At 46.7% G+C, this 129,077-nt stretch overlaps 1 protein-coding gene across 1 annotated transcript; it reads left to right on the forward strand.

Moving 5' to 3' along the window:
* The first annotated feature begins 62,074 nt into the window (after positions 1 to 62,074).
* LOC143817679 (inverted formin-2-like) lies at positions 62,075 to 112,510 on the forward strand. The gene is made up of 18 exons (XM_077299171.1): positions 62,075 to 62,370; positions 64,470 to 64,626; positions 65,168 to 65,306; positions 65,418 to 66,098; positions 71,542 to 71,672; positions 71,769 to 71,830; positions 72,037 to 72,139; positions 91,001 to 91,086; positions 92,565 to 92,665; positions 92,811 to 92,881; positions 92,980 to 93,087; positions 93,192 to 93,262; positions 97,472 to 97,592; positions 98,965 to 99,123; positions 100,660 to 100,683; positions 106,355 to 106,433; positions 106,634 to 106,642; positions 112,264 to 112,510. Exons 1-18 carry the CDS (start codon positions 62,075 to 62,077, stop codon positions 112,404 to 112,406), a joined length of 2,541 nt encoding a protein of 846 aa, XP_077155286.1. The 3' UTR covers positions 112,407 to 112,510.
* Positions 112,511 to 129,077: the final 16,567 nt, after the last annotated feature.

Below are 129,077 nucleotides of genomic sequence, written 5' to 3' on the forward strand. Positions count from 1 at the left end.
TCCTGCAAATGTGCCCGTGGGATGCGTTTTTTTTGCCGTTCACTTTTATTGTCGACGGATTGCAAAGAATGGGCACACGTCACATCTGTCGTGCAACGGATGCATCGTGACTTGGCGGCCCGTCGTGACGAAAAAAATGTTCAATGTAACGTTTTTTTGTCCGTCGAAACCGCTATTTACTCGGACTCCCATGACAGCACGACGAGAGAGGGGATCCGCCCATTAGGAACAGGAAACCTACAGATACAAAAGGGCGGCACCTCTCCCCTGCATCAGTTGGTTTCCTGTTCCTAAAGGGACGGGTGCCTACAGATGAATCTTATGGAGCCCAGGCCGGCCGGCCGAATCCGGTAGCGAGGGGGTCTCCTACCTCGGCCGGTGCGGAGATCCCTGGAGACGCCACGGTGGTCCTTGCTGGACTGCACGTCGGTGGCGTTCGCAGCAGGGAGCAGAGTCCAGGGGATTTCTCGCCTCCATCAGCGTCAGCGCCGGTAAGTATATGCCATTGGCGGTGCAGCGGTGCGGCGTGCTTGTGGGGTGCCGGCGTCAGGATTATGTGGGTGAACACCCGGAGCGCTGCGATCTGTCCCCGGCGTCCTGCACCGCTCTCAGCGTGTGCTGGAGCGTTTCCGGGTGCGGTGACGTGGGGGGGCGGAGTTAGTAGCCGCTTCCGGGTCGCCGGATGTCTGCGCATGCGCAGTCGATCCAAAATGGCGGCGCCCATGTATCCTGATTACCGGTTTCTCCCACAAGAATCCTATCCTCCCTGCTGTATCCTGGGCCAATGGGAATGGCGCTGGCCTATCTGCTGACCGGATCCAAGGGGGATTTAAGCAGGTGACGACTTTGGAACCCTGCTTTTGGTCGCAGTTCATCATGGAGAGTGGTGGTGAGCAGCAGCAGCTGCTTGAGGATGTGCGTCAGAAGCCCAAGGAGAAGGACAGAAGCGACCAGTCCAGTCGTAAAAGCTCATCCGGGCAGGGATCAAGAGCTTCGACTAGGAAAGAACCCCCTCGCATTCCGGTACTTTACTTTGGCGCACGGGTAAGTGATCTACGTGAAAGTTCACTCTGTGACGCGGGCCCCTTGTACTTTATCATTCTAGGGAAAGAAGAGTGACAAGTCAAAACATAAGGAGTGTGCCCTCTGTGGAGTCCCCTTACCAGACTCTTGTCCTAAGAAATTATGTGCCCCCTGTATACAACAGACGGTGAGGTCTACAGGTGTGGTGGGGTGGAAGTGACATTAGGTCAGATAGTAGTTATCACCTATATTGTCCCCCCCCAGGTAGCGGAAGAGTCTGTGAGTACGGCAAACCTGAAGGAGATGATCCATTTGGAAGTAAGGGAATCCCTACGGTCCCTATCCCAAACGGGAGGTTCAAAACATAGAACCCCCCTGGACTCTAATTCTTCGGAGGAAGAAAGAGAAGAGGGTGCCTATCACTCTAGTCCTTCCTCTTCATCAGATGAGGAGTCTGGACGATTTTGTCTGCCCCTGGATAAGATTGACAAAGTGGTCAAGTGAGTTAGGGGCACAATGGGCATAGAAGAACCCAAGCCGCAGCCCTCAAAGCAAGAGATGATGTTCAGCGGACTGGATCGTAAAAACATAGATCTTTTCCAGTGAACGAAAAGATTCAAGACTTGATCCTCCGGGAATGGAAGAAGCCGGAAAAGAAGGGTTCCTTACCGCCAGCATTAAAACGCAGGTACCCCTTTGATGATCCGGTTGTAGAGACATGGGACAAAGCCCCTAAGTTGGATGCGGCGGTGGCAAAAGCATCCAAGAGAGCCTCGTTGCCATTTGAGGATATGGGGACCCTCAAGGACCCCCTTGATAGAAAAGCGGACATTTTCCTTAAAGGTACCTGGGAGACAGCGGCAGGATCTCTCAGACCAGCGGTTGCCGCGACATGTACAGCCAGGTCTTTAATGGTCTGGCTGGATCAGTTAGAATCCCAGCTCAAGGACGGCGCTTCCAGAGATTCTATTCTGAAGGCTTTACCAACAATTCAAAATGCTGCGGCCTTTCTATCAGACGCCTCGGTGGACTCAGTCAGGATGGCGGCTAGAGCGGCAGGGCTCTCCAACGCGGCTCGTACAGCCTTATGGTTGAAGTGCTGGTCAGGCGACATACAATCCAGAGCTAAACTCTGCGCAATCCCGTGTAAGGGAGAATATCTCTTTGGTCCAACTCTGGATGAGTTGCTGGAGAAAGCGGGGGATGACAAGAAGAAATTTCCTAATCCGTCTTCAGCATCCTACCGTCGGCCCTTCAATAGAAGGAGATTTGGTCGCGGAAAGAAACGCGGGTCCTCACCCTCTAGAGAGAGCTTTAGATGGGAGGATAGACGCGGAAGAGCTACAGGCTATATGTTTCGCCGTTCCTCAAAAGAACAGAAAAAGCCAGACCAATGACTAGCAGTCCCCGTGGGGGGGTAGACTGTCAACATTCTCTTCAGCATGGTTTGACATTACGAACAGTAAATGGGTCCCGAGGCATTATAGCAAAAGGTCTAAAACTTGACTTTAGTCACTGGCCTCGGGATAAATTTAAGTTAACCCCTTTACGTTCCTCCCCCCTTGAACAAGCAGCCCTGGAAGCAGAGGTCATGAACTTATGCTCCAAGAAAGTTTTGATCGGAATCCCAGGATCAGAAAGAGGGAGGGGATTTTACTCTCCTCTTTTTCTGATCAAGAAGCCAGACGGATCGTTTAGAACGATCATAAATCTCAAAAGCCTTAATGAGTTCCTGGTCAATGAATCATTTAAAATGGAAACAGTCAGTACAGCAATAAAAATGTTGTTTAAACACTGCTTCATGGTAGTTGTGGATTTAAAGGACGCATACTATCATGTTCCGATACATGAAGACTTCCAGAGATTCCTGAGAGTAGCTGTGACAATGGGGGGACAGATTCGTCACTTCCAGTTCAGAGCTCTTCCCTTTGGCTTATCAGCGGCTCCTAGGGTATTTACAAAGTTAGTGGCCGAAGTCATGGCACACTTGCGAGAATCTGACATCCTGATTGTCCCCTATTTGGATGACTTCCTTATAGTGGGAAGTTCAGCAGACCATTGCCTCTCACAACTAGAAACAACCACAACCAAACTTGAGCATCTGGGGTGGATCATAAATTATGAAAAATCCCGATTACAGCCCCAAATGATACAGAGATTCTTAGGGCTGTTGTTAAATTCAGAAACCCAACAGTGTGGTCTTCCGCCTGACAAGTTGTTACACATCCAACAACAAGTGTCTAAAGCAATTGATAAACCATCCATGACCCTTAGACAGGCTATGTCACTGTTAGGATCTCTAACCTCATGCATTCCCGCTGTCCGTTGGGCCCAATTTCACACCAGACCTTTACAATCCGAGGTACTGGTTAATGATAGAGTGTTACAGGGGTCTTTGCAGAGTCAGATTACTTTGGGTCCAGAAGCCCTTACTTCTCTTAGATGGTGGCTAAACAGTGACAATTTATCGGCGGGAGTTCCCTGGGTAACACGGGTGACACGTATTGTAACAACAGACGCTAGCCCTTCAGGTTGGGGAGCACACATGGATGACATGATAGTTCAGGGTCTATGGGACCCCTTAACATCAGCCTCCTCTAACCACAGAGAGTTAATGGCAATTGAACTTTCAGTTAAAAAATTCCTCATATATCTGCAGGGTCACCACGTCAAGATCCTCTCGGACAACCAGGTGGCGGTCGCATACATAAATCACCAGGGTGGAACTCATTCCGAATCTGAGTGGCGGACCGTTTATTCCAGACAGCGGAGAACCATTTTCTATCTTTAACCACACTGCACATAAGAGGAAAAGAAAATGTGAAAGCGGACTTTCTAAGCCGCAACACCCTGAGACAAGGGGAATGGTCTCTAAACAGTCTCGTGTTCAACCAGATTGTCCAAAAATGGGGACATCCAGAGGTGGATTTATTTGCCACCAGGGACAACCGAAAGACAATAAAATTCTGTTCCCTAAATCCCAGGGAGAATCCTCTGGCGGTAGACGCCTTTCTGATCAACTGGGACTTTCGGTTGGCTTATGCGTTCCCCCCGCTGGGCCTGATACCTCTGGTAATCAGGAAGATAAGAGAAGATCGGGCAAGAGTTATATTGATTGCCCCATTCTGGCCCAGAAGGGCCTGGTTCACCTGGCTCAGGATCATGTCAGTGGAGGACCCCTGGGTGCTTCCGGACATCCCAGATTTGCTCCACCAGGGTCCGATCAGCCATCCTCAAGTAAAGAGTCTCCATTTGACGGCATGGAGTTTGAGAGGGCGTTACTGAAGGACAAAGGGTTCTCCCCAAATTTGATTGAAACCCTTATGAAAAGTAGAAAGCAGATTACAACAACAATCTACGCTAGAACCTGGCGGAAATTCCTGGCCTATTCTGACTTTAATTTAGAAGAGGGAATACCTATAAAACAGATCTTAGAATTCCTGCAAAGGGGCTTAGAGCTAGATCTATCCACTAGTACCCTAAAGGTACAAGTCTCGGCCCTAGGGGCCTTGTTTTCCTGTAACATCGCCAGTAATTATTGGATCTCAAGGTTCATTAAAGCTTCTAGTAGGACTAGACCCATACATAAGGATAGATCTATGCCTTGGGATCTTAATTTAGTCCTGTCAGCATTGACTAGAGAGCCGTTTGAACCATTACAATCAGCTTCAATTAAGGGTACCGTCACAGTACCATTTTAATCGCTACGACGGCACGATCCGTGACGTCGCAGCGTCGTATGATTATCGCTCCAGCGTCGTAGACTGCGGTCACACTTTGCAATCACGGCGCTGGAGCGATGCCGAAGTCCCCGGGTAACCAGGGTAAACATCGGGTTACTAAGCGCAGGGCCGCGCTTAGTAACCCGATGGTTACCAGCGTAAAAGTTAAAAAAAAAAAACCGTACATACTCACCATCTGATGTCCGTCAGGTCCCTTGCAGTCTGCTTCCCGCTCTGACTGTCTGCCGGCCGGAAAGTGAGAGCAGATCACAGCGGTGACGTCACTGCTGCACCCTGCTCTCACTGTACGGCGGCACTCAGTCAGAGCAGGAAGCAGACGGCCAGGGACCTGACGGACATCAGATGGTGAGTATGTACGGTTTGTTTTTTTTACTTTTACGCTGGTAACCACGGTAAACATCGGGTTACTAAGCGCGGCCCTGCGCTTAGTAACCCGATGTTTACCCTGGTTACCAGCGAACGCATCGCTGGATCGCTGTCACACACAACGATCCAGCTATGACAGCGGGAGATCCAGCGACGAAAGAAAGTTTCAAACGATCTGCTACGACGTACGATTCTCAGCAGGGTCCCTGATCGCTGCTGCGTGTCAGACACTGCGATATCGTAACGATATCGCTAGAACGTCACGAATCGTACCGTCGTAGCGATCAAAATTGCACTGTGTGACAGTACCCTAAGGCATTATCCCTTAAAACAGCATTTCTGGTAGCGATAACATCTGCCCTTAGGGTAGGAGACATACAAGCTCTCTCCAGAATTTCCCCTTATACAGAGTTTCTGCCAGATAGGGTAGTCCTCAGACCAGACCCGGCCTATTTACCAAAAGTATCATCTCGGTTTCACAGGTCTCAGGAGATAGTGTTACCATCTTTCCTTCCTAACCCTTCCAACCCTAAGGAAGAACTACTCCATACGCTAGACGTTAGGAGATGCCTGTTAGAGTACATCTCTGTTACCGATACATGGAAGAAAGATAATGCATTATTTCTACCTTTCCAAAATCCTAGAAAGGGACTCAGGGTATCAAAGTACACACTAGCGAAGTGGATTAGGGAGGCTATCTCTTTGGCTTATACTGCAGGTGGGGGTCCGACTCCGCAGAATCTGAGGGCGCATTCCACCAGAACCATGGCTACATCCTGGGCGGAAAAATCTGGAGTATCAATCGACCAGATATGTAAGGCGGCCACATGGTCATCCCCGTCCACCTTCTTTAAACACTATAGGTTGGATTTAGGGGCCTCCTCTGATCTCACCTTCGGGTTAAGGGTGCTGCAAGCTATAGTCCCTCCCTAAGGTAGTGTTACATCTCTGTAAATCTCTCGTCGTGCTGTCATGGGAGTCCGAGTAAAGCATTAAGCTACTTACGGGTAGCGGCATTTCTCGGAGGCCCATGACAGCACCCTTAGTTCCCTCCCTATTTCACGTGGGGGTTGCACCTCCTATAATGTATATTTCCAGGTCATCCACCTGACAGCACCATGGAGGTTGTCTTCTTATCCACAGTGGGACAGGAAACCACGAGTATAAAAGGACCCTCCCCTTACCAATCATCAGTGTTTTTCCTGTCCCACTTTGGATAGGAACTACGAGGATTCCGGCAGCTCCGTTTGGGGAGTGTGGATCGGGGGGCTTAGGCCCTTATTACCCTTCCCACTACAAGCCCCGTACGCCGAAACCCGACACAGGGTCCCTCAGCTCACCCGGTGCAGCGCTGCTCCTGGGATTGCCGGTCGTTTCCTCCTGGGGAGGCTCTCGACCGAGCACGCCGCCGAGCGTTTTCTGGGTCTGCCCCTGGAACGAGCAGACGGCTGGAAGCTCACCGCAGCTCCGTCTCACCAGAACGCCGCACGCTGTAGCCCGGCATAGCTCTTCCAGGTCGCGGTCGACGGTGGGCGGGGTCGGCGTCTCCATCTCTCTATGGTGAAGATGGAGCACTTCCGGGGCATGCCGGCGAGCGCGAACGCTCCAACGCCAGGAACCGACTGTCAGTTTGTAATCTCCACACTGCAGAATTTGGGGTGGATCATAAACTGGAAAAAATCCGATCTAGTACCCAAACGGAGGATAAAATTCCTCGGAGTCATGCTAGACTCAAGCGTCAGAATGTCCTTTCTGCCGGAGGAAAAACTGCGAGGCATAATAAACAGGATTCATCTTTTTGCGAAGAGCAGGGTTTCCATCAGAGACGCCATGAAAATCCTGGGGCTGATGACGGCCTGCATACCTTACGTAAATTGGAGTCAATTTCACTCCCGATGGCTTCAACAGGCGATTCTCTCATCCTGGGACAGAAGACAGGGATCCTTAGGCAAACTGATACAGCTGCCAAACCAAGTGAAGACCTCGTTGCGTTGGTGGACAGATCCCAAAAACCTCAGGCGAGGAGTGGCCTGGAATCATACTCCCGAAGTGATAATTACCACGGACGCAAGTCAACAAGGCTGGGGAGGCCACATCCAGGGAAGGTATTACCAGGGTCAGTGGACCCGGGAAAACAGTACGCGATCCTCAAACTTCAGAGAACTGCTCGCAGCCTGGAAGGTTCTATCCTCAGCACAGACCTTGGTGAAGAACAAACACGTGAAAGTGCTCTCGGACAACACAACAGCAGTTGCGTTCCTTCGACATCAGGGTGGTCCGAGACACAGGGCTCTACAGCAGTTGGCAGAACGAATCTTCAGGTGGGCAGAGGTGACGGTACTCTCGATCTCTACAGTTCACTTGGAAGGTTCCAGCAACCAAGTGGCGGACTTCCTGAGCAGGAGGACAGTTCTATCAACAGAATGGGAGCTAAACAACGAAGTTTTCAAAGACTTGTGTCATCATTGGGGGAACCCGAAGATAGACCTCTTTGCAACCAGACAGAATGCAAAGGTCAACGTCTTCTATTCGCTGAACCCTCAGGAAAACCCGGCGGGAGTCGATGCCTTCTCCCAATCATGGGAGAAAGGTCTGTTGTACGTGTTCCCTCCACTTGCTCTAATACCAAGAACTCTCAGAAAAATTGCAGAAGACGGAGCCAAGGTCCTACTCATAGTACCGTATTGGCCGAAGAGGAGTTGGTTTGCCTTACTGAAAAGGATGTCAAAGGAGAAACCAGTTATTCTTCCACAAAGAACGGATCTCCTCTTTCAAGGTCCCATTCTCCACCGAAATCCGGAAACCCTCCGTCTATCGGCCTGGATCCTGAGCGGCAAGTCCTAAGGGCAAAGGGGTTATCGGACAAGGTGATCTCTACATTGAAAGCAAGCAGGAAGCCAGTAACCTCTTCAATCTATTCCAAAATCTGGAAAAAATTCTGCAGCTACTGTGGAGAAACTACAGTCGATACTGACCGCCCTAATGTTCCCAAAATCCTTGACTTTTTACAGGCAGGGTTTAATGCAGGTCTCAGACCCAGTACCTTACGGGTACAAGTTGCGGCCCTTAGTGTTTTTTATGACTGTACTTTATCAGCTCACCCATGGATAAGTCGATTTTCCAGGGCAGTTGCAAGACTAAAACCTTTAATAAGGAAAACTATCCCACCATGGGACTTAAATTTGGTTCTTAATGAATTGTGTAAAATTCAGTTTGACTTGGGGGATAATCCAGACATAGGTAAATTGTCCCTAAAAACGGCCTTCCTTGTAGCCATTACTTCCGCAAAGAGACTGGGAGAGCTTCAGGCCCTCTCTATTCAGGACCCATATTTACAGGTTTTTCATGACAGACTGGTTCTGAGACTGGACCCAGCTTTCCTCCCGAAGGTGGTCTCCGATTCAAACATTAATCAGGAGGTCATACTTCCTTCTTTCTTTCAGTCACCCAGAAATCAAAAAGAGTCTCTTTACCATAGTCTGGACGTTAGAGAATCGGTTCTTAAATACCTAGAGATTACAGCACCCTGGAGGGTAGATAATAACCTTTTTGTTCAGTTTAGAGGCCCGAATGAGGGTATGTGCACACGTTGCGGATTTCTTGCAGAAATTTCCTGAAGAAAACCGGAAATTTTCTGCAAGAAATCCGCATTTTTTTTTTGCGTTTTTTTTCCGTTTTTTTCGCGTTTTTTTAGCATTCTGCAAGCGTAATTAGCTTGCAGAATGCTAAAGTTTTCCAAGCGATCTGTAGCATCGCTTGGAAAACTGACTGACAGGTTGGTCACACTTGTCAAACATAGCGTTTGACAAGTGTGACCAACTTTTTACTATAGATGCAGTTTATGCAGCATCTATAGTAAAAGATAGAATGTTTAAAAATAATAAAAAAAATAAAAAAATGCTTATACTCATACCCAGACATCTCCTCACCGGCGTCCGTTCCTCTTCCTATAGCTGGTGTGTGCGCGCAGGACCTTCCGTGACGTCACGGTCACGTGAGCGGTCACATGACCGCTCACGACCAATCACAGGACAGTGACGTCATCGGCAGGGTCCTTCACCGCACATCAGCTACAGGAACCGAAGCGACAGCGTGCAGTGGAGGCGGGAAGACATCGAGGGCGAGTATAGGACTATTTTTTATTTTAATTCTTATTTTTTGACCACTTATATGGTGCCCAGTGCGTGGAGGAGAGTCTCCTCTCCTCAACCCTGGGTACCAACCGCACATAATCTGCTTACTTCCCGCATCGTGGGCACAGCCCCGTGCGGGAAGTAAGCAGATCAATGGACCCCTAGGTGTGCGGAATCCCCTGCAATTCCGCATTTTAATGAACATGTTGCTTTTTTTTCCGCGATGCGATTTTTTCGCGGAAAAAAAGGCTACATTTGCACAAAAAATGCGGAATACACTTAAAATAATAGGAGGCATATGTAAGCGTTTTTTTCGCGTTTTTATCACGTTTTTATAGCGGAAAAACGCGAAAAAAACGCGAAAAATACTTAACGTGTGCACATGGCCTGAGGGTAGAAAGGTGTCTAAATCCACAATCGCGAGATGGATTAGATCTACAATAATCTCGGCCTATAAAGCCCGGGGGAGGGATCCACCGGGATATATCAGAGCACATTCGTCTAGGTCAATGGCAGCCTCATGGGCAGAAAAAGGGGGGGCTTCAGCAGATCAAATTTGTAACGCCGCTTCCTGGTCGAGTCTTAGTACATTCTCCAAACATTACAAACTAGATGTGATGTCAACACAATTAAGTTTTGGCAGGAGGGTACTCCAGGCAGTATTCCCACCCTAGGAAGTAGTCTGCTTTGGTACTTCTCCATGGTGCTGTCAGGTGGATGACCTGGAAAACGGTAATTAGTCTTACCGGTAATAGTATTTCCAGGAATCCATCCTGACAGCACTGCTAGTTTCCCTTCCCATGCTGATTTACTAAGAACTGATGTGACGTAAACATTTGTATCTTGTTTGTGTTTAAATAAAATATTCTTTTTTTGGCATCCATCCAGATGTGGTACTTTGAAAATCACTGATGATTGGTCAGGGGAGGGTCCTTTTATACTCGTGGTTTCCTGTCCCACTGTGGATAAGAAGACAACCTCCATGGTGCTGTCAGGATGGATTCCTGGAAATACTATTACCGGTAAGACTAATTACCGTTATCTCACGTGTATATGCCCAGTTCCAATATATGGGTTAAAATTTTGTATATAAACTGTATATAATGTATATTTTTGTATGCTACTAACCGCGGTAGTCCTCTCAAGGCTCTGAAATACAACTGATGCAGGGGAGAGGTGCCGCCCTTTTGTATCTGTAGGTTTCCTGTTCCTAATGGGCGGATCCCCTCTCTCGTCGTGCTGTCATGGGCCTCCGAGAAATGCCGCTACCCGTAAGTAGCTTAATGCTTTCCATTACGTCCCTCAGGACAGCACCATGGAGGACTAACAACACAGCAGTCCAGCCGCACCCTAAATGTAAAGCATCTCCATGGATGACAAGGTGCACGTCCTTACCAGGGGATCCATCCCGGTGTTAAAGTCCAAATCCAAATACAGAAGAGGGACAGCACCACAGCAATTGTGAAAAAAGAATCCAAAGTTTATTCCACCATCTGCAACGTTTCGGTCCTTAGACCTTTTTCAAGCATAATACAAAGACAATTCAACTGCCATTATATATCAATAACCCCACCCCACCAATTGACACACAACCAATGAGGTGGTTCAATACAATCAAAGAATACATATACATAAAACAATAGTTAAAATCCACATTCCTTAGATGGCCCACCATATATGCTGACCATTAGCGGGGTTATACCCTCCCTGATCGCTCCTTCTATATGAATCATCCCCAAAAAATACAAAAATAAGCAACCCACATGCAGATGGTGGAATAAACTTTGGATTCTTTTTTCACAATTGCTGTGGTGCTGTCCCTCTTCTGTATTTGGATTAGCACCATGGAGGACGTCCTTCCTTGACCTATAGCGGAACAGGATCATAGAGAGGTTAAAAGGACCCTCCCACCTCCACCCTCCAGTGTTTTTCCTGTCCCTACAGGGACGGTTGTATGAGAGGTTGCTCCTAGAGCGAAGATATCCTGTGGATTCGCTTCCCCTGTCAAGTGGTCCATGGCTGGTCAGACGGACCATGGCCGACTCCTCTTTGAGAGGTCCCTCAGCCATCAGCCTGTGTAATGGGCTCAGGGGGATCGTGCGGCAGGTCCAATCCTTCCCCCTGTTAAGTAGCCCAGGGTGGAAACTCCCCGGTGGGGAGTCCCTCAGCCCCAGAGACCAGTCGAGCGGACGGGCTCCTGGGTAGAGCCGCTTCCTCCCAGTGGGGGGGCTCTCGGCTCGGACGCCGACCGGCAAAACACCGCTACTTCCGAAAGTCGTGTGGTGAAGGCTGTTGCGCTCCCAGTGACGTCAGAGGGGCGCCGGCACATAGGATCGGCATGCCTTCCACGATGTAACACGGAAGGGGGCACAGGCAGTAATGCAGCATTTTGGACAGGACGCTGCTTCCTTCCACGGTAGGCTCTCGGCGTTACCAGCTCCCGCTGTCTTCTAGCAGGTATGGAGCCAGCACAGGTGAGTGCTTGGTTTAATGTTGCATCGATGGCCTGGGCCTCTGGGCTGACTCTAGTCTCATGCCTTTGTGCCAAAGCTGTACCTGGAACCCATTTGCAGCTGGGTCTTGGACCTCTAGGCTATGGTGGGGCCATATGTCCAGGCTACATCTCATGACTAGTGTTGAGCATTCCGATACCGCAAGTATCGGGTATCGGCCGATACTTGCGGTATCGGAATTCCGATACCGGGATTCCGATACTTGCCGCGTATCGGATACCGGAATCGGAAGTTCCCAGATTCAAAATGCACAAATTCAGCCAATGAGAATGATTTCAAGTGTGGGCACATCCTGTTCAGCATGGAGGGCATGAAACTACTGGCATGGCTGTGATTGGCTGCTGAAATGATGTCATGATGCAGTTTAAAAGTCGCTGGCGCCATTTTGCGATCACTCTGCTGTGAATTCAGTTAGTGACAGGACGCTGTTTGCTGACTGAGGGCCAGTTTAGAGATAGCGATTTGCTTCTTTGTGCTTTCCAAAGGCTAATTTAGCAACCGCTGTGTTCACCTACTATTCACCTTGCTTTTGCCTTGTAGCGCTGTTTTCACAGCGATCTGCAAGGTCTGTGTGTGTGTGTGTGTGAGTGCAGCCCACTCTCTAGTCTGAGTGCAGCCACATAGGCCATCCATAGCTGGTTGTATTCAGTTCAGGGAGGGTGGTTCATTGCCTCATACTGTCCTTTTTTTTTTTTTTTTCCAAGTAGTGTAGTCTGCTGCTAATTTATTCAAAAAAATCCTATTAGTGTCTTTCCACCCGTCTCCAGCTAATTTGTGGAAAAACACTACATAGGATAACGTAGAGGAGGGTTTTTGGGCCTTGCAGCGCCGTTTACGGCTGTCTGCACGGTCTCCGTGTGACTGCAGCTCGCCCTGTAGTCTGTGAGCAGCCATAGCCTGGTTGTCTCCAGCTCAGGGTTGTTCACTGCGTCATACCGCCAAATCAATTTTCATTTTGTTTTAAGTAGTGCAGGCTGCTGCACATTTTTTCAAAAAATTCCTATTAGTGTCTTTCCACCCGTCTCCAGCTAACTTGTGGAAAAACACTACATAGGATAACGTAGAGGAGGGTTTTTGGGCCTTGTAGAGCCGTTTACGTCTGTCTGCACGGTCTCCGTGTGACTGCAGCTCTATCTGTTGTCAGTTCAGCCCCCAAAAAATAAATAAATAATAAAGTTCACCAAACACACCAGTGACACCACTTTACATTTGTGTAGGCCACATTAGCTCATATTAAAGTCTAGTCCACACTTTAGAAAATTAGTGTTTCTTATACCTGTTAGGAGGAGTTGTTCAGGAATAAGCACACAAATCCGTTAGTACTTTTCTGCTTATCTTTATCAGTCAACCAAGATGAAGAAGGCAGTGAGTAAGGCACGTGGGCGTGGGCGTGGGCGCAGAGCAGGGAGGGGACGTGGGGATTCTGTGCCTGCTGCGGGCACCGGTGACTCATCAGCACCCACTTTCACAAGGGAGCAGTCATTCATGCGCAGCTTTGTCGCAGAGCGCCGTACACCGCTGCTGCGTGAAGAACAAATTGAAGCCGTTGTCGGATGGATGGCAGCTAATGCATCAACTTCAATTAGTGCCACATCCTCTCAGACACAGAGCACTGGAGAGCAGCCATCTGTCTCTTCACCACCTGCCAAATTGCCCAGGCAGACAGAGAGCCCAGGACAGGAGCCGTCTCTACTTCTGTTCTCTGAATCTCTTGGCTTGGAAACAGGGGGCCAGCCAAGCAGCATTGGAGAAATGGAAGAAGAGGCAGGGTGCAGTGATGCCCAACAGCTTTTTCTCTCTGAGTCTGAAGAGGCGGGTGGGCCAGTGGCTCCGGTCACCACATCGCAGGCCGCATCAGCTGATGATGACACTCAGGTGCCACTTACTGGTGCGTGCTCTGCTGCTGAGACTACCCAGGAGGAGCAGTTGGGGGCAGAGGGTAGTGTAGATGATGAGGTCCTTGACCCATCTTGGCGTGAGGGACAGGAAGGTGGTGGGAGCAGCTCTGAGGAAGAGATTCCCCGTACGGCCCAAAGAGGGAGAGGGAGGGGGAAGACTGCGGATCCTGCAGCCTCCGCTTTGGCAGCCGTTAGGAGCATGTCTCTTCCAAAAGCCAAAAAGGGCGCTCCCAAGACTTGCAGTGCCTGGTCCTTTTTTGACACAGTTGCAGCTGACATTTGCTATGTCAAATGCAAGGTGTGTCATCACAAAGTCAAAAGAGGTCGAAATGTCAGCAACCTCAATACCTCCAACATGTGGAAACATGTGCGCACCAGGCACCCGGCGGAGTTAGAAAAACACACTGAAGAGCTAGGCCAACCAACAGCGGCAGCTACCACATACTCAGCTCGTGTTGCCTCTTCCTCCAGCTCACACGCAGCTGGTTCGGCTTCCTCCCAGGATCGCCGTGGAAGAACCTCTGGCCCTGTTGTCCAGAGACCCGCTGTAATTCCACCCGCAGCACCACTTTCCCAGTCATCCACACACTCCCAGCCCAGTCTACAGCCATCGGTAGTACAGGCATGGGAGAAAAGGCGGCCTTTCTCGTCAAACCACCCACGAGCACAGGCTATGACTGCAGGCATTGCCAAACTTCTGTCACTGGAAATGCTGTCATTCAGGCTGGTGGAGACTGACAGCTTCCGTGACTTGATGTCATTGGCAGTCCCACAGTACAATGTGCCCAGCCGCTTTTACTTCAGCAGGCAAGCCGTCCCTGCCCTGCACAAGCATGTGGAGGGACACATAAAACACGCGCTACTGAAAGCCGTCAGTAGCAAGGTCCACCTCACCACCGATGCGTGGACCAGTCAACATGGACAGGGGCGATACCTTTCCCTCACTGCCCATTGGGTTAATGTCGTTGAGCCGGGTACAGACCGTGCGAGTGGCGCAGGACGTGTCCTGCCCACTCCAAGGATTGCAGGAATCCATTCTGTACGCATTGACTCCTCCTCCTACACCAGTTCCTCAGAATCATCGCTGCAGGAGCCGTCACAGTCCACCTCCACATGGACCCGTGATGAACGTGTACCTGTTACGACCGACATGAGCACAGCCGTGGCCAAACGTCAACAGGCCGTCTTGAAATTAATTTATTTGGGGAATCGAAGCCACACAGCGCAGGAGCTCTGGAATGCCATCAAGCAGGAGAGCGATGTGTGGTTTGTGCCAGCGAATCTCCAGCCAGGCATGGTAGTGTGTGATAATGGCCGAAATCTGGTGGCAGCTCTGGGCCTCGGCAACCTCACTCACATCCCATGTCTGGCACATGTGCTCAATTTGGTCGTGCAGAGTTTTCTGAGGGACTATCCGGATCTTGATGCACTGCTGCACAAGGTCCGCCTAGAGTGTGCTCACTTGCGGCGTTCCAGCACGGCAAAAGCGCGCATTGCGGCTCTGCAGCGCCGACACCGCCTGCCGGAACATCGCATCATATGTGACCTACCTACCAGGTGGAATTCCACGTTACATATGTTGGAGCGGTTGTGTGAGCAGCAGCAAGCTGTAATGGAGTACCAGCTGCTTCAGGCGCAAAGAAGTCGCAGTCAGCGCCGTACAGACTTCACAACCACAGAGTGGGCCACTATGAATGACGTCTGCCAGGTTTTGCGTCCCTTTGATTATTCCACGCGGATGGCGAGTGCAGATGATGCACTAGTCAGCATGACTGTCCCCCTTATCTGCCTGCTTGAAAAATCACTGCAAGCGCTAAGGGATGATGTTGTGGAAGAGGTGGAGGATGAGGATTCAGCATTTCCATCATCTTCTGGACAGTCAGCGCCACGTGGTTCCTCACAAACGCGTAGGCAGGGGACAGTTTGTGAGGAGGATGAGGAGGAGTCAATGGAGGAGGAAGACATCTGTCCAGAGGAGGGAGTTACAGAATTGTCCAGTACTCAGTGTGTACAGCGAGGGTGGGGTGATGACGAGCGGGCAGAGATCACGCCTCCAGCAGGGGACAGCGTTTCTTGGGCAGTTGGCAGTCTGCAGCACATGGTGGATTACATGCTGCAGTGCCTGAGAAACGACCGCTGCATCGCCCACATTCTCAACATGTCTGATTATTGGGTGTTCACCCTCCTCGATCCTCGCTACCGGGACAACGTAGAAAGCCTCATCACACCGTTGAACCGGGAGCGAAAAATGCGGGAGTACCAAGACACACTGGTGAATTCCATCATCTTCTCCATTCCAACTGAGAGAAGTGCTGCTAGTGCATTCCAAAGCAGCTCAGTGCGTCCAGGCAGTGGTGGAGGCTCTGCACAAAGAGGGAGCAGAAGCAGTGCCTCTGCCCAAGGCAAGACCAGTATGGCCCAACTGTGGCACAGTTTTCTGTGCCCGCCACAAAAGTCTACACCATCACAGACGGCTCCAGTCAGCAGGAGGCAACGGTTCCGTCAGATGGTGACAGACTACATGTCTTGCCCTCTTGCTGTACTCCCAGACGGCTCTTCCCCTTTCAAGTTTTGGGTCTCAAAGCTGGATACATGGCCAGAGCTAAGCCAGTATGCATTGGAGGTGCTGTCTTGCCCTGCGGCCAGTGTATTATCGGAACGTGTCTTTAGTGCTGCAGGTGGTGTACTAACTGACCGTCGCATGCGAATATCCTCCGATAACGTTGACCGGCTTACTTTCCTGAAAATGAACAAGGCCTGGATCTCGCAGGAATTTGCCACTCCTCTTCCTGATTAAATAATTAGGTGACTGTCTGTTCAGTATCCAGGTCTCCTGTTGTGTTCATCTTTCTACCACCTGAACTTAAATTCCTGGGCTCCAACACCGCCAGTTGAGGCTCAGAAGTGCCGTCTGCACAGTCAAAACATACGACCCAGTGTTATTGGGTTTCAGTAACGTCAGCTGATCCCCAGCTGTGTAGCCGGCAATGTGTCCTGCGACCGCCACGCTGACACAACAGCTGAAATGTAAGGGAACCTGTCCCCCCCCTCCCCCCAAGGTGTTTGTTACTGAAAGAGCCACCTTGTACAGCAGTAATGCTGCACAAGGAAAAGGTAGCTATTTATGTTTAGCTCCTTGCACACGCAGAACTTAACACTTATAAAATGTGTCCACTGATACCGTAAAACCGTCCCGGAGGTGGGACTTTCCTTCGTAATATGACGCAGCACAGCCGTCATTCCTACCCCCTTGGCGCCGTGCCCCGGCTCCTCAGCGTTGTTTGATTCCGTCCCGGAGCCTGCGCTGTTAAGTTATCCCTTGGCCAGGCACACTTAGTGCTGCCCGTCTTCTGACATCATTTGGTGTCAGGATGGCTGCGCCTGTGCGGCCGCGCTGGCCGAGAGCCCGCCTCGCAGTGTCTTCTGATTTAATCCCACTGGTGGCCTGAAATCCATGGACATGCGCAGTGCATATCTGAACCTCCACCTCTCCCTCATCTCCCTACGGCTTCTTCAGACTGTGCGGTGTCAGCTGGTCCCTAATAGCATGCCACGGCCGTGACACCGCACAGTCTTAAGAAGCCGTAGGGAGGGGAGTGAGAGGCGAGGATATGCACTGCGCATGGCCACGGATCTCAGGCCCGCGGTGGGATTACATTAGACGACACTGCGAGGCGGGCTCTCGGCCAGCGCGGCCGCACAGGCGCAGCCAGCCTGACACCAAATGATGTCAGAAGATGGGCAGCGCTAAGTGTGCCTGGCCAAGGGATAACATAACAGCGCAGGCTCCGGGACGGAATCAAACAACGCTGAGGAGCCGGGGCACGGCGCCAAGGGGGTAGGAATGACGGCTGTGCTGCGTCATATTACGAAGGAAAGTCCCACCTCCGGGACGGTCACACGGTATCGGGACACATTTTATAAGTGTTTAGTTCTGTGTTTGCAAGGAGCATCATGAAAAGAGCCACCTTTTCCTTTTGCATCTTTTTTGCTGCACAAGCTGGCTCTTTCAGCTACAAACGCCTTGGGGGGGGGTTAAAGGTTCCCTTTCGACTTTCTCCAATCAGGCTTCGGCCTACATTGTGTTCCTCTGCTTCTCCTCCTGTCCCTGGGCTCCAACACCGCTAGTTGTTGCCTGGTAGTGCTGTACGCACAGTCAACAGTCGCTCCTCTGTTATTGGGGTTCAGTAACGTCAGCTGTTCCCCTGCTGTGTGTGTGGCAATCCCTCCTATCTCCTCCACCTCCTCCTCCTCCACTTGTCCCTGGGCTCCAACACCGCTAGTTGCCATCCAGAAGTGCTGTACGCACAGTCAACAGTCCCTCCTCTGTTATTGGGGTTCAGTAACGTCAGCTGTTCCCCTGCTGTGTGTGTGTGGCAATCCCTCCTATCGCCTCCACCTCCTCCTCCTCCACTTGTCCCTGGGCTCCAACAACGCTAGTTGCCATCCAGAAGTGCTGTACGCACAGTCAACAGTCCCTCCTCTGTTATTGGGGTTCAGTAACGTCAGCTGTTCCCCTGCTGTGTGTGTGGCAATCCCTCCTATCTCCTCCACCTCCACCTCCCCCTCCTGTCCCTGGGCTCCAAGACCGCTAGTTGCCGTCCAGTAGTGCTGTACGCACAGTCAACAGTCCCTCCTCTGTTATTGGGGTTCAGTAACGTCAGCTGTTCCCCTGCTGTGTGTGTGGCAATCCCTCCTATCTCCTCCACCTCCTCCACCTGTCCCTGGGCTCCAACAACGCTAGTTGCCGTCCAGAAGTGCTGTACGCACAGTCAACAGTCCCTCCTCTGTTATTGGGGTTCAGTAACGTCAGCTGTTCCCCTGCTGTGTGTGTGGCAATCCCTCCTATCTCCTCCACCTCCTCCTCCTCCACTTGTCCCTGGGCTCCAACAACGCTAGTTGCCATCCAGAAGTGCTGTACGCACAGTCAACAGTCCCTCCTCTGTTATTGGGGTTCAGTAACGTCAGCTGTTCCCCTGCTGTGTGTGTGGCAATCCCTCCTATCTCCTCCTCCTCCTCCACCTGTCCCTGGGCTCCAACAATGCTAGTTGCCGTCCAGAAGTGCTGTACGCACAGTCAACAGTCCCTCCTCTGTTATTGGGGTTCAGTAACGTCAGCTGTTCCCCTGCTGTGTGTGTGGCAATCCCTCCTATCTCCTCCACCTCCACCTCCCCTCCTGTCCCTGGGCTCCAACACCGCTAGTTGCCGTCCAGTAGTGCTGTACGCACAGTCAACAGTCCCTCCTCTGTTATTGGGGTTCAGTAACGTCAGCTGTTCCCCTGCTGTGTGTGTGGCAATCCCTCCTATCTCCTCCACCTCCTCCTCCTCCACCTGTCCCTGGGCTCCAACAACACTAGTTGCCGTCCAGAAGTGCTGTACGCACAGTCAACAGTCCCTCCTCTGTTATTGGGGTTCAGTAACGTCAGCTGTTCCCCTGCTGTGTGTGTGGCAATCCCTCCTATCTCCTCCACCTCCACCTCCCCCTCCTGTCCCTGGGCTCCAACACCACTAGTTGCCGTCCAGTAGTGCTGTACGCACAGTCAACAGTCCCTCCTCTGTTATTGGGGTTCAGTAACGTCAGCTGTTCCCCTGCTGTGTGTGTGGCAATCCCTCCTATCTCCTCCACCTCCTCCTCCTCCACCTGTCCCTGGGCTCCAACAACGCTAGTTGCTGTCCAGAAGTGCTGTACGCACAGTCAACAGTCCCTCCTCTGTTATTGGGGTTCAGTAACGTCAGCTGTTCCCCTGCTGTGTGTGTGGCAATCCCTCCTATCTCCTCCACCTCCTCCTCCTCCACCTGTCCCTGGGCTCCAACAACGCTAGTTGCCGTCCAGAAGTGCTGTACGCACAGTCAACAGTCCCTCCTCTGTTATTGGGGTTCAGTAACGTCAGCTGTTCCCCTGCTGTGTGTGTGGCAATCCCTCCTATCTCCTCCACCTCCTCCTCCTCCACCTGTCCCTGGGCTCCAACAACGCTAGTTGCCATCCAGAAGTGCTGTACGCACAGTCAACAGTCCCTCCTCTGTTATTGGGGTTCAGTAACGTCAGCTGTTCCCCTGCTGTGTGTGTGGCAATCCCTCCTATCTCCTCCACCTCCTCCTCCTCCACCTGTCCCTGGGCTCCAACAACGCTAGTTGCCGTCCAGAAGTGCTGTACGCACAGTCAACAGTCCCTCCTCTGTTATTGGGGTTCAGTAACGTCAGCTGTTCCCCTGCTGTGTGTGTGGCAATCCCTCCTATCTCCTCCACCTCCACCTCCCCCTCCTGTCCCTGGGCTCCAACAACGCTAGTTGCCTTCCAGAAGTGCTGTCCGCACAGAGCCAAACACCTCGCCAATGTGTTAGTGGGGTTCAGCACCGCCAGCTGTTCCCCTGCTGTGCAGCCGGCAACGTGTACTGCGACCGCCACGCAGGCACATCAAGTTAAATTTAAGGGAACCTGCCCCCCTTCCCCCAGGCGTTTGTTACTGAAGGAGCCACCTTGTGCAGCAGTAATGATGCAAAGGGAAAAAGTGCCTCTTTTCATGGTGCTCCTTGCATATGCTGAACCTAACACTTATGAAAAGTGTCCCCTCCTACCGTGATACCGTCTGGTAGGTGGAACTTTCCTTTGTGATGTGACGCAGCACAGCCGTCATTCTTACCCCCTTGGCGCCGTGCGCCGCCTCCTCAGCGTTGTTTGAATCAGTCCCGGAGCCTGCGCTGTTAGGTTAGCCCTTGGCCATGCACACATTTTGCGCTGCCCGTCTTCTGACATCATTTGGTGTCAGGCTGGCTGCGCCTGTGCGGCCGCGCTGGCCGAGAGCCCGCCTCGTACTGTCTTCTGATTTAATCCCACTGGGGGCCTGAGATCCATGGACATGCGCAGTGCATATCTGAACCTCCACCTCTCACTCATCTCCTTACGGCTTCTTCAAACTGTGCGGTGTCAGCTGGTCCCTAATAGCATGCCACGGCCGTGACACCGCACAGTTTGAAGAAGCCGTAGGGAGATGAGTGAGAGGTGGAGGTTCAGATATGCACTGCGCATGTCCATGGATCTCAGGCCCCCAGTGGGATTAAATCAGAAGACAGTACGAGGCGTGCTCTCGGCCAGCGCGGCCGCACAGGCGCAGCCAGCCTGACACCAAATGATGTCAGAAGACGGGCAGCGCAAAATGTGTGCATGGCCAAGGGCTAACCTAACAGCGCAGGCTCCGGGACTGATTCAAACAACGCTGAGGAGGCGGCGCACGGCGCCAAGGGGGTAAAAATGACGGCTGTGCTGCGTCACATCACAAAGGAAAGTTCCACCTACCGGACGGTATCACGGTAGGAGGGGACACTTTTTATAAGTGTTAGGTTCAGCATGTGCAAGGACCATAATTAAAAGAGCTAAGTTTACCTTTTCCAGCATTAGTGCTGTACACGATGGCTCTTTCAGCTACAAACGCCTGGGGGGGGGGTTAAAGTTTCCCTTTCAACTTGCTCCAGTGCAGGCTTCGGCCTACACTCTGCTCCCTCTCCTCCTCCTGCTGACCCCGGGCTCTAACACCGCCAGTTGGGGCCCGGTACTGCTAGCTGCACAGAGAAAAACACCAGCCAATGTGTCAGTGGGGTTCAGCACCGCCAGCTGTTCCCCTGCTGTGCAGCCGGCATCGTGTCCTGCAAAAGCCACGCAGACACAAGAACTGAAATTGAAGGGAACCTGTCCCCCCTCCCCCAGGCGTTTGTACGTTTTCCAGCCACCTTGAACAGCGGTAATGCTGCATGTGTGCAAGGTGGCTCATAAACGTATTCTCCTCGCACATGTGGAACTGAAAACACGTCTGAAATGTGTCCTCTGTGTGACCATTTAACCGTCCCGGTGGTGTGACTTTCCTTTGTAATGACACGCTGCAACCCCCTTGGTAGCGCTGCCCGTCTTCTGGCATCATTGTTTGGCTGCCTGCGCCTCTGCGGCCGCCCTGACCCACACAACGCCCCTCGGTGTCTTATTTCTTGGGACTGTGAGGGTGTGATTAATGGGCATGAGCAGTGCATCAGTTCGCCTGTCCCTCATCTCCTTCCGCCTTCTTCAGACTGTGCGGCTTCATGGCCGTGGCATGCGATAAGGGATCAGTTGACGCCGCACAGTCTGAAGCGGGTGTAAGGACCCGAGTGTGAGAGGCGAACATATGTGCTGCACCAGGCCATGAATCCCAGCCCCGCAGTGTTTTAACAATGTTAAGACACTGGGGGGCTGGGATTCATGGTCATCGCGAACCGCACCGGCCGACATTAAATGATGTCAGGAGATGGGCAGCGCTAACAGCGCTAGGCCAGGGGATAACACGACAGCGCAGACTCCTGTACAGCAAATAACAACGCTCAGGAGGCTGCACCCAGCACCAAGGTGGGATTCTTGACATCTGTGCTGCGTCTCATTACAAAGGGAACTCGCGCCTCCAACACAGTTTGACTGTCTAAAGGGCTAAATGTTATACGTGTTTCATTCAGCGTGTGCAAGGAGAAACATTAAAAGAGCAACCTTTGACTTGTGCAGCACTACTGCTGCATAAGCTGTGGCTCTTCTACTTTGTAACCCCTGAGGGGGGGGTTAAAGGTTACCTTTGAAATTGGTTCAATTAGGCTTCGGCCTACACTCTGCTCCCCCTGCAGAGCCCGGGCTCCAACACCGCCAGTTGGGGCCCGGTACTGCTAGCTGCACAGAGAAAAACACCAGCCAATGTGTCAGTGGGGTTCAGCACCGCCAGCTGTTCCCCTGCTGTGCAGCCGGCAACGTGTCCTGCAACAGCCACGCAGGCACAACAGACCCAAAGCTGCCGCCAGTGCAGGCTTCGGCCTACACTCTGCTCCCTCTCCTCCTCCTGCTGACCCCGGGCTCTAACACCGCCAGTTGGGGCCCGGTACTGCTAGCTGCACAGAGAAAAACACCAGCCAATGTGTCAGTGGGGTTCAGCACCGCCAGCTGTTCCCCTGCTGTGCAGCCGGCATCGTGTCCTGCAAAAGCCACACAGACACAAGAACTGAAATTGAAGGGAACCTGTCCCCCCTCCCCCAGGCGTTTGTACGTTTTCCAGCCACCTTGTACAGCGGTAATGCTGCATGTGTGCAAGGTGGCTCATAAACGTATTCTCCTCGCACATGTGGAACTGAAAACACGTCTGAAATGTGTCCTCTGTGTGACCATTTAACCGTCCCGGTGGTGTGACTTTCCTTTGTAATGACACGCTGCAACCCCCTTGGTAGCGCTGCCCGTCTTCTGGCATCATTGTTTGGCTGCCTGCGCCTCTGCGGCCGCCCTGACCCACACAACGCCCCTCGGTGTCTTATTTCTTGGGACTGCGAGGGTGTGATTGATGGGCATGAGCAGTGCATCAGTTCGCCTGTCCCTCATCTCCTTCCGCCTTCTTCAGACTGTGCGGCTTCATGGCCGTGGCATGCGATAAGGGATCAGTTGACGCCGCAGTCTGAAGCGGGTGTAAGGACCCGAGTGTGAGAGGCGAACATATGTGCTGCGCCAGGCCATGAATCCCAGCCCCGCAGTGTTTTAACAATGTTAAGACACTGGGGGGCTGGGATTCATGGTCATCGCGAACCGCACCGGCCGACATTAAATGATGTCAGAAGATGGGCAGCGCTAACAGCGCTAGGCCAGGGGATAACACGACAGCGCAGACTCCTGTACAGCAAATAACAACGCTCAGGAGGCTTCACCCAGCACCAAGGTGGGATTCTTGACATCTGTGCTGCGTCTCATTACAAAGGGAACTCGCGCCTCCAACACAGTTTGACTGTCTAAAGGGCTAAATGTTATACGTGTTTCATTCAGCGTGTGCAAGGAGAAACATTAAAAGAGCAACCTTTGACTTGTGCAGCACTACTGCTGCATAAGCTGTGGCTCTTCTACTTTGTAACCCCTGAGGGGGGGGTTAAAGGTTACCTTTGAAATTGGTTCAATTAGGCTTCGGCCTACACTCTGCTCCCCCTGCAGAGCCCGGGCTCCAACACCGCCAGTTGGGGCCCGGTACTGCTAGCTGCACAGAGAAAAACACCAGCCAATGTGTCAGTGGGGTTCAGCACCGCCAGCTGTTCCCCTGCTGTGCAGCCGGCAACGTGTCCTGCAACAGCCACGCAGGCACAACAGACCCAAAGCTGCCGCCAGTGCAGGCTTCGGCCTACACTCTGCTCCCTCTCCTCCTCCTGCTGACCCCGGGCTCTAACACCGCCAGTTGGGGCCCGGTACTGCTAGCTGCACAGAGAAAAACACCAGCCAATGTGTCAGTGGGGTTCAGCACCGCCAGCTGTTCCCCTGCTGTGCAGCCGGCATCGTGTCCTGCAAAAGCCACGCATACACAAGAACTGAAATTGAAGGGAACCTGTCCCCCCTCCCCCAGGCGTTTGTACGTTTTCCAGCCACCTTGTACAGCGGTAATGCTGCATGTGTGCAAGGTGGCTCATAAACGTATTCTCCTCGCACATGTGGAACTGAAAACACGTCTGAAATGTGTCCTCTGTGTGACCATTTAACCGTCCCGGTGGTGTGACTTTCCTTTGTAATGACACGCTGCAACCCCCTTGGTAGCGCTGCCCGTCTTCTGGCATCATTGTTTGGCTGCCTGCGCTTCTGCGGCCGCCCTGACCCACACAACGCCCCTCGGTGTCTTATTTCTTGGGACTGCGAGGGTGTGATTGATGGGCATGAGCAGTGCATCAGTTCGCCTGTCCCTCATCTCCTTCCGCCTTCTTCAGACTGTGCGGCTTCATGGCCGTGGCATGCGATAAGGGATCAGCTGACGCCGCACAGTCTGAAGCGGGTGTAAGGACCCGAGTGTGAGAGGCGAACATATGTGCTGCGCCAGGCCATGAATCCCAGCCCCGCAGTGTTTTAACAATGTTAAGACACTGGGGGGCTGGGATTCATGGTCATCGCGAACCGCACCGGCCGACATTAAATGATGTCAGAAGATGGGCAGCGCTAACAGCGCTAGGCCAGGGGATAACACGACAGCGCAGACTCCTGTACAGCAAATAACAACGCTCAGGAGGCTGCACCCAGCACCAAGGTGGGATTCTTGACATCTGTGCTGCGTCTCATTACAAAGGGAACTCGCGCCTCCAACACAGTTTGACTGTCTAAAGGGCTAAATGTTATACGTGTTTCATTCAGCGTGTGCAAGGAGAAACATTAAAAGAGCAACCTTTGACTTGTGCAGCACTACTGCTGCATAAGCTGTGGCTCTTCTACTTTGTAACCCCTGAGGGGGGGGTTAAAGGTTACCTTTGAAATTGGTTCAATTAGGCTTCGGCCTACACTCTGCTCCCTCTCCTCCTCCTGCTGACCCCGGGCTCTAACACCGCCAGTTGGGGCCCGGTACTGCTAGCTGCACAGAGAAAAACACCAGCCAATGTGTCAGTGGGGTTCAGCACCGCCAGCTGTTCCCCTGCTGTGCAGCCGGCATCGTGTCCTGCAAAAGCCACGCAGACACTTGCTCTTGTACCTTCTGCTCCCCATCCTGGTTCCAGTACCGTCAGCTGGTTCCGGGCAGAGCCTTTGGCTTAGGTGCCTCCCTCTGGGTATCCGAGTTCCACCAACGTCAGGTGGTCCTTGGTAGTGCTTTCAGGCACGGGTACCTCCTGCTTAGTAACCGGGTTCCAGTAACGTCAGCTGGTCCTTGGTAGTTCCATTGGCTCTTGGACCTTCGGTTACCCATCCGGGTTCCAGCACCGTCAGCTGGTTCTCGGCACTGTCTTTTGCTCTTGTACCTTCTGCTCCCCATCCTGGTTCCAGTACCGTCAGCTGGTTCCATGCAGAGCCTTTGGCTTAGGTGCCTCCCTCTGGGTATCCGAGTTCCACCAACGTCAGGTGGTCCTTGGTAGTGCTTTCAAGCACGGGTACCTCCTGCTTAGTAACCGGGTTCCAGTAACGTCAGCTGGTCCTCGGTAGTTCCATTGGCTCTTGGACCTTCGGGTAGCCATCCGAGTTCCAGTTCCATCAGCTGGTTCTCGGCATTTTCTCAGCCTTCTTGTACCTTCTGCTACATTTCCAAGTTCAAGAGACTAAACACGATGACCCGGAAGACCACCCCTAAGATGACGACGACACCAGAGACGACAACCACCGTGATGACGACGACCCTGGAGACGATGACCCTGAAGACCACCCCGATGACGACGACCCCGGAGACGACGACCCTGAAGACCACCCCGATGACGACGACCCCGGAGACGACGACCCTGGAGACGACGACGACCTGGAAGACCGAGAAGCAGAAGAACAAGAGGCTGCAGAACAAAGAGCAGAAGAACATTAAGCATAAGACTAAATATCAGAGCAAAAAATATTATCTAAATTATAAGCAGAAGAAGACTAAGCAGTGTATGGGGGTGAGTCCGTTCCTCCTCGTGGTGCCCCTGGATAAAGCCTGATGCTGCAGGCCAAACTGAACGCGGACAAATGTAACTCTTTTGTGACAGGCAGAACGGAAGGTGTAATCTTCAAACTTTTATAGATAACAACTACGGGAATGCCTGTCACAAATAAGAATATGATGAAGAAGTAGAATATGATGAAGATAATAGTAAAATAAAAAGAATATGAACAATGTAACCAAAAAAATAATAGGTAGAAGATGAAGAAGAAGATGAATAAGGTGAAGAAGTTGATGTCAAAGAAGCTGCTGATGAAGATAATGAAGAAGAAAGTGTGGGAGAAGTAAAAAAGAAGGTGAAGGGCGTGGAAGTAGTGAAACATCAATATCTGACAAAATAAAAAAAAAATTAACATAGTCAAAATCTTTCTACCGCCGAACGTCATAAAAAACAAAACAAAATCCTGCTATTCTATTACATTGGGTTAAACCTCTGTGCCTTTAATGTCTCCGCCACGTCCCCCAATACATCCTACATTATTCTTAGTTGTTTTCCTTCATGTAGAATGAACCTACAAGTTTATAAAGGGTTTATTTTAATTCCGATATTTTCGTCCCATTGACTTGCATTGGGATCGGGTATCGGTATCGGATTAGATCCGATACTTTGACGGTATCGGCCGATACTTTCCGATACCGATACTTTCCGATATCGGAAGGTATCGCTCAACACTACTCATGACTGGACTTTAGTTAGTTGCAGGTCTTGTCTGCACAGAGCCTTATGATCAGGCTTCAGAGTGACTTTTGAAGCATGCTTTCCATTTTCTGGTTCAATAAGCAAGTGTTTCACTTTTCCTTGCAACTTAACTACTCCATCCATAGGAGGACACAAGGTGTTAATTCAGCACTTTGTCTCCATGAAGACTGCCCTCCAGCTGCGGCTCATTAATTAGCTCCTTCGGGTGGAGTCAGTCTGACAATTGAGACGTACTGTTCAGAGTGGAGATTTATCCGAACTCTGATAGATTACACTTTTAAGCAAAAGAGCAATCTAAGTCTGGTCTCTTGTTTGGCACCTTCAGGCAGGGCCTAGTCCTACTGCCTCTATGCATCATATTGAGTGCCTCCGTGCATAATACTGCATAGTAGTGCCTCTATGCATCATAATGAGTGCCTCCGTGCATACTGCATAGTAGTGCCTCTATGCATCATAATGAGTGCCTCCGTGCATAATACTGCATAGTAGTGCCTCTATGCATCATATTGAGTGCCTCGGTGCATGATACTGCATCATAGCACATCCATGCATCATATTGAGTGCCTCCGTGGCATTATACTGTTTCATAGTTACTTCATGCATCATATTGCTTCATGGTTCCTATGTGCATCATAGCGCTTCATAGTGACTCTGTGCGTCATATGGCATCACTGTTCCTATATGCATCATAGTGCTCATATTGCCTTTGTGCATCATATTGCTTCAGGGTTCCTATATGCATCATAGCGATTCATATTGCCTTTGTGCATTATATTACAGCATATTGCTTCATGGTTCCTATACGCATCAGCGTTTCATATTGCCTTTGTGCATTATATTACAGCAAATTGCTTCATAGTCCCTATTTATCGGTCGTCCATGACAGCACTACGGAGAGAGGGAATCCGCCCTTCAGGAACAGGAAACCTACAGATACATAAGGGCGGCACCTCTCCCACGCATCAGTTGGTTTCCTGTTCCTGGAGGACAGGATTCCCTGCAGATACGACTTCGTTTCTCCTATCAATACCCAGGCCGGCTGTCCGACCCAGGTAGCGAGGGGGTCTCCTACCTCGGGCAGTGCGGGTCCCTGGAAGCGCCACGGTGGGTCCGGGTAGGACTCCACGACAGTGAGCGGTGCAGGGTGGAACGACGTCCGGAGGAGGTCCATCCCCCAGTGGTCAGCGAGGTGAGTATGCCCCCCCGGGGTCCGCTCACCCTCCTGGGCCTCGGTCTTCCCCGCCTCTAGTCCCCGTCGATGCAGTGCGGTGTGGTGCGGCGCCCTGTGCGCTCCTTTTTGGTCAGCAGGCCGGGGGTCGGGCGCTGGCTTCTGCCGCTTTCACCGCTGTGCTGCAGCCACAGGCGGCGGTGGTGTAGCGGCGGGCGGCTAGGGGGTCCGGCAACGCTGTCCCCGGCTTCCGGGTGCGTTCCTGAGCCCTCAGGCCGAAACCGGAAGTGACACGCAGGGGGCGGGGCTAAAACCGGAAGTTGGACGCCGGCTGTTTTTTGCAAAAATCACCACTGTCCTGCATGCGGCGGGGGGGGGGGGGGGGGGCGGTTGGAGGCGGGGGGGGCACGGATTTGTAGGTGGAGGAAAAGTTCCTGGCCACACACCTGCACATGTTCCGGATTCGGGGGTGGGCTATATATAGCCGAGCATAACGCTGCAGGGCTGCTTGTGAGCCCATCTGCAGCTATGGATGAGCCGGAAGCTGCCGTCGGTCTGCTGGAGCAGGACAGATCCTCGAAGAAGTCCCATGCGAACCCCCAGCTGAAGGCCCGCGGACGCAGTAACCAGCCCGGTCGCAGATATAAACAGAAGGATCTGGACCGACCCCCCCAGTAATCCGGTACCTACCGCTACTGCCTGGGTAAGAGATCTTCGTGAATGTACCCTGATGCAGTCTTTTCCTATGTTTATTTCCGTAGGGGAAAAAAAGCGCTGGTAAAACAAAAAACAAGGAGTGCGCGCTATGCGCTTGCCCTTTGCCAGACGCCTACCCTAAGAGACTTTGTCAGTCGTGTGTACGGCAGACGGTAGGAAATAAATTGATGGGGACTCTGATAGCGGTAGCGTCAGATAAATTACATAGCCTTTTTCTCCGCTTCCATAGGTGGCGGAAGAGTCTCCTGATTTCACATCAAACCTTAGGGAGATTATCAGGAAGGAGGTGAAAGATTCCCTGAAATCCCTGTCCCGGGAGCCTTCCAAAAGAAGAAGGGAACCTAGCGCCTCAGATTCGGATTCGTCCGCTGGCCCTAGTAGGGAGAATTAGGGTTGAGCGAAACGGGTCGATCATTTTCAAAAGTCGCCGACTTTTGGCTAAGTCGGCGTCTCATGAAACCCGATCCGACCCCTGTGCTTGTCGGCCATGCGGTACGCGACTTTCGCGCCAAAGTCGCGTTTCAATGACGCGAAAAGCGCCATTTCTCAGCCAATGAAGGTGAACGCAGAGTGTGGGCAGCGTGATGACATAGATCCTGGTCCCCACCATCTTAGAGAAGGGCATTGCAGTGATTGGCTTGCTGTCTGCGGCGTCACAGGGGCTATAAAGGGGCGTTCCCGCCGACCGCCATCTTACTGCTGCTGATCTGAGCTTAGGGACAGGTTGCTGCCGCTTCATCAGAAGCAGGGAGAGCGTTAGGCAGGGTCCACTAACCACCAAACCGCTTGTGCTGCAGCGATTTCCACTGTCCAACACCACCTTCGGTGTGCAGGAACAGTGGAAGCTATTTTTTTTTTTTTTTCCCCTCAGCGCTGTAGCTCATTGGGCTGCCCTAGAAGGCTCCGTGATAGCTGTATTGCTGTGTGTACGCCACTGTGGAAACCAACTGCTTTTTTCAAAGCACATATCCTCTTGTTCCTTCCTTTCTGCACAGCTATCTTTTTTGTTTGTCCACACTTTTTATTTAATTTGTGCATCAGTCCACTCCTATTGCTGCCTGCCATACCTGGCTTACATTACTGCAGGGAGATAGTAATTGTAGGACAGTTTTTTTTTTTTTTTTGTTTTTTTTTTGTGGGAGATTAAGATTGGCATTTCTGCTACAGTGCCATCCCTGTGTGTGCCATCTCTCACTGAGTGGGCCATAGAAAGCCTATTTATTTTTTCCGTGATTTGTGTTCTAAAATCTACCTCAACACAGAAACACTACATCAATCAGTGGGAGAAAAATATTGGCCTCAGTCAGGGCTTGTGTGCCACTGCTGTGTGTGCGCTATCTCTCATTCAGTGGGCTATAGCAAGCCTATATTTTTTTTTTTTTTTTTTTTTAATATTATTTGGTTTCAAAAGTCTCCCTGAAAAAAAAAAAAAACCTAAAAAAACAGTGGGAGAGTAATATTGCCCTTTCAGCTTGTGTGCCAGTCTTGACTCCTGGGTGTGCCACCTCTCTCCCTCTCATTCAGTGGGCCATAGAAAGCCTATTTATTTTTTTTTTTAAATATTATTGGGTTTCTAAAGTCTCCCTGAAAAAAACAAAAAATACATAAAAAAACAGTGGGAGAGTAATATTGCCCTTTCAGCTTGTGTGCCAGTCTTGACTCCTGGGTGTGCCACCTCTCTCCCTTTCATTCAGTGGGCCATAGAAAGCCTATTTATTTTTTTTTTTAAATATTATTGGGTTTCTAAAGTCTCCCTGAAAAAAACAAAAAATACATAAAAAAACAGTGGGAGAGTAATATTGCCCTTTCAGCTTGTGTGCCAGTCTTGACTCCTGGGTGTGCCACCTCTCTCCCTCTCATTCAGTGGGCCATAGAAAGCCTTTTTTTTTTTTGGTTTTTTTAATATTATTTGGTTTCTAAAGTCTCCCTGAAAAAAACAAAAAAAACATAAAAAACAGTGGGAGAGTAATATTGCCCTTTCAGCTTGTGCGCCAGTCTTGACTCCTGGTTGTGCCACCTCTCTCTCTCTAATTGTGGGCCATAGAAAGCCTTTTTTTTTTTTTAAAATATTATTGGGTTTCTAAAGTCTCCCTGAAAAAACAAAAAATACATAAAAAAACAGTGGGAGAGTAATATTGCCCTTTCAGCTTGTGTGCCAGTCTTGACTCCTGGGTGTGCCACCTCTCTCCCTTTCATTCAGTGGGCCATAGAAAGCCTATTTATTTTTTCCGTGATTTGTGTTCTAAATTCTACCTCAACACAAAAACACTACATCAATCAGTGGGAGAAAAATATTGGCCTCAGTCAGGGCTTGTGTGCCACTGCTGTGTGTGCTATCTCTCATTCAGTGGGCTATAGCAAGCCTATTTTTTTTTTTTTTTTTTAATATTATTTGGTTTCTAAAGTCTCCCTGAAAAAAAAAAAAAACCTAAAAAAACAGTGGGAGAGTAATATTGCCCTTTCAGCTTGTGTGCCAGTCTTGACTCCTGGGTGTGCCACCTCTCTCCCTCTCATTCAGTGGGCCATAGAAAGCCTATTTATTTTTTTTTTTAAATATTATTGGGTTTCTAAAGTCTCCCTGAAAAAACAAAAAATACATAAAAAAACAGTGGGAGAGTAATATTGCCCTTTCAGCTTGTGTGCCAGTCTTGACTCCTGGGTGTGCCACCTCTCTCCCTTTCATTCAGTGGGCCATAGAAAGCCTATTTTTTTTTTTTTTAATATTATTTGGTTTCTAATTCTCCCTGAAAAAAAAAAAAAAACCTAAAAAAACAGTGGGAGAGTAATATTGCCCTTTCAGCTTGTGTGCCAGTCTTGACTCCTGGGTGTGCCACCTCTCTCCCTCTCATTCAGTGGGCCATAGAAAGCCTATTTATTTTTTTTTTTAAATATTATTGGGTTTCTAAAGTCTCCCTGAAAAAACAAAAAATACATAAAAAAACAGTGGGAGAGTAATATTGCCCTTTCAGCTTGTGTGCCAGTCTTGACTCCTGGGTGTGCCACCTCTCTCCCTTTCATTCAGTGGGCCATAGAAAGCCTATTTTTTTTTTTTTTAATATTATTTGGTTTCTAATTCTCCCTGAAAAAAAAAAAAAAACCTAAAAAAACAGTGGGAGAGTAATATTGCCCTTTCAGCTTGTGTGCCAGTCTTGACTCCTGGGTGTGCCACCTCTCTCCCTTTCATTCAGTGGGCCATAGAAAGCCTATTTTTTTTTTTTTTAATATTATTTGGTTTCTAATTCTCCCTGAAAAAAAAAAAAAAACCTAAAAAAACAGTGGGAGAGTAATATTGCCCTTTCAGCTTGTGTGCCAGTCTTGACTCCTGGGTGTGCCACCTCTCTCCCTCTCATTCAGTGGGCCATAGAAAGCCTATTTATTTTTTTTTTTAAATATTATTGGGTTTCTAAAGTCTCCCTGAAAAAACAAAAAATACATAAAAAAACAGTGGGAGAGTAATATTGCCCTTTCAGCTTGTGTGCCAGTCTTGACTCCTGGGTGTGCCACCTCTCTCCCTTTCATTCAGTGGGCCATAGAAAGCCTATTTTTTTTTTTTTTTTAATATTATTTGGTTTCTAATTCTCCCTGAAAAAAAAAAAAAAACCTAAAAAAACAGTGGGAGAGTAATATTGCCCTTTCAGCTTGTGTGCCAGTCTTGACTCCTGGGTGTGTCACCTCTCTCCCTCTCATTCAGTGGGCCATAGAAAGCCTATTTATTTTTTTTTTTAAATATTATTGGGTTTCTAAAGTCTCCCTGAAAAAACAAAAAAAACCTAAAAAAACAGTGGGAGAGTAATATTGCCCTTTCAGCTTGTGTGCCAGTCTTGACTCCTGGGTGTGCCACCTCTCTCCCTCTCATTCAGTGGGCCATAGAAAGCCTTTTTTTTTTTTGGTTTTTTTAATATTATTTGGTTTCTAAAGTCTCCCTGAAAAAAACAAAAAAAACATAAAAAACAGTGGGAGAGTAATATTGCCCTTTCAGCTTGTGCGCCAGTCTTGACTCCTGGTTGTGCCACCTCTCTCTCTCTAATTGTGGGCCATAGAAAGCCTTTTTTTTTTTTTTTTTTAATATTATTTGGTTTCTAAAGTCTCCCTGAGAAAAAAAAATAAATAAATTAGGTGGGAGATTAATATTGACATTAGTGCTTGAGTGACAGTCCTGCGTGTGTGTCATCTCTGTGATTTTGTGCCACAGAAAACAGAGTGTGTAACATTGTGCCTGATTTTCCTTGTGGTCTCACCAACCTGTTAAGGGATATTGAAATCATACTGAAGTTATAGCTCACCGTGTAAGTTGTTTGATAGCAACAAATAAAGTTACTTTGGTTAAGATTTTAAAACAATGAGGAAGTCTGGTGCAAGAGGTCGTCGTGGGCGTTCATTGTCAGCTGGTAATGATGGTAGTGGTAGTGGAGCATCAGGTGGTCGTGGGGATAAAAATATTCCACCTAAGTCTGGAGCTGTGGAGCCAGTTTCGTCGTCAGGCTACACAAGGCCTCGAACGCTCTCTTTTCTGGGAGTAGGAAAACCGCTTTTAAAGGCGGAGCAGCAACAGCAAGTTTTGGCTTACATTGCAGACTCAGCCTCTAGCTCTTTTGCCTCCTCTTCCGAAACTGGTAAATGTAAAAGCAGCGCGTCGCTTGTGGATGTTCACGGTCAGGGACAAGTCGCTTCCTTGTCCTCCTCAGCAAAAACTACAACAAGAGAGAAGGATGCAGCAGGCGACACAACGGGTCACTCCATGGAGCTCTTTACACATACCGTCCCTGGCTTAGAAAGTGAAACATTTAACAGGCCATGCCCATTACAAGTATATTCTGACATGGAGTGCACTGATGCACAGCCACAGCCAGAGTACTATGCTGCTCCTTTGACTCAGACCACCACATTGCCCTCTCAGGGTACAGATCCACAATCAGACCCTGATGAGACTATGTTGCCCCGCCACGAACGCTATACCACCGACCGACACAGTGACACAGACGAAGTTGCACACGAGCTCGAAGAGGAGGTAATAGATGACCCAGTTATTGACCCCGATTGGCAGCCATTGGGGGAACAGGGTGCAGGCGGCAGTAGTTCAGAAGCGGAGGTGGAGGAGGGGCCGCAGCAGGCATCAACATCGCAACAGGTTCCATCTGCCGGGCCCGTATCTGGACCAAAACGCGTGTCAAAGCCAAAACCTGTTGGAGCACAGCGTTGCCATCCGGTTAAAGCTCAGTCTGCAATCCCTGAAAAGGGATCAGAGTCTAGGAAGAGTGCAGTCTGGCATTTTTTTAAACAACATCCAACTGATCAGCGCAAAGTCATCTGTCAAAAATGTTCAACTAGCTTAAGCAGAGGTCAGAATCTGAAAAGTCTAAATACTAGTTGCATGCATAGACACTTAACCACCATGCATTCTCAAGCCTGGACTAACTACCAAACGTCCCTCAAGGTTGTAGCACCCTCGGCCAATGAAGCTAGTCAGCAACGCAACATCCCTTCCGTCACTGTAAGGCCACCATTTTCCGCACCACCGGCAGTATCTGTGCAGGTTTCTTTGCCAGCCAAAAGCAGTCAGGGTCAGGGAATCACCAGTTTTGTAGGAGGAAATATTGCATGTAGGGCACCGGCGGAAACAATACCGTCTCCAACCGTCTCTCAGTCTGCCATGTCCACCGGCACACCCGAAAGTTCCACGATCTACAGCTCTCCAGTCCAGCTCACCCTACATGAGACTCTGGTTAGAAAAAGGAAGTACTTATCCTCGCATCCGCGTACACAGGGTTTTAACGCCCACATAGCTAGACTAATCTCGTTAGAGATGATGCCCTACCGGTTAGTTGAAAGCGAAGCTTTCAAAGCCCTGATGGAGTACGCTGAACCACGATACGAGCTACCCAGTCGACACTTTTTTTCCAGAAAAGCCATCCCAGCCCTGCACCAGCATGTTAAACAGCGCATCGTCCATGCACTCAGGCAATCTGTGAGTACAAAGGTGCACCTGACTACAGATGCATGGACCAGTAGGCATGGCCAGGGACGTTATGTGTCCATCACGGCACACTGGGTGAATGTGGTGGATGCAGGGTCCACAGGCGACATCAATTTAGGGACAGTTGTGCCTAGCCCACGGTCTAGGAAACAGTTGGCTGTAGGCGTTCGCACCCCCTCCTCCTCCTCCTCGTCCTCCTGCAGAAGCTACAGCTCTTCCACAGAACGCAGTCGGCCAACCACTCCATCGGCAGATGACACTGTTGCACACCAGTTGTCCCATTATGGGCCAGCTACTGCCAAGCGTCAGCAGGCTGTATTGGCTATGAAGTGTTTGGGCGACAACAGACACACCGCGGAAGTTCTGTCCGAGTTCTTGCAACAAGAAACGCAGTCGTGGCTGGGCACAGTAGATCTTGAGGCAGGCAAGGTAGTGAGTGATAACGGAAGGAATTTCATGGCTGCCATCTCCCTTTCCCAACTGAAACACATTCCTTGCCTGGCTCACACCTTAAACCTGGTGGTGCAGTGCTTATTGAAAACTTATCCTGGGTTCTCCGACCTGCTCCTCAAAGTGCGTGCACTTTGCTCACATATCCGACGTTCGCCTGTACACGCCAGCCGTATGCAGACCTATCAGCGGTCTTTGAACCTTCCCCAGCATCGCCTAATCATAGACGTTGCAACAAGGTGGAACTCAACACTGCACATGCTTCAGAGACTGTGCGAACAGAGGCGTGCTGTTATTTATTTGTGGGAGGATACACGGGCAGGCAGTAGGATGGCAGACATGGAGTTGTCAGGTGTGCAGTGGTCGAAGATACAAGACATGTGTCAAGTCCTTCAGTGTTTTGAGGAATGCACACGGCTGGTTAGTGCAGACAACGCCGTAATAAGCATGAGCATCCCCCTAATGCGTCTGCTGATGCAAAGTTTGACGCACATAAAGGAGCAGGCGTCTGCACCAGAGGAAGAGGGAAGCCTTGATGACAGTCAGCCATTGTCTGGTCAGGGCAGTGTACAGGACGAGGTAGCGGGCGAAGAGGAGGTGGAGGACGAGGAGGATGATGGGGATGAGTATATTTTTAATGCGGAAACTTTCACGGGGGCACAGGAAATTGGTTGCGTGTCACGGCCGGGTTCTGGTTTTTTGAGGGACACAAGTGACGTAGATTTGCCTGCAACTGCCCCTCAACCAATCACAACCGGAGATTTGACAAGTGGAACTTTGGCCCACATGGCGGATTATGCCTTACGTATCCTACAAAGGGACACACGCATTACGAAAATGATGAACGATGACGATTACTGGTTGGCCTGCCTCCTTGATCCACGCTATAAAGGCAAATTGCAAAATATTATGCCACATGAGAACTTGGAACTAATATTAGCAACCAAACAATCAACTCTTGTTGACCGTTTGCTTCAGGCATTCCCAGCACACAGCGCACGTGATCGTTCTCACACGAGCTCCAGGGGGCAGCAGACTAGGAGTGTTAGGGGTGCACACATCAGAAGTGGCGTTGGACAGAGGGGTTTTCTGACCAGGTTGTGGAGTGATTTTGCTATGACCGCAGACAGGACAGGTACTGCTGCATCAATTGAAAGTGACAGGAGACAACATTTGTCCAGTATGGTTACTAACTATTTTTCATCCCTTATCGATGTTCTCCCTCAACCGTCATTCCCATTTGATTACTGGGCCTCCAAATTAGACACCTGGCCAGAATTGGCAGAATATGCATTGCAGGAGCTTGCTTGCCCGGCAGCAAGTGTCCTATCAGAAAGAGTATTCAGTGCTGCAGGGTCAATATTAACCGAAAAAAGGACTCGTCTGGCTACCCAAAATGTTGACGATCTAACATTCATTAAAATGAACCACAACTGGATTTCAAAATCTTTTGCCCCACCTTGCCCGGCCGACACCTAGCTTTCCTATGAAAAGCTCTTGCCTGTGAATTACTTTTCTAATGTCTAATTTGCTGCTGCAGATTGTACAGCATACGACATGTTTACACCTCCCTAAATGGCCAAACTCCCCACACGGGGCCGTGGTATCGCGACTTGGCGCAAGCACCCGTGAGACTGCTGTTTGTCTGAAGAGGTGGGTGTGCTCGCTTTTGGTTGACGGCATTGCTACTGGGTCCCTCATAGTACAATGTAGTGTCTCTGGCGGTGGTGGTGCGCACCCAACGTCAGACACACCGTTGTAACATGAGTGGCCCTGGGGCGGTCCCGCCGGCCTCAAGAGAGTTCCCCCCTACCCCAGCTCAAACTGGGCTCTACTACGTGCAAAATTATGTCGCACAGCTCCACCAATCTTTAGTCTATTCGCTGACATCATTCAATGTCTGGCACTGACAATACAAATTTGTAGACATCTATGATGCAACTTAAAGTAGTCTGTGTCTGTGTCCTATATTGGCACCATTAAATAGTTACTGCCAAATTACTATGTCAGAAACACAGCAGATGAGCCCACCCCTGTACCTAAGTATGCCATCTTTTTTTTTGTTTTGGTTGTTTTGCGAGACATTAACATCTATTTATATTTTGGGAGTACTGGGACAGACACTCCTTGCACTACTCCTCCACTCAGCACCAAGCTGCCTGCCCGTGTATCCATGTAACCGCTGTAAAACTGCCATGAGCCTATTGTTTGTTATTTTAGGCCTTTGATAGCCTGTCTGCGGTCCCTACTCCTCCACTGACCACCAAGCTGCCTGCCCGTGTATCCATGTAACCGCTGTAAAACTGCCATGAGCCTATTGTTTGTTATTTTAGGCCTTTGAAGCCTTTCTGCGCTCCCTCCTTCCACTAGTCCTCCACTGACCAGACCACTGCTGCCCGTGTACCCCTGGAACCAATTTTAAAGTGCCTACAGCCAGCCCATTTTATTGTGTTAGGCCTTCGAAGCCTGTCTGCGGTCCCTCCTTCCACTAGGCCTCCACTGACCAGACCACTGCTGCCCGTGTACCCCTGGAACCAATTTTAAAGTGCCTACAGCCAGCCCATTTTATTGTGTTAGGCCTTCGAAGCCTGTCTGCGGTCCATACTTCCACTAGTCCTCCACTGACCAGACCACTGCTGCCCGTGTACCCCTGGAACCAATTTTAAAGTGCCTACAGCCAGCCCATTTTATTGTGTTAGGCCTTCGAAGCCTGTCTGCGGTCCCTCCTTCCACTAGGCCTCCACTGACCAGACCACTGCTGCCCGTGTACCCCTGGAACCAATTTTAAAGTGCCTACAGCCAGCCCATTTTATTGTGTTAGGCCTTCGAAGCCTGTCTGCGGTCCCTCCTTCCACTAGGCCTCCACTGACCAGACCACTGCTGCCCGTGTACCCCTGGAACCAATTTTAAAGTGCCTACAGCCAGCCCATTTTATTGTGTTAGGCCTTCGAAGCCTGTCTGCGGTCCATACTTTAAATACTCCTCCACTCAGCACCAAGCTGCCTGCCCGTGTATCCATGTAACCGCTGTAAAACTGCCATGAGCCTATTGTTTGTTATGTTAGGCCTTTGATAGCCTGTCTGCGGTCCCTACTTTAAATACTCCTCCACTCACCACCACCAAGCTGCCTGCCCGTGTATCCATGTAACCGCTGTGAAACTGCCATGAGCCTATTGTTTTTTTATGTTAGGCCTTTGATAGCCTGTCTGCGGTCCCTACTTTAAATACTCCTCCACTCACCACCACCAAGCTGCCTGCCCGTGTATCCATGTAACCGCTGTAAAACTGCCATGAGCCTATTGTTTGTTATTTTAGGCCTTTGATAGCCTGTCTGCGGTCCCTACTCCTCCACTGACCACCAAGCTGCCTGCCCGTGTATCCATGTAACCGCTGTAAAACTGCCATGAGCCTATTGTTTGTTATTTTAGGCCTTTGAAGCCTTTCTGCGCTCCCTCCTTCCACTAGTCCTCCACTGACCAGACCACTGCTGCCCGTGTACCCCTGGAACCAATTTTAAAGTGCCTACAGCCAGCCCATTTTATTGTGTTAGGCCTTCGAAGCCTGTCTGCGGTCCCTCCTTCCACTAGGCCTCCACTGACCAGACCACTGCTGCCCGTGTACCCCTGGAACCAATTTTAAAGTGCCTACAGCCAGCCCATTTTATTGTGTTAGGCCTTCGAAGCCTGTCTGCGGTCCATACTTCCACTAGTCCTCCACTGACCAGACCACTGCTGCCCGTGTACCCCTGGAACCAATTTTAAAGTGCCTACAGCCAGCCCATTTTATTGTGTTAGGCCTTCGAAGCCTGTCTGCGGTCCATACTTCCACTAGGCCTCCACTGACCAGACCACTGCTGCCCGTGTACCCCTGGAACCAATTTTAAAGTGCCTACAGCCAGCCCATTTTATTGTGTTAGGCCTTCGAAGCCTGTCTGCGGTCCATACTTCCACTAGGCCTCCACTGACCAGACCACTGCTGCCCGTGTACCCCTGGAACCAATTTTAAAGTGCCTACAGCCAGCCCATTTTATTGTGTTAGGCCTTCGAAGCCTGTCTGCGGTCCATACTTTAAATACTCCTCCACTCACCACCAAGCTGCCTGCCCGTGTATCCATGTAACCGCTGTAAAACTGCCATGAGCCTATTGTTTGTTATGTTAGGCCTTTGATAGCCTGTCTGCGGTCCTTACTTTAAATACTCCTCCACTCACCACCTAGCTGCCTGTGTATCCATGTAACCGATGTAAAACTGCCATGACTGCCTACTGTTTGTTATTTTAGGCCTTTGATAGCCTGTCTGCGGCCCCTACTTGCAATACTCCTCCACTGACCACAATGCTGCCTGGAGTGCCTGCCTGTGTATCCATGTAACCGATGTAAAACTGCCATGACTGCCTACTGTTTGTTATTTTAGGCCTTTGATAGCCTGTCTGCGGCCCCTACTTGCAATACTCCTCCACTGAGCACAATGCTGCCTGGAGTGCCTGCCTGTGTATCCATGTAACCGATGTAAAACTGCCATGACTGCCTACTGTTTGTTATTTTAGGCCTTTGATAGCCTGTCTGCAGCCCCTACTTGCAATACTCCTCCACTGACCACACCAATGCTGCCCGTGTACCCCTGGAACCTATTTAAAAGTTCATAGAGCCTAGTTATATATTTTATTTACTATTAATAAGGCCATGATGGACTACGCTGTACCACGCTACAAGCTAACCAGTCGACACTTCTTTTGCGAGAAAAGCCATCCCAACCCTCCACCAGCATGTAGAAGACCGCATTGTCCATGCACTCTGGCAATCTGTGAGTACAAAGGTGCACCTGACAACAGACGCATGGACCTGTAGGCATGGCCACGGAAGATTACGTGTCCATTACGGCGCAATGGGTTAATGTGGTGGATGCATGGTCCACAGGGGACAGCCTACTAAGTCTGTCTGCAGTCCCTAATTCAAATTGTCCTCCACTGTCTAAATCGGAACTTCCACCTTCTGGCTTTCGGCCTATAGTATCAGAAATTAAACTGCATTTGGCCTTCAACTTTGGTTAGGGCCTACTAACGGCTTCTGCCCCTCCCTGGTGTTGCCCTCAACTAAATAAAGCTGAGCTTCAACCTTCCGGCTCTCATTATGTGGTTTTAAAAAAAAAAATGGTGGTTAGGGCCTACTAACGGCTTCTGCCCCTCCCTGGTGTTGTCCTCAACTAAATAAAGCTGAGCTTCAACCTTCCGGCTCTCATTATGTGGTTTTAAAAAAAAAAATGGTGGTTAGGGCCTACTAACGGCTTCTGCCCCTCCCTGGTGTTGCCCTCAACTAAATAAAGCTGAGCTTCAACCTTCCGGCTCTCATTATGTGGTTTTAAAAAAAAAAATGGTGGTTAGGGCCTACTAACGGCTTCTGCCCCTCCCTGGTGTTGCCCTCAACTAAATAAAGCTGAGCTTCAACCTTCCGGCTCTCATTATGTGGTTTTAAAAAAAAAAATGGTGGTTAGGGCCTACTAACGGCTTCTGCCCCTCCCTGGTGTTGTCCTCAACTAAATAAAGCTGAGCTTCAACCTTCCGGCTCTCATTATGTGGTTTTAAAAAAAAAAATGGTGGTTAGGGCCTACTAACGGCTTCTGCCCCTCCCTGGTGTTGCCCTCAACTAAATAAAGCTGAGCTTCAACCTTCCGGCTCTCATTATGTGGTTTTAAAAAAAAAAATGGTGGTTAGGGCCTACTAACGGCTTCTGCCCCTCCCTGGTGTTGCCCTCAACTAAATAAAGCTGAGCTTCAACCTTCCGGCTCTCATTATGTGGTTTTAAAAAAAAAAATGGTGGTTAGGGCCTACTAACGGCTTCTGCCCCTCCCTGGTGTTGTCCTCAACTAAATAAAGCTGAGCTTCAACCTTCCGGCTCTCATTATGTGGTTTTAAAAAAAAAAATGGTGGTTAGGGCCTACTAACGGCTTCTGCCCCTCCCTGGTGTTGCCCTCAACTAAATAAAGCTGAGCTTCAACCTTCCGGCTCTCATTATGTGGTTTTAAAAAAAAAAATGGTGGTTAGGGCCTACTAACGGCTTCTGCCCCTCCCTGGTGTTGTCCTCAACTAAATAAAGCTGAGCTTCAACCTTCCGGCTCTCATTATGTGGTTTTAAAAAAAAAAAAAATGGTGGTTAGGGCCTACTAACGGCTTCTGCCCCTCCCTGGTGTTGTCCTCAACTAAATAAAGCTGAGCTTCAACCTTCCGGCTCTCATTAAGTGGTTTTAAAAAAAAAATGGTGGTTAGGGCCTACTAACGGCTTCTGCCCCTCCCTGGTGTTGTCCTCAACTAAATAAAGCTGAGCTTCAACCTTCCGGCTCTCATTAAGTGGTTTTAAAAAAAAAATGGTGGTTAGGGCCTACTAACGGCTTCTGCCCCTCCCTGGTGTTGTCCTCAACTAAATAAAGCTGAGCTTCAACCTTCCGGCTCTCATTAAGTGGTTTTAAAAAAAAAAAAAATGGTGGTTAGGGCCTACTAACGGCTTCTGCCCCTCCCTGGTGTTGCCCTCAACTAAATAAAGCTGAGCTTCAACCTTCTGCTCCAAATTACCATTTTAAAAAATGCAATAGGCTTTTCCGGCCTACTAAAGGTGTCTGCCCCTCCCTGGTGTTGTCCTCAACTGAACAAAGCTGAGCTTCCACATTCTGGCTTTCGCCCTATACTATCAGATATTAAACTGCATTTGGCCTACTAGTGTGGTTAGGCCCTTGAAACAGTGTCTGCTGCTCTTGGGTTTGCTACTCCACTGAACAAAGCAATGCCGCCTGTTTAGTCCTGTTACCAATTTTGAACTGCATGTAGCCTACTTTATTCTTTGGCCCTATATCTGTTTCCTCCTCATCCTGCCCATTGCCCAGCCACTGCTAAATGAGTCTGCTGGTACATTGACCTAGACCACTACATTCCCCTTGTACTCTACACAGCCAGAATCTGTCCCTGCTGAAAGTAAGGTTCCCCTTCCCGCATGTTATACCACCTTACACAGGGACAAAGAGGAAGGTGCAGATGAAAGTGCAGGTTCCTTCATCAGGTGGGGGGGCATACTCGTTGGCGACGTCACTGGCACAGGGCCCCTCAGAGTACGCAAAAGTGTCGCTGCTGGTGGGAGGCGCCCCCGCCATGCAAACACACCGCCGTACTTTGAGGGGCCCTGTGCCAGTGGCAATGCGAACGAGTGGGCCCCCCCTGCTTGCTCAGGATCACAGCACTTGCAACTTTTAAATACTTACCTTTCCCTGCAACACCGCCGTGACGTAGTCCGCATTTCCTGGGCCCACGAAAAACTTGAGCCAGCCCTACTCCCCCCACAACTTTCCCCCAATTCCCTATGCCCAACTATTATTATACAGTTAATTAAGATTGGCAAGCTTCAGAAACAAGAATGGATGTTTTTGGCATTAAAATGGGCACTGTAGGTGTTTTCCTGGCCTCCACTCACTGCCGACTATGCTTCCCCATTGACTTGCATTGGGTTTCGTGTTTCGGTCGATCCCCGACTTTTAGCGATAATCGGCCGACTGCACTCGACTCGACTCTGGACAAAATCGGGTTTCCCAAAACCCTACTCGATCTTAAAAAAATGAAAGTCGCTCAACCCTAGGGAGAATGAGTCAGATGCCTCTGTCTCCTCAGCGTCCTCTTCGGAAGAGGAGTCTAACCGGTTCTGTTTCCCATTGGACCAAATGGACAAACTAATTAAATCAGTTAGATCCACCATGGGTGTGGCTGATGAAAGGCCAGAACTCTCAGCACAGGACCTAATGTTTGGCGGTCTAGACCCTAAAAAACGTAGGTCTTTTCCGCTCAATGACAAGGTCCAGAACCTCATCAAAAGGGAATGGAAAAAAACAGAGAAGAAAGGCTCTTTTCCACCTGCCTTTAAACGCTGATATCCCTTTGAGGACCCCATGGTGAATACATGGGATAAGGCACCGAAATTGGACGCAGCGGTGTCTAAGGCGTCTAAAAAATAATCTATCCCCTTCGACGACATGGCTTCCCTAAAGGATCCTCTCGATAAGAAGGCTGACTCATTCCTTAAAGGGACATGGGAGATGTCGGCGGGTGCCCTGAGACCTGCTGTAGCCGCAACATGTGCAGCCAGATCGATGATGGTCTGGCTGGATCAGCTAGGGTCTAAGTTGGAAGGCGGTGTTTCCAGAGATTCTATGTTGAAATTCCTGCCAACAATTCAGAATGCCGCTGCCTTTCTCGCGGACGCATCTGCGGATTCGGCAAGAATGGCGGCTAGGGCGGCCGGACTATCAAACGCAGCACGCAGGGCCCTATGGCTGAAATGTTGGCCGGGTGACCTTCAGTCCAGATCCCGTCTGTGCTCTATCCCATGCGAAGGGGAATACCTGTTTGGTCCAGTCCTAGACGAACTGCTGGAGAAAGCTGGAGACGAGAAGAAAAAGTTTCCCAATCTACCAACTACCTCTTACAGGCGTCCCTTCGCAGGGAAGAGATTCTTTCGGAGGAGACCAGCCAGAGACCAGAGCAGATGGGATGAGAAAAAGAAGAAAGGTACTGGATTTATGTTTGGAAGTGGAGGACGTCAGGAGCCATCCCGTGAGGTCAAGAAACCACCCCAATGACTAGTCGCCCCGGTGGGAGGTAGACTATCTGCCTTCTACCCGGCCTGGTCCAAAATCTCCAGTAGTGATTGGATTTTGGGGTTAATAGCTACGGGTCTGCGGCTAGAGTTCTCTTCCATCCTTCAGAACTTCTTCAGAGTTACCCCACTCAGGTCCTCTCCAGCAGAACAGGCGGCCCTGGAAGCAGAAGTTCACGACCTGCTCAATAAGAATGTCCTGTCAGAGGTTCCGGAAGGAGAACAGGGTAGAGGATTCTACTCTCCTCTATTCCTAATAAGTAAACCTGATGGCTCCTTCAGAACAATTATTAACCTTAGGGCTCTTAATAATTTCCTGACCGTCCAATCATTTAAGATGGAAACTATTAACACCGCAATAAAGCTGCTGTTTAAAAACTGCTTTATGGTAGTATTGGATTTGAAGGACGCCTATTACCATATCCCTATTTATGCAGGTCACCAACGATACCTGAGGGTGGCGGTAAGGTTGGATGGGGTAATCAGACACTTCCAGTATAGGGCCCTCCCCTTTGGTATATCGGTCACCCCTCGAGTGTTTACCAAAGTTATGGCGGAAGTTATGGCACACCTGCATGAGTCCAACATTCTAATAATCCCCTACCTGGACGATCTCCTTATCGTAGGTAAAATGGCGGATCACTGTCTGGAACAGTTACATAAAGTGATGTCTGCTCTGGAGTGTCTGGGGTGGATGCTAAATGTTAAAAAATCACGCTTACAGCCCATGACGGTGCAGCGATTTTTAGGCCTGACCCTGGATTCCCAGGTTCAGGAATGCCGTTTGCCTCATGAGAAAATTGATCGCCTGCACCTTCAGGTGCTGAATGCCTCTAAAAACCCCACCATGTCCCTTAGAAGAGCCATGTCTCTGTTGGGCTCTCTCTTGTCCTGTATTCCAGCGGTCCGATGGGCCCAGTATCATACGAGGATACTTCAGGGCGAGGTGCTGTTACAACAAAAAAGGTTGGGGGGATGTCTGGAGAGCCTGATGACCCTATCCCAAGACGCTATTATGTCCCTCGGATGGTGGCTAGACCATGAGAACCTGTCCACAGGGGTCCCCTGGGAATATAATGTAACTCGTATAGTCACCTCGGACGCTAGCCCTTCTGGGTGGGGGGCTCACATGGGGGATACGTTGGTCCAGGGGCTTTGGGATCGGGATCAGATAGAAATGTCTTCCAACCTAAAGGAGTTAACGGCTATGGAACAGGCAGTTAAATCACTCCTTGTCTATCTACAGGGCCACCACGTGCGGGTATTCTCGGACAATCGGGTCGCCGTGGCATACATAAATCACCAAGGCGGGACTCGTTCCAAATCCCTAATGTGCGTAGCAGATCGTCTATTCCATCTAGCAGAGCAACATCTTCTCTCATTGACGGCTCTTCACATAAGAGGGGCAGAAAACACTACGGCGGATTTCTTAAGCCGCAACACATTGAGGCAGGGAGAGTGGTCCCTGAACGACTCCATCTTCAACCTCATCGTGGAAAGATGGGGTCAACCAGAGGTAGACCTGTTTGCCACAAAAGAAAACAGGAAAGTGGCACAATTCTGCTCTCTCAACCCCAGAGAAAATCCTCTGTCAGTAGACGCCCTCCTCATAGACTGGAACTTCAGGCTAGCCTACACCTTTCCTCCCCTGTCTCTACTTCCTCTGGTGGTGAGGAAAATCAGGAAGGACAAAGCCACAGTAATAATAATTGCCCCCTTCTGGCCCAGAAGGACGTGGTTTCCATGCCTGAGGGCTATGTCGATATCCGACCCATGGGTCTTGCCAGACATCCCGGATCTCCTATCCCAGGGCCCAGTCTACCATCCTCGGGCGGTTGGCCTTCATCTGACGGCGTGGGTTTTGAGCGGGCGCTGTTAAAGGATAGGGGGTTCTCTCCGGGCCTCATTAACACTCTGCTGAAGAGCAGAAAAATAATCACCACAAAGATTTATGTTAGGATCTGGAAGAAGTTCCTTCAAAACTCGGGTGTAATAGCTGGTCAGTCAATACCAATAGACCAGATTTTAGAATTCTTACAGAAGGGGTTGGATATGGGGTTATCCCCAAATACACTTAAAGTGCAGGTATCAGCCTTAGGGGCCCTCTTTGGCTGCAACATTGCTGAGAATCACTGGGTCAGCAGATTCATCAGAGCGACAAAACGGTCTAGGCCAATGGTGAAGAATAGGGTCATGCCATAGGACCTGAACCTAGTCCTCTCAGCCATGACAGAGGCTCCATTTGAGCCAATTGCATCAGCCTCTATTAAAAATGTATCCCTTAAAGTAGCCTTCCTGGTGGCCCTAACATCGGCGCGTAGGATAGGCGACATCCAAGCATTATCCAGGGTTCCCCCTTACATGCAGCTTAGGGATGATAGAGTGATTTCTCCCCTGATCCATCATATCTTCCTAAAGTAGTGTCCAGGTTCCACAGAACACAGGAAATAGTTCTTCCATCTTTCCTCCCCAATCCTACTAACGATAAGGAAAGGAAGCTACACACTTTAAATGTAAAAAGATGTATCCTGGAATATCTGGCAGTAACTGATCCCTGGAAGATAGATAACGCCCTATTCGTGTCCTATCAGGGTAGTAGGAAGGGTCATAGGGCATCAAAATCTACTTTAGCTAGATGGATCAGGGAGGCTATCTCGCTGGCATACATCTCAAAGGGCAAGCCGGCGCCTGAAGGTCTGAAAGCGCATTCCACTAGAGCTATGGCGGCTTCGTGGGCGGAAAGATTGGAGGTGTCGATCGACCAAATTTGTAAGGCTGCTACTTGGTCTTCCCCAAACACATTCTATAACCACTATAGATTGAACTTGGGTGCCTCTTCTGAACTCTCTTTTGGTGTAAGGGTGCTGCAAGCTGTAGTCCCTCCCTATTTAGTTACTCTCTGTAATTCTCTCCGTAGTGCTGTCATGGACGACCGATAAAGTCTTGGTTACTCACCAGTTAACGGTGTTTTTCGGAGTCCATGACAGCACCTGTACATACCCTCCCGTCTTCTTAAGTTCTGGGTGTACACCTCTTCCTTTATTTATATATTTCACGGGTAGTGAATAGTTAGTTATTTGTGTAATTGTTTATTATGTATGCTATTAACCTTGGTGGTCCTCTTGTGCTCTGTAAACCAACTGATGCGTGGGAGAGGTGCCGCCCTTATGTATCTGTAGGTTTCCTGTTCCTGAAGGGTGGATCCCCTCTCTCCGTAGTGCTGTCATGGACTCCGAAAAACACCGTTAACCGGTGAGTAACTAAGACTATTCATCATGTTTCATTGTTCCTATATGCATCATAGTGCTTCAAATTGCCTTTGTGCATCATATTTCTTCATAGTTGCTATATGCATCATAGCGCTTCATAGTAACTTTGTACATCATATTGCCTTATATTGCTTCATAGTTCCTATATGCATCATTTTTGCATTATAGGGTTTCGGTGCCCTTTGCAGGGCAGGGGGTATCGGTGTGTCGGGCCTGGTTCCTTTTTCGCCTCTGGCTGTGAGCCACTGGGTCAGACCTTCTGTCTGGTGCCTTGTTGTGTGGCCGTACATTGTATCATTGGCCTACCACTTCACATTTGTGTTGGGCCCCAACTCTGGATATGGAGTCCTTGTGGTTTTGGACCCAGATCCAGCTTGTTTCTTGATTCTTTACAACAGGCCTTAGTCAAGAAACCAGATATGCTTGAATTGGCTTAGTAAAATCTGCATTTCTTCTGTTTGGAACAGATCTCAGGTAGGTTCTACCTTGAGTGCTAAAGGCAAGTCTATTTCATAATTGGCTTTAAAAGATGACTTGCGTCATTTTGGTGCATCCTATAAAAGGACATACTACTGTCCCGGGAGTGTAAAATCCCACGAGTTGAAAGGAAGGATTCCTTCTGCCTCGGAATGCTTTGCTCTAAGATATTAGGACCATCTACAATTTGCATAGTTTTGGGCGCTCCTTTAAGACACATTTGCATAGCTCCCAACCATCCCTCATTGTGCGGGATTGTCCCGGATTTCATGCTGTGCCCCGCTGTCCAGCGCAGGACGAAGTGGTCCCGGACACAGAGCAGGATAAACTCTGCCACGCCCCCTTTTATTAGGCCACGCCCCTTCCCCTGTATGTTCTTGAGTCTCCCAGCGTCACTGTTCAGAGAGGGAGAGAGAGGGGACACTTCTAGTTTGAGGTATGTAACAGCAGAGCCTGGGTGCCGGCGGCAATGTAAGCAGCTGCCAGCAGACCAGTGTGGACTGCTGACAATGCCTGCTAGTATAAATCGTGCGTGGAATGAGTCTGGGGCTGAGCAGGGAGGGATGGACACTCAGCCTCCCTGTTTGCCTCCAGTGCTCACAGATCGATGACTCACTGACATTCCAGTCAGTGCATTTCAGAGGAGGAGAGGGTGACGACACTATTGTGGCTGCTTTTTTTCCCCACGCAAAAAAGGGCAAAGCCAAAGCCCCTGTGACAGTCTGACACTATCATCATGTGCTATAATGAGACAGCAAATCATGGCACAATTAAGGTGTGTGTGCGAGGTGTATTTAGCGGAGCCGTGTGTGTGAGGTGTACAGAATGGAGCCGTGTGTGTACGAGGTGTACGGAGCGGAGCCGTGTGTATGGAGCGGAGCCGTGTGTGTGCGAGGTGTACGGAGCGGAGCTGCGTGCGTATGAGGTGAGCGGAGCCGCGTGTGTACGGAGTGGAGCCGCGTGCGTATGAGGTGTACGGAGCAGAGCCGCGTGTGTGCGAGGTGTATTTAGTGGAGCCGTGTGTGTGCAAGGTGTATGGAGTGGAGCCGTGTCTGTGCGAGGTGTATGGAGAGGAGCCGTGTCTGTGCGAGGTGTAAGGAGCGCAGCCGCGTGTGTAGGAGTAGCTATGTGTGGCCATTATATGGTACGAAGTATCATGTGCAGCCAATATACAGTATGGAGCATCATGTGCGGCCAATATACAGTATGGAGCATCATGTGCGGCCAATGTACAGTATGGAGCATCATGTGCGGTCATTTTACAGTATGGAGCATCATGTGCAGTCATTTTACAGTATGGAGCATCATGTGCGGTCATTATACAGTATGGAGCATCATGTGCGGTCATTATACAGTATGGAGCATCATGTGCGGTCATTATACAGTATGGAGCATCATGTGTGGTCATTATACAGTATGGAGCATCATGTGGGGTCATTATACAGTATGGAGCATCATGTGGGGTCATTATACAGTATAGAGCATCATGTGCGGTCATTATACAGTATGGAGCATCATGTGTGGCCATTATACAGAATGGAGCACTGTGTGGCCATATTTTTTTGTTTATAATTATTGTATATGAAACAGTGTGATCAGTAGTGCTAAATGGGTGTGGTTGGGATGTGGATATGGGTGTGACTAGTTATGAATGGGTGTGGTCAGAGGCGTGGCCTAAAATTTGCCGCGTTGCGCGCCGCTAACTTTGTCCCTCTTTCCCATCTTCAAAAGTTGGGAGGTATGCATTTGTTCAGAGCGGCCTATCACGTTCCCTAATCAGTCATTTTATGTTTGTGCGTGTAGCCCATTCACTGTCTTCATCTATCCCCCACCCCCTGAGATGGTTGTGCCATCATTGTAAATAAAATATTGTTGATACACACCTGTACTTTGTATCTTCCCCGCCTCATTGTAGATTGTAAGCTTTCAAGAGCAGGGTCGTCTTATTTTGCTTTAACCCCTTAACGACCGCCGATACGCCTTTTAACGGCGGCCGCTAAGGGTACTTAAACCACAGCGCCGTTAATTAACGGCGCTGTGGAAAAAGTGAATAGCGCCCCCCAGAGTCGGATTTTCTCTGGGGTCTTGGTTGCCGAGGGTAGCCGAGACCCCAGAGAACATGATTCGGGGGGTTTTTACCGACCCCCGAGTTGCGATCGCCGGTAATTAACCGTTTACCGGCGGTCGCAACAAAAAAAAAAAAAAAAAGCGATCAGTTATTTCTCTGTCCTCTGATGTGATCGCACATCAGAGGACAGAGAAATAGGGGGATTCGGGGACCCTAACATACTCACCCGGGGTCCCTGGGTCCTCTTCTGTCTTCTCCTGCCAGCCGGCTTTTTCCTTATGGCGGGCGCATGCGCAGTGCGCCCGCCATCTGCTGCCATCTGCCGGCCGGCAGGAGAAGACAAGTTGGGGCTAAAATTAGGGTTAGGGTTAGGGTTAGGGTTAGGGTTAGGGTTAGAGTTAGGGTTAGGGTTAGGGTTGGGGCTAAATTTAGGGTTAGGGCTAGGGTTAGGGTTAGGCTACTTTCACACTAGCGTTTTTTGGCTTCCGTCGCAATGCGTCGTTGGAGAAAAAACGCATCCTGCAAAAGTGCTTGCAGGATGCGTTTTTTCTCCATTGGCTTGCATTAGCGACGCATTGCGACGGATTGCCACATGTCGCATCCGTCGTGCGACGGATGCGTCGTGCTTCGGCGGACCGTCGACACAAAAAAAACTACATGTAACTTTTTTGTGCGACGTGTCCCACATATTTCAGTGCCACGTGCCACGTATTTAAGTGACACGTGCCACGTATCAAAGTGCCACGTGCCACATATTTCAGTGCCACGTATCAAAGTGCCACGTGCCACGTATCAAAGTGCCACGTGCCACGTATCAAAGTGCCACGTGCCACGTATCAAAGTGCCACGTGCCACATATTTCAGTGCCACGTGCCACGTATCAAAGTGCCACGTGCCACATATCAAAGTGCCACGTGCCACATCTTTCAGTGCCACGTGCCACGTATTTAAGTGACACGTGCCACGTATCAAAGTGCCACGTGCCACATATTTCAGTGCCACGTATCAAAGTGCCACGTGCCACGTGCCACGTATCAAAGTGCCACGTGCCACGTATCAAAGTGCCACGTGCCACGTATTTCAGTGCCACGTATTTAAGTGACACGTATCACGTATAAGTGCCACGTGTCACGTATTTAATTGCCACATATTTAAGTGCCACGTATCAAGATTTTCCATGGAGAACAGACACATCCAGAGATATGTCTGCTCTCCACGGCTGCAGCAACACACTGACAGGAGCCATAGTTCCTGTCGGTGTGTCACTGCGCATGCGCGAGCGAGTTTACCGGCGGTCATTGACCCCGGCACTCTCGCTTAACGGCAGTGCTGCGTGGGAAAGTTCAACGCAGCTGTACTGCTGTTAACCGAGACGCCGGAGTCATTGAACTCCGGAACAGTACGCGATACACTGCTAGGAGCTTCGCTCCTGGCAGTGTATCGCCGGAGAGCAGCCGATCGGCGTGGGACACTCGTTTTATGGATTCTGCGGACAGGGAGTATGAATTTGGTTTATTATTTTTGGATTTTTTCCTGGAGGATCGAGGGCTTCGCCTACAAGTGTGCTGTTGGTGAGTATATACTCTGTGTTATATGTTGTATGTACTGTGTGTCATGTATGTGTATTGTGTGTAGGTGTTTTGTGTAACTTTACAATTGTGCTAAGTCGCCGGACACAGGGACAACTCTCCCATCCTAATACCGGATGGGAGTAGTAGTCCCATACGGCGACTTAGCACAATGGTGGCACTAGCGTCGCATGGGGACACACACACGCACACACACGCACACACACGCACACACACACACACAGAAGGACTCCATGCTGCTTCACTGGGGGGCGGGGGCTTCCCTCTTCCTGTCCGACGTCACGTCCGGTCCTGGGTGTCAACCCCTCCGTACAAAGACGCCGACACCCAGGACAAAGGCGCTGTGTGTGGAAGGTAATATGGGGCCCTAGGGGGATACGCAGACACGCCGCTGCGTAAAGAATTGACATGTCAATTCTTTTTACGCCGGCGTGTTTGCAGACAAAAGCGCCGCGTTTTTTTGCGGTGTGTCTGAACGGCAAAGTGAATTTCTCATTCACTTTGCCGGCAGACGAAAATGACATTGCGCATTTTTGAAAAGCGCCCGCAAAATAGCGCTCAAAAATGCGCTATGTCTGAAAGTAGCCTAAGGCTTCTTTCACACTTGCGTCGGTACGGGGCGGTCGCAATGCGTCGGCCCGATGTACCGACGCACGTTGTGAAAATTGTGCACAACGTGGGCAGCGGATGCAGTTTTTCAACGCATCCGCTGCCCAGTCTATGTCCTGGGGAGGAGGGGGCAGAGTTACGGCCACGCATCCGCGGAAATGGCGGACGCGACGTACAAAAAAAAGGTTACATTGAACTTTTTTTGTGACGACGGGGGCTAAAGTTATGGTTAGGGTTGGGGCTAAAGTTAGGGTTGGGGCTAAAGTTAGGGTTAGAGTTGGGATTAGGGTTAGGGTTTGGATTAGGGTTGGGATTAGTGTTACGTTTGGGATTAGGGTTGGGATTAGGGTTAGGATTAGGGTTAGGGGTGTGTTGGATTTAGGGTTTTGATTAGGGTTATGGTTAGGGTTGAGATTAGGGCTGTTTTGGGGTTAGGGTTGTGATTATCGTTAGGGTTGTGATTAGGATTATGGATCGGGTTGAGATTAGGGTTAGGGCTGTGTTGGGGTTAGGGTTGGAGTTAGAATTGGGGGGTTTCCATTGTTTAGGTACATCAGGGGGTCTCCAAACACGACAGCCAATTTTGCGCTAAAAAAGTCAAATGGTACTCCCTCCCTTCTGAGCTCTGCCGTGCGCCCAAACAGTGGTTTACCCCCACATATGGGGCATCAGCGTACTCGGGATAAATTGGACAACAACTTTTGGGGTCCAATTTCTCCTGTTACCCTTGTGAAAATAAAAACTTGGGGGCTAAAAATCTTTTTTGTTGGAAAAAAATATATTTTTTTATTTTCACTACTCTGCATTATAAATTTCTGTGAAGCACTTGAGCTTTCAAAGTTCTCACCACATATCTAGATAAGTTCCTTAGGGGGTCTAGTTTCCAAAATTTGGTCACTTGTGGGGGTTTCTACTGTTTAGGTACATTAGGGGTCTGCAAACGCAACATAACGCCCGCAGACAATTCTATCAAAGTCTGCATTGCAAAATGGCGCTCCTTCCCTTCCGAGCTCTGCCGTGCGCCCAAACAGTGGTTTACCCCCACATATGGGGTACCAGCATACTCAGGACAAATTGGACAACAACTTTTGGGGTCCAATTTCTCTTGTTACCCTTGTGAAAATAAAAATTTGGGGGCTAAAAAAATCTTTTTTGTGGGAAAAAAAATATTTTTTATTTTCACTACTCTGCATTATAAACTTCTGTGAAGCACTTGGGCATTCAAAGTTCTCACCACATATCTAGATAAGTTCCTTGGGGGGTCTATTTTCCAAAATGGGGTCACTTGTTGGGGGTTTCTACTGTTTAGGTACATTAGGGGTCTGCAAAGGCAACATAACGCCCGCAGACAATTCTATCAAAGTCTGCATTCCAAAATGGCACTCCTTCCCTTCCGAGCTCTGCCATGCGCCCAAACAGTGGTTTACCCCCACATATGGGGTACCAGCATACTCAGGACAAATTGGACAACAACTTTTGGGGTCCAATTTCTCTTGTTACCCTTGTGAAAATAAAAACTTGGGGGCTAAAAAATCTTTATTGTTAAAAAATATATATTTTTTATTTTCACGACTCTGCATTATAAACTTCTGTGATGCACTTGGGCATTCAAAGTTCTCACTACACATCTAGATAAGTTCCATGGGGGGTCTAGTTTCCAAAATGGGGTCACTTTTGGGGGGTTTCTGCTGTTTAGGCACATCAGGGGCTCTCCAAACGCGACATGGCGTCCGATCTCAATTCCAGTCAATTTTGCATTGAAAAGTCAAATGGCGCTCCTTTGCTTCCGAGCTCAGCCATGCGCCCAAACAGTGGTTTACCCCCACATATGGGGTGTCGGCGTACTCAAGACAAATTGTACAACAGCTTCTGGGGTCCATTTTCTCCTGTTACCCTTGGTAAAATAAAAATTTGGAGGCAAAAAGATCATTTTTGTAGAAAAAATGCGATTTTTTTATTTTCACGGCTCTACGTTATAAACTTCTGTGAAGCACCTGGGGGTTTAAAGTGCTCACCACACATCTAGATAAGTTCCTTAAGGGGTCTAGTTTCCAAAATGGTGTCATATGTGGGGGGTCTCTACTGTTTAGGCACATCAGCGGCTCTCCAAACGTGACATGGCGTCCGATCTCAATTCCAGCCAATTCTACATTGAAAAAGTAAAACGACACTCCTTCTCTTCCAAGCTCTGCGGTGCGCCCAAACAGTGGTTTACCCCCATATATGGGGTATCGACGTACTCAGGAGAAATTGCACAACAACTTTTGTGGTCTAATTTCTCCTGTTACCCTTGTGAAAATAAAAATTTGGGGGCAAAAAGATCATTTTTGTAGAAAAAATGAGATTTTTTATTTTCACGGCTCTACGTTATAAACTTCTGTGAAGCACTTGGGGGTTCAAAGTGCTCACCACACATCTAGATAAGTTCCTTGGGGGGTCTAGTTTCCAAAATGGTATCACTTGTGGGGGGTTTCCACTGTTTAGGCACATCAGGGACTCTCCAAACGCGACATGGCATCCGATCTCAATTCCAGCCAATTCTGCATTGAAAAAGTCAAACGGTGCTCCTTCACTTCCAAGCTCTGCGGTGCGCCCAAACAGTGGTTTACCTCCACATATGGGGTATCGACGTACTCAGGAGAAATTGCACAACAACTTTTGTGGTCTAATTTCTCCTGTTACCTTTGTGAAAATAAAAATTTTGGGGCAAAAAGATCATTTTTGTAGAAAAAATGAGATTTTTTATTTTCACGGCTCTACGTTATAAACTTCTGTGAAGCACTTGGGGGTTCAAAGTGCTCACCACACATCTAGATAAGTTCCTTGGGGGGTCTAGTTTCCAAAATGGTGTCACTTGTGGGGGGTTTCCACTGTTTAGGCACATCAGGGACTCTCCAAACGCGACATGGCATCCGATCTCAATTCCAGCCAATTCTGCATTGAAAAAGTCAAACGGTGCTCCTTCACTTCCAAGCTCTGCGGTGCGCCCAAACAGTGGTTTACCTCCACATATGGGGTATCGACGTACTCAGGAGAAATTGCACAACAACTTTTGTGGTCTAATTTCTCCTGTTACCCTTGTGAAAATAAGAATTTGTGGGCGAAAAAATCATTTTTGTGAAAACAAATGCGATTTTTTATTTTCACGGCTCTACGTTATAAACTTCTGTGAAGCACTTGGGGGTTCAAAGTGCTCACCACACATCTAGATAAGTTCCTTGGGGGGTCTAGTTTCCAAAATGGTGTCACTTGTGGGGGGTTTCCACTGTTTAGGCACATTAGGGGCTCTCCAAACGCGACATGGCGTCCGATCTCAATTCCAGCCAATTCTGCATTGAAACAGTCTAACGGTGCTCCTTCACTTCCAAGCTCTGCGGTGCGCCCAAACAGTGGTTTACCTCCACATATGGGGTATCGGCGTACTCAGGAAAAATTGCACAACAAAATTTGTGGTTAAATTTCTGTTTTTACACTTGTGAAAATTAAAAAAAATGGTTCTGAAGTAAAATGTTTGCAAAAAAAAGTAAAATGTTAATTTTTTTCTTCCACATTGTTTTAGTTCCTGTGAAGTACGTAAAGGGTTAATAAACTTCTTGAATGTGGTTTTGAGCAGCTTGAGGGGTGCAGTTTTTAGAATGGTGTCACACTTGGTTATTTTCTATCATATAGACCCCTCAAAATCACTTCAAAGGTGATGTGGTCCCTAAAAAAAACATGGTGTTGTAAAAATGAGAAATTGCTGGTCAACTTTTAACCCTTATAACTCCCTAACAAAAAAAAAAATTGTTTCCAAAATTGTGCTGATGTAAAGTAGACATGTGAGAAATGTTATTTATTAACTATTTTTTGTGACATATCTCTCTGATTTAAGGGCATAAAAATACAAAGTTTGAAAATTGCAAAATTTTAAAAATTTTCGCCATATTTCCATTTTTTTCATAAATAATCGCAAGTAATATCGAAGAAATGTTACCACTAACTTGAAGTACAACATGTCACGAAAAAACAATCTCAGAATCAGCGGGATCCGATAAAGCGTTCCAGAGTTATAACCTCATAAAGTGACACTGGTCAGAATTGTAAAAATTGGCTCGGTCATTAAGTACCAAATTGGCTCTGTCACTAAGGGGTTAATTATGATATGGTTGTTACTTATGACTGTTGGGTTTGAAACTGTCAAACTGTAAAGAGCTGCGGAATATGTTGACACTATGTAAATAAAGTTTATTATTGTTATTATTAATCCATCCCAAACTCTACATTCGGCAATCAGACAGATTCTTGTCCCATAAGTCTGTTGCGTTGTTTACCAGGGACATCAGCACTGCCTTCTGTACCTTGTGGTGAAGCAGCAGCGCTGTGTTGTATGGCAGAGGATCCCATACAGCTCTTACAGCAGTCACTGCTCCTAAGATAAATGAAACTGTGTCCAGGGCTCTTACTGTTAAGACCCCATAGTCTCACTGCCTCACAGTAGATAATCTCCCTCTGTTACGAGGAAGAAACCTACTTTTTCTCTAGCCATGGAATATGGTTACTCCCACAATGGCAGTCTGAGTCTATAAAGATCCCTGAGAAGATTGCCTCTTGGGATATGTATGAGCGTAATATGCATATATGGACAAATAAGTTGACATACTTATAATGTCTGGACTAATGACTCGTATAAATGCAGTTTCGAATAATTTCAGGTGTCGAAAGATTTTTACTAGCAACACCACCACCACCTTCATCAATTCAGAGTCCAGACTCCCTGTGTCTAACACCAGTAAAACAGGAGTGATGATCCACGTTTCTCTTTCAGCGCTTCTAATGAGAAGCCCGACATTGGTAATGGCAGATATTACCTGCCGGATGGTGTATTCCTTAGTTTCAATAATATATAACCCTTACTTGGGGTTAGACATCTAAGGATTTGGAATAGACGTGATCTCCTGGATGAGTACTGTGCGTACACCCAGTGCTGTGCCATTATCCATGTACTAACTGTTATTGGTTTGATCTTCCCGCAGTCCAGGGCCTCTGTCCTGCAGGTCTCCTTGTAGTACGGTAAGCTAGTCTGTAACCAGGGCTTAACCTGAGCCCAGAAGGACCGATGAAGGAACAGTCCTGGGTTATAAGCACATGCAGCTTATTATTGGTCGGTATAGTCCTCATTGTGTGGTGGCTGTGACTTTCACCATATTTTGCTGGGCAATAAGGTTCTCTAACCCTATTCTGGGGCTGCGATGTCTATAAGTATCTATCACAATAAATAACTTGCTTGGTTCATTATTGGTATTGGAGTACAATGGGTGTATCTCACACTCTGCTACTGATGCTTATTTCATTTACCACATTCATACTGAAATTGGCCATTATAGATGTATATCAGGCACTCACTATGGTGATTTTCTTTGCGGATCTCTTTAGATATCTGTTTTTTTCTGATCTTTCAGATCCTTTATTTTTAGTCTGGTTTTTGCCTGAGACTTTGATTCCTGGGCTTTGGTACCCACCCTGGGAGAGTTGCTTTGGTATTCTCCATGGTGCTGTCCTGAGGGACGTAATGGAAAAAGGGAAATTAGACTTACCGGTAATTCCATTTCCAGGTAGTCCCTCAGGACAGCACCCATAGTTCCCTCCCTTATGTTTCTGTTTTTAGGATTGTTCGGGATTAATCTACCGGCAGATCGTTCATCCTTTGGGTCACCATGGTTCGAAATTAAGATGATGCAGTTTAATGGTTACTACAGACATGTTTGTAAGGGCACATTTAGACCATTTATTTCCATCCTCGGTGGTACTTTGAAAGAACACTGGAGGGTGGAGGTGGGAGGGTCCTTTTAACCTCTCTATGATCCTGTCCCGCTATAGGTCAAGGAAGGACGTCCTCCATGGTGCTGTCCTGAGGGACTACCTGGAAATGGAATTACTGGTAAGACTAATTTCCCTTTTTCCGACCGCGCATGCACAGCCGGAACTCCGCCCCCTCCTCCCCAGAACTCACAATGGGCAGCGGATGCGTCTGAAAACTGCATCCACTGCCCACGTTGTGCACAACGTCCGTCGTTACGTCGGGCCGACGGTTTGCGACGGCCCCGTACCGACGGAAATGTGGAAGAGGCCTAAGGCAGCATACAACATTAACATCATTACCAAAAGTACCAATTCACATTATACACCAAAACATTACACTTGTTCTTCAAGGGGGAACGTTGGCAATATGTCCATCTTATGTTCACACAGGGTTTTATTATATGATTTTTTTTTTTTTTGTGGCTAAAAAATTCAAGTAAAAAAAAAAAAGTCATGAGAATACACTCGAGTTTTTGTTTTTTAAAGTTGATTTTGAAGGAAATTCCACTCTAAAATCCCCATAAAAATTGCTTTAAATACTGTTTGAGTAACTTTACTAGCAAAAAAGTGCAGATAGTGCTGTTTTTTTTTTTACTTTTTTTTTATTTTTATGGGAAAGCAACTTTTCAAATGTGGAAAGGGTTTCTGCTTCAATTAAAACTTCAAATATGACTGAATTGTAGCAGAGCACCAAAACAATCCCAAACGCAAGTAAAATGTTTGTTTTTTTATTTATTTTTGTTTATTTTTCAAATTGAATCATTTTAAGAATTGACTTTTTTTTTTAATTTCCCTGCTCTAGATTAAAAAAAAGTGCCCGATTCATCTTTTTTTTTTTTTTTCTTGCACCGCAGTTTTCAGAGCCAAAAAAAGCCCCTTGAACGGCTATGTAGGTTTCCCACTGAAATTAACCCCTTCACCCCCAAGGGTGGTTTGCACGTTGTTTTTACAATTCTGACCACTGTCCCTTTTGAGGTTATAACTCTGGAACGCTTCAACGGATCCTGGCGATTCTGACATTGTTTTCTCGTGACATATTGTACTTCATGATAGTGGTAAAATTTCTTTGATATTACCTGCGTTTATTTGTGAAAAAAAAACCGGAAATTTGGCGAAAATTTCGCAATTTTCCAACTTTGAATTTTTATGCAATTAAATCACAGTGATATGTCACACAAACTACTTAATAAGTAACATTTCCCACATGTCTACTTTACATCAGCACAATTTTGGAACCAAAATGTTTTTTTGTTAGGGAGTTATAAGGGTTAAAAGTTGACCAGCAATTTTCCATTTTTACAACACCATTATTTTTTAGTGACCACATCTCATTTGAAGTCATTTTGAGGGGTCTATATGATAGAAAATACCCAAGTGTGACACCATTCTAAAAACTGCACCCCTCAAGGTGCACAAAACCACATTCAAGAAGTTTATTAACCCTTCAGGTGTCTCACAGAAATTTTTGGAATGTTTAAATAAAAATGAACATTTAACTTTTCACACAAGATTTACTTCAGCTCCAATTTGTTTTATTTTCCCAAGGGTAAGAGAAGAAATTGGACCCCAAAAGAAGTTGTTCAATTTGTCCTGAGTACGCTGATACCCCATGTGTGGGGGGGAACCACTGTTAGGGCGCATGGGAGTGCTCGGAACGGATGGAGTGCCATTTGGAATGCAGACTTGGATGGAAATGGTCTGCAGGCATCACATTGCGTTTGCAGAGCCCCTAATGTACCTAAACAGTAACCCCCCCCCCCACAAGTGACACCATTTTGGGAAGTAGACCCCCTAAGGAACTCATCTAGATGTGTTGTGAGAGCTTTGAACCCCCAAGTGTTTCACTACAGTTTATAACGCAGAGCCATGCAAATAAAAAATATTTTTTCCACAAATTATTTTTTAGCCCATAGTTTTGTATTTTCCCAAGGGTAACAGGAGAAATTGGACCCCAAAAGTTGTTCTCCAATGTGTTCCGAGTATGCTGATACCCCATATGTTGGGGTAAACCCCCTGTTTGAGCGCACGGGAGAGCTCAGAAGGGAAGGAGCACGGTTTTACTTTTTCAACGCAGAATTGGCTGGAATTGAGATCGGACGCCATGTCGCGTTTGGAGAGCCCCTGATGTGCCTAAACAGTGGAAACCCCCCAATTATAACTGAAACCCTAATCCCAACGGTAATCCTAACCACACCTCTAACCCAGACACACCCCTAACCCTAATCCCAACCCTATTCCCAACTGTAAATGTAATCCAAACCCTAAACCTAACTTTAGCCCTAATGGGAAAATGGAAATAAATACATTTTTTAAATTTTTTTTAATTTTTCCTTAACTAAGCGGATGATGAAGGGGGGGTTTGATTTACTTTTATAGCGGGTTTTTTAGCGGATTTTTATGATTGGCAGCCGTCTCACACTGAAAGACGCTTTTTATTGCAAAAAATATTTTTTGCGTTACCACATTTTGAGAGCTATAATTTTTCCATATTTGGGTCCACAGAGTCATGAGGTCTTGTTTTTTGCGGGACGAGTTGACGTTAGTAACATGTTCGGGCACGGGAGATTTTTTTGATCGCTTTATATTCCGATTTTTGTGAGGCAGAATGACCAAAAACCAGCTATTCATGAATTTCTTTTGGGGGAGGCGTTTATACCGTTCCGCGTTTGGTAAAATTGATAAAGCAATTTTATTCTTTGGGTCAGTACGATTACAGTGATACCTCATTTATATCATTTTTTTTAATGTTTTGGCGCTTTTATACGATAAAAACTATTTTATAGAAAAAAATAATTATTTTGTCATCGCTTTATTTTGAGGACTAACTTTTTTTTTTTTTTTTTTTAGCTGATGATGCTGTATGGCAGCTCGTTTTTTGCGGGACAACATGACGTTTTCAGCGGTACCATGGTTATTTATATCCGTCTTTTTGATCGCGTGTTATTCCACTTTTTGTTTGGCGGTATGAGAATAAAGCGTTGTTTTTTGCCTCGGTTTTTTTTTTTTTTTTTTACGGTGTTCACTGAAGGGGTTAACTAGTGATATAGTTTTATAGGTGGGGTCGTTACGGATGCGGCGATACTAAATGTGTACTTTTATTGTTTGTTTTTTTTTAATTTAGATTAAGAAATGTATTTATGGGAATAATTTTTTATTTATTTAGGATTTTTTTTTTCATTTTTTTTTTTTTACACATGTGGAAATTTTTTTATTTTTACTTTGTCCCAGGGGGGGACATCACAGATCGGTGATCTGACAGTTTGCACAGCACTCTGTCAGATTACCGATCTCCGTTCCAGCGCTGCAGGCTTACCAGAGCCTGGTCTGCACCCGGAAGTAATCCATGCAGGACCCGGATGCAGCCCCGCGGCCATTTTGGATCCGGGGCCTGCAGGGATAGGAGGTAAGAGACCCTCGCAGCAACGCGATCACATCGCGTTGCTCCGAGGGTCTCAGGGAAGCACGCAGGGAACCCCCTCCCTGCGCGATGCTTCCCTGTACCGCCGACACACCGCGATCATGTTTGATCGCGGTGTGCCGGGGGTTAATGTATCGGGGGCGGTCCGTGACAGGCAGCTGACACTCGGCCGCGCTCCCCCCGAGAGCGCGGCCGATCGCTCTGGACGTACTATTCCGTCCTTGGGAATTAGGGCCCACCGCACATGGATGGAATAGTACGGCCAATGGCAGAAATGGGTTAATAGTGTGAAGTATAGGAATCTCTCAGGTTTTTGAATTACATCTTGCCTATTGATGTATTTTGGGTTATGGGATTGCTGCATGGTGTGTGTGTGTGTGGCGCCTCTTTCACACTTCCGTCGGCAGTGTCCTGTCGTAATACATCGCCGAGACGTTAATAAAATGTACGCAATGTTACCAGTTTTTCGGCGCACCGTCTGAATTTTTATAGAAGGAGGATTCCGAGAGAGATTGATTTTCCCCAGGTTGGAAAATGCTTCAAGGCATGCTCAAATACCTTGAACAGGATCCGTCACTGGATTCCTGCATTTCAGTGACTGCAGGATCCTGCGTCCATAGGCTCCCATTCTGTGGAACGCCGTATGACGCAGGAGGCGTCCTGGCATGTTTTTCCACTGCAGATAAACGTTTCTTTGAACATTTTTTCCAAACGACGGGCTGTCAAATTCCGTAGGATCCAGCGCACGACGGATGAAACTTGTGGCCATACGTCACGATACGTCGCTAATAAAAGTCTATGAGAAAATGCAGGATCCTGTTTTCTCAAAAAAAATGACGGATTTCGACGGGAGCTCAAAGACGGAAGTGTGAAAGAGGCCTAAGCAGGTACAAGGATGCAGGAACGCAGAGCAAGGGTCAACAAGAGTGCGGTTTAATTTACAGGAATAAACTCCTCCCAGGGAGATAAGAGGGATAACGGGGAGGGGGAAAGCAGGTGAAAACAGTGTAATTGCGATACAACACTCTTGCTATCAAATTCAACTTATCGTGACTCCGCTATCCTTTAGTCGCTTGCGGTCCGATGGGTGGTGGGATGCCGGCAGAGGCCGACACTGCGTCTTCAAGCTTCCCCGCCCAGCACATGGTCCCGCTTCTGGCGGCAACGGGCGGTCACCGATTTTTGCCCGTTGAGCCCCCAGTCCAATCTGCCGAGCCGAAGTGTAAAGCTTGTGTGGTGGGGGGCGGAGCTACTGTGCAGGGGGCGGGATTAGCGAGTAATCACAATGACGCTTATGTGTATAGATATACCTGCAGTAATGTCGACATCCTTCTATGTGTTTCAGGTCTTAAGCTACTGGACGTGTTATCAAAATTAAGGTAAGAAACCTTCACAATGACCCTAAATTCTGTAGAACTTTTGACATTTGTAGAAATAGAGGAACTGTGTGCAATAGCTATTGAATTCAGATGTCCGAGAATCATGGTCCTGAGTATGGACTGCAATGTCCTGACTGACCGCAGGTCTGAATTTGTACTGCATTTTTTAAAAATTTCCAACTATGTATTGCTGAGTCTATCTGGTAATTTCTCTATGTAGGTTTCCATAGATCTGCAGGAAAGTCTTTCCCAATTAGCACATGTAATTCCTAAACGACAAATAGTTTTGCTCCACATATTGTATGGGGGATAATATTCAAGGGGTTATCCCACAACACTGCTATGATATCTCCACAGGCTAGGAGATAGATGTGTAATTGGTAGGGGGTCCAACAGTTAGGCCACCAACCATTCCCTTGTGTGGCCGGAGCCAGGGGCGGACATACCATTGGTGCAACCTCCTACATCTGCACAGGGGCCCAAGAGTTAATGGGATCCATTTCCACCTCCAAAGCAGGTGGAGATGTGTATTATGATGAGCTATTGGACTGCAGAGGTCCCATATATTTTTCTAGCACAGGGGCCTCTTCTTTGTGTCTGCCAGTGGCTGGATCCAAAGTAAATAGCAGAGCGGTCACATGTGGGCGCTATCAATGGAAGCTGTCACGTTCCAATAGAGCAACAGAGGTCAATAGTGCACAACTGCCTAACCACATGTCTATCACCCTACATACAGAGGACTTTGAGACCTCTATTCTGGGGGTCCCAAAAGTCAGATCCCAGTGGGATAACACCCAGTCATCCAGCTAGTTTTTTGTTTTTTTTTGCACCAGATTGCTGGTGATGTTGCCTAAATTCATCCTCAAAGAATTTGTAAAACAGCGTCTTTCTCCCAAAACAGGCCATGTACAGTATTGCACATCAATTCCCTTCACTTTAATGAACTCTAATAGCAATACTAGATAAAATCCTGAGAGGAGTGGATGATGTTTCTGTAAGAAAGCAGTCATGGTTTTGTAATCCTGGCAAATTCTTTTAATCCCTTTGGGTGTAGGGATTGGGCTCCTAAGCTGTCAACATCTGACATTAACAGGAGCGATCAGACTCCTAGAACTCTGATCGGTGGGGATGTTGTTAATTGATTCACAGGACCTGGCCATAACAGTAATCTGTGGCCGCTGGACTGGAGCCCTGAGAACCTTCTCTTATCTGATGGGATCTGTGGCTCTTCTTTTGATTAGCTGGCTTGCTACACTATTCTTGTGACATGAAGCACATGTGACCATGGATGGTGACCATGGATGTTGTCAGGTAAGAGGCAGTTCTCAGGGCTCCCATCCAGTGGCCACAGATTGACGTGACTGATAACTATATTCTGCAAACTGGTTTGTTGAATGCCTTAAAAACGAAAACCAAATAACAATGGAGACATTCCGTTATGGTGGTATTTTTTTTTTTCCATTTCTCAGTAAATTATATAATAAAATTTGGTGTCATTCAAAATTACAACTTGTCACTCCATCCTTCATCTATGGTGACAGATGAGGCTACTTTCACACTAGCGTCGGTATGGGCCCGTCGCAGTGCGTCGTACCGACGCATGCTGTGAAATGAATGCCCAACGTGGGCAGCGGAAGCAGTCTTACGACGTTTCCGCTGCCCCATTGTAGGGTCCGGGGAGGAGGGGGCGGAGTTTCGGCCGTGCATGCGCAGTCGAAAATGGCGGACACGATGTGCAAAAAAACGTTACATGTAACTTTTTTTTTTTGTGCCGAAGTTCCGCCATAACACGATGCAATGTCGCACAACGGTTGCGACGTGTGGCAATGCGTCGCTAATGCAATTCCATGGAGAAAAAACGCATCCTGCGGGCAACTTTGCAGGATGGTTGTTTTTGTTTTTTTTTTTTTTTCCTCCAAAACGACACATTGTGATGTGCGTCGAAAGACGCTAGTGTGGAAGCACCCTAAAGATGCAAAAACAAAAATTGGCTCCAACAGGAAGGGATTAATAAAAGCGAACAAAGGGTTCTCATCTTTTTTTCCCACGCACAATTGGATAACTTTTGTTGACTTCCTTTTCTTCACGTTTTGGTTCAGAGATCTGGAGGATGGTAACTTATTAGTTCAAGCCACTGTGTTTGAGGAAGCCAAGACAGAGGAGGATGAAGATCTTCTTCTTAAGGTTTATGGAGGGATTGATATAAACAATCATCAGGAAGTTTTCACAACACTGTTCAACAAAATGTGTTCTTCTGTTTTGTGGGTATCTTCTACACAAACACTTAGACATCACTAAGGTGACATTACGCAGGTTAACTTGGGTGATTCATAATGGAATAAGTATTACAACCATAAAATGACAGCAAGGGTCTGTACTGGTAGAGGATCATTATTGTAATATTTTCCGTGAATGTCTTCATGTTCGTAGCCTCAATTGTCGGCTCCTGAACAAGACAATCCTCTTTGGCAGATGCCAACATTATTATTTTGGTCCGTTATATCATTTTTCCTCCTTGGAGATAAGCTATTGTGCTGTCACATAGCAAATATTGGGGTCTTCTCATCTGGCACTGGGTGAGATAATACATTGACTTTATAAAAAAAAAAAAAAAAATAGCAAATCAAATATGAATTTTGGGTTGCGATACTAAACGTTTTCCAATCAAAACTAGGATAATGTGTGTATCAATTAATTTCCTTGGCCAACAGTTAGACTTTCCAAAATTAGTTTATTGTAATTTTCGTGGGATGCTTCACCACTTTGCGATAATAGTGTACTCTTTGGTCTCTTACAGGTGAGTTGTTCACCGTTATCAGTCCAGCTTCTCTCTATTTTACAAGGTCTTTTTCACTTTGTTTCACATCCTTCCAGTCCGTTACTTTGGGAGGCCTTGAAATTCATAGTGAACAGAGCTGTATGGCTCGCAGACGACTGTGCGTAACTCTAAAAAAAATGTAATAATTAAAAAAAAAAAAAAAATTTCGCTAGAATTTTATACTTTTATTTTTTAATATATAATTTATTTTCTTCCTTCCTATGAACAGGCAAAAGTAACAACCTTCAGGAGGTCATGGATATACTTTTAGTTTCCAAGAAACCAAGTAATCAAAAAACCAAAGATAAACATGTGGAAAATATACACAACAGTATACAGATGGACAAACCCAAAGAAGAGACTTGTAAGGAGTGTTTATCTGCCCATCAATCCTCAAAGGACTGTCAGGAGATGCCAGTTTCAGAAACTGAAAAGACTTCTTCATTTGTTTTATTTCCAAGCCCTCTTCCTTCATTGCATGGAGACCAGTCTGCTCTATCACCTAATCCACTTCCCACCATAGGGGTGTTGCCGCCGACACCACCACCTCTTCCTGGCTTGGATGGATTTCCATCTCCCCTTCCAGGTTCTCTGGCATCCCCTCCAGTACCACCTCCCCCTCCTCCCCTTCTTGGTATGGAGGGATTGCCTCCACCTCCTCCGTTTCCTGGTATGGGTGGATTACCTCCACCACCACCACCTCCTTTTCCAGGAGCTGGTGGCCCACCTCCACCACCACCTCCTCCAGGAATGATTCCACCACCTCCAGGAGGCTTTGGTGAAGAAGTTGTTGCTGAACACATGGGCTATTCTTTGGGTTACACGAGGCTACCCTGCTTCAAAGTCAACAAGCCATCATTAAAAATGAAAAAATTGAATTGGCCGAATCTATCTCCTAATGTTGCCAAAGGTACGTCCTCTGCCTGTTTATCCCATTTATAGTGATATAAGAATTAATTACGGTTTTACTCTTCGCCACGACAGCACCCCACTGGAGAGAGGGATCCGCCCCGCAGGAACAGGAAACCTACAGAGAAATAAAAGGGGGCGGTCCGCCTCTCCTCCTCAGTTTAGGTTTCCTGTTCCTGCGGGAACGACAGGATTGCTATGAAGAGAAAATACCTGGGCATGCACGCCGCCTGTGCGGTATCTTTAAGAACGGCAGGGGCTGCAGTCCAGAGGCAGCGTCGGGGGAGATCCGTTTGACGGCTCCCTCTTCGTCTGACAGAAGCCCGGGTGATGGCCAGGTCCGGGTGAGGCCGCCTGGCATCACTTCCGAAATGGGTGGCGGAAGCAAGTGCCGGAGTCCTCGCTGATCAGGTGAGGACAGCGTTCCGGAAGTAAGTCCGAGGCAAAATCCCGGACTGCGCATGCGCCCACCGCCACCAATGATTTACCCGGAAGTATAGGTTTGAACTTCCGGGGCATCCAGGCTACGGCCAGCGGCGGGGGGAGGCGCGGCCTTCGCGCATGCGCAATGCCGCAAAAAAAAAAAAAAAAAGACTCTTAAACGCCCTATATAAATCAAACGGGCACCTTTATTTCACGATGCAAGATGTCATCCCCAGGTGCCATGGACCCTGAAACAGGAGACCCAAGTACCCCCCGCCAAGGATCGTCCTAGCAAAGGATCTTCAGACACCGGTCATTAGAGCGGCTCGGTGGTTAGATCCAGGACAGGATCTCGGGCTTCTGATCCGGTATTAATAGCTTCACTGGGTGAGTGTGAGTAAACTCTACCTATTAAGCTAATGCTATCTCCCCTCTCTCTCTCTTCCTCCTTCTCTCGTCAGCACACCACGGGTCAGGTTAAAAAGCGACAAAAAACAAAATATAGGGAATGCGCCTTATGTAGCCAGCCCCTACCCGACTCATACCCTAAAAAACTCTGCAAGGACTGCATAACTGAAACCACACAAGGAGCGGCAATGTCCGTTACGGACTTGCGTACCATTATCAGGGAAGAGTTAAGAGCTATGTCCCAAGATAAACCTCATAAAACGAAACCCAGAATACCAACACCCTCGTCAGATTCAGATAATGACCAGGCTGTATGTTCAGACGCCTCCCTATCGTCATCATCGTCTTCATTGTCTGAAATTGAGGGACGTTCTTGTTTCCCGGTGGAAAGTGTGGACAATTTAGTGAAATCGATACGAGACACTATGGGGTGTGAGGAGACAAAAGGTGCACAAACCACGCAAGACATAATGTTTGCGGGTTTGGCAGAGACAAAAAGGAGATGTTTTCCAGTCATACCGGCAGTAAAAGCATTAATAAGAAGGGAGTGGGAAAAGCAGGATCAGAGAAGCTTTCTACCCTCAGCGTCAAAACGAAAATATCCGTTTAGTGACGAGGAGCTTCTTACATGGACTAAAGTCCCTAAGGTTGACGCAGCTGTAGCCTCTACCTCAAAGCAGTCAACCTTACCTGTAGAAGATGCGGGTCTGCTCTCTGACCCTCTGGATCGCAAAGCCAAGTCCTCCCTAAAAAGATCCTGGGAGGCAACTACAGGAATATTTAAGCCGGCAGTAGCAAGCACTTGCACAGCCAGATCGATGCTCATCTGGATCGATCAGTTGGACCAACAGATTGAGAATAAGATCTCAAGAGAAAAATTACGGGCAGCTATCCCCTTGATACGGGGCGCAGCAGCCTTTATGGCAGATGCATCCGCGGACTCTCTTTGGTTAGCGGCAAGATCTGCAGGTCTGGTTAACAACGCAAGGTGTGCATTATGGATGAAAAGCTGGAAAGGCGATGCGCGATCCCATGTGAGGGTGAGTTCCTCTTTGGCAAAACTCTAGACGACATACTAAAAAAATCAAAAGACAGGAAATAGCTTTTCCTGACTCTTCTATTCCCTTTTATAGGAGAGCCTTTAAAAGAAGGCCGTTCGGCAAGAGAAGGCAAACAGACAGATCGACAACATGGAACACTAAAGAGGATAAACAGAGAGGTACCATGTTCAGAAGAAACAATCCCCCAAAAGATAACAAGTTCTGATGATATACCAGTTGGGGGTAGACTAAAATTTTTTTGCCCCCCAGTGGGAAAAAATAACATCTAGTTCGTGGGTTTTAAATATCGTCCGGGATGGAATTAAATTACAATTCTCTCGTGTTCCCCACGAATCATATATTGTAACATCTCTCAGCTCGCCTGCACAACAACAGGGTCTGGAGCTTGAGATTCAAACCCTGTTATCAAAACGGGTTTTGATTCCGGTTCCTGAAGGACAGGAAGGTAGGGGATTCTACTCCCCCTTATTCCTGATTTCCAAACCAGACGGTTCATTCAGGACAATCGTTAACCTTAAAAAACTCAATTCCTTTATCGAAAATCATACGTTCAAGATGGAATCCATTAGATCCACTATAAAACTCTTATTTCCAAACTGTATGATGGGGGGCATTGATTTAAAAGATGCTTATTATCATCTCCCTATCCATAGCAGATACCAAGAATTCTTCAGGGTAGCAATGACAATCAACGGCAAAGTTCGTCATTACCAGTACACAGCCATGCCCTTCGGCCTTTCTACAGCGCCAAGGATCTTCACCAAGATAATGCTAGAGGTGATGGCCTATCTTCGCCAAAAAGAAACATTAATTGTACCCTACCTGGATGACTTTTTGGTCATAGGAAATTCTGTTACTCAATGTGCTGACCGCCTAGCTCACGCAATTTCCTCTCTACAGGACCTAGGGTGGATAATCAATACCAACAAATCCAGGCTTACTCCACTTTCCCGTCAAGCATTCTTGGGTTTCCATCTAGATTCCATAACCCAAAAGTGTCTTCTGCCTCAGGTAAAGATACTACTTATCAGACACAAAGTCCTAGCTGCTGTAAATAGTCCATGTATATCCCTAAGAGAAGCTATGTCATTGCTGGGATTCCTGATTTCTTGTATACCTGCTGTAAAATGGGCTCAGTATCATACCCGAAGGCTGCAACACCAGATTTTACAGGAAGAAAGATGGTTATTGGGTCACCTGAATGCAAAAATAACCTTGTCTTCCTTAACGTGGTGGCTGGATTCAGATCATTTAACGAGTGGTGTTCCTTGGGTAATAGCACCATCTCATACCATAACCACTGACGCCAGTCCTCATGGATGGGGCGCTCATATGGGAAATGATTATTGCCAAGGGTCATGGGACTTGGAGGAACGCTACAACTCATCTAACCTTAAAGAACTAGATGCAGTAAAATACGCCTTATCCCATTTTCTCCCACAGCTTCGAGGGAAAGACGTCAGAATACTGTCTGACAACACCACCACGGTGGCGTACCTAAACAGGCAAGGAGGCACTCGATCAGAGACTCTGATGTCTTCTGCTGGGCAAATTTTGGATCTAGCGGAAAGTCACCTGGCATCCCTTACTGCGCTCCACATAAGAGGGGAAAGCAACCAGCAGGCAGACTTCCTGAGTCGGCACACCTTGAGACAGGGAGAGTGGTGCCTAAACCATCATATTTTTCAGGACATAGTGTCCCTATGGGGTCATCCCCAGATAGATCTCTTTGCCACGAGGAAAAACAGAAAAGTCCGGAGGTTTGCCTCCTTATCTCCAGCGGATCATCTGGACATTCTGGACGCTCTCCAAGCCCCTTGGCAGTTCAGTCTGGCGTACGCTTTTCCTCCGATGAGATTACTACCCCAAGTCATACGCAAAATCAGAGACGGAGCAAAAGTGATACTGATAGCTCCATTCTGGCCCAAGAGACCATGGTTCTCGTGGCTACAAACCATGTCGGTCTCAGATCCTTGGGTCCTCCCCTCAACACCCAACCTTCTCTTCCAGGGTCCGTTTTTCCACCCTCGGGTGGACAATCTCCACCTGACGGCCTGGAATTTGAGAGGCAGATGCTAAGATCGAGAGGATTCTCGGGGGGTTTGATTGACACACTTCTCCAGAGTAGAAAACCTTCCACCACAAAAATGTATACGAGAATATGGAAGAAATTCTTACAATTCCATACATCTACCAACACATCAGAAATTCCGATACAATCTATTCTGGAATTTCTTCAAAAAGGGAGAGAACTAGGTTTAACTGTAAACACCTTAAAGGTTCATGTTTCAGCACTAGGAGCCCTCTATGGCCATAACATTGCGGGAGATAGATTGGTATCCAGATTTATCACAGCCTGCGAAAGAATAAATCCAGTTAACATACCAAGGATTCCACCCTGGGATTTAAATTTAGTTTTACAAGCCCTAACAGACTCTTCATTCGAGCCAATAGACTCAATACCCATTAAATGTCTATCACTAAAAACGGCCCTCTTGGTAGCACTGACTTCAGCTAGGAGAATCAGTGACATCCAAGCACTCTCTATAGATCCACCTTTTTTGTTAACTTTTCAGGATAAGTTAATTCTTAAACCAGACCCTTCCTACCTTCCCAAAGTAGCAAAAAAATTCCATAGGTCACAAGAAATAATCTTGCCCACTTTCTTCAGTAATCCCTCCACTCCTGAAGAACAGAAATATCACACTCTAGACGTTAAAAGAGTAGTGTTAAAATACATTGAAAGGACCAGCAACTGGTGACCGTGTAGGGCTCTGTTTATTTCCTTCCAGGGTCACAAGAAGGGTCATGGAGTAACAAAAAGCACCTTATCCCGGTGGATCAGAGAGTCTATCAGACTGGCTTATTCCGCGAGGAAAGAAAACTCTCCGGAAGGCATAACAACACACTCTACCAGAGCGATGGCATCCTCCTGGGCAGAGAGGGGAGACGTCCCAATTGAAACTATATGTAAGGCGGCAACTTGGTCAAATCCTTCTACATTCTATAACCACAATAGGCTAGGTCAAATCCTTCTACATTCTATAACCACTATAGGCTAGACCTATCGTCAACTTCTGACCTAGACTTTGGCAGGACTGTCCTCAGCACGGTGGTCCCCTCCCTAGGTGATGGTCTCTGAAAGATCTCCAGTGGGGTGCTGTCGTGGCGAAGAGTAAAAAGCCGGATTACTCACCAGTAATGCTCTTTTAGTGAGTCCACGACAGCACCCTCTTACATCTCTCCCTAGATTAATATAGTATATACTATTGAGTAAAAATTATTTTAATTATAAGCAAATAAGTTTGAAAAATGAAATAAATGGTATTTGCCTAATACTGGCGGTCCTCCGGGTACTCTGAAATTAAACTGAGGAGGAGAGGTGGACCGCCCCCTTTTATTTCTCTGTAGGTTTCCTGTTCCTGCGGGGCGGATCCCTCTCTCCAGTGGGGTGCTGTCGTGGACTCACTAAAAGAGCATTACCGGTGAGTAATCCGGCTTACTTGTCACACAAATATGAGAAGGGTTTAATTTAAATTTTTTTTTTTCAAGATGGTCAGTCTTTGTGGTCTGTATCAAACACCATTGAAGAAACTCCAGAACCCAACTACTCAAGCATCGAGCAACTCTTCTGTCTTCCACAAGCAACAGCGGCAACACAAGCAAAGAAGCCGCCAAAAGTGGTATCGTACCACATCCTCTGGTTACCAATAGTGCCTGGTTTAAATTTCTTATTTTTTTAATTTTTTTTTTAATTTTACTTTTTTTTTCCCCCCCAGATTTCCGTTTTGGATCCTATAAAAAATCTAAGTTTGAACTTATTTTTTAAGCAGTTTAAATGGTAAGTCGGCTACATATGTGTCCATGAAGACAGTGGAATTAATTACGGTACTCTTGTTCATACACACCCCTAAATGGGAGAGTAGCTTGTTTGGGTCCACTCAGATTGGAAGTGCAATTGGTAGAAATTGACCTTTCTCTTGTCGTCCTTGAACCAAAGTAAAAAAAAAAATGTTTTTGTATAACTATGAACTCTTATCTTTTTAGTCCCAATGAAGAAATAATTGGTCTGATTGAAAAAGGAGATCGCTCGAAGTTTGATATTGAAGTTTTAAAGCAAATCCTCAAGCTGCTACCTGAAAAACACGAGGTAAGGGGGGGGGGCGCAATGTATTTAGTCTATTGTCATTATGGTTGTAAAATTTCCATAAGGTAGTTATCAAATTTCTGAACATGAAGGAGTGTTGACCCTCAGAATTGTCTTCTCAAGAGAACCCTGGTTACAGTTGTGCTCAAAAGTTTACATGCCCAGGCAGAACTTTTTACTTTCTTGGCCTTTTTTCAGAGAATATGAATAACACCAAAACTTTTACTCCATTCATGGTTAGTGGTTGGGTGAAGCCACTTATTGTCAAACTACTGTTTATTCAGTCGTCATGACAGCACTAACGAGAGAGGGGATCCGCCCTTCAGGGACAGGAAACCTACAGAGTTAAAAGGGCGGCACCTCTCTCCCGCATCAGTTGGTCTCCTGTCCCTGACAGGGGACCCTACAGATATACCTTTAAGAAGAAGGTGAAGAAAGAAGATTCTGACCCAGATCCGACTCACCGATTCCGGAGGCAGGAGGCCCCTTCCTCGGTGTTGATCGTGATGCGGGAGGTGCCGCACCACAGAGGGCTGTGGGGGTAGGCAGCAGCAGAGCAGGAGCAGCCTTCAGGGGGAGTGCTGTCTTGGTCGGTGTCCCATCGCCACAGGTACGGGTGAGTACTGTGGGAGGCCCCTTCTTCCGACCGTCGGGTGCTCCCTCTTGCGGGATAGTTCCCCTGGGGAGCTGTTTAGTAGTATAGGGTCGCGTCGCCTGTGCCCTCTTCTGCCGGCGCTTGTGTTGCGGCAGCGCCAGCGTTCCCCCTCTGGTGGGCGGCTGCGGGCTGTGTCGGTGGCGTCGGCATTCCAGTTTAGCACGAGCGCTGCGTTCGGCGTTCAGGAAGCGGCGCACCGGAAGTGATGTGCGACAAGGGGAGGGGCCTAGAGCGGCAGCATGCGATGACGTTTGGCGCATGCGTAGTGGGTCGCGCCAGCAAAAACATGGCGGCGCCCTTTCGGCTTTTTCCTGGGAACAGTGTGCAACGCGGTTTTCTTTCATGGGAGAGGCTAGATACGGGCAGCGCTTCCTGGCTGGAAGTGTGAGTACCATTGGTGGTGGACAGGGCCGGCGTCAGCACCCGGCGTACCTGGGCAAGTGCCGGGGCCCTGCGAAGACAGGGGGGCCCATTTAGGGCCGGCATTAGGGGCAGGCTGCCTGCATGCGGCCCCTGAGGCAGGCATCTACGGTCCGAGGTGCAAGCTAGAAGAGAGGAGGCAGAGGCAGCATGGAGCTCTGGAACTTTTGCAGCTGCTGGAGAGCCGCCCACAATCCGTCGCCATGGATACGTAGCAGAGCAGAGTGACTTCCGACTGTCCAGTGCATGGAGAATGAGCCGAGCGTCGCCAAACAGGAAGTGTGCAGCACCTGCCACCTGGAACAAAGGATTGCGGGGGCCGGGGGGATGCAGAGCCTGGCTGGGAGGACAAGGTATGGGCTCTTATATACTGATTGGGTTGTGTTATATACTACGTGGGCTGAGCTGCTATATGCTACGTTGGCTGCTATATACTACGTGGGCTGAGCTGCTATATGCTACGTTGGCTGCTATATACTACATGGGCTGCGCTGCTATATACTACGTGGGCTGGGCTGCTATATACTACGTGGGCTGCTATATACTTCTACGTGGGCTGTGCTATATACTACGTTGGCTGCTATATACTACATGGGCTGCGCTGCTATATACTACATGGGCTGCGCTGCTATATACTACGTGGGCTACTATATACTACGTGGGCTACTATATACTACGTGGGCTACTATATACTACGTGGGCTGCTATATACTACGTGGGCTGCTATATACTACGTGGGCTGGGCTGCTATATACTACGTGGGCTGGGCTGCTATATACTACGTGGGCTGGGCTGCTATATACTACGTGGGCTGCTATATACTTCTACGTTGGCTGCTATATACTACATGGGCTGTGCTGCTATATACTACGTGGGCTGGGCTGCTATATACTACGTGGGCTACTATATACTTCTACGTGGGCTGTGCTATATACTACGTTGGCTGCTATATACTTCGTGGGCTGCTATATACTTCGTGGGCTGCTATATGCTACGTGGGCAGCTATATGCTACCTGGGCTGCTACATACTACGTGGGCTGTGCTGTATACTAATATGTGGCTGTGCGATGTACTACTATGTGGACAGTGCTGTATACTACTGTGTGGGCTGTGCTATATACTACTGTGTGGGCTGTACTGTATACTACGTGGCTGTTCTATAAACTACGTGGGCTTTGTTATATACTATGTGGCTATGCTATATACTATATGGGCTGTTATATGATACGTTGGCTGTGCTATATACTACGTGGCTGTGTTATATGCTACGTGGGCTGTTATATACTACATGGCTGTGTTTATATGCGATCATGAATCGTGGTATGTGTTAAAGGGGGGGGGCCCACTCAGACTTTCGCCCGGGGCCCTCAAAAACCTGGAGCCGGCCCTGGTGGTGGATCTCGTGGGGAGGGGCCTCCCATATACTGTGTTGTACCAGGCAGTTCACCAGGATTGGCCTGCTGACCCCCACCTGGGGGAGGTACCTATGCGAGCCGGCTACTTAAGGATTCAGTCTGGGCTACCTCATGCTTTGTTTCCATATTTACAATGGAGTCTCAGGAGCAGGAGCCGTTGCACTCTGCGCAACAGTGTAAACCTCTGGAGAAGCCCCAAACAGCGAACACCCAGCGACGTTCTAGTGGCAGTAGTCGTCCTGGTGGTAGAGCTGATCAAACTTCCAAAGCCGGAAAATCCTCAAGCCATATGGATGTTGCATCGGTGGAGAGGGTTCCCCCGCAATCTACGGTACCACTCAGACACTATATAGGGGTAAGTGATCGCCAAGAAAGTTCACTTAGTGATATGTGTCTCCCCTTATTTTCCCTCTTTCCGTATCAGGGGAAAAAGCGGTCCTCTGAATGTTGGCATAAGGAATGTGCGGAATGTGGTACTCCTCTCCCGGATGATTACATTAAAAAACTATGTGGTCCGTGTATCCAGCGGTTAATAGCAGAGGAGACGCCAGATTTTGCTACCAGCCTGACAGATGGTCAGGCAAGAGATTAGAGGTTCATCAAGATCCCAATCTCATAGTAGAGGGTCTAAAAGAATAGATCCTGGATCCCCAAGTTCACGTGAGGACAGTGACTCAGGGGATCTGAAGTCGGAGGCTTCTCACACGTCAGCATCTTCCTCGGACGCGGAGTACGGTCATTCATGCTTTTCCTTTGACCGGATAGACCGCCTAGTAAAGGCGGTAAATAACACTATAGGAATTGAGCAAACTCCGCCAGAAAAATCTATGCAGGATGTGATGTTTAAAGGATTAGACCGTAAATCCCGCCGATGCTTTCCGGTAGTAGAAAAAGTAAGCTCCCTAATTTCTAGAGAATGGAAAAAAACGGAAAGGAAAGGTTCTCTTCCTCCATCTTTTAAACGAAAGTATCCGTTCAAGGAGTCCGCATCGGCAACATGGGATAAAGCCCCGAAACTTGATGCAGCCGTGGCCAAGGCTTCCAAGAAATCCTCTCTACCGTTTGAGGATCTGGGAACTTTGAAGGACCCATTAGACAGAAGGGCAGATGTGTTTCTCAAGGGAGCTTGGGGAAACTTCAGCAGGGGCTCTCAGACCGTCAATCGCAGCCACCTATACAGCACTCTCTTTGATGGTGTGGTTGGATATCCTGGAAGATCAGCTTAAAAATAAGACCCCGAGAAACGAGATGTTATCCTCCCTCTCTATGATTCAGGGAGCTGCTTATCTGGCTGATGCATCAGCGGATTCGGTTAAGTTGGCAGCCAGGTCGGCGGCACTTACTAATTCGACCCGTAGGGCAATCTGGCTGAAATGTTGGCAAGGGGACATGCAGGCCAGATACAAATTATGCAGCATTCCGTGCGAAGGGGCGCACTTATTCGGTCCGGTTCTGGATGAATTATTAGAAAAAGCGGGGGATAGTAAGAAATGCTTCCCCTACCTCGGTAGACCCACTTACAGACGAGGTTCTAATAGAAGGTGGTTTGACCGAACAAGATCGAATAGGGAAAAGCCCAGATATGACGCCAATAAAAAGAAAGGTAGAGGCTACATGTTTAACTCCTTTCGGGACAACAGAAAGCCACAATGACTGGCGGACCGGGTAGGAGGCAGGCTTTTAGCCTTCTATCCGGCTTGGCGGAATATTTCCAATAGCCCGTGGGTCCTGAACATTGTTGAAGTTGGACTAAAGTTTGATTTTCAGATCACTCCTAATGACAGATTTCTAGTAACACCTGTACGTTCTTCTCCTGCAGAACAACTGGCATTAGTCTGAGGTCCAGGAACTCCAACAAAAAGGCGTATTGGTGGAGGTTCCTGAAATTCAAAGGGGGTAAAGGATTCTATTCTCCCCTCTTTTTGATTAAAAAGCCGGATAATTCCTTTCGCACCATTATTAACCTTAAGGGCCTCAATAAGTTTTTGTGGGTTCCATCATTTAAAATGGAGTCGGTCAAAACAGCAATAAAACTATTGTTTGACAGGTGTTTAATGGTTGTCTTAGATCTTAAAGATGCGTATTATCATGTCCCTATACACGCAGAACACCAGCGTTATTTAAGAGTAGCAGTCTTCTTAGGCGAATCGGTTAAACACTTCCAATACAGGGCACTCCCCTTTGGTGTTGCAGTGGCTCCTCGGGTGTTCACAAAGATAATGGTGGAGGTCATGGCACATCTCCATGAGCAGGATATTCTCGTAGTTCCATATCTGGATGACCTATTAATAATGGGAAACTCTGAATCACACTGCTCGTCCCAACTAGACAAAGTAATTACAGCCTTACAAAAGTTGGGTTGGATAATTTTTAAACAATCACGGTTACAGCCTCTAGAGGTTCAAGAATTCCTGGGTCTTATATTGGACTCGAGGTTTCAGGAATGCCGTCTACCTGATGATGATAAGTTAGAAAAAATCCAACGACAAATACTCAGTGATTGACAATCCATTGGTAACATTGAGGGGAGCGATGTCACTGTTAGGCTCACTAACGTCGTGTATCCCGGCGGTACTTTGGGCCCAGTACCACACCAGAGTCCTACAGTGGGAGGTATTGTACAACACTCGTCTGTTAGAGGGTCACTTGGATAGTTCCTTTTCCTTGTCTAGTTCCACTATTCAGTCTTTACGTTGGTGGTTACATACTCCAAACCTACGTAATGGTGTTCCCTGGATAAACCATATATCGCGTGTGGTGACCACAGATGCTAGTCCCAAAGGATGGGGGGCACATATGGGTGATATGTGGGTCCAGGGGGTTTGGTCACGTTCCGAACAAAATTTGTCATCTAACCTTAAAGAGTTATTGGCAGTAGAATGAGCTCTGAGCCATTTCCTTATGTCCTTACAGGGCCATCACGTCAGGCTATTCTCAGACAATCAGGTAACTGTAGCTTACATTAACTATCAAGGGGGAACCCGATCCAGATCTTTAATGGAAGTGACGGGTCGTATCTTACAGATAGCCGAACATCATCTACTGTCACTCACATCACTGCACATAAAAGGGAAACACAACGTCATGGCCGACTTTCTAAGTCGCAGGAAGCTCGGGCAAGGAGATTGGGTTCTCAATCAGACCATCTTCTATCAGATCACCCTTCTTTGGGGGTGTCCGGAGATAAACCTCTTCGCCAGCAAGGAAAACAAAGTGTTGTCGGTTTTGCTCCCTAAACCCCAGAGACAATCCGTATGCGGTGGATGCCCTCCTAATTCCATGGCACTTCAATATAGCTTACGCTTTTCCCCCATTGAACTTGATCCCGATTTGTTCTGAGGAAGATTCGGGAGGACAAGGCTCATGTAATCCTGATAGCGCCGTTCTGGCCCAGGAGGCCGTGGTTTCCTTGGCTGAGGAAAATGTCCATTTCTCAACCGTGGATTCTCCCAGACCTCCTCTCACAGGGTCCAATTCTCTATCCACGAGTGTCCAGTTTACATCTGACGGCGTGGGATTTGAAGGGTCTTTACTAAGGAAAAAGGGGTTTTCACATGCACTTATTAATACTCTATTAAAAAGCAGGAAAGTTTCCACGACAAATATTTGTTAGAATCTGGAAAAAATTCATCTCTGTTTCAGGATCAAATATAAGTCAGAAAGCTAATATTGCCAAAATTCTGGAGTTCTTGCAGAGGGGTTTAGAGATGGGGCTAGCTACAAGCACCCTCAGAGTCCAGGTTTCAGCCTTAGGTGCATTGTATAATTGTAATTTAGCTAAAAATCATTGGATTGCTCGGTTTATTAAAGCAGCGGCTAGATCAAGACCCATCATTAAGAAAAGACTAGCCCCGTGGGACTTAAACCTGGTTCTTTCAGCTTTGACGGAAGCCCCCTTTGAGCCTTTAGAATCTGCTCCTATAAAAATCCTGTCCTTAAAAACAGCTCTTTGATTGCTCTTACATCTGCAAGGAGAGTTGGTGATTTACAGGCCCTTTCTAGACACTCCATACATGCAGATTAGAGAAGATAGGGTAGTATTAAGAACTGATCCCCTTTATTTTCCGAAAGTAGCGTCAAAATTCCACAGACTTCAGGAAATAAATCTCCCCACTTTTTGTCCTAATCCTAAAAATCAAGAAGAACTCAAACTCCATACGTTGGATGTGAAAAGATGCCTTCTTAAGTATATATCTTTAACAGACCCCTGGAAAAAAGAGAATTCTTTGTTCCTATCAGGGAGTCAGAAAATGGTTTAGGGTGTCCGAAAACACCTTAGGTAGATGGATTAGGGGGGCGATTTCTTTGGCTTTTTCGGCAGGTGGCCTAGAAGTCCCGGAAGGCGTAAGAGCTCATTCCACTCGAGCCATGGCGACTTCCTGGGCGGAGAGATCGGAGGTGTCGATTGAGGATATATGTAAGGCGGCCACATGGTCATCTCCATCTACTTTCTTTAATCATTATAGATTAGATCTTGGTGGCTCCAACGATCTCACATTTGGTAGAAGGGTGCTGGAAGCAGTAGTCCCTCCCTAATACTCTTTTCTCTGTAATTCTCTCGTTAGTGCTGTCATGACGACTGAATAAATACTCAAGCAACTTACCAGGTAGCGGTGTTTTTCAGGAGTTCATGACAGCACTCCTATATTCCCTCCCTTTCTACGGATATGGCTTATCACCACGATATGTATATTTTCATGTATATAAATTTTCTAAAGTTTAGTCACAAGGTGAAATGTGTTAAATATTTATGTGCTACTAACCAAAGGAGGTCCTCTCATGCTCTGTAATCCAACTGATGCGGGAGAGAGGTGCCGCCCTTCTATCTCTGTAGGTTTCCTGTCCCTGAAGGGGGTTAGTGCTGTCATGGACTCCTGAAAAACACCGCTACCTGGTAAGTAGCTTGAGTATTTTCCATTACATCCCTCAGGACAGCACCATGGAGGACGTCCTTCCTTGACCTATAGCGGGACAGGATCATAGAGGGGTTAAAAGGACCCTACACCCTCCAGTGTTTTTCCTGTCGCTACAGGGACGGTTGTATGAGAGGTTGCTCCTAGAGCGAAGATATCCTATGGATTCTCTTCCGGCTGTCAAGTGGTCTGTGGCCGACACCTCACTGGGTAGAGGTCCCTCAGCTATCAGTGCTGAACCAGATGGACTCAGAGTTCGGGGATCTCAGCCTTCCCTTTTCCCTGTCAGACGGACCATGGCCGACTCCTCTTTGAGAGGTTTCTCAGCCATCAGCCTGTGTAATAGGCTTAGGGGGATCGTGCGGCAGGTCCAATCTTTCCCCCTGTCAAATAGCCCAGGGTGGGGAGTCCCTCAGCCCCAGAGACCAGTCGAGCGAATGGGCTCCTGGGTAGAGCCGCTTCCTCCCAGTGGGGGGCTCTCAGCTCGGATGCTGACCGGCAAAACACCGCTTCTTCCGAAAGTCGTGTGGTGAAGGCCGTTGCGCTCCCAGCGACGTCAGAGAGGAGCGCCGGCACATTTGATCGGCGTGCATTCCACAATGGAACACGGAAGGGGGCACAGGCAGTAATGCAGCATTTCTGAATGGATGCCGCTTTCTTCCACGGTAGGCTCTCGGCGTTACCAGCTCCCCCTGTCTTTTAGCAGGTATGGAGCCAGCACAGGTGAGTGCTTGGTTTAATGTTGCATCGATGGCCGGGGCCTCTGGGCTGACTCTAGTCTCATGCCTTTGTGCCAAAGCTGTACCTGGAACCCATTTGCAGCTAGGCCTTGGACCTCTAGGCTATGGTGGGGCCATATGTCCAGGCTACATCTCATGACTGGACTTTAGTTAGTTGCAGGTCTTGTCTGCACAGAGCCTTATGATCGGGCTTCAGAGTGATTTTGGAAGCATGGTTTCCATTTTCTGGTTCAATAAGCAAGTGTTTCACTTTTCCTTGCAACTTAACTACTCCATCCATAGGAGGACACAAGGTGTTAATTCAGCACTTTGTCTCCATGAAGACTGTCCTCCAGCTGCAGCTCATTAATTAACTCCTTCGGGTGGAGTCAGTCTGACAAATGAGATGTATTGTTCAGAGTGGAGATTTATCTGGAACTCTGATAGATTTCTCTTTTGCTTAAAAGTGTAAGGGTACCGTCACACAGTGCAATTTTGATCGCTACAACGGCACGATTCGTGACGTTCCAGCGATGCATTTACGATATCGTTGTGTCTGACACGCTACTGCGATCCGGATCCCCGCTGAGAATCGTACGTCGTAGCAGATCGTTTGAAACTTTCTTTCGTCGTCTAGTGTCCCGCTGTGGCGGCATGATTGCATTGTGTGACACAGGTTGTATACGATGTGCGCACAGTAACCAACGGCTTCTACATCGCAAATACGTCATGAAATTATCGCTCCAGCGCCGTGTATTGCAACGTGTGACCGCAGTATACGACGCTGGAGCGATACTTATACGACGCTGCAACGTCACGAATCGTGCCGTCGTAGCGATGAAAATGGCACTGTGTGACGGTACCCTAAGTCTGGTCTCTTGTTTGGCACCTTCAGGCATGGCCTAGTCATACTGCCTCTATGTATCATATTGAGTGCCTCCATGCATAATACTGCCTCTATGCATCATATTGAGTGCCTGCGGGCATAATACTGCATAATAGTGCCTCTATGCATCATATTGAGTGCCTCTGTGGCATCATACTGTTTCATAGTTACTTCATGTATCATATTGCATCATATTGATTCATGGTTCCTATATGCATCAAGGTGCTTCATTGTTCCGATATGCATCATAGCGCTTCATATTGCCCTTCTGCATCATATTGCATCATATTGCTTCATGGTTCCTATACGCATCAGCGCTTCATATTGCCTTTGTGCATTATATTACAGCATATTGCTTCATGGTTCCTATATGCATCATAACGCTTCATAGTGACTTTGCGCATTATATTACAGCATATTGCTTCATAGTCCCTATATTCATCGTATTGCTTCATTGTTCCTATATGCACCATAGCGCTTCATAGTTACTTCATGCATCATACTGCTTCATTTACATCATATTGTTTCATTGTTCCTATATGCATCATAGTGCTTCAAATTGCCTTTGTGCACCATATTTCTTCATAGTTGCTATATGCATCATAGCGCTTCATAGTAACTTTGTACATCATATTGCATTATATTGCTTCATGGTTCCTATATGCTTCATAGGTCCTATATGCATCATTTTGCATTATAAGGTTTCGGCGCCATTTTGCAAGGCAGGGGGTATCGGTGTGTCGGGCTTGGTGCCTTTTTCGCCTCTGGCTGTGAGCCACTGGATCAGACCTTCTGTCTGGTGCCTTGTTGTGTGGCCGCACATTGTATCATCGGCCTACCACTTCACATTTTTGTCTTGGGCCTCAACTCTGGATATAGAGTCCTTGGGTTTTGGACCCAGATCCAGCTTCTGTTACTTCATTCGTTACAACAGGGCTTAGTCAAGCAAACAGATATGCTTGAATTGACTTAGTAAAATCTGCATTTCTCTAGTCACCTTCCACGATGGCATATGGAGGTTGTCTCTTTGCCCTAATGGAGAACAGGAAACAGAGAGGTTAAAAGGACCTCCCACTCGCCAGTGTCTTTCCTGTTCCCCTTGGGACAGGGAGAGGTTTTTCCATATGCTGTAGTGGCCGGCGACTGCAGTGTTTAACACAGGTTTTACCTGTTGAGCCGGGCAGCTGGTGTCGCTCCGTGTCTCTCCTTGTGCTGCTCCCGTCGTCCTGTACTCCAGGTACCTCGGGACCCCTTCCAGGCCTTCCTGCGCCCCCACGAGGGTAAAGCAGGCCTGGGATCCCCAGCCGGGATCCTCTCGGAGCTTCCCGGCTTCTCCCCCTCCATGCGGCTCGGCGTTCCGATTTTCGTATCTCCCTGAAGCCGCTACTTCCGGGTTTCACCGGCCGGCATTGTCGGAGCTATGGCGTCCCACACGTGGATCCTGGAGGGGGAGGGGGAATTTCGGTCCGCTGGAGGCAGGTGCTGGGAGAGCTGCTCCATAAAAGCCTGCTGAACCCACCACTGAGGTAAGACTAGATTCTTCAGTATGGATGGTTCTTTATGCCCTGCGTCTGCAGAGCCCAGCGCTGCCCCTGCTACTGTGAGTACGCAGGGACGGGATCCGGGAGGTAGGTCCTTTAGGGGGTTAGCTCCTCACTCTCCTCTCCCTTTCTATTTCAGGGAGAAAAGTCTGCCCCTAAAGCTACCTATAGGAAGAAGTGCCCGGTCTGTGCTGTTAAATTCCCTCCTAACTGGGATAAAAAACTGTCAGCCATGCACTGACAGGAAAATAAAAGCTGAGCAACCATCCCTGCTAGATGAAATTCGCTCTCTTGTTAAACAGGAGGTACAATCTTCAGGTCATTGAATCTGATTCTGATTCAGACCACTCTCGTACTTAATCTGTTGGCTGGGAAGATCCAGCATCTCTTAAGGCTGAGGTCAGGAAATACCTCTTTTCTTCAGAGTATATTGAGGACCTAGTGTCTGCTGTACGTAACACAATGGGACTTGAAGAGGAACCTGTACCACAGTCCATACAGGATCATATGTTTGGTGGGCTCAGATCGGAGAAAAAGGCAGGGTTCCCCGTTCACGCTAATGTTGTTAATATGATTGAGCAGGAATGGGAACTCCCTGAAAAACGCCTTAGCATATCTTCAGAGATGAAACAGTTTTCCTCTAGAAGGTAATTTCGTCAAACTTGACATTCCCAAGGTTGATGTGCAGGTGGCCAGAGTTGCCAAAAGAACGGCACTCCCCTTCGAGGACTCTTCGCAATTGAAAGATCCTATGGACAGGAAGATTGAGCGTCTCCTAAAGTCTTGGGAAACTTCTACATCTGTCCTTAAGGCTAATATCGCCTCTACCTGTGTAGCCAGGACCCTATCCTGCTGGCTAGAAAAATTAGAATCTCACATATCTCAAGGTACCTCTAGAGGTGAAATGTTGGATTCACTCCCTATACTGCATAAAGCTACTGGGTTTCTGGCGGACGCTTCTCTGGAATCCGTTAGGATTGCCGCCATATCTTTAGTACTTTCTAACTCTGCCAGAGGGGCCCTCTGGCTCAAATTATGGAGTGGCGATATCACCTCTAAGGCTAAGTTGTGTGCCATTCCCTTTAAAGGAGACTATGTGTTTGGTCCTGCTTTAGACGACATTCTTGACAAAGCTACTGACAAGAAAAAGGCGCTCCCGGAGCAAAAACTACCGAAGAAAGGTTTTTTTCGTGCCCCAATGTCTCAGCCCTCTCAACCGAGAGGTAAAGGCAAAACCGGCAGATGGAGCTATGCAAAAGGTAGAGGAAATAACATTTTTGTCCCTCAACAGCAGCAGCAGCAGCCATCCCAACAAGATAAACAATGACTCCGACCCGGTGGGGGGAAGACTCTCAAAATATGTGGATCAGTGGGAAAACATCACCAGTTCCCACTGGGTCCTCAATGTTATCAAACAGGGCCTTTTGATCGAGTTAATTCCCCCCCCCCTCAGGGTCTAAAGATTACGTCCCTTCCAACAAGACATCACAATTTGTTAACATTGATCTTAGAAGATCTCTGAGACCCAAACGTGATCTCCCCAGTTCCACAGTCAGAACGGGGTCTGGGACATTATTTCCGATTATTCCTGGTACCCAAACCATCAGGGGAAGTCCGTATCATTATAAATTTAAAGGGTCTGAATCAGTATGTGAAATATCGAAGGTTCAAGATAGAGTCTGTAAAATCAGCCATTCCTTTAATAGATCAACACTCCTTTATGGCAGCTATCGATCTAAAGGATGCATATTTTCACATTCCTATCCACCGAGACACAGAAAATATCTCAGGTTTGCGATACAGGGGAATCATCAGGTGGAGGACTATCAGTTTGGAGTCCTTCCCTACGGCGTTTCATCAGCTCCGAGGGTGTTCTCCAAAGTAATGGCAGAGGCGGTGTCATTTATCCGGAGACAAGGGGTCCGTATAGTGCCCTATCTGGACGATCTGCTGATAGTAGCTCCCACCGAGATAACCCTGATATCCCATGTGTCAACTACATTAGAGATATTGAAGTCTCTGGGTTGGATTCCGAATATAAAGAAATCTCAGCTTCAACCCTCAAAAACCAGGAAGTTTTTAGGAGTGTTTCTGGACTCGGTGAAACAAATTTCCTTTCTTCCAGCCGATCAGACTACCGTTAGTAGTAAAGATCAGGAAATACAAGGAGATAAGATCTCCTACACTCCGGGAGGGAATGTTGCTATTAGGCTCCATGACAGCCTGCATTCAGTCGGTGGCTTGGGCTCAAGCCCACTCGAGAATTCTTCAAACCCATGTCCTAGACAATTGGGATGGTCGTCCCGGCTCACTAACCAAAAGGATTCACACACCAGGTCGGGTGAAAGCATCCTTAACATGGTGGATGAAATCCAAAAACCTTCTCAGGGGTGTGAGTTGGATTCAGTTCCCAATAACCACGATCACAACGGATGCCAGCAAGAGAGGCTGGGGAGCCATGATAAATCATGTTCCTTATCAGGGTCTTTGGGACCAAACGATCAGAGGGAGATCGTTGAATTTCCGAGAACTCAAAGCTGTGGAAGAAGCTCTCTTAGCAGCAAATCGTCAGATTTCTGGGCAACATGTTCTGATATACTCAGACAACATGACCACGGTGGCTCATATCAAACACCAGGGCAGTACAAAATTCACCAGCCTAAAGAAGGTCTCTGCTCGTATTTTTGCTTGGGCCGAAAATCACCTACTGTCCCTGACGGCAACTCACCTGAAAGGTACTGCCAATATTCAGGCAGATTATCTAAGCCGGCGGGATATTCACCCGGGTGAATGGAGTCTGGATCATCAAACATTCAACTTTCTAGTAAACAGGTGGGGTCTCCCGGAAGTCGACCTCTTTGCCTCTCACCAAAATGCAAAAGTCGAAACATATTTTTCCTTGAACCCAAGAGACAATCCCAGAGCAGTAGATGCCTTAGTTCAAGATTGGCATTTTCATCTGGCCTATGCATTTCCACCAATCCCGATCCTTGCAAAGGTGCTATGGAAAATACGGATAGAACGGACCCCAACTATTTTGGTTGCTCTATTTTGGCCCAAAAGAAGTTGGTTCAACTTGATCATCCAACTATAAGTGGACGGGCCGGTAATGTTACCGATAAAAGACAATCTCTCTCAGGGGCCAGTTCTCCACTCAGACCCTCAGAAATGGAATTTAGCGGCGTGGTTTCTGAAGCCCAGGTATTGAAAGCTAAAGGGTTATCAAACCCTGTCATAGCTACCTTACAAAAATCCAGGAAACCAATAAACGCCATTTACAATAAAATGTGGAAAGTTTTCATCTTTTTGTCTACCTAACCTTCCAGACCCTTTCAGGCCGGATATACCTAAGATATTAGATTTCTTACAGAAAGGCTTGGAGATTGGTCTGAAACCCAGTACTCTGAAGGTCCAGGTTTCTGCGCTCAGTTCTATATTTGATCAAGATCTAGCAGGCCATCGCTGGATCAAAAGATTCATGACCTCTGCGGTCAGAATAAACCCTAGGCAACAAATCATAGTTCCTCCATGGGATCTTAACATTGTACTTCAAGGTCTTACAGGTCCACCCTTTGAACCTCTGTCTACCTGTTCCCCACAAAATCTTGCTTACAAAACTGTTTTTTTTGGTAGCTATAACTTCAGCCAGAAGAGTGGGTGAATTACAGGCCTTATCAATAAGAGAACCTTATTTACTAGTTAAAGACTCAATAGTGCTCCGACTTGATCCTTCTTTCCTTCCAAAAGTGGTCTCTGAATTTCATCGTTCTCAAGAGCGAGTTCTACCTACCTTTTGCAATAAACCTGCAAACTCAGAGCAAAGAAAATTTAACACTCTGGATGTTCGGCGTATCCTGCTTCATTACTTGAATCAAACCCGTGCTCTTAGAATTGATCATAACCTTTTTGTCCATTCCTCAGGGCAAAATAAGGGAAAGAAGGTAGCCAAGAGTACCATTGCTACATGGATTAAAAAAGCTATAACAGAATCCTACCTTGCTCAAAATAAACTACCTCCGGTAGGGATCAAAGCCCACTCAACCAGATCTACGTCGGTTTCCTGGGCAGAAAGAGCAGGCGCATCTCCGGAACAGACCTGCAGGGCAGCTACGTGGTCCTCACTCCATACCTTCTCCAAACATTATAGATTGGATGTATTATCCAATAAGGATTTAGTCTTCGGCCGCAAAGTTCTTCAGGCCGTTGTCCCTCCCTAGTGCCAAATTAGTTGGTATTCCTCCATATGCTGTCGTGGAAGGTGACTAGAGAAAATAGAATTATTCTTACCGTTAATTCGGTTTCTAGGAACCTTCCACGACGGTGCTAATTTCCACCCTCTATGTATTCCTCGATTAATTCTGGGATTCAGAAGATAAACCGGTGCTATGGTCTCAGTTGTAAGTCACTGGCGAGTGGGAGGTGGGAGGTCCTTTTAACCTCTGTGTTTCCTGTTCCCCATTAGGGCAAAGAGACAACCTCCATATGCCGTTGTGGAAGGTTCCTAGAAACCGAATTAACGGGTAAGAAGAATTCTATTTTCTTCTGTTTGGAACAGGTCTCAGGTAGGTTCTTCCTTGAGTGCTAAAGGCAAGTCTATTTCATAATTAGCTTTAAAAGATGACATACGTCATTTTGATACATTCTATAATCCTATAGAAGGACATACTACTGTCCCGGGAGCGGGAAATCCCACGAGTTGAAAGGAAGGATTCCTTCCGCCTCGGAATGCTTTGCCCTAAGATATTAGGACCATCTACAATTTGCATAGTTTTGGGCGCTCCCTTAAGACACATTTGTTCAGAGCGGCCTATCACGTTCCCTAATCAGTCATTTTATGTTTGTGCGTGTAGCCCATTCACTGTCTCCATCTATCCCCCACCCCCTGAGATGGTTGTGCCATCACTGTAAATAAAATATTGTTGATACACACCTGTACTTTGTATCTTCCCCGCCTCATTGTAGATTGTAAGCTTTCAAGAGCAGGGTCATCTTATTTTGCTTTAATTATTATATGGTTGTTACTTATGACCATTGTGTTTGAAACTGTAAAGCGCTGCAGAATATATTGACGCTATATAAATAGTTTATTATTGTTATTATTAATCCATCCCAAACTCTACATTCGGCAATCAGACAGATTCTTGTCCCATAAGTCTGTTGCGTTATGTTTACCAGGGACATCAGCACTGCCTTCTGTACCTTGTGGTGAAGCAGCAGCACTGTGTCGTGTGGCAGAGGATCCCATACTCGCAGCTCTTACAGCAGTCGCGGCTCCTAAGGTAAATGAAACTGGTTCCAGGGCTCTTACTGTTAAGACCCCATAGTCTCACTGCCTCACAGTAGATAATCTCCCTCTGTTACGAGGAAGAAACCTACTTTTCTGTAGCCATGGAATATGGTTACTCCCACAATGGCAGTCTGAGTCTATAAAGATCCCTGAGAAGATTGCCTCTTGGGATATGTATGAGCGTAATATGCATATATGGACAAATAAGTTGACATACTTATAATGTCTGGACTAATGACTCGTCTAAATGCAGTTCCGAATAATTTCAAGTGTCGGAAGATTTTTACTAGCACTACCACCACCTTCATCGATTCAGAGTCCAGACTCCCTGTGTCTAACATCCGTAAAACAGGAGTGATGACCCACGTTTCTCTTTCAGAGCTTCTAATGAGAAGCCAGACGTTGGTAGTGGCAGGAGATATTACCTGCCGGATGGTGTATTATTATTATTATTATTCATTTTTATAGCGCCATTTATTCCATGGCGCTTTACATGTGAAATACGGGGCAAATATAGACAAATACATTAAACATGAGCAAAAAACAAGGCACACGGGTACATAAGGAGGGAGGACCCTGCCCGCGAGGGCGGTGTATTCCTTAGTTTCACTAATATATAACCCTTCTTGGGGTTGGACATCTAAGGATTTGGAATAGACGTGATCTCCTGGATGAGTAATGTGCGTACATCCCAATGCTCTGCCATTATCCATGTACTAACTGTTATTGGTTTGATATTCCCGCAGTCCAGGGCCTCTGTCCTGCAGGTCTCCTTGTAGTATGGTAAGCTGGTCTGTAACCAGGGCTTAACCTGAGCCCAGAAGGACCGATGAAGGAACAGTCCTGGGTTATAAGCACATGCGGCTTATGATTGGTCGGTACAGTCCTCATTGTGTGGTGGCTGTGACTTTCACCATATTTTGCTGGGCAATAAGGTTCTCTAACCCTATTCTGGTAGTCCCTCAGGACAGCACCCGTAGTTCCCTCCCTTATGTTTCTGTTTTTTAGGATTGTTCGGGATTAATCTACCAGCAGATCGTTTATCCTTCGGGTCACCATGGTTCGAAATTAAGATGATGCAGTTTAATGGTTACTACAGACATGTTTGTAAGGGCACATTTAGACCATTTATTTCCATCCTCGGTGGTACTTTGAAAGAACACTGGAGGGTGGAGGTGGGAGGGTCCTTTTAACCTCTCTATGATCCTGTCCCGCTATAGGTCAAGGAAGGACGTCCTCCATGGTGCTGTCCTGAGGGACTACCTGGAAATGGAATTACCAGTAAGTCGAATTTCCCTTTTTCTCTTTTTAAATCATAATGACAACCCAAAACATCCAGATGGCCCTGATCAAAGTTTACATACCTCATTTCTTAATACCTTGCATTGCCCCCTCTAACATCAATGACAGCTTGAAGTCTTTTGTGGCAGTTGTGGATGAGGTTCTTTATTTTCTCAGATGGTAAAGCTGCCCACTCTTCTTGGCAAAAAGGCTCCAGTTCCTGTAAATTCCTGGGCTGTCTAGCATGAACTGCGTGCTTGAGATCTCCACAGATTGGCTCAATGATATTGAGGTCAGGAGACAGATGGCCACTCCAGACCTTTCACTTTGTTCTGCTGTAGCCAATGACGGGTCGACTTGGCCTTGTGTTTTGGATCGTTGGAACGTCAAAGTACATCCCATATGCAACTTTTGGGCTGATGAGTGCAAGTTTTCCTCCAGTATTTGCTGACAACATGCTGCATTCATATTTCCTTCAACTTTGACCAGGTTTCCTGTGCCTTTGTAGCTCTCACATCCCCAAAACATCAGCAATCCATCTCTGTGCTTTACAGTAGGAATGATGTTCCTTTCATCATAGGCCTTGTTGACCTCTCTCCAAATGTAACGTTTATGGTTGTGGCCAAAAAGTTCAATTTTGGTCTCATCACTCCAAATTGCTTTGTTCCAGAAGTTTTGAGACTTGTCTGTGCTGTTTTGCGTATTGTAGGCGAGATACTTTGTGGCATTTGTGCAGTAATGGCTTTCTTCTGGCAACTCTACCATGCAGCCCATTTTTCTTCAAATGCCTCCTTCTTGTGCATCTTGAAACAGCCACACCGCTAGTTTTCAGAGAGTCCTGGTGGTGTTTGTGGGTTGTTCTTTCCTTCCTGAACAATTTTTCCTGGCAGCTGTGGACAACATTTTTGTTGGTCTACCTAACTGTTTTGTTTTTATAGAGCCCCTGATTTTCCATTTGTTGATCAGTTCGAACACTGCTGACTGGCATTATCAATTCCTTGTATGTCTTTTTGTATCCCTTTCCTGTTTTATACAGTTCAACTACTTTTTCCTGTATACTCGTTGACAATTCTTTTGCTTTCCCCATGACTCACAATCCAGAAACATCAGTGACTGGATGAAAGATGCAAGAGTCTGTCTGGATCCCAGAAACTCACTCAGCTTTTATGCACACACACTGATTACGAGCAAAAAGGTCATCGGCGAGGATATTACCTTTAGTAGCCATTCAAACCCATTTGTCAACTTCAGGCCAAAATCACCAGGGTATGTGAAATTTTGATCAGTCATTTGGATGTTTTGGGTTGTCATTATGATTTAAAAAGAGAAAACGCAGTAGTTTGACAAGAAATGGTTTCACCCAACCACTAACCATAAGTGGAGAAAAAGTTTTGGTGTTATCATTCATATTCTTTGGAAAAAGGCCAAGAAAGTAAAAATTCTACCGGGTATGTAAACTTTTGAGCACAACTGTATGTATAGACTCTGCACCCCAATTACATTTGGCATCTCCCTCCCAGACTACTCCGATAATCTTAGGAATCCAAGGGAAATGTCTTCTCCTATATTGCACTTTGAACGTGGCTTCCCTCAAGAAAAAGATATGAAAGTCAAGATATGAGCAAACTAATTTTTTTTCTAATTCTATATCCATGCAGCAAAACCTGAAATTTGCATATGTATTGTATGAGGAAATAAATTTGATACAAGTAGATTCTTTTTTTTGTAATCTTTGTTTAATTGTAGGTGGAAAATATAAAAAGTTTCCAAGAAGATAAATCCAAGCTCTCAAATGCCGATCAGTTCTACTTGTTGCTTCTTGGTGTTCCCAAGTAAGTAGTTTAATGTTCGTTATCTTCATGGGTGATCAGCTAAAGATTGAAGATCTCTAAAAGTACTAATGGGCAAAATGTTAACCATAGTCACATTCATAAACCCAGAAGTTTGAGGTTTGTGAGATCTATCCCCATCCCCCCAAAACTGTTGACCGTGTGAGTCTTGTCTCAAAGCTCAGTCCAAGTTAATTCATGTCCGTCCTGACTGATTTGAGGGTGGATACCCCTTTAGTCTCGTATGCTACTTGACACAGTAAAAGAGATGCATCCAGTGTGCTTGCCAACATTTTGGTTGATAAAATAGGAACATTAATTCCTGCCCCCAGGACCACCCTGCAAGCTTCAAACACCAGAATAGCTAAATAGCTGACAAACACAACAAATTGATGGATGAGGTCGGTCACGGCTTTCAATTATTTAGTTTTTTTTTCTCAAATATAAATGACAATAGTAAAAAGGAAGCACTTTAACTTTACAAAAGACCAGTAGCCAAATGCCCTGTAAAACTACAGGCAAGTCAGCCTACATAGCCACAACATTCTTGTGCTTCGTTGAAAACAGCCGCTGTGACTTTTATTCTAAAATAACTAGTGATGAGCGAGTATACTCGTTGCTTGGGTTTTCCCGAGTATTTGCTAGTGCTTGGAGATTTAGTTTTCCTGGCCCCAGCTGCATGATTTATGGCTGCTAGACAGGCTGAATACATGTGAGGAATGCCTGTTTGTTAGGGAATTCCCTCATGTATTCAGCCCGTCCAGCAGCTGTAAATCATGCAGCTGAGGCAACACAAACTAAATCTCCGAGCACTAAAAAATATTCGGAGATCACCCGAGTGTGCTTGGGGAAAACCTGAGCAACGAGTATACTCGCTCATCACTAAAAATAAAAAGGGGCGGGACAAGCACCTCTGGGACCCAACAAGGGTAAAGAGGAGGATCCAGGCTGCTAACTCACTAATATATTAAGTAAAGGGGGTGGGTAGCTGACATAACACCCCAGGCTCCCATTGGCCATCGTAAAGTGGGAAGGAGGGGGCCATACCACCAAACTAACCAAAGGGGAGGCAGAGGGGTGAACCACCCTGGACTAAATGAAGGGGGGGGGAGAGAAAAGGGAGGGGGCACTGCAGTCAGTGGCACGTTCCTTAACTAGTGCCATGCCATTCGGACTGACCAGCCCACTTTTGGATGGGGGTTGCATACCCTAGCCTGTTTCAGCCTGGTGCATTTCCAAATTTGCTGGAAATGTTTACAAAAATTTGGGCCAGTCCCATCAAATCTTGGAAGAATTTTATCCATGCCAGTGACCTAACAAACTCTGAGCTGTATAATAAGGGGGAAAGAAATGGGGCACAGTGCCTGTGAGCCTCCTCTACTTATGGGTTGAGTTGTGTATAAGGGAGGGTCGGAGACCACCAGCTTTCTTATGTTGTAAACCTAAAATGACCATTTCATTCAGCCTATTTCTGTTTGTAGCTGTAAGCTCCGGATCCAATGCATGGTGGCATGTGAAGAATGTGACCTAATGCTGGAAATGCTACGACCCAAGGCGGAACTTGTCAGCAAGGCTTGTGATGGTAATAGTCCATGTGCTGTGACTTTATTTTATTTTTTTGGAGTTGTGTAATGTTTTGCTAGAATTTTTAGGATCTGCTCATTTTAAATGTCTGTGTTTTTTGTGTGTGTTTGTTTGTTTGTTTGTTTTTTTGTTTTTTTTTCCAGACATTCTTGTCAGTCATAGGCTTCCGGTCTTTTGTCAATTTGTCTTAAAAGTTGGCAACTTTTTAAACTATGTAGGTATCAAACATTTATTTATGGCATTCAGAAAAAAACTTGGTTTACGTCCTTCTATAAGTTGATTAATTTTGGAGCTTAAGTGTCCTTTATCTAGGGAAGTCACACTGGAAACGCCAAAGGCTTCAAGATAAGTACCTTACTGAAGCTAACAGAGACAAAGTCCAATGAAACACAAATAACTCTTCTGCACCATATCCTAGAGGTAAGCTCCGCTGCCTTCTTAGAATATATATTTATAACACATTGGGACATCACCTTGCACAGGACAGCATTTCATGTACATAACGTATTTTACAATTATTTCAGGACATTGAAGGAAATTACACAGATCTTCTTGAACTTCCATATGACCTTGAGACCATTTCAAAAGCTGCTGGGTAAGAACAGTATATGGATGTTACCAAGATCTAAGGGGTAACGTTTATCCTTGTGTAGAGTGACAAGCCAGCCCTGGCATGTCATAGTGAGGAGACTTAAAGGCCATGCATGCTACTCTGGAAAATTAAATATGAAAATTGTCTCTTCAGAGAGGAAGAAGACTAGAACACTAGCACCACCTATTAAAAGCAGCGATCCTAAAAGTCAATATGACTGGGATAAAAGTCAAACCAGAATCTCAATTTGTAGGCATGGTGTTTCCCCTCATCAGTGTAAAATATGAGATCTGATGTGGCTAGGTGAGAGGCTTTTGGACTGGGATCTAAGGGATATCATTTCTCCTTGTGGAGTTTGCCAAGCCTGGCATGTCAGAATGAAGAGACTTATAAGCCATGTATGCTACTCTGAAAAGTTTAAAAATGTAAATTGTCTCTTTGCTATGTCAACAAATTGAGATTCTGACATATGGCAAGGCTCTTAAGAGTCAATGCTGACTTTTAGGATCCCTGACTCCAACAGGTGACGCTAGAGTTCTAGTCCTGCTCTCTGAAAAGACAAATTGAATAGATGTTACCCAAGCATTTCTGCTAGTTGGTTCTGTATCCTATGGAAAAATATAGGGTATTAACAATTTTTAACTGCTTTCTGTTGCATACATTTTATTTTTTTTACATTGCCTTTTTTCAAGATACCTTAATTATTTTTCCATCAACATGGCTGTACGGGTTTTTTTTTTTTGTTTTTTTTTTTCAGCTTGTTTTAGGCTACTCTCGCATTAGTGTCTCAATGCTTCGTTTTGGAGAAAAAATGCATCCTGCAAAGTTGCCCGCAGGATGTGTGGTTTTTTTTTTCTCCATAGACTTTCATTAGCGACGCATTGCGACGGATTGTCACACGTCGCATCGTCGTGTTATGGCGGACCGTCGGCACAAAAAACGTTCCATGTAACGTTATTTTGTGCATCGAGTCTGCCATTTTCGACCGCGCATGCGCGGCCGAAACTCTGCCCCCTCCTCCCCGGTACTCACAATGGGCAGCGGATGCGTTGTAAAACTGCATCCGCTGCCCACGTTGTGCTACATTAACACACTGTACGTCGGGCCGACTGTTTGCGACGGCCTGTACCGACGGACTAGTGTGAAAGTAGCCTTAGGTCGGGGTCACACTTACTGTATGGAAAATTGGTCCGAGTCTCCCTGCTGAGTCGCACAAGTGTTCTCCGTATGGCTATCCGTGTGTAATGCGTTTGCACTGCGATGATGCGATTTTTCTCGCACCTATGTATCTGTATGACATGCATATGGCTTTACATTTCTCACTACTTTTCTTCATTTAATTTAATGGCTCAATGGGCTGAAATGCGAGAAAAACGCACACATTTTCCTCAAGTTACACTGATGGTCCGTGTGGTGTCCGAGTTTTTCTCGCGCCCATAGACTTGTATTGGCGAGACTCGGGTGATTTACACGTACAATCCGCATAACACTCATCCTTATTCTACACTAGTGTGACCCTGGCCTTAGTTTTGAACTGTCATTCGCTTTACTATATAATTCACTTAAAAATCGGAAACTCTAAGTGCAACAAAATGGTGCGTAAAAAATTGTTGGAATTGCGTTTTCTTTTAAGTGTTCCTGAAAACTACTTTGTCACGGGTTCCTTCTCCGGTATCACACAATCAACAGAGCAAGAGAATAGTGAACAATTCCAAGACCTTTATTTAGGCAAAACACGAAAGGTCCATATATACGATCCATCACACAAAGGATTAAATATTCCAGAACACGAATGCAGTTCAGTTACAGAATAAACGTCCAACAATCCAGCACAGAGGATAACAGTCCATATTCCCTTCTTTCTCTCTAATATGCTCTTCACATCCAGGTTCCACACAAGACTGATCTGTGTCTCACCTCCCTGATATTTACATGTCTCCCCCATCATTCACAGGCCAGGAGGGGGAAGGTCTCATGGGCTCATTGTTTCAACAAGCCAGGTCAACATGTCATTAGCATATTGGCAAACAACATTATTCACTGAAGGCCCCGTCACACATAGCGAGATCTCTGCTGAGTCACAAGTTTTGTGACGCAACAGCGACCTCAGTAGCGATCTCGCTATGTGTGACACGTACCAGCGATCAGGCCCCTGCTGCGAGATCGCTGGTCGTGTCGGAATGGCCTGGGCCGTTTTTTGATCGTTGAGGTCCCGCTGACATCGCTGAATCGGTGTGTGTGACACCGATCCAGCGATGTCTTCACTGGTAACCAGGGTAAACATCGGGTTACTAAGCGCAGGGCCGCGCTTAGTAACCCGATGTTTACCCTGGTTACCAAAAAAAACAAACAGTACATACGCACCATCTGATGTCCGTCAGGTCCCTTGCCGTCTGCTTCCTGCTCTGACTGAGATCCGGCCGTACAGTGAGAGCAGAGCGCAGCAGTGACGTCACCGCTGCGCTCTGCTCTCACTGTACGGCGGCTCAGTCAGAGCAGGAAGCAGACGGCAAGGGACCTGATGGACATCAGATGGTATGTACTGTTTGTTTTTTTTGGTAACCAGGGTAAATATCGGGTTACTAAGCGCGGCCCTGCGCTTAGTAACCCGATGTTTACCCTGGTTACCCGGGTGCTGCAGGGGGACTTCGGCATCGTTGAAGACAGTTTCAACGATGCCGAAGTCGTTCCCCTGATCGTTGGTCGCTGGAGAGAGCTGTCTGTGTGACAGCTCCCCAGCGACCACACAGCGACAAAACAGCGACGCTGCAGCGATCAGCATCGTTGTCTGTATCGCTGCAGCGTCGCTGTGTGTGACGGGGCCTTGACTCTGTGGAGAGATAACAATACAGAACTGTGGGGAGAATATCAGATGGCAAATAACAACTCATCCTACAATATACAGTAACACCATGATAATCAGTAAAATAGAAATATACACAAAATGATACCCACATAGCATATCACACCATCACATACTTGTCAATATGATTTTTCAGCAATACCCATATGGTATCATATGGTGTAGATTATTTTTTTTTTTCTTATTGAACCAATAAATTTTGGGGCAAATTTGTAAAAGTATGGGGTTGTATTGACTTTTTTTTTTTTTTTGAGACCAGTAAATTATATAGATTTTTTTTATCACTGGACATATTTAGTATCATTTTTATTGATACTATTTTGAACACACACTTTTACACTTACACTTACACTTTTCCAACGACCAAGACAAGAACAGTCTATAATTTTAAAGGTATGTTTATTTTAACATTGAGAGAATATCAAAAGTAAAATCCAGAAAATCACATTGTATGAATTTTATATAAATGTATTTGCATTTTTCAGTGAGCAATAAGTATTTGATCCCCCCCCCCCCTACCAACCATTAGGAGTTCCAGCTCCTACAGACCAGTTAGACACTCCTAATCAACTCGTTACCTGCATTAAAAACCGCTATTTTACATGGTCACCTTTTATAAAAGACTCCTGTCCAGACTCGGTCAGACTCTAACCTCTACAACATCGGTAAGACCAACGAGATTTCTAATGCTGTCAGAGACAAGATCATAGACCTGCACAAAGCTGGAATGGGCTGCAAAACCATAAGTAAGACGCTGGGTGAGAAGGAAACAACTATTGGTGCAATAGTAAGAAAGTGAAAGAAATACAAAATGACTGTCAATCAACATAGATCTGGGGCACCATGCAAAATCTCACCTCGTGGGGTATCCTTGATCATAAGAAAGGTGAGACTAAAACTACTCGGGGGGGGGGGGGGGTTGGGGGAAACTTGTTAATGATCTGAAGGCAGCTGGGAGCAGTCGCGAAGAAAACCATTGGTAACACATCACATCGTAAAGGTTTAAAATCCTACAGTGTCCACAAGGTCCCCCTGCTCAAGAAGGCACATGTGCAGGCCCGTCTGAAGTTTGCCAATGAACACTTGGATGATTCTGTGAGTGATTGGGAGAAGGTGCTGTGGTCAGATGAGACGAAAATTGAGGTCTTAGGCATTAACTCAACACGCCGTGTTTGGAAGAAGAGAAATAAATGCTGCCTATATCCCAAAGAATACCGTCCCCACTGTCAAGCACGGAGGTGGAAACATTGTTTTGAGTGTGTTTCTCTGCTAAGGACACAGGACTACTTCACCGCATCAATAAGAGAACATAAACTTCTAAGACGTACGCCTTGTTTTTTCCATTTTAGAATCAACATAGAAGATATTTACTCTGAAACAAGAAGCAATCTGAAAACCTTAAACGATGTGCAGAATAAGCTCTCCAAGTCCTCCAGCGACATGAGAGAACAGTACGAAAAGTGTGTTCAGGTCTGTATTTAGCGTAAAGTTCTATATATCCTCAGACTTACTGTATCTCCTGATCTAATATTTTAAGTTTAGGAATCTTGTACGTTAACTTTGCCCCGTATATATAAAAGGGCACAAACTATCGGTGCTGTGTGCAAGGGGCGAGATGCCAACATGCCACTCTGCCTTGGTTAGGGGATATAGATACTGGGCAAATTGAACCTTTGTCCTGAATGGGGAAAAAAACTGGCAATAACTAAACTTTCTTCAACTTTATTTTACTTCCTTTCGTTAAATGTGATCTGATTTTTTTTTTTTTCTAGTGGGTCTGCAGTGTGCTGTGCTGCTACGTGGGGGACAATCTCAATAATAATTTTATGTAAAAATCAACATTGGGTTTGGATGGCCTTGGGTTAATTGGGATTAACTTTCCATATTTTGCTATCACCTCTTCATAAGCTTTCCCCAATTTTGAGAGAAGCACTCATTAATATTGGTATTGGCTACACGTGTGACTGTGCTCAGCTGTTTTATGGCCTCATCAACGTTCGGCTCAACTTTCATGTTGTCTGTGCTTACTCGCCTCCAAAAAACACACACAATTGATTCTAAAAGCCTGTCAGACTGAGCCTACCCAACAAACTTTCTGCAGTTTTTAGTAATGTGCAGAGACAAATTATGTAAACGTCTAATGATGTGGAATTTTTAATGAAAAACAATTGCTAAGATTCTTAGGTCAAAATACATGCATATAGTGAGAAATTAATTGGCCATGATGATGGGGATGTCCGGGACTCACTGATGGCATATCATTAAGATAATGACACTGTAATTCGGAGTTTCTGTAAGGCCGGTTTCACACGTCAGTGTCTCCAGTACGTGAGGTGACAGTTTCCTCAAGTACCGGAGCCACTGACACACGTAGACCCATTAAAATCAATGCATCTGTGCAGATGTCATTGATTTTTTGCGGACCGTGTCTCCGTGTGCCAAACACGGAGACATGTCAGTGTTCGTGGGAGCGCACGTATTACACGGACCCATTAAAGTCAATGGGTCCGTGTACAACACAGACCTCACACGGACGTTTTCCGTGTGCGGTCCCTGTGGCGTGCAGGAGACAGCGCTACAGTAAGTGCTGTCCCCCCCACATGGTGCTGAAGCCGCGATTCATATCTTCTGTGCAGCAGCGTTTGCTGCATAGAAGATATGAATAATAGTGTTTAAATGAAAGATCTACCTGTCCGCCGCCCCCCCACCCCGTGTGCCCCCCCGCTGTTCAGAAAATACTCACCCGCATCCCTAGTTGGCTGTCGCTCCTTCCTGGTCTGGCCACGGCTTCTACTGTATGCGGTCACGTAGTAGAAATTTGTATCTCTTGACATATTTTTAGGACTCTCTCGATGCACTTAAAGACTTGAAAAAACAGCTGGAAGAGATTTCACAGAAGAAAAAACAACTATCGGATTATTTATGTGAAGCAAAACTTTCACTAAAAGATACTTTTGGAACCATAAAAACATTTAGGGACCATTTTCTGAAAGCAAGGAAGGTTTGTGGCTTCATAATTCTATCGAATATAGATAAACTTTTTGTGTTGGTGAACTCAAGCGGAAGGTTGTCAATGGCCCCAATGGTCCTTGGTATGGTTATTTTCCAAAAAATAACATTGAACCAAACCACTTGTGTCAAGGTACCAAGATGTCCATATATGTTCAGATCCAATCTTAGAATGTAGTAAATTGTACAGAAATCTCAACCATACAAAAAAAAAAAAAACCAGAAATTTTGCATTTTTAGCCCTTGCTTGGTTGGAAGATTGTCACTAGTTTACCTCAACAAAGAGGAGCCAGAAGACCACAGCGTCTGATTTCTCCTTCTCCTGCACTGATTAGAAGCACTTCACCTTGATAATAAAAGGTGTAACTTCCTAGAAGCTTTCCTCCATTTAAGGCTCTCAGCTCTACACTGTTAGCCACTCCTGTCTCGTATATAATCTGAGTCTTGGCTAGCATGTCAGAGCTAGCATTTGCTGCATAGCTGGAGGTTGGTGGTGGTTATTGGAGAAAGGCGTTTAGTTGATTTATCTTTGACTGTTGCTTGGTTTTGACTGTTGCTTGGTTTTGAATGTGTGATAATTCCCTTTCTTCTCCTACCGTAGTATAACCCCCATCCTCCTGTGCCCGGTGTTTACCTCTGTTTGTGTATATTTTTGTATGATTGGCATTCGAGGCACCAAATTTTGCCACGAAAACTGGGTAAACGTATTGACTCGAGTATAAGCCGGGTATGTATTGTCCCCTCATCCCTGTCCTGCTCTGTGTGGCCACCCCGTTGTATACATGGCTCCCCCGGTCCTCTTATATGTATGGCTCCTCCCCATCCCATCTTGTATGCATGGCTCAGCTCCCCCATCCCATCCTTGTATGCATGGCTCAGCTCCCCCATCCCATCCTTGTATGCATGGCTCAGCTCGGCTCACCCTTGTTCTCCATCACACTCGCCCTCCTCGTGCCATCGCTGCACGTCCCTGCATCTCCGTTGTCCTGATGGCAGCTCTTCCTGTGCTGAGCGGTCACGAGGTACCGCTCATTAAGGTAATGAATATGCGCTCCACGCCTATGGTAGTGGAGACGAGTGCATATTCATACCTTAATGAGCGGCACCACATGACTGCTCAGCACATGAAGCTCTGCTGCACCTGGACAATGGAGATACAGGGACATCACAAGGAGGGTGAGTATGATGTCACAGCCACCAGCTCCTCCCCCTCTCGGCTTATACATGAGTATATACGGTACCTTGTTAGTCTAGTTGGTGTATTATGGTACACTACTACTCCCCACTTCCCTGGGAGTTGGAAGAGTACAGACTGAGGGTGGTTTCAGGAGATAAGGCAAGGTATGGCCCTGGCATCTTCACCATCAGAAGTAATCTGGGGAACAGGGCAAGCCACGGTGCTGACAACAGTCGTAACAAATATATCCCAAGAATATTTGCAATCAATGTGATTTTTATTTTTCCTCTGTGACACACTGTATATCTAGCTTTAAGCAATTTGTCTACCTCATTGTTGTTTTTCATTTAGGAAAATAAAGATAGAAAAGAGCAGGCTGTTGTGAATTTGGATTCTGGGCTCCCCCGGTGGCCGCTTGTGGAATTGGACTTGTCATCCTCTTTCCTGTTTCACCTGGTTCCATCAGTAGTGGGTGTCGCTATTTAAGCTCATTTCTCTGGTGGTTTCTTGCCGGTCAACAATGTTATCTGATGCCTCTCAGTGCTTGTTCCTGCTTCTAGACAGCTACTAGATAAGTTGGACTTTTGTCCATGTTTTGTTTTGCCTATTTGTTCCAGTTCACAGCTGAAGTTTTGTTACTGTGTCTGGAAAGCTCTCGTTGATCAGGGATTGCTACTCTGGCGTTATGAGTTAATGCCAGAGTTTAAGGTAATCTCTGGATGGTGTTTTGTTAGTGTTTTTCTGCTGACCATGAAAGTATACTATCTGTCTTCTGCTATCTAGTAAGCGGACCTCAAATTTGCTAAGACTATTTTTCTGCTGCGTTTGTTGTTTCATCTGAACTCACCGTCATTATATGTGGGGGGCTACTGTCTTCTTTGGAATATTTCTCTAGAGGTGAGCCAGGTCTTATATTTCCCTTTGCTAGCTATTTAGGTCTTAGGCCAGAGCTGGGCATCTAGCGATAAATAGGAAATGCTACCTGGCTATTTCTAGTTGCGCGGCAGGCTTAGTTCATGGTCAGTATAGTTCCATCTTCCGAGAGCTTGTCCCTCTATAGGCTTGCTATGATCTCTGCCTGCAGAGATCATGACAGTTTGACCGGCCCATAAAGTGTTTAAGACCCAGGTTGAGATAGGAGAGTTATAAGAAGTCTGCTGGAATTTTTTTTTTTTTTTTTTTTTTTCCTCCAGTCTGCCTTGCTGCAGTCTTTTTTCTCTCTCTCCTCCTAATCTCTGTATGCTCTGTGTGCACCTGACAATAATGGATCTCCAGAGTGTAACTGCGGGTTTGAATAATCTCATCACGAAAGTACAAAATTTACAAGATTTTGTGGTACATGCTCCGGTATCTGAGCCGAGAATTCCTTTGCCGGAGTTCTTCACAGGGAATAGAGCTAGCTTCCAGAATTTCCGAAATAATTGTAAGCTTTATTTGTCCCTGAAGTCTCGTTCAGCTGGAGACCCTGCTCAGCAGGTTAGGATTGTGATTTCCTTGCTCAGGGGTGACCCTCAAGATTGGGCCTTCTCATTGCCAGCAGGGGATCCTGCGTTACGCGATGTGGATGCGTTTTTTCTGGCCTTGGGCTTGCTTTATGAGGAACCTCATTTGGAACTTCAGGCAGAAAAAACTTTGATGGCACTATCTCAGGGGCAAGACGAAGCTGAAGTTTTCTGCCAAAAATTCCGTAAATGGTCTGTGCTTACTCAGTGGAATGAGTGCGCCTTGGCGGCAACTTTCAGAGAAGGTCTCTCTGATGCCGTTAAGGATGTTATGGTGGGGTTCCCTTTGCCTGCAGGTCTGAATGAGTCCATGACAATGGCTATTCAGATTGATAGGCGTCTGCGGGAGCGCAAACCGGTGCACCATCTGGCGGTGTCTATGGAAAAGACGCCAGAAAGTATGCAGTGTGATAGAATTCTGTCCAGGAGCGAGCGACAGAATTTTAGACGGAAGAATGGATTGTGTTTCTATTGTGGGGATTCTACTCATGTTATATCAGCATGCTCTAGGCGTACAAAGAAGCTTGATAAGTCTGTTTCCATTGGCACCATTCAGTCTAAGTTTATTTTGTCTGTAACCCTGATTTGCTCTTTGTCATCCATTGCCACGGACGCCTATGTTGACTCTGGCGCCGCTCTGAGTCTTATGGATTGGTCCTTTGCCAATCGTTGTGGTTTTGATTTAGAGCCTTTGGAGACTCTTATTCCTCTGAAGGGGATTGACTCCACCCCATTGGCTAATAATAAACCACAATACTGGACACAAGTAACCATGCGTATCAATCCGGATCACCAGGAGATTATTCGTTTCCTGGTGCTGTATAATTTACATGACGATTTGGTACTGGGATTGCCATGGTTGCAGTCTCACAACCCAGTCTTGGACTGGAGAGCAATGTCTGTGTTGAGCTGGGGATGTAAGGGTATTCATGGGGACGTACCTTTGGTTTCTATTTCGTCGTCCATTCCCTCTGAAGTCCCTGAGTTCCTCTCTGATTATCAAGACGTCTTTGACGAACCCAGGCTTGGGTCGTTACCTCCGCACCGTGAGTGCGATTGTGCCATAGATTTGATACCGGGTTGTAAATATCCAAAGGGTCGTTTGTTTAATTTGTCTGTGCCGGAACATGCTGCTATGCGGGAATATATAAAGGAGTCTTTGGAAAAGGGACATATTCGTCCATCTTCTTCTCCCTTGGGAGCTGGGTTTTTCTTTGTCTCAAAAAAAGACGGCTCTTTGAGACCATGTATTGATTATCGGCTTCTGAATAAGATCACTGTTAAGTATCAATACCCATTGCCATTGCTTACTGATTTGTTTGCTCGTATAGAGGGTGCTAAGTGGTTCTCTAAAATTGATCTTCGTGGGGCGTATAATTTGGTGCGGATCAGGCAGGGGGATGAGTGGAAGACCGCATTTAATACGCCCGAGGGCCACTTTGAGTATTTGGTCATGCCTTTTGGTCTTTCTAATGCCCCTTCAGTTTTCCAGTCTTTTATGCATGATGTTTTCCGCGATTTTCTGGATAAATTTATGATAATATATCTGGATGATATTCTGATTTTTTCTGATGACTGGGACTCTCATGTCCAGCAGGTCAGGAGAGTTTTTCAGGTTCTGCGGTCTAATTCTTTATGTGTGAAGGGGTCTAAGTGCGTTTTTGGGGTCCAGAAAATTTCCTTTTTGGGGTATATTTTTTCTCCCTCTTCCATTGAGATGGATCCCGTCAAGGTGCAAGCTATTTGTGACTGGACTCAGCCCTCCTCTCTTAAGGGTCTTCAGAGATTTTTGGGCTTTGCCAACTTTTACCGCCGATTTATTGCTGGTTTTTCGGATGTCGTTAAACCACTGACTGATTTGACCAGACAAGGCGCTGATGTTGCTAATTGGTCCCCTCATGCTGTAGAGGCCTTTCAGGAGCTTAAGCGCCGTTTTGCCTCTGCCCCTGTGTTGCGTCAGCCTGATGTGAATCTGCCTTTTCAGGTTGAGGTTGACGCTTCGGAGATCGGAGCTGGGGCAGTGTTGTCGCAGAAAGGTTCCGACTGCTCCGTCATTAGGCCTTGTGCCTTCTTTTCTCGCAAATTTTCGCCCGCAGAGCGGAATTATGATGTTGGGAATCGGGAGCTTTTGGCCATGAAGTGGGCGTTTGAGGAGTGGCGCCATTGGCTCGAGGGGGCTAGGCATCAGGTGGTGGTATTGACTGACCACAAAAATTTGATTTATCTTGAGACTGCCAGACGCCTGAATCCTAGACAGGCGCGCTGGTCTTTATTTTTTTCTCGCTTTAATTTTGTGGTGTCATACCTACCGGGTTCTAAGAATGTTAAGGCAGATGCCCTTTCTAGGAGTTTTGACCCGGACTCTCCTGGTAATTCTGAACCCACAGGTATCCTTAGGGAGGGAGTAATTTTGTCGGCCGTTTCTCCTGATCTGCGGCGGTCCTTGCAAGAGTTTCAGGCGGATAGACCGGATCGTTGTCCGCCTGATAGACTGTTTGTTCCGGATGATTGGACCAGCAGAGTCATCTCTGAGGTACATTCTTCTGCATTGGCAGGTCATCCCGGAATTTTTGGTACCAGGGATTTGGTGGCAAGATCCTTCTGGTGGCCTTCCCTGTCACGAGATGTGCGAATCTTTGTGCAGTCATGTGACGTTTGTGCTCGGGCCAAGTCTTGTAGTTCTCGGGCTAGCGGACTGCTGTTGCCCTTGCCTATTCCTAAGAGGCCTTGGACACACATCTCGATGGATTTTATTTCAGATCTGCCTGTTTCCCAGAAGATGTCTGTCATCTGGGTGGTCTGTGACCGTTTCTCTAAAATGGTCCATTTGGTTCCTCTGCCCAAGTTGCCTTCTTCTTCTGAGTTGGTTCCTCTGTTTTTTCAGAATGTTGTCCGATTGCACGGTATTCCTGAGAATATTGTTTCTGACAGAGGTACCCAATTTGTGTCTAGATTTTGGCGGGCATTCTGTGCTAGGATGGGCATAGATTTGTCTTTTTCATCTGCTTTTCACCCTCAGACTAATGGCCAGACCGAGCGGACTAATCAGACCCTTGAGACATATCTGAGGTGTTTTGTCTCTGCTGACCAGGATGATTGGGTTGCTTTTTTGCCATTGGCAGAGTTCGCCCTCAATAATCGGGCCAGTTCTTCCACCTTGGTGTCCCCGTTTTTCTGTAATTCGGGGTTTCACCCTCGATTTTCCTCCGGTCAGGTGGAATCCTCGGATTGTCCTGGAGTGGATGCGGTGGTGGAGAGATTGCATCACATCTGGGGGCAGGTTATGGACAATTTGAAGTTGTCCCAGGAGAAGACTCAGCGTTTTGCCAACCGTCGTCGTCGTGTTGGTTCTCGGCTTTGTGTTGGAGATTTAGTGTGGTTGTCTTCTCGTTTTGTCCCTATGAGGGTCTCTTCTCCTAAGTTTAAACCTCGGTTCATCGGCCCTTATAGAATATTGGAGATTCTTAATCCTGTTTCTTTCCGTTTGGACCTCCCTGCGTCCTTTTCCATTCATAACGTTTTTCATCGGTCGTTATTGCGCAGGTATGAGGTACCTGTTGTACCTTCAGTTGAGCCTCCTGCTCCGGTGTTGGTTGAGGGTGAGTTGGAGTACGTTGTGGAGAAAATTTTGGACTCTCGTGTTTCCAGACGGAAACTCCAGTATCTGGTCAACTGGAAGGGTTACGGCCAGGAGGATAATTCTTGGGTCAATGCATCTGATGTTCATGCTTCTGATCTTGTTCGTGCCTTCCATAGGGCTCATCCTGGTCGCCCTGGTGGATCTGGTGAGGGTTCGGTGCCCCCTCCTTGAGGGGGGGGTACTGTTGTGAATTTGGATTCTGGGCTCCCCCGGTGGCCGCTTGTGGAATTGGACTTGTCATCCTCTTTCCTGTTTCACCTGGTTCCATCAGTAGTGGGTGTCGCTATTTAAGCTCATTTCTCTGGTGGTTTCTTGCCGGTCAACAATGTTATCTGATGCCTCTCAGTGCTTGTTCCTGCTTCTAGACAGCTACTAGATAAGTTGGACTTTTGTCCATGTTTTGTTTTGCCTATTTGTTCCAGTTCACAGCTGAAGTTTTGTTACTGTGTCTGGAAAGCTCTCGTTGATCAGGGATTGCTACTCTGGCGTTATGAGTTAATGCCAGAGTTTAAGGTAATCTCTGGATGGTGTTTTGTTAGTGTTTTTCTGCTGACCATGAAAGTATACTATCTGTCTTCTGCTATCTAGTAAGCGGACCTCAAATTTGCTAAGACTATTTTTCTGCTGCGTTTGTTGTTTCATCTGAACTCACCGTCATTATATGTGGGGGGCTACTGTCTTCTTTGGAATATTTCTCTAGAGGTGAGCCAGGTCTTATATTTCCCTTTGCTAGCTATTTAGGTCTTAGGCCAGAGCTGGGCATCTAGCGATAAATAGGAAATGCTACCTGGCTATTTCTAGTTGCGCGGCAGGCTTAGTTCATGGTCAGTATAGTTCCATCTTCCGAGAGCTTGTCCCTCTATAGGCTTGCTATGATCTCTGCCTGCAGAGATCATGACAGCAGGCGCTAAAGGCAGAAAAAAGAAAAAAGCAACTTGAGGAGGATGAAGCAAAGAGACTGAAGGGAGAGAATGGAAAAATCCGTAAGTTGTAGTACAACAGACCAAGCGACAACTTCCTTCCAAATTTTTCCCAGGAGACATTCTGCTTATTTGACTTTCCTACATGCAATGCTGTAAAATTTGGTTACAGGGGTTGTCGAAGTCCTGGACATATGTGCTTTTGCGGCAAATTGGCCATTAGAGTGGGGGGGGGGGGCTGCCATGTTTGGAATTCTGCCCAGTTTGTAAGCGTGGGTCCTGCTTTGTTGGTGTAATGAACGTCTGTCTATATGTCATTTTCTATGCATTTTAGAGTACAGTGCAACTCCCTTAATCTGACCTCTGATAATTCAGAAAAGTCTGATAAATTGGCCTTTGTTTTTTTTTTATGTAACTGTAGTTTTTGGGTTTTTTTTTTTATAAGTAATCACTGAGTGATGAACAGCAGTTCCCCCAAACTTTACTTGGGGCAATTTTGCTTCTCAGACCCCTAAATAAATACATTTTTTTTTCTTCTTTTTTATGAATATGTGTATATATAAACCAAGCAATGAATATAATGAAATATATACATAATTTTATTTAAAATGTTTTAGGATAACATTTAAACAAATGATGTAGGGTCAGAGATCCGGATTCCAGTGATGTGTCACTTACTAGGCTCTTTTGCTGTTTCAATAAAATTAGTGTTTTACCCTTTTCCACGACAGCACCCCACATGAGAGAGAGAGAGAGAGGGATCCGCCCATAGGAACAGGAAACCTACAGAATAAAAGGAGGCGGTCCCCTCTCCTCCTCAGTTTAGGTTTCCTGTTTCTATGGGAATCCGAAGTACCTACAGCAAGAGGATTACTGGGCCATGCACCTGCCTGCGTTGGTGTCCGTGGGAACGGCAGGGGCTGCGGTTGCAGAGGCAGCGGCGGGGGAGCCACTGTTTGCAGCCTCCCCCCTAGTCTGGTCAGTCGCCATGGTCCGGGTCCAGTCACCGCTGGTCCGCCCGGCTCCATGAGGACGCGCGCACGCTCAGCGGCCGGCTTTTTATCCAGCAGCCGCCGCATAGTGAGGAGGAGCGGCGCGTCTAACCCGGAAGTCGCCGGAGCACTTCCGGGTTGGGTCTGGGGAGGCAGGAGATTCGGCGCCGAATTTAAAAATGCAGCGCTAGCGTCGTCCGGTGTGTGCAAGTATGGCTTCACCGGCCGACGAAGCGCACTTGCCTGTGACAGAGCGTTCTCCCAGCAAGGAGACAAGTGCCAGGAGCAGCATTAAGAGTGGGGAAAAACAATCTACCACCAAACAGAGAGATCTTTTATCAAAGAATCCGCCTCCAGAACCGGTACCTGTCAGCTTCACTGGGTGAGTTTTTAAAATCCTCTTCTTATATGCTGATGTATGTTCCTCCTGTATCCCCTTCCTCTAGACAAAGAATGTGCTTTATGTGTCCTTTTCTTAGTGTTTGGATTTGTTTGCAACCCCTTCCAGACTCTTATACGAAAAGGTTATGCTTGGAGTGCAGGAAAATATAATGACTCCGTCTGACGTTAGAGCCATAATCCGTGAAGAAATGCAGGGTCTGGCGCATGCAAGTAGCATCGGTCTTGCCCGTTGAAGACTCGGGGACTCTAACTGACCCGTTAGACCGAAAAGCAGAAGCCTTACTTAAAAGATCATGGGAGGCTAACACGGGGGCATTCAGGCCAGCTATTTCTGGTACCTGCACTGCAAGGTCGCTGCTAGTGTGGATGGAGCAGCTCGAGGAACAGATTAAAGGTAGAGCTTCGAGAGACACAATCCTACCGAAAATCCCTTTAATAAAGGAGGCAGTAGCGTTCCTAGCAGATGCCTCTGTGGATTCGCTACGCCTAGCAGCCAGGTCAGCCGGCCTAGTGAACACAGCCTGGCGAGCACTCTGGTTAAAAAACTGGAAAGGGGACGCAAAGGCCAAAGCAAAACTTTGTGCGATCCCCTGCCAGGGTGAGTTCCTTTTTGGGAAAACACTGGATGAGCTCTTAAATAAAGCAGGAGAGGGAAAGAAGGGCTTCCCTAACCAATATCTTCCATCTTACAGGAGAGCCTTCAGAAGACGCCCCTTTACCAGGAACAAACCAACTGAGCAAAGGGAGCGCTGGGAAACAAGGGATCCAAAACAAAAAGGTGCTCTGTTTACCGGATCCTATAATTCAAAACGTAGCAAGTACCGCTAACTATGAAGTGGGCGGCCGCTTAAGATTTTCTTTTCTAAATGGGAGCAAATAACATCTAGCCATTGGATTTTGGACATTATTAAATATGGATTAAAATTGGAGTTTGACAGAATCCCTTGGGATTCTTTTATAGTAACCTCTCCAAAAGGACGGGAAAAACAAGAAGCTCTAGAATCAGAGATCCTATCTCTTCTATCTAAAGTATTGATAGAGGTTCCCCGGGATCAAAAAGGAAAGGGGTTCTATTCCCCTTTGTTTTTGATCAATAAACCAGATGGTTCATTTAGAACCATCATAAATCTCAAAAGATTAAATTCCTTTTTGCGTAACCATACTTTCAAGATGGAATCTATTAGTTCTGCCATCAAACTTTTGTTCCCTAGGTGTGTCATGGCCGGGATAGACCTAAAAGATGCCTACTATCATCTTCCCATACATGCCGAACACCAGCAGTACCTAAGGGTAGCAGTTGTCCTGGCAGGACAGGTTCGTCACTTTCAATATGTAGCAATGCCCTTTGGGCTTTCTATGGCTCCCCGCATCTTCACAAAGGTGATATTAGAAGTGATGGCTCATCTACACCAACGGGACACTTTGATAATACCCTACCTGGATGATTTTCTGGTGGTAGGAGATTCTATTACTCGGTGTAAAATGCGATTGTCTAACACGATCTCATCCCTACAGGAGTTGGGTTGGATCGTCAACTTCGAAAAGTCCAGACTGAACCCAGAGACCATTCAAATATTTCTAGGGATCCAGCTAGACTCCGTAAGTCAAAAAAGCTTCCTCCTGCATTCAAAAAAAGTAACTACAGTCAAAGGTGTCAGAGGCAATAGAAAACCCCCACATGACACTAAGGCTATGTCCTTATTAGGATCATTAACCTCATGTATTCCAGCTGTACCGTGGGCTCAATTTCATACCCATCAGTTACAGTATGAAGTATTATCAGTCCAGGGAAAAAAACGACATCTGGAGAGTAAACTAACTCTTTCCAGGGATGTCATAGAATCCCTATCATGGTGGCTAGATATGGGAAACCTTTCAGAGGGTGTACCTTGGATAGTAGACCCGTCTAAAATAATTACTACCGACGCCAGCCCTACGGGGTGGGGTGCACATATGGAGGATAATGTGGTCCAAGACACCTGGAATCGAGCAGAGTTAACATGTTCTTCCAATTGGAAAGATTTAAGAGCGGTAGAAAATGCCTTAAATCATTTTCTTCCACAGATTCAAGGAGCACATGTAAGCGTTTTCTCGAACAATTCCTCCACAGTGGCCTATGTAAACCGTCAAGGTGGTACACGGTCAGGAAGTCTGATGACCATAGCAGGAGAGATCTTCCAATTGGCAGAGACTCATCTTGCATCCCTAACAGCCCTACATATCAGAGGGGTAGAAAATACCAAAGCAGACTACCTCAGTCGAAACAAGCTACGCCAGGGAGAATGGACCCTAAACGGAGACATATTCAGAGCAATAACAAGATCATGGGGTATACCTCAAATAGATCTGTTTGCCACAAGAAGCAACAGACAGGTAAAAAGATTTGCTTCCCTGAACTTCAGGGATCATCCAGACACGTTGGACTCTCTACACCATCCTTGGAAGTTCAAACTGGCGTACGCCTTTCCTCCAATGTCTCTGATTCCACTAGTGATCAGGAAGATCAGGAGGGAACAAGCAAGGGTAATCCTCAATGCACCCTTTTGGCCAAAGAGACCGTGGTTCTCTTGTCTCCAGAGCATGTGTCTATGCGGTCCGTGGATTCTCCCATTAGACAAGGAACTGCTGTTCCAGGGGCCCTTCTTCCACCCGCAAGTGAAAGGGCTTCACTTGACGGCGTGGAATTTGAGCGGCAGTTACTAAGTTCAAGGGGATTTTCAGAACAACTCGTAAACACCCTGCTACTAAGTAGAAAAAGATCTACCACCCTAATGTATAGTAGGGTATGGAATAAATTCTTAAACTTTTATACAATACCGTTCACTAAGCAAGTTCCAGTGACACCTATTCTAGAGTTCCTACAAAAAGGTAGAGAATTAGGATTATCCGTAAACGCCTTAAGAGTTCAGGTCTCGGCATTAGGAGCCCTATATGGATGTAATATAGCAGCTGATAGATGGGTCTCCAGATTTACTAAGTCTTGTGAACGAAGTAATCCGGTCCATATTCCCCGTCTACCTCTGTGGGATTTAAATTTAGTACTAGAGTCCTTAACTGGCTCCCCGTTTGAACCACTAGATTCCACACCTCTAAATGTTCTAACGTATAAAGTAGCCCTAATCTCAGCTAGGAGGGTTAGTGACATCCAGGCCCTATCAGTAGACCCACCTTTCTTGCTAGTATTTCAAGATCGAATAGTCCTAAAACCTGATCCCTCATACCTCCCTAAAGTGGCATCCACCTATCACAGATCTCGGGAAATCTTTCTCCCTTCCTTTTTTGATACCCCTGTAACCCCAGAACAACATAAGTTCCACACCTTAGATGTCAGAAGAGCCATCCTGACTTGCATAGAGAGGTCTCAGACATGGAGGCAGAGTAGGGCTTTGTTTATCTCCTTTCAGGGCCGCAAGAAAGGACATGGGGTTACAAGAGCTACCATATCTCGGTGGATCAGAGAAGCAATCTGTTTGGCCTATACGTCAAAGGGCGAAGTTCCTCCAGTGGGCATAAAGGCACATTCAACACGAGCCATGGCTTCCTCCTGGGCGGAACAGGCGGATGTACCAATTCATTTGATATGTAAGGCCGCAACTTGGTCTACACCTTCTACAACCATTATAGACTTTATCTATCCACATCTTCTGATCTAACCTTTGGTAGAGCTGTTCTTAGTACAGTAATCCCACCCAGATAATGACTCTCTGAAAATCTCTCATGTGGGGTGCTGTCGTGGTGAAGGGTAAAAAGCCGGATTACTTACCGGTAATGCTCTTTTAATGAGTCCACGACAGCACCCATTTACAACCCTCTCTGATTATGCACAGCTTTCTTTTTAGTTCACAAATAATGGTTGTATAGAGTTTAAGAAATTGATGTTGCTGAATAAGAATTAATACTAAAGCTTTTGCGGTTCCCTTTTTATACTCTGTAAACTAAACTGAGGAGGAGAGGGGACCGCCTCCTTTTATTCTGTAGGTTTCCTGTTCCTATGGGCGGATCCCTCTCTCATGTGGGGTGCTGTCGTGGACTCATTAAAAGAGCATGATCGGTAAGTAATCCGGCTTTTTATCCGCAAGATATTGAACACTGGACTTGGTTGCTTGCTCCTCCTAGTCAACTTATTCTGTGTAGCCACCCCCCACCTCTGATTGGCAGCCTTCTGTCAGTGTTGTGGGCGGGGTTATACATAATTCAGCTTTTGAGCTCTGCTAGACCAAAAAACACAATGATTGTATCAAAATGGCAGAATGCAGACTGGTAAGTGACACATCGCTGAAATCGGGGTCTCTGCTCCTACATTAGGCTGCTCTCAGATTACATGGCAAAAATTTGGTGACAGGTTCCCTTTTAACACTTTTTTTTCATATTAATTTGAAAAATGAATTCCAAATTAAGTTTGACTTATTTGTTTGATGAAAATAGCATAAAACGACAATTTGAACCAAACTATTACATTTTGTAATTTTATATATTTTTTTTGCCTTTTGGTTACAAAGTTCGGAAAGGAACAGTAAAGTTAGAAGAAGGTTGCAGCACTGATGCTTTACTGGCCGATATCAGAAAAGGTTTCCAGCTCCGTAAAACTGCAGAAATCAAATCAGAGCCTGAGGATTCTCAGAAGAACTCAAGTAGTGTGTAAATGGTAAAGTTACTACAGGTTTTCCCAAGAACCTTTTTCAGTCTTCTATGCAAACGCATCTCAAAAGCTTGTCTTTAAAAAAGACTAACCAAATGACTCTGCATACCCTGCAAAATCCTTACTACTTAGTTTGTGAGCTTGGCTTTGTTAAAAAATTATATTTAAAATTTATTAAAGTATTTCAGAAATACTTTGTAATTTGCATGTCTTTTTTATGCCAATTTCTTTTTGCTTCTTTGCTCCTGTTTTATCCTGTACATAATGCTGCATGAATTAAATGTGCCTGATATTGGTGGTTTTTTTTTTTTTAGTTTTCCAACTTAGAAAAAAAATTAAAACATTGAAGGTCAAGAGTAGGGTTGAGCGAAACGGATCGGTCATTTTCATAAATCGGCGACTTTTAGGCAAAGTCGGGTTTCATGAAACCCGAACCGATCCTAGTGTGGGATCGGCCATGCGGTACACGATCAGAGCGCCAAAGTCGCGTTTCATATGACGCTGTCACCGCCGTTTTTCATCCAATGAAGGAGGACGCAGAGTGTGGGCAGCGTGATGACATAGGTCGCGGTCCCCACCATCTTACACAAGGGCATGGCAGTGATTGGCTTGCTGTCTGTGGCGTCACAGGGGGTATAAAGGGGCGTGCACGCCGACCGCCATCTTACTTCTGCCGATCTGAGCATAGGGAGAGGTGTTGTTGCAGTTAGTCAGAAGCAGGGACAGAGTTAGGGAGGAAATTTAAACCCCCAAACCGCTTGTGCTGGAGCGATTTTCACTGTCCCACACCACCTTTTTGTGCAGGGACAGTGGAGGTCGTATTTTAGTGCAGCAGCTGCATAGCTGTGTGCACGGTGCTGTGCAAACCAACTGCTTATATAAAAGCAAAATTCCTGTTGCTCCTTTCTGCACAGTTACCTATCTTGTTTATTTGTCCACATTTTTGTGTTCAGCAGTCCTTTTTATTGCTGCCATACTTGTCCTGAGCTCATTGTAGGGAGCTTGTTATTGTATTTTTTTTTTTTTTAATAATTCCAGCCACTTTCTGGCACGTTCATAGTGTTATACCACTGGGCCAGAGTTGTGGTTCTGTGTCCCCCCCCCCCCCCCACCAAAAAAAAAAGGGAGATTAAAATTCGCACACAGTGTATATTCTGCTGTACTGCTGGTGTCATATATATCAGGCAGCCACTTTCTGCTCGTTCATAGTTTACAGTTATACCACTGGGCCAGAGTTGTAGTTCTGTGTCTCCGACCCCCCCCCCAAAAAAAAAAAAAAAAAAAAGAGGAAGTCTGGTGGAAGAGGCCGTGGGTGGGGGTTGTCAGCTGGTACTGATGGTGGTGCTGCATCTGGTGGTAGTGGAAAAAGCACAGTAGCACCTAAGGCTGGAGGTGTTGAGCCTGCGTCATCATCTGGCTACACAAGGCCTCGAAGGCTCCCTTACCTGGGAGTAGGAAAACCGCTTTTAAAGCCGGAGCAGCAGGAAAAAGTTTTGTCTTTCCTTGCTGACTCAGCCTCTAGCTCTTTGGCCTCCTCTTCCCAAAGTTCGAAATGTCACAGCAGCCAGTCGTCATTGGATGCTCCCGGTCAGGAACAAGACGTTTCCTTGTGTCCTTCTACCAAACCAAAAGTGAAGGATGCGTCAGGCGACACAACAGGTTACTCCATGGAACTCTTTACACATACCGTGCCTGGGTTAGAAAGGGAAATTGTACCCTGGCCATTACAAGAAGAATCGGACATGGAGTGCTCTGATGCACAGCCACAGCTAGATTATGATGCTGTTCCATTGAGTCAGATCACTACATTGCCCTCGCAGTTTGCTGAGCCACAATCTGACCCTGATGAGACTATGGTGCCCTGTCCCGAACGCTATAGCACCTTACACGGTGACACTGAGGAAGGTGCACATGACATTGAGGAGGAGGTGATAGATGACCCAGTTGTTGACCCAGATTGGCAGCCATGGGGGGAAGAGGGTGGCGCTGCCAGTAGCTCTGAAGCGGAGGAGGGTTATCCGCAGCAGCACCAATCTACATCGCAACAGCTGTCATCTGGCAGGCCCGTATCAGGCAAAAAACGTTTGACAAAACCAGTTTTAGGACAGCGTGGCCATCCTGTGAAAGTTGCAATGCCTGAAAAGGAATTCCATAGTAGGAAGAGTGCAGTGTGGCATTTTTTTGACCAAGATCCCAATGATCAGTCAAAAGTGATCTGTAAAAAATGCTCAAAGACCTTTAGCAGAGGGAAGATTCTTAACAATTTAAATACAACGTGCATGCGTAGACATTTAAACAGCATGCACTTGCAAGCCTGGACTAACTACCTAACGTCCCGTACCGCTGGTGCGCCAGGTCTGAATGAAGGTAGTAAGCACCGCAACATTGCTTCCCTCACTGTAAGCCCACCGATTAGGACACCAGCAGCAGCAAATGTGGAGGGATCGTCGCTAGGCCAAAGCAGTCAGGGAGTCAGAAGGTTATTGGTAGGAAGCACCGTATGTAGGCCAACATCACCAACTCACTCTCAATCTGCCATGTCCACAACCACCACCACCGCTAGTTGCACCATAGGCAGCTCTCCAGTCCAGCTCACCCTAGAAGAGACTCTTGTTAGGAAACGAAAGTACTCATCCTGTCATCCGCGTGCACAGGGTTTGAACGCCCACATTGCCAGACTTATCTCGTTAGAGATGATGCCCTACCGGTTAGTTGAAAGCGAAGCTTTCAAAGCCCTGATGGCCTACATAGTACCACGCTATGACCTACCCAGTCGGCACTTCTTTGCGAGAAAAGCCATCCCAGCCCTCCACCAGCATGTCAAAGACCACATTGTCCATGCACTGAGGCAGTCTGTCAGTGGGAAGGTGCACCTCACAACAGATGCATGGACCAGTAGGCATGGCCAGGAACGTTACGTGTCCATCACGGTGCACTGGGTTAATGTCGTGGATGCAGGGTCCACATGGGACAGCAATAGTGGGACAGTTCTGCCTAGCCCACGATCTAGGAAACAGTTGGCTGTAGACGTTCGCTCCTCCTCATCCTCATCATCCTCATCATCATCCTCATGCGTCAGCAGGCTGTGTTTGAAATGAAGTGTTTGGGCGACAACAGACACACCGCGGAAGTTCTGGCCGAGTTCTTGCAGCAAGAAACTCAGTCATGGCTGGGCAGTGTACATCTTGAGGCAGGCAAGGTAGTCAGTGATAATGGAAGGAATTATATGGCTGCCATAGTCCTTTCACAACTCAAACACATACCTTGCCTGGCTCACACTTTGAACCTGGTGGTGCAGTGCTTTCTTAAAAATTATCCGGAGTTACCAGCCCTGCTCTTGAAGGTGCGAAGACTTTGTTCGCACATCCGCCGGTCGCCTGTACACTCCAGCCGTATGCTGAACCATCAGCGATCGCTCAATCTTCCACAGCACCGCCTAATTATCGATGTTGCAACAAGGTGGAACTCCACACTGCACATGGTTCAGAGGCTGTGTGAACAGAGGCGTTCTGTCATGTATTTGTGGGAGGATACGCATACACGGGCAGGCAGTTGGATGGCTGACATGGAGTTGTCTGGTGTGCAGTGGTCCAAGCTACAAGACCTCTGTCAAGTCCTTCAGTGTTTCGAGGAATGCACACGGCTGGCAAGTGCAGACGACGCCATCATAAGCATGAGCATCCCACTTATGCGTCTGCTGATGCAAAGTTTGACGCACATCAAGGAGCTGGCGTCTGCAGCCGAGGAGGAGGGAATCCTTGATGACAGTCAGCCATTGTCTGGTCAGGGAACTGTCCAGGACGAGGTGGCGGTCGAAGAGGAGGATGATGGGGATGACTATGTATGGGAGGAGGATGCTTCTCAGGGGCCACTTGAAACTGGTGGCGTTGCAAGGTCAGGTACAGGTTTCTAGCGGGACACTTGTGATGTGGATTTCCAAGAAAGTGCTCCTCAACCCAGCAGGACCAGTGAATTGACACCAGGAAAATTGGCCCACATGGCTGAGTATGCCTTGTTTATTCTAAAAAGGGACCCCCGCATTGTCAAAATGATGACCGATGACGATTACTGGTTGGCCTGCCTCCTGGATCCACGCTATAAAGGGAAAATGCAAAACATCATGCCACATGAGAACCTTGAGCAAATATTGGCTACCAAACAAGCCACTCTTGTAGACCGTTTGGTTCAGGCATTCCCAGCACACAGAGGCGGTGATGGTCCTCACTTGCCGTAGGGGGCAACATGACAGAGGTGCTAGTTGTGGCGTTGGACAGAGGGGTTTTCTGACAAGGTTGTAGAGTGATTTTTTTTCTCAATGACCGCTGACACAACAGGGACTGCTGCATCTATTCAAAGTGACAGGAGACAGCATTTGTCCAGTATGGTTACAAACTATTTTTCATCCCTTATCGATGTTCTCCCTCACAGGTCATTCCCCTTTGATTACTGGGCATCTAAACTAGACACCTGGCCCGAATTGGCAGAATATGCATTACAGGAGCCCTCTTGCCCTGCTGCCAGTGTGCTTTCAGAAAGAGTCTTCAGTGCTGCTGGTTCAATACTGACCGAAAAAAGGACACGTTTGGCTACCCAAAATGTAGATGATCTAACCTTCATTAAAATGAACCAATCATTCTTTTGCCCCACCTTCCCCTGCTGACACCTAGCTTGGGTGATAAATGACTCGCTTTTGCCCACCTCTTACTGACTTTGCCAATTCCTCCATTTGCAGCAGCTGAATGTCCACCATAGGCCATTTTTATTCCTCCCTAAATGACTCCCCCCACAGGACCGTGGTCACCACTTGGCGCAAGCACCCGTGCAAGTGCCGTTTGCCTGGTCAGGTGGGTTCGCCCACTCTACCTCTACTAAACAAAGCTGAGTTTGAATCTACAGGCTTTCAGCCTCTATCAACAATATGAAACTGCATTTGGCCTGGTTCTTGGTTTGGGCCTAGTTATGTCTGCTGCTGCCTCTTGGTTTCCTCAAAGAAACAAAGCTGAGTTTCAATCTACAGGCTTTCGGCCCATATTTAGAATTTGACACTGTATTTGGCCTACTAGTTTGGTTGAGCCCTACTAACGGTGTCTGCTGCTGCTTGTTGTTGTCCTCCACTGAACAAAACAATGCTGCCTGTTAACTCCTGTAACCAATTTTTTCCTGCTTTTAGCCTCATTTTTTATTTTGGGCCTATATCTGTGTTTCCTCCTCATCCTGCCTATTACCCAGCCACTGCTTGATGGGTCTGCTGGTACATTGACCCAGACCACTACATTCCCCTTGCACTCTAGTCTACACAGCCAGAATCTGACCCTGCTGAAAGTCAGGTCCCCCTTCCCGCATACTATACCACCTTACACGGGGACAAAGAGGAAGGTGCATATGAAAGTGCAGGTTCCTTCATCAGGTGGGGGGGCATACTCGTTGGCGACGTCACTGTCACAGGGCCTGTCATAGTACGCAAAAGTGTCACTGCCGGTGGGAGGCGCCCCCGCCGTCAAACACAACTCCGTACTTTGAGGGGCCCTGTGCCAGTGGCAATGCAAACGAGTGGGCCCCCCCTGCTTGCTCAGGATCACAGCACTTGCAAAGTTGAAATACTTACCTTTCCCTGCTCCACCGCCGTGACGTATTCCACATTTCCTGGGCCCAAGAAAAAATTGAGCCAGCCCTCCACCCCCCCCCACAACTTTAACCAAATGACCCCCAATTTTCAATACCTAACTATTATTATAAGGTTAATTAAGATTGTCAAGCTTAAGTAACAATAATTGATGTTTTTGACATTAAAATGGGCTCTGTAGGTGTTTTCCTGTCCTCCACTCACTGCCGACTTTTATTCCCCATTGACTTGCATTGGGTTTCGTGTTTCAGTCGGCCCCCGACTTTTCGCAATGATCGGCCGATTTCACCCGACCCGTCGACTTTTGACAGTCGGGTTTCGCGAAACCCAACTTGATCCTGAAAAAGTAAAAGTCGCTCAACCCTAGTCAAGAGCACTCAATAAGTGTCTAATTGGTAGATGGCACCTATCAATATGATCTGATTTAAACTACGTTACCCTAGAAGATAGTGTTGGTTTCTTTTGCAAATATTTTCCTCCTTTCATTTGTGACCCTAATTTATAACAAAGACCGACCCTGCGGATGTAATCATAAATATAGCAAACCCTTCTACAAGAAGTGCCCATTGCACTTTTCTTTATTTTGACACACAATTTTTTCACATTCAAAGATCGATATTTTCTACAGAGCCGTGGCACTGCCATGGGTGCGGCGTGTGCACCCTCGTACGCTAACCTCTTTCTCGGTTTTTGGGAGAGAGGTTTTTTTTGGGGGGTGCATGCGCCGCCTCCCATGTGCAGTGCTGGTACCGCTATATCGATGACGTGTTTATGATTTGGCAGGGTCCTGAGCCTGTCCTCTTGGACTTCATCCGTGGACTTAATCAGAATGGTCGGAACATTCGTCTTACCCATAGGGTAGACAAGGATGCAATTGACTTTCTTGATATTAAGGTTATGAGGTGTGTTAGTGGGGAAGTTCAGACCGATGTGTTCCGGAAGGAGACGTCTGTCAATGCCCTGCTACACTCTACATCAGCACATACAAAGGCAATTATACATGCCTTACCAGTAGGGCAGTTTTTAAGGATGAAGAGGATATGCTCCACGGATGAGGTATTTGAGTGCCAGGCTCGGGATCTTACCAATCGGTTCCAGGATCGGGGCTATAGCAGGAGGTTTATCAAAAGAGGGTATCTTCGTGCCAGGAGGGCCCCAAGAGACTAATGCTCTGCAGGCCTCCCGTGTCAACTCCGATTGAGAGAGCAACCACTTAGATTTATCTCTACGTTTAATAACAAGTGGGATCAGATTCGGGAGGTTCTGCAGAGACATTGGTCGGTATTAAAAACAGAACCCACGTTAAACAAGATTCTGCCTGACCGACCTCTTCTTACAGCTAGAAAAGGGAGAAGCCTTAAGGATCAGTTGGTGAGGAGCCATTACACCCCGGCCCCTTCCAGAATTTTTGGATCGGGTCCACAGAGATGAGGATGCTTTCCATGTGGGTCCTGTAAAGCGTGCAGGAATATCCTGCGTGCTACTACTTTTTCGGCGGCAGGAGGTAGGGAATACCGTATCATGAGTTACATCTCATGCAGTACTACATATGTAGTTTATTATGCTACATGTACTTGCAACTTAATTTATGTTGGCCTCACCTCTCGGGAACTCCGTGTCAGGGTCCGAGAGCATGTTAGGGATATTTTAGCTGCAAGAGATGCGGATGATGTCTCGGAACTTAAGACCATTCCGAGACATTTCAGGCTGCACCATGATTGTAATCCAGATGAACTGAAGGTACGAGGGATTGATAGTGTTCATTCTGGTATTCGGGGTGGGGATCTCAAACGAACACTGGCACAACTAGAATGCCGGTGGATTGTGTCATTGGGGACTATTGCTCCCAATGGTTTCAATGAAAAACTGTGTCTTTTGTTCCATTTTTATAGGCGTGTTGTAATTTTCATTTATTTTATTTCTCTGTATTCATCTTTTTTATTATTTTTGTTGCTTAATTATTGTGTTTTTTTATTTTTGTTTTTTTCTTGAATATATGTTCATCTCTGATACATAATAATAATAATAATTTTTATTTATATAGCGCCAACATATTCCGCAGCGCTTTACAACTTATAGAGGGGACTTGTACAGACAATAGACATTACAGCATAACAGAAATCACAGTTCAAAATAGATACCAGGAGGAATGAGGGCCCTGCTCGCAAGCTTACAAACTATGAGGAAAAGGGGAGACACGAGAGGTGGATGGTAACAATTGCTTTAGTTATTTGGACCAGCCATAGTGTAAGGCTCGGGTGTTCATGTAAAGCTGCATGAACCAGTTAACAGCCTAAGTATGTAGCAGTACAGACACAGAGGGCTATTAACTGCATAAAGTGTATGAGAACACGATGCAAGGAACCTGATTATGTGTTTTTTTTTTTTTTTCTATTTTTAATAGGCCACACAGGGATAGTTAGGTTAATGCATTGAGGCGGTAGGCCAGTCTGAACAAATGCGTTTTAGGGCACGCTTAAAACTGTTAACTCCATTAAATCCGTTTTATGGACTATTTTTGGACCATATGATCAGTTAAGGAAGATGCGCTATAGAAATTTCCACCAATGTCATCACAGGGTTTTGGCATCATTACTGTGGTATCTTAATGAAGACATGGACTTTGCCAGATTATTCATCTCCTTTTTCTATTGTTGCATTTTATCTGCTCTTACTGTACTGTTGAGATTGAATAGCTGTATGTTCTATTTGTCTGGCAAAGAATGTCGTTCAGCATGATATATTAGAAATGCAGGTAACGTACGTAAAAACATTACAGTTTGCCATCACTTTTTCCCTGGTCCAAAATGGCCGCTCTAGTAGCGCGCATGCGCAGTGGATCTCCGGTCAGGCCACGCCCCCAAAGGCATCATGAGAGCGACGCGCAGACTATATGACGTCACGGGAGCATTTTCTCCCTCTCAGCGCGCCGTTTTGATTGCCGGAAGGAGCGCTGTGCCGACGGTGTGATCCACCCCCATGCGCCATGTGATCTAGGCGGTAATTAGACAGTAGGTGTGTTGGGGATATATAAGACCCCTTGTTAGCAATATCTACACAGCCCCCCGAGGAAGCTCAGAACGCGAAATGCGCATCGGGGCTATCTGACACCTCCAGAGGGAGATCACATCATGAGTAAGCATTACACTGGTCAACAGCATTTTTGGTGCCAAAGATATTTCATCGAATTTAGGGTATTTTTGGGGTGCTGATTCTGAATATGTCATCAGTTTTGCCAGATTGGCTCAAGTTTTTGAGATTTTTGGTATCTTATTTATAGCACTTGTTGGTAAATGCGACGCATCATCTCATTAATTTCTTTGGATTAGTACTTGAACTGAGCAGTTCTCAATATAGTTTTGTGTTAATTAGTGTTCTAAAAGTTTGTTCATAGCTTGATTTTTGCACTAACTCTATGTTGTTGTCTGTTTTCCAGTGAAAAGCATGAACTCATCAAGAAGAAGTTGTCTTAACGATCCAGACTCATTCTGTTACATTTGTGGTGAATACACACTGCCAAAACATAGAAGAAACATAACAGACTTTGTAAAAAAAAGTGTATTTTGCCTATTTTGGGGTTATGCTTGGGGACCAAGACAAGTTTTGGGCACCACACATAGTGTGCAAAGCATGTATCGAATTATTACGAAAATGGAGCAAAGGACAAAGAAAAAGCTTCAAATTTGGTGTTCCAATGGTGTGGAGAGAGCCAAAAAATCATCATGATGACTGTTATTTATGGTAAACACAGGTACAGGCACATCTTCACAATGAGGGACAGGCCTTCTTGCAGATTCCATGTTACTCCCATTTTCGTTTCTTATGCTTATTGAATCCTTGCACTTGCACTGCACAGAAATAACAGTCATCATGATGATTTTTTGGCTCTCTCCACACCATTGGAACACCAAATTTGAAGCTTTTTCTTTGTCCTTTGCTCCATTTTCGTAATAATTCGATACATGCTTTGCACACTATGTGTGGTGCCCAAAACGTGTCTTGGTCCCCAAGCATAACCCCAAAATAGGCAAAATACACTTTTTTTACGAAGTCTGTTATGTTTCTTCTATGTTTTGGCAGTGTGTATTCACCACAAATGTAACAGAATGAGTCTGGATCGTTAAGACAACTTCTTCATGATGAGTTCATGCTTTTCACTGGAAAACAGACAACAACATAAAGTTAGTGCAAAAATCAAGCTATGAACAAACTTTTAGAACACTAATTAACACAAAACTATATTGAGAACTGCTCAGTTCAAGTACTAATCCAAAGAAATTAATGAGATGATGCGTCGCATTTACCAACAAGTGCTATAAATAAGATACCAAAAATCTCAAAAACTTGAGCCAATCTGGCAAAACTGATAGCATATTCAGAATCAGCACCCCAAAAATACCCTAAATTCATTAAAATATTTTGGACACCAGAAAAAAAATTTTTTTTTGTTGACCTGTGTTATCGGCAGCAGCTTAATTAGCTCTTTTGTTTCACTTTATGGGTTAGTGCAATTTGGGTGGGGGCGGTAGAGATGTGTTGGAGTCACAGGGATGTACTTTCTGGCTACTTAGCTTACGGTACCTTTCACTCTGTTAGCTTCAATACTTTTTTGCCCCACCAAGTGGAGCATTTGCTCCACATGCTGCACTGTTTGCACCTCTACAGGTTTATGTATGTGTCTCCCGATAGATGTGTCTTTTAGTCATTAACCCTATCCTCATCAGTAATAGTTGTATTTTTTACTTTTTGGAATTGTCAATAAAATTTGTACGTTTTTATAATGAAACGGTTTATGTTTTGATTACCTACGGGGCTGCATGCTCTCGGTTGATTTTTTAGGATCATTTGTGACCCTAAGCAGTTAAATTTGTGAGGGTACTTGCATATGCATATTAACATGTCACAATGCCCATACCTCCAAGTTCTGATCTAAAGAATTGGTAATTACCAGGATGATCTAAGTTTTTTTTTTTTTTGTTCTGTTAAACCTCAGGGTCTCAGGTCTTGATACTGACCTAAAAATAAAATGGACCTCGTGTACTCACTGGCCAAAGCTTATTTTATTTTCATATTCCTCTGCAGATCTCAAAAAAAGAGAAATGTTTCCAAAATTACTGGTTTCTTTCCTCTCTGAGCTGCAATATAAAGCTTTCAATGAGTCCTAATTTGTGTTGTTTTTTTCTATTTGATACAACTTAAATAATGTGTATTAAGAATAGGATATCAATTTTTGACTAGTGGGGATCTAATTTCCAGTAGTGATCCTTTTTATTTTTTTTTTTTTTACATGGTCACAGTGCCATACATATTGTTAGGCCTGATACATCAGCTGGGATCCAGGTCACTGAAATGGGATCAAGCTGCAGTACCAGGTACAGCCACAACTGTTTGCATGGCACTTGGCAGTGTAAACAATAGAGGGACTCTGTGCTTTAAATTAACCCCTTAATGACAGAGCCAATTTTTACAATTCTGACCACTGTCACTTTATGAGGTTATAACTCTGGAATGCTTTAACAGATCCCGCTGATTCTGAGATTGTATTTTTTCGTGACATATTGTACTTCATGTTAGTGGTAACATTTCTTCGATATTACTTGCGATTATTTATGAAAAAAATGTAAATATGGCGAACATTTTTAAAATTTTGCAATTTTCAACCTTTGTATTTTTATTCCCTTAAATCAGAGAGCTGTCACAAAAATAGTTAATAACATTTCCCACATGTCTACTTTAAATCAGCACAATTTTGGGAAAAAAAAAAAAAATTTTGTTAGGAAGTTATAAGGGTTAAAAGTTGACCAACAATTTCTCATTCTTACAACACCTTTTTTTTTTTTTTTTTTTTTTTTTTAGGGACCACATCTCATTTGAAGTCATTTTGAGGGGTCTACAGGTCCTTCTCAAAAAATTAGCATATAGTGTTAAATTTCATTATTTACCATAATGTAATGATTACAATTAAACTTTCATATACTATAGATTCATTATCCACCAACTGAAATTTGTCAGGTCTTTTATTGTTTTAATACTGATGATTTTGGCATACAACTCCTGATAACCCAAAAAACCTGTCTCAATAAATTAGCATATTTCACCCGACCAATCAAATAAAAGTGTTTTTTAATACCAAACAAAAAAACCATCAAATAATAATGTTCAGTTATGCACTCAATACTTGGTCGGGAATCCTTTGGCAGAAATGACTGCTTCAATGCGGCGTGGCATGGAGGCAATCAGCCTGTGACACTGCTGAGATGTTATGGAGGCCCAGGATGCTTCAATAGCGGCCTTAAGCTCATCCAGAGTGTTGGGTCTTGCGTCTCTCAACTTTCTCTTCACAATATCCCACAGATTCTCTATGGGGTTCAGGTCAGGAGAGTTGGCAGGCCAATTGAGCACAGTAATACCATGGTCAGTAAACCATTTACCAGTGGTTTTGGCACTGTGAGCAGGTGCCAGGTCGTGCTGAAAAATGAAATCTTCATCTCCATAAAGCATTTCAGCCGAGGGAAGCATGAAGTGCTCCAAAATCTCCTGATAGCTAGCTGCATTGACCCTGCCCTTGATGAAACACAGTGGACCAACACCAGCAGCTGACATGGCACCCCACACCATCACTGACTGTGGGTACTTGACCCTGGACTTCAGGCATTTTGGAATTTCCTTCTCCCCAGTCTTCCTCCAGACTCTGGCACCTTGATTTCCGAATGACATGCAAAATTTGCTTTCATCAGAAAAAAGTACTTGGGACCACTTAGCAACAGTCCAGTGCTGCTTCTCTGTAGCCCAGGTCAGGCGCTTCTGCCGCTGTTTATGGTTCAAAAGTGGCTTTACCTGGGGAATGCGGCACCTGTAGCCCATTTCCTGCACACGCCTGTGCACGGTGGCTCTGGATGTTTCCACACCAGACTCAGTCCACTGCTTCCTCAGGTTCCGGTCACCTCTTCTCGTTGTACAGCGTTTTCTGCCACATTGTTTCCTTCCAACAGACTTACCATTGAGGTGCCTTGATACAGCACTCTGGGAACAGCCTATTTGTTGAGAAATTTCTTTCTGGGTCTTACCCTCTTGCTTGAGGGTGTCAATCAGGGCCGGCGTTAGCACCCGGCGTACCTGGGCAAGTGCCGGGGCCCTGGGGAGACGGGGGGGCCCACTCACGCTGTCTGGGATACAGCGCACACACACTGGTGTAAGGGACCTAGGAGCTGGAGGGGCCCGCGGTCAGAATTTTTACAAACCAGAGCGGTGTGTGTGCGGAGGAAGCAGGAGTCAGCATTGTGACAGACAGCTGGGAGAGGCAGCCAGTGCTGAGCAACAGGAGGGCGGGACTTTCCAGCATCCAATCCCGGCTGAGCGGGCTTAGTGCAGTTCCAGTGTGCTGTGCTCCCGTCCCGTCACACAGTACAGTCAGGAGTGAGTCACAGAGCAGCCCCCCTCCCCCGGTGAGTGTTGTCTGAGCCTGTGTTGTTTAAGTTTATGGACGGTGTCCTGACAGGCTCTAGTCCCTGCAGTCGACCATCATCAGTGAGTTGGCTACTGTGCTCATTGACAGCGTTAATCAGCACAGCAGCTGTCACAGTATGTCCTGAGTCTGACCCGTCTATCATGCGCCTTCACCTCCTGCAGAGAAGCATAACCTGCCCCATGACAGGACACAGCAACCCCCTCTCAAAATTCCCTGCACTTCTCCAAACTTCAGTCTTCAGAATGGAGCTGTGGTGTCCTGTCAGGGGGCAGATGTGAGGCACAGAAGCCTTATCCTTCTCTGTTCTCTGGAGGGGGCTCGTCAGGATTTATAGCCACCGAACAGGCTCCTCTTCTAGAGATGTTATGTAACATGACCACACACTGTATAAATATATATATATATATAGATAGACATATATATATATATAGATAGGCATATATATATAGATAGACATATATATATATAGATAGACATATATATATATATAGATAGGCATATATATATAGATAGACATATATATATATAGATAGACATATATATATATATATATATATAGATAGACATATATATATATATATAGATAGAGATATATATATAGATATAGATAGACATATATAGATAGATAGATAGATAGATAGATAGATAGATAGATAGATAGATAGATAGATAGATAGATACAAACACAGTATATGGTAAAAGTATGCCACAAATTCCACAGTACTATAGAAAAGTAATTGAGGCCGGACTTAGCATGAGAGGCTAATGAGAGAAGATCTGCAGAGGGAATAAAGGGTCTTAGTCTTCGCTCACACGAGCGTATAACACAGCTGAGGACGGGTGGAAAAATCGTCTGTGGAAAAATCTGCAGCACGCTTCGAGTGGCTCTGGAATTCGGATTACACGGACCCATTGAAATCTATGGATGCATGTGAAACTTCAGGCTGCACTCAGCTGTCATCTGAGTGCAGTCTGACATCCACGGCCTCAGACAGTAGAGAAGATGTAGAAATTAAGTGTCCTTGTCTTCTCAATATGCTCTCATTATCTCATGCAAGAGAATCAGATGACACTCGGATGAGAGTTTGATCCGAGTGTCAGTGGCATAATTGAGCCGATTCTCTCACATGAGAGAATCATCACTCGTGGGACCCCGGCCTTACACTTTTTTCAGCTGGACAATTATTTTATATATTTTGATTATTCCTAATATTCCCGAAAACTTTATAATATAAGTATCCTTCTTCCCAAACCCACTGACCTAAGCAGGGCCGCCATCAGGGCATTACTGCCCTTACTGGATGGGGCCCGATGAGCAGATGGGCCCCCTCTCCTCTGCTCAGCGGGCCCCAGCTAAGGCTGTGTGCACACTTTGCGGACTCTGCTGAGGATTTTTCCGCAGGCAGATTTGCTAAATCCACAGTGCAAAACTGCTGCGGTTTTTCACTGCGGATTTATCGCGGTTTTTAGTGCGGTTTCCTCTGCGGGTTTTCACCTGCAGTTTCCTATTGGAGCAGGTGGAAACCCGCAGCGGAATCTGCACAAAGAAGTGAAATGCTGCGGAATGTAATCCGCTGCGTTTCCGCGCGTTTTTTTCCGCAGCATGTGCACAGCGGTTTTCATTTCCCATAGGTTTACATTGCACTGTAAACTCATGGGAAACTGCTGCGGACCCGCAGCGGTCAAATCCGCTGCGGATCCGCAGTGGAATCCGCAAAGTGTGCACATAGCCTAAAGGCTTCTGCCACCTCAGCATCTGATCGGGTGTCCTCAGACGCACAGGCAGTTAAAATTTGTTCCTGTGTGGGAGATTGCTACTGCACGGCAACAGTTAACATCTGCCAGCCAATCACAGGCCAGCAGCTGACATCAGGAGGCCCTTAGCCGGCATATGACATCACTGTCATACGCCGGAGCGAAGGTCCGGGCCTCAGATGCATCGAGTGGAGGACACTTGGATTTTTTTTTGTAAAGCCGCGCTATGGGGCATATTATACACTATGGGGGTGCATTATACCGCTATGGCGCTAAATTATACTACTAATATAGTAGTGTATATACTTGCAAGAACCTCGCATCACTTCACCCTGCACAGCCGCCCGTTCTTTGGACAGGAGTGTGCAGCTGCATAGAAAAACAGACGATTTGGGTGAGGCAATGCAAGGCTCGCGCATCGCTCTCGCATAATTGGCATATAAGGGGATGACTTATATAAAGCCCCTCTGCTGTGTGGTATTGTAGAATTTACAATAGCTATCACTCATGTAAGAAGTGAAATCTGGCATTGTACTATATCTATATTTTGCTGCTGTATCTGTGCATCATGAATCGTGGTATGTGTTAAAGGGGGGGGGGCCCACTGAGACTCTTTCACCCGGGGCCCTCAAAAACCTGGAGCCGGCCCTGGTGTCAATGATGGCCTTCTTGACATCTGTCAGGTCGCTAGTCTTACCCATGATGGGGGTTTTGAGTAATGAACCAGGCAGGGAGTTTTTAAAAGCCTCAGGTATCTTTTGCATGTGTTTAGAGTTAATTAGTTGATTCAGAAGATTAGGGTAATAGGTCATTTAGAGAACCTTTTCTTGATATGCTAATTTATTGAGACAGGTTTTTTGGGTTATCAGGAGTTGTATGCCAAAATCATCAGTATTAAAACAATAAAAGACCTGACAAATTTCAGTTGGTGGATAAAGAATCTATAATATATGAAAGTTTAATTGTAATCATTACATTATGGTAAATAATGAAATTTAACACTATATGCTAATTTTTTGAGAAGGACCTGTATGTGATAGAAAATACCCAAGTGTGACACCATTCTAAAAACTGCACCCCTCAAGGTGCTCAAAACCACATTCAAGAAGTTTATTAACCCTTTACGTCAGGGTTGTCAAACTGCATTCCTCGAGGGCCGCAAACAGGTCATGTTTTCAGGATTTCCTTGTATTGCACAGGTGATAATTTAACCACCTGCACAGATGATTCCTGCTCCTTGTGCAATGCTAAGGAAATCTTGAAAACACGCATGGCTTGAGGCCCTCGAGGAATGCGGTTTGACACCCCTGCTTTACGTGCTTCACAGGAACTGAAACAATGTGGAAGGAAAAAATGAACATTTAACTTTTTTGCAAACATTTTACTTCAGAACCATTTTTTATTTTCACAAGTGTAAAAACCGAAATGTAACCATAAATTTTGTTGTGCAATTTCTCCTGAGTATGCTGATACCCCATATGTGGGGGTAAACCACTGTTTGGGCGCACCGCAGATCTTGGAAGAGAAGGAGTGTTGTTTTATTTTTTCAATGCAGAATTGGCTGGAATTGAGATCGGACGCCATGTCGTGTTTGGAGAGCCCCTGATGTGCCTAAACAGTGGAAACCCCCCACAAGTGACACCATTTTAGAAACTAGACCCCTTAAGGAACTTATCTCTCTATCTCTCTCTCTCTATCTCTCTCTCTATCTCTCTCTATCTATCTCTATCTCTCTCTCTCTATCTCTATATCTCTCTCTCTCTATCTCTCTCTATCTCTCTCTATCTCTATATCTCTCTCTATATCTCTCTATCTCTATATCTCTCTC

The sequence above is a fragment of the Ranitomeya variabilis genome, chromosome 3 (assembly GCF_051348905.1).
Source record: "Ranitomeya variabilis isolate aRanVar5 chromosome 3, aRanVar5.hap1, whole genome shotgun sequence".
NCBI classification, from domain to species: Eukaryota; Metazoa; Chordata; class Amphibia; order Anura; family Dendrobatidae; genus Ranitomeya; species Ranitomeya variabilis.

Coding starts and splice junctions, on each gene's coding strand:
- LOC143817679 (XM_077299171.1), top strand. CDS start 62,075: ATGGGTGGTGGGATGCCGGCAGAGGCCGACACTGCGTCTTCAAGCTTC. Junction 65,307..65,417: donor TGTATGGCTCGCAGACGACT/GTGCGTAACTCT, acceptor TCCTATGAACAG/GCAAAAGTAACAACCTTCAG. Junction 92,666..92,810: donor TGTCAGCAAGGCTTGTGATG/GTAATAGTCCAT, acceptor TTTTTTTTCCAG/ACATTCTTGTCAGTCATAGG.